Source organism: Populus alba, chromosome 1, assembly GCF_005239225.2.
Source record: "Populus alba chromosome 1, ASM523922v2, whole genome shotgun sequence".
Classification (NCBI taxonomy): domain Eukaryota; kingdom Viridiplantae; phylum Streptophyta; class Magnoliopsida; order Malpighiales; family Salicaceae; genus Populus; species Populus alba.
Window position 1 is genome coordinate 45,204,152 of NC_133284.1, and position 144,179 is coordinate 45,348,330.

A 144,179-nucleotide genomic window follows, 5' to 3' on the forward strand; every position below is an offset into this window, starting at 1 on the left:
GTGCGATCCAGTAAATAATATATCAATTTTTTCTTTAACCAAACGGATACAAACTGCATTTTAATTAAAATACAGCTGCAACCGCGTAGCCCAACAGGCTCTAAAAGAAGGATGGAATTGTATCTAATATGGCTTGCTATTTATAATCAATCTAGTCTCCTCAAATATGTCTTATTCAAATAGGTGTGTTGTTTATTTGATTGGCGTGTGCTTGCAGGAATTGTCAGACTTGCAATGGATGGCAAGCATTACGATGTAATATGTGTAAAGGAGCAGGGAAGGTTCATTATCAAGTTAAAAATAACACCTTGAGAAGGTAGTTAATGGGATAAAGCTCACCAAAATAAAATCTTGTGGTACTAGAGAAAACCAGACTCTCACAGACTGAGCAATATTTGATTAAACATGCATCGAAACCTTTTACAGGAGGCTACATAAAACTTGTAATGTGAAAACTGTTATAGTGCATTTATGTAACGACATTACAGTCCCACTATAATAAATTGGCATTACTCTAGCTATGAATTTTCTATCGCTATAGCAGAACACAAATTAAATGAGAGATTGTTTCCGTTGTTGTGCAGGAAAAGGAAGATAAGAAGTTTAGGACCAAAATTCTACACATGTCTTGGATATTTTTATCTGAGTTTTTCACTTTCCATGTTGCTTTGTCTTTTTAACATTATTTATTTCTTCATTTGCCAACCTTTCTACTTTGAAAAATCACCTTGTTTTAAAAACTGTATTGTTTCTCATTCTTGTAGCCTTATGCTTATTGAGATCTATTTGCCTATTTACATTGTTAAATAATATTTATGTAGTCTTATTTATTAAAGGTAAAATAGTACTTTCAATTTAACCTATATATATTTTATTTGTATCTAGGTTAAGCCTATGAATTCATAATGTACTGATTATTCAGAATTCTAACCTTCTTTTGGTGTTTGATCTCAATTATTTTAACATGGTATCAGAGCTGGTTTTATGGAACGAGACTTAATCCCAGATATAATTTTTTTTTGGAGTGATATTTTGTCTTTTGCTTCTGCAAAATTTGGTATTTCGACAGTTTCTGCAATTATTTTGGCATTTCATCTTCCCTTCAGCTTCTGCAATTTGGTATTTGCGTTCAGTTTTTGCAAATTTGTTTTGTGTTTTGGAGTAATTGTATAATTTCTAGAAGATATTTGTTTAGTTTTCTGCAATCTCTATTCAGTTTCTGCAAATTGACATTTAGTTTTCCGCTGCTTTTGCATTTTGGTTCTTTGTGACTGTTGATTATGGCTACTGAAAAAGATGATTCGCTTCAGTCTGTGAGTGTGAGGTTGGATGGGAAGAACTATTCGTGTTGGAGTTATGTAATGCGAAATTTCCTTAAGGGTAAGATGTATGGGTATGTTAGTGGAACTTATATGATACCTAAGAATATTGAGGAGGGGGATGTTGTTTTGATAGATACATGAGAAGTAAATAATGCAAAGATTATTACTTGAATCGACAATTCTGTTGAGCATTTGATATGTATGCAGTTGGCAAAGTATGAGACAACAAAAGAGGTTTGGGATCATCTACAAAGGTTATTCACACAATCAAATTTTGCAAAACAGTATCAATTAGAGAATGACATATGAGCTCTTCATCAAAAGAATATGAGTATTCAAGAGTTTTATTTTGCTATGACAGATCTTTGGGATCAATTAGCTCTTACAAAATCGACAAAATTAATGCCTATATTGAGCGTAGAGAGCAGCAACGATTGATACAGTTTTTAACAGCACTTCGCAGTGCTTTCGAAGGACTTAGAGGTTCAATTCTGCATCATTCTCCACTGCCTTCTGTTGACACTATTGTTAGTGAGTTATTGACTGAAGAAATACGTCATCAGTCTTATTTTGAAATAGAGAATTATTTTTGCTTCAAATCCTTCAGTATTAGCAGTGCCTTCTAAGCCATTCTCTAATCATGCCTTCAGTTTTAGCAGTGCCTTCTGCTTCAAATCCTTCAGTATTAGCAGTGCCTTCTAAGTCATTCTCTAATCATGAGAGAAAATGTCCCCTCATAGTCCATACCATGCTGTTGAGAGTATCCTTTTGCAACCAACCTAGCTTTGTATCGCTCAATAGACCCATCAGAATAAGCCTTACACAAGGGTTGGCTTCGATGAGTGCAGTTTCTGTAAGCAGAAAGGTCATTGGAAGGCTCAGTGTCCTAAGTTGAGACAACAGAATCAAGCTTGGAATTCTGGCAATCAGTCACAATCTTGCTCATAAACCACCACACCACAATACTGCAGCAGTAGCTTCCTCAAGCTCTATTACCGATCCTAATATTTTGGCTGAGCAATTTTAGAAGTTCATCTCCTTGCAGCCACAAGCAATGTCCGCTTCTTCTTACATAGGTTAGTTGCCTCATAGTTCCTTAGGTATATCACACTCTAAATGGGTCTTGGATTCTGGTACTTCTCATCATATGTCTCCAGATTTCTTATCTTTTACCGATTTCTTATCTTTTACCTTTGTGTCCCCTTTGTCCTCCATTCCTGTTATGACTGCCGATGACACTCTTATGCCCTTAGCAGATGTTGGTTCTGTTGTCACACCTCACTTGTCTCTCCCTAATGTTTATCTTATTCCAAAACTCAAATTGAATCTTGCATCTATTGGTCAAATATGTGATTCTGGTGATTATTTAGTCATGTTTTCTGGTTTGTTTTGTTGTATACAGGATCTGCAGTCTCAGAAGCTGATTGGGATAGGCTGTAAAGAGAATGAACTATATATTTTGAATGAGTTAAAAGTGTTAGTTGCTGCTGCTGCTACTACCGTTGATTTTTCTTTCTTTTGAGTCTTTCATCTTCTAGTTTTTATTTATGGCATTCTCGTCTAGGTCATGTTTCATTTTCTCGTTTGAGATTTTTGGCATCCACAGGAACTTTAGGAAATTTAAAAACTTGTGACATTTCTGATTGTAGTGGATGTAGATTGGCAAAATTTTTCGCTTTACCTTTTAATCGAAGTATTTCTGTTTCTTCTTCATCATTTGATTTGATTTATTTTTGATGTATGGGGACCTTCTCTTGTTGCCACAAAAAAAGGGTCTCGATATTATGTGTCTTTTATTGATGATCATACTCGTTATTGTTGGGTTTATTTAATGAAACATCGTTCTGAATTCTTTGAGATATATGCAGTTTTTAAGCTCTTATCATAACTCAACATTCTGCTGTAATTAAATGTTTTAGGTGTGAATTAAAGAGACATAATGTCCAATGTAGCTATTACACATAATTACATCTTTATATAAAATAACTAAAGAGGTAGCAATGTCAAATATAAATTAGGTCGTGCACTCATGTCAAACTCAATGTACATTTGACATGACCAGGTCCAAGGTATATTTGGACTTGGTAGCTGCCAAGTTTACGCTAGCATGGGTCCAGCATTCATACAAGACCCACTACACCTTGACTTGGCTAATGCCAAGTCCAATGATTCAAGACACGCTGCCTTTGACATCCGTGTGACTTTAGAAACACTCAGATCGGGCATGAAATGGTTACATTTTGGACAGTCTAATCAAGAACACGAAGGTCGGGTGTGACTATAATGCAATAAGGTTATCTTAACATTTGGAAACTAAAGGAAACTTTTCATTCAATTTTGTAGGTTTATGATAGTTGATTATCAATTAATGAATTTGTGAGTTTTTCCACAACTTGATAGTTTTTCCACAACTAAAGGAAACTTTTTTGGTATTACATAGTATTATCTTATAAAACTTAAAACTATAAACGCTTTCTTCTTGGAATTTTAATGTTGTTTACAACTAAAAGATATTCATATCATATAAAAAAAAAAGCTTTTCGAGATTTCTGTTTTATCTTCTAACTGCAAGATAAGAAAAATCACAAGAGTGAATATTCGGGTATTGAGATATATTGAAAAATTAAGAGAAAAATAATGTCATACCTAATACATCATCAACAATGGGAAGTGCTTTTTCTATTGCAGGCATTGTTGTTATTGCAAGACAAGAAAAATTATAAGAGGAAATAGTCGAGTATATTGAAAATTAAAATCATAAAGAAGACATCATTGACAGTAATAGAAAGAGCTTGATTCCTTTTTCCTCTTCTAACACATGTTTTGCATGCATGAATTTGAATTTGCACCGATGCTTATTCTATTGTAGACATTATTGTTATTACGAGACAAGAAAAATCATAAACATTATTAAATATTATTTTTTAAATATTTTTCAAATAAAAACCATTATCATTAAGACAGTAACAATTGAAACAACATACATGAGATATTAGCATTAAGACTACAACGATTAAACCAACAAATAGTAACAACATAAAAATACATTCCAAATCATGTTTGTTTTTTTTAATAGTTAGTAATATATCACGAAGAAATAGTCAAGTATGGTGGTATATTAAAAATTAAGAAAATAAAGTCATACCTAAGGAATCATCAAGAATAGGAGGAGCACATGAAAGCGAGGTAAAAATAGACCATCAACAACCCCTATACAAGAGCTAAAGATGGAATCACATAACGTTGTTCCTTCAGCTCCAACTACAATAGCAAATTAGCAAAAGATGTAAATCAGTAAACAAAAGAAAAGGCAGCAATATGACATAACAAAGTAAAAATACCATAAGAAACATTAGATAAGGAGCTAGAAGCAGCAGGAGGAGGTGATCTCATAACTCTAATTGCAACGAAAAATCAGTAAGAGATGTAAATAATAATAATAAAAAGCAACAATGTGGCATAACAAAGTATAAATTATTTAAGAAACTTGAAGTGAGGAGCTAGAAGTAAGAGAAAGTGAACACATAAGGTGAATGCAATGAGAGGAATTTATAATGAAGTCCTCTTTCTTGCATCTCCATATTTAAATATAGGAGGAAACTAAACTATCTTTCCAATTTTATCTTTTAGTTCTCGCAGACCTTCTCTTGTATTTAATTTTTGAAAACTCGATCAAAATTAGATCTAACCTCCGTTAATCTAAACTGCCTTGGACATAAATCAGGTTTGATGTGCCAAACACTCATTAAATCAAATGAGACTTGTTTTACAAATTGCATCAGAGCTGGTTCTCCAAATATAAAGGCACTTTGATGCTTTCATATAACCTATAAGAAAAAATTTTAATCAAAAAATACATATAATAACCAATGAGATTTGATTATTATTTTTTAGATAACATCTATAAACCACATCTTGAAAAACTACATTTAGCGTCAATTTCTATACATAAAATATTTACCTCATACTCTTGCACCTTATTCAAAAGTTTAGAATATTATGTTGATTTCTTAAAATAATTATTTCTTGGAGGGTAATTGTCCAATCTAACATGAGAGGAACCTCATATTCAATTGGTTTATTCACCGATTGTCAATGATGAAAAACACATAAAAGCAAATAACTATAAGGATAAAATATTAGTATATATTTCAAGAAAAGTCATCATTTTAACTTATGTATGTTAGTTACTTACCTGAAGAACATGATTGTTTTCGCTCAAAGAACGAATGAGACGCTCCTTGTACTTCTTAATACTGCATTCAAGGTGGGCTAACAAAACAGCACCCCAAGCATACTTGCCAACATCTTCAATCTTTTCTAGAAGTTGAAGATAATGTGTCTGGACATCATGTCAAGAGTCATCAGGTAAAATTATTATTTCTATAAGGAACAATACGTAAATTCGTACATAACATACAAAATTAGAGTTGTCCTCCTTGATTATACCATGAACATGTTTTAAATTTTTTTCTTAAATCATGATAGCTTTACAACATTTCTTATCTTCTTTTAATAGTGTATACAATTAAAAATACCCAAAAACTTATTACATTTCTCTTCATCATTAGTATCTATACATGTAACTAGTTTGCCATCTATTGGCAAACCAGTGATGGTCTAAGCCTAAATACAAACTAAAGTTTTTAAATTTAAATATATTTTCATTTACACTATACATGTGCATTAATGGTTGTATTAAATGAACATTTTACTGGAATGTCGCTAAAATTTTATGAATTACATTTAATCTTGTACCTTTCAGTTATTTTTTAAACTTCATGATCCGATACCTAACAATAGTAACATCTACAACCCACATCTTAAAAAATTACATTTAGTGTCAATTTCTATACATATATTGTTTACCCAGTACTTCTGCATCTCATTTAAAAATTTAGAATAATATGTTGATGATTTCTTAGAATGTTTATTTCTTAATGATTTCTATAGTGTAATTGTCTAATCCACTATGATGCTCAATTGGTGACCCTAATGCTCAATTGGTTTATTCACCTATCTTGTCAGTGATGTAAAACACATAACTACAAGAAAGGACAAAATATTAGAATATATTTCAAGAAAAGTTGATATTTTAACTCATATATGTTAATTACTTACATGAACAACAAGGTTGTTTTTGATCAAAAAACGAATGAGATGCTCCTTGTACATCTTAAAACTGCTTTCGAGGTGCGCTAACAAAGCAACACCCCAAGCATACTTGCCAATATCTTCAATCTTTTCTAGAAGTTGAAGATAATATGTCTGGACATTATGTCAAGAGCCATTAGGTAAAATTATTGTTTCTATAAGGAACAATACGTATGCTCGTACATGATATAAAACATTAGGGTTGTCCTCCTCAATTGCTTCAGGAACTTGTTCAAAATTTTTCTTTAGCCATGATAGCTTTATAGATTTTCTTATCTTGTTTTTATGGTGTAAATAATCAAAAATACCCAAAATCTAGTTACGCTTCTTTTCACAATCATTAGTATCTATACATATAACCGGTTCGCCATCTATTCGCAAACTAGTGATTTATAATACATCCTCTAAGCTGAAATATAAACTAAAATTTTCAAATTTAAATACATTATTATTTACAATATACATGTACATCAGTGCTTGTATTAAATGCGCAACTTGATGGAATGTCGCTAAAATTCTGTGAATTATATCTAAACATGTACCTTCCAAGTTTTTTCTTAAACTTCATGATCTGGTACCCAAGAACAATATCCAAGTTTAGATATAATTTAAAGAATTTCAGCGACATTCCACTAAGATGCTTATTTAATACAAGCATTGATGTACATGTATAGTGTAAATGAAGATATATTTAAATTTGAAAATTTTAGTTTATATTTAGGCTTAGAGGATGTATTATGCATCACTGGTTTGCCAATAGATGGAAAACCGGTTATATGTATAAATACTAATGATTGTGAAAAGAAGTGTAACAAGTTTTTGAGTATTTCTGACTGTATACACCATAAAAAAAAAAAGATAAGAAAGTTTATAAAGTTATCATGGCTTAAGAAAAATTTTGAACAAGTTCCTAATACAATCGAGGAGGACAACCCTAAATTTGTATATTAGAAACAGTAATTTTACCTGATACCTCTAGACATGCTGTCCAGACACATTATCTTCAACTTCTAGAGAAGATTAAAGATATTGACAAGTATGTTTGGGGTGTTGCTTTGTGAGCGCACTTCGAATGTATTATTAAAAAGTACAAGAAGCATCTCATTCGTTCTTTGACTAAAAACAACCTTGTTCTTAAGGTTAGTAACTAACATATATGAGTTAAAATATTGACCTTTCTTGAAAAATATACTAATATTTTATCATTTCTTATAGTTATTTGCTTTTATGCGTTTTCCATCATTGACAAGAGAGGTAAATAAACCAATTGAACATGAGATTTCTCTAATGGTGGATTATAAAATTACACTACAAGAATCATCAAGAAATAAATATTCTAAGAAATCAACATATTATTCTAAATTTTTAAATAAGGTGCAGAAGCACGGGGTACATAATGTATGTATAGAAATTGACACTAAATATAGTTTTTCAAGATGTGGTTTGTAGATGTTAACTATTGTTGGGTATCGAATTATGAAGTTTAAAAAATAACAGAAAGCTATAGGATTAAATCTAATTCAAAATTTTTTAGCGACATTCCAGTAAGATGCTCATTTAATACAAGCATTGTTACACATGTATAGTGTAAATGAAGATGTTTTTAAATTTGAAAACTTTAATTTGTATTTAGGCTTAGATGATGTATTATTTTTCACTAGTTTGCCAATAGATGCCGAACCAATTACATGTATAGATACTAATGGTGAAGAGGAGGGTAACAAGTTTTTAGGTATTTCTAGCTTTATAAACTATAAAAATAAGATAAGAAATGTTGTAAAGCTATTAGGACTTGAGCAAAATTTTGAACAAGTTCATGGTGCAATCAAAGAGGACAACCCTAAATTTGTATATTATTTACGAGCATACGTATTGTTCTTTATAGGAACAATAAGTTTACCTGATACCGCTAGACATGCTGTCCAGACATATTATCTTCAACTTCTAGAAAAAATTGAAGATATTGGCAAGTATGCTTGGGGTGATGCTTTGTTAGGGCACCTTGAATGTAGTATTAAGAGGTACAAGAAGCATCACATTCGTTTTTTAATCGAAAACAATATTATTCTTCAGGTAACTAACATATATGAGTTAAAATATTTACTTTTCTTGAAATATATACTAATATTTTATCATTTCTTATAGTTATTTGCTTTTATGCGTTTTCTATCATTGACAAGAGAGTTGAATGAACCAATTAAACATGATGATCCTTTCATTGTGAATTGAACAATTATCCTACAGAATCAAGAAATAAACATTCTAAGAAATTAACATATTATTCGAAACTTTTGAATAGGATGCAAGAGTATGAGTTAAACTTTATATGTATAGAAATTGATGCTAAATATAGTTTTTCAAGATGTGGTTTCTAAATGTTATCTAAAAAATAATAACAAAATCTTATTGGTTATTATATGTATCTTTTGACTAAAACTTTTTCTTATAGGTTATATAAAAGCCATATGAAGGCATCAAAATACCTTAATATTTGAAGAACCAGCTCCGATAGCAATGTGTAAAACAAGTCTTATTTATTTTAATAAGTGTTTTACACATCAACCTGATTCATGTCCAAAGCAGTTTAGATTAACGGAGGTTAGATCGAATTTGATTGAATTTCTAAAAATTAAGTATAAAAGAAGGTCTAGGTAACTAAATGTCAAAATTAGAAAGATAATTTATTTTTCTCCTGTATTTAAATATGAAGATGCAGGAAAGAAGACTTCATTGTAAATCCCTCTAACCCCCTTCACTTTATGCGTTCACTCCCTCTTACTTTTAGCTCCTCACCTCAAGCTTCTCAAGGAATATATACTTTGTTATGTCATATTGATGCCTTTTCTTTTGTTTGTTGATTTGCATTTCTTGCTAATTTTTTATTGTTGTTTAAGCTATGTGATCACCTCATCCTTATTTCTAGCTCATCACCTAATGTTTCTTAAGGTATTTTTACTTTGTTAAGCCACATTACTTTTCCTTTTCTTTTGTTTACTAATTTACATCTTTTAATTTGCTATTGCATTTATAGCTGCAGGAACAACAGGCTATGGTTCCATCTTTAGCTCTTTTATAAAAGCTAGTGATGGTCCATCTTTACCCCTCTTCCATGTACTCATGTTCTTGATGATTCCTTATGTATGACTTTATTTTTTTAATTTTCAAAATACCACTATACTTGACTATTTCCTCCTGATATATTACTATACTACTATTAAAAAAATACATGATTTTAAAATGTTTTTTATGCTATTATTGGTTGTTGGTTTAATTATTGCAATATTAATGCTGATATCTCATGTATGTTGTTTCAACTGTTACAGTCTTAATGATAATGGTTTTTGTTTGCCAAAATATAAAAAATAATAATATTTAATTATATTTATGATTTTTCTTGTTTTGCAATAACAATAATGCTTACAATAAAACAAGCATTGATGCAAATTCAAATTCATGCATACAAAATATATGTTAGAAGAAAAAAGAGTCAAGCTCCTATTGGTGTCAAAGATGTCGTAGGTATGACTTTTCTTATCTATTCCCTCTTGTACTTTTCTTATCTTGCAATAATAGTGTCTACAATAGAACAATCACATGCCAATGTTGATGATGTCTTAGGTATGATATTATTTTTCTTTTAATTTTTCAATATATCTCAATATCCAACTATTCACTCTTGTGATTTTTCTTGTCTTATAGTTAGAAGATAAAATAAAAATCCCTAAATGCCTTTTGTTTTTGCACGATATGAATATCTTTTAGTTGTAGACAACTTTAGAATTCCAAGAAGAAAGCGTTTATAATTTTAAGTTTCATAAAATAACACTATATAATAGCCTTTTTCCCCTTTATTGTTATAAACATAAATATATGCAACTCCTTTCATTTTTCAACACAACTTATAGTGAAAGAAAATAAAATTTATCACTTAAAATATTTAGAAAGAAAATCCAAAAAAAGTCATAGAAAAACTCTCAAGTCAATTAACTTATAATCAACTATCAAACACCTACAAAGTTGAATAAAAAGTTTCATTTAGTTTACAAATATTAAGATAATCTCATTATACTATAGTTGTACCTGACCTTCGTATTCTAAATTAGACTGTCCCAAATGAAATCATTTTGTGCCTGACCTGAGTGTGTTTCTAAAATCACATGAATGTCAAGGGTGGGTCATCTTAAATCATTGGACTTGGCATCAACCAAGTCGAGGAGTCCCGTGTCATAACTCAATTTTTGAACTTTTATTTTAATTTTTTTATTTTCTAAAAAATGACGAAAAACAAGTAAAAATAAAATAATTGAAGAATAAATTAAAATTTGAGTTAAGAGCAACGTGATTGAAAGTTTAAAGATTTAATTAAACTCTTGACTAACTTAATTAATCAGGTCAATGGTTTTTATTGGAGAATTGATAAGTTTTGAGACTTAATTGAGATTGGTATTAATTTAATTAATGAAATCAGGAGCTTAATTGAAAAATTATCAAAGTATAGGGCTGATTGTGGTAAAATTTGCAAGAAATTAAAATCCATAGAGTTTTGTTAAATTCCCTGAAATGCAGGGGTCCAATTAAAGTTTATCCAAGGGCTTGATTCCAAAATTTCAAAACATCAAGGATCAAAACGCAAAATAACCTCAACACTGTTCATCTTCTTCACCCGAAAAAAAAAACTGCTACCTTTACTCTTGCATTTAAACAGAGAGCACGATCGACCGCATGGCATTCTAAGAGGGGATAAAACCAGAGAAGAAGAAAACAACTGGGGAGAGAGATAGAGGGATGACAGAACCAAGGGGTTGAGGGGAGAGAAACAAAATGAGGGAAATGTTTTTTGGTCCAACAACCAACAGCAAATCTTCGTGCATTTAACACCATTGTCTTCATCTTGAACGGAGAAGACTGGACAGATACACAAAAAAGAGAGCCAGAAACATAGGGGAATCACAAAACCGAGGGAGAGGGGGAGACTACAAAAAAACTGGGGAAATGGAGAGGGAGAGAAACTGAGAGAAAGTGGAGACCCAAAGATAAAGAAGGGGCAGGGGAGACAAAAACACATTAACAAAGGCCGGAAACCATTCACAGAATCACAAGAACAAAGAAAAAAAAACTTTCATCGGACTAGTCATTGCTGGAGCACGAGCAACAACTACACAGTTTAACTAATAGATATTCTAACTCCACAAGCAGTGGTTGACCCGACAATAAATCATTGGAAGAAGATAAATGCTAGAGAGCTGCTCATTTGGAGGTTCTGGCGAGGAGGCCTTAGTTCCAAATAAAACAGAGAAACTCGATCCCATTTAGTGTGAGGAAAGCAGTAGCCGCGGTCAAACTCATGAAGATCTGAAACACATTCATGGAGCTTCTGCTACGGGTTTTTTTTTCTTGACATATACTCTGTGATTAATTTGTTTTTGTTGTTTATAGTTTTTTTTCTTTTTTCTTTTTGGCTCCTAACCATGCATGAGAGGAATATGCATGTCAATAGCGCGTTCTCACGTAGCAATATAATATACTAGGAAAATCTTGGCATTTTCAAGTTGGATTAAAAAAAATAATAAAAAAATACAAATAAAAAATATGTATCCATGAATAAAAATAATATAAATTTACTGGTTTATTCACTAACACCAGAATCAGAAATAAAAATACCAATTTAAATTTATATTATTTTTATTTATTGTATTTTATTATATTTAGCGAGAAAAATAAAAAAATATGTAATTTGTTTTTGTTGTTTATAGTTTTTTCTTTTTTCTTTTTGGCTCCTTTAACCATGCATGAGAGGAATATGCATGTGAATAGCACGTTCTCTTGTAGCAATATAATATACTAGGAAAATCTTGGCATTTTCAAGTTGGATTAAAAAATATAATAAAAAATTACAAATAAAAAATGTGTATCCATGAATAAAAATAATATAAATTTACTGGTTTATTCACTAACGCCAAAATCAAAAATAAAAATACCAATTTAAATTTATATTTATTGTATTTTATTATATTTAGCTAGAAAAATAAAAAAAATATATGCATGCGTAAAAATAAATTTATTTTATTTGTTTATTCGCTGACTCTAGAGTCAGGAATAGAAATATTGATCTAAATTTATTTTATAGTTACGTAATATTTACCAACGCTAGAGTTGAAAGTATCCGTAGTTAAATATTTACTAACGCTAGAGTCATAAATATTATAAGCAAATTATCATAGCACAAATCAATAAACATTCAGCAATTTAAAACAAAATCAGCAATGCAGTCTGCCTTAGGCTCTTTTAAAGGGTGATAATATCTTTCCTTTTACCTAACCAGTCCTGAACTATACAATTTATGATGACCAGTTTGGGTACCATAATACTAGATAACGACTCTTTAAACAAGATATTTTTCCTAAAAAACAAGATGCTAAATTTTTTTTTCATAACTAAAAGATTAATTTTTAAGATCACTGCAATGTCGAGTGCAACATAATAGACCCTGCATGCATGCTAGACCATGCAGGGCTAGACCCATGATAGCGTAGACTTGGCTACTGCAAAGTCCAAGTATACCTTGGACCTGGATAGCTGCCAAATCTAGGTGTAATGGAATGGATTGCTGCTAAGTCCAAGCATACCTTGGACTTAGTTATTTGTGTTGTCCAATGTGTATTGAGTTTCAGCATAGATGCAGAACCCAATTTATAGGTTTTTGACTTCTCTCAATTTTTTTTAAACTCGGCCCAGTTTTAGCCTCGGTTCAGCTAGGTCCCGGGTCGACCTGCCAAGTCAGGACAGGTTTAAAAACTATGCCTTAGTTAACATACTTTGATACTTATTTCCTAAAAAAAAAAAAAAACTAGCTTGAAAATTTGTTTTTTTTTTCTTATAATTGCAGAATAGCAATTTCACTTAAAAATTATTTTTTAGAATTTTTTTCGTTCTCATTTTTATCTTACAGAAACCAACAACTTTCCACACGCGAACCAAGACAATAAAAGCAAGAAAAAACAAAAGAACACAAGATCATGGTAAGAAAAAAAAAATAAACACAAAATGCTCAAAACAAATCATCATTTGTAAGGAACAAATTATCATTCTTTAGTATAAAATAACATGCAAATCGTTACTATCTTTAATTATTGGTTCAACTGTTAAAGTTAAAAAAAATATTAGGACATGTTAAAATATTATTATAATTTCTGAATAATTTTAATGTTATTAGTATCTTATTTTGTTAATGTCTTATAATATTTCAATGACAATCTATGAAAAAAATCCTAAAACAAATAAATTTAATTAAACTGATATTTAATGTTTGTTGGTTAAACTGTAATTTGGATCCAACTATTACTATCGTAATGCAAGTAATGTGGTTTGCAAGGGTAAAGATCCACAATTAAATCAAATCTTTTTTGTGATAGCCAAGAAATTTGAGAGTGCAAACAAAACAAAGATTGAATGATTTTATTTTGCAATTATACATAAAAAATTAAAAGGTTTTTAGGATTAAGAACAGACATGAAAATATATGCAAAGGACATCAAATGTTTCAAGTTAGATTGAATGAAAAAAATTAACTTATTGCATCACAAAATCATAATTTAGCAGTGAGAAGGATATTCAACTGCATAGATGGAGAAGGCAGTGTCCAAAGTTCTATAAATTACAATGAATAACATAATACTATCATGAAAAGTTCTATCAAACTGGAATTGAACAAATTATTGACACAAGTGTCTGTACCTTTTACATATCACTTTCTTTCCCATCCCCAAAGCAATATCATAGATCCCATCTCCAAAGTAGCAATAGCCTGCAAAGAAGATAAGAAAACTAATGCTCACCCAAAATGACGAGGAAAGTGGCAAAAAAGGGGAGACTTTAAGAAAGTGAGCCTACTCTGCAAACACAAATAATTGCATAAAAAGCAATGATCTCTAGGATGTTGTTCCCAACCATATATGACTTTAAAAAATGCTTGCATTTTATCCACACATGAAGTGAAAGAAATAGATGATGTAGGTTATGTCCTGCCATCACAACCTCTTTAACGAAAAGCAAATTGCACAAAGGTACATTGTTCCAGCAAAACGTTGCAGTTTCAGGAAGGAGTCGTTATTAGCACTTTAACCAAATGATCAAAAATGCCAGTAAATCATCATCAAAGCTACAACCACCAAATGAAATCCTAAAGTACAAATTCAACTTGAGACAAATAGAACAAAAAACAGGTAAATGTTGAAAAATGCAACTCAATAAAACTAAAACGACCCCGCAAGATTCAAACTTGGACATACTTTGTTCATGAAAGAAGCACCAGCAACACACTCATGCAATTCCCATGTTTAAATGGAGAAATATAAGAAATATTTGAGGTTTGCTGTCGTTAAGTGTGTCTGTTATGCATTGGGATCCATATCATGGGTTGCACGCACCTCTCTCGCATCCTTTCCTGGTATGCCTTCTTGCAGTCCAACAAGCTTTTCATCTTCTTCAGGCTGCAGTTCGTAAGCACAATACAGACAGATACTAGGTTAATCACAAAATTTTGATACGCACAGATTTATACTGCATTTTTTTTCCCTCCCATGGTTTTGCAAGAAATCACTGAAGACTGACCCGTTATTTTATCCTAGCCTAGCATACAACTGACAACTGGTGATCCACTTATGCACAGCAGGACCCAGTATAAGAAGAATAATTATCGGACCGATATAATCACTCGAAAGAAGAATTAAGCAACATTTACCGGGCAGTCAGGTTGATGTTCAAGAACGTTCATATAGATGAGCGTGAAGGTATCCACACTCTCTCCTGAAGGAAGTTCTTTCAAATCACTCAGTATCCAATAAAACGAAAACGGTCCCGCAAGATTTAAACTTGTTTTTTGTTCATGAAAGGAAAAAGATAAAAAAACCCAAAACCACCCACAAACTCAATCTACCACCAAACATACTGAACTTGCAACCAATCATAGCATTCAACTCTCAAAACAAAAATTATACAAAAATGAAAAATTGCTTGAGAAGCAATCGAGTCAAGCAACAAAATTACCTCAAAACCGAAAACCAAATCCTTAAATGTTCACCCTAACACAGTACCTACTTACGAATTATGAAGTTTTCATTTACATTAACATTATTAACAGGGAAACAAGAATACCCATTTAAGTAAACGAGTAGTTTAATGAAAAACAACCAATAAAGTCTCTAACTTTGCAAAGACCAACACAGTGTACATGACATAAATGGCACAAAATAATAAAAGACTCATAAAGCTTGAGAATTTTTACAAAGATAGAAGCATAGGAGAGCTTGGAGATGAGTTCAGGGACACCAAACCCCCGAGGAGCAGAGCCCACAATGTCTACGGCGAGAGTGAAAGGAGGCAAGACAAGTTTTATTGGGAACACAGAAATGTCAATCAATTGTTCAATTGTTGTTCATATCGAGCAGTGAAGAGCCTGTGTTGTAAGTCAGTGAACAAGACAAGCTTTATTGGAACTCAGAAATGTCAATCAATTGTTGTACGTATCGAACAGTGAAGAGCTTGTGTTGTAAGTCACTGAACAAGACAAGCTTTATTGGAACTCAAAAATGTCAATCAATTGGTGTCCATATCGAGCAGTGAACAAGACAAGCTTGTGTTGTCAGTCAGTGAATTGCTTCGGAATCTTTAGCCTGTTTATTTTTAAAAATATTTGTAAAAAAATTTAAAATTATTTATTTTAAATTAAAATTTTTTAAAATTTTATTTTAGATTATTTTGATGTGTTAATATAAAAATAAATTTTTAAAAAATAAAAAATATATATATTATTTTAATATATTTCCGAGTAAAAAACACTTTAAAAAACAATCACAATTATACTTTCAAACACACTTTTTATCAAATGATTTATTCCCTTTTAACATGGCTAAGGTGGATAAAACAGGAGATAGAATATGGAAATGAAAATATATTTGTGAACTCGTTATATATCATGTCTAGTCTACATTGTGGAAGTAATTAACCGAACCAAACCGAGTTGAGTAGGATTTTTTAAATGAGCAACTTCTTCGATAAAAATTAAAGTTGAGACATCAATCTGTAAATCACATTTGTTTTTATGTTAAAACAACATTAGAAAAAAAAATTATTTTTTTTATTTTCTTTACTTTAAATTATTTTTTTAATATTTTTGGATCGTTTTGGTATGCTGATGTCAAATTTTTTTTAAAAAAAAATAAATAAATATTATTTCAATACATTTCCAAACAAAAAAATACTTCAAAAAAAAACGATTATCACAATTTTAAACTAACTTTTAGACACTTCCAATATCGTTATCTTTTTTTTTAGTCAAAAGATAAATTGATTTCATCGTCCGAGGGGGGATAAGCCTATGGATACAAACACCATACTCAAGCTAGAAATCTTAAAGGTCTAAACTTTGGGTATAAGAATAAAAGGTTTTTTTTTATTTAGCATAATAAAGAAAAAAAAAAAAATAAAAAATCACATAGTTTAGAAAAATAATATAGTTTGGCGAGTAAAAAACCGATTTGACAGTTTTTTCATCCTTTCAACTCTCTACCATAAAAATTCAACTCAACAATTCACAATTTAGATGATGAAACATAATTTACAATTCAACACTCTATACAATTAAAAAATCAACACATTTCTCAATTCACAATTCAATAAAATTAATAATTCACAATTTATAATTAAACTCAAATGAAAAATCACTCAACATTTTATCAAATTTAAACTAAATTCATAATTCTTATAGCATTAAAGCATGTAACATAACTACTTTTAAAATTAATCTCAATTTGTGTACAGGTCTAGAAAGCTTGTGAACGGGTTTGCAACACCCTAACTTGCCCAACTCGAGGATGGATTTATAGAGCTCGTGGAGTGGTTGGCACCAAAATCACCCTAGCTCGTAGACCTAGATCGCATGTGAATGGAACTTCCTCCCTGACTACATGTCTTTATTCATGAAAAGCGATTTCATCGTTCATGAAAGCCACTTTGAGGCACTTAACCTCCTCACTTTACCATTATGGCTTTCATAATTATCAACATTGGTCCAAGAATGAGATATAAGTCAATTTTCATAATAGTGGTTTTGCAAAACCAATGGATATCAACATGTGTGTGACACTTTTAATTTTGAGATCTCAAATGAATCATACCTTTAGTTAAACCCGCATAAATACCATATACCTACTAGTTCCTGAATGCATTGCAACTACGCCTAAGTTTTAGTTAAATATTGCACCTTACATTACAATGAATTCTTGATATGTCACTACTTAACTATAGTAATAGATTCTTGAAGCTACTTCTCATTATGAGTATCATAACAATACTCTTTATATCAAGAGATTTTATCATCGAGAATGTATATAAAATTGAGTTCTTCAAAATTTTTCCAAGTGACATCTTCTTTAACAAGTTAAACCATTGAATTAATCTTATGATCATAACTCTATTGCATTTCTCTTGATCTTTTATCTTTTTAAGTAAGGACATGAATAGAAAATGCGCCTAGTGGACTGGTTTGAGCCAAATCATTGCTCATTGGCATTGTTTGAGATCGAGAATCTTTTATTATTCTAGATATTCTAAGCATTTTATCCTTTGTTCCAAGTCTACCAAGGTGAAACCACCAAGTCTTACATCCTAAAAGCAATAGCATTACAATCAATTCCCACTATTGTATTACGCTTTAACGTAATCCAATAATCTCCTATGTTTCTGAATAGATTTTAGAGATGGTCTTTGATTTAATGTAACATCCTACCCCTATACCGGGATAAAAAGTAACAATCTCATGTCAATTGAAAATCACACACACACACACACACATACATATATATGGTCTTCGTATTAACATCTACCAAAATTTCGACAAGGTCCCCCCTATACCGGAAAGTCCTATGTTAGCGACATGTAACCTGTTTACACTTCTAATAACTTGCATCTCATAGCTAAATCCCGATCCAATCATCTTGGGTTTCAATTCCACAAATATTATCACACCTATCAACCACAATATTTATGATATATATTATATAACAAAATATTATTGTGAATGAATAAAAATACAAACACATAGACATTAATTATGGTTATATGAATTACAGAGTTAAGTTCATTCATTCAAGTTTAAACATTAATTATACAAATTCAATTATACAACATTTTCATGTTTATGAAATATAAGAGTATACTTCATAGAACCTAGATTACATACTTATGAAATATAAGAGTATACTTCATAGAACCTAGATTACAAGAAAGGAACATAAACTAGAAGCTACTCCTGTCGTGCATGTGATGATCCTGAAACAAAATATATATTATTGGAATATGAATATTACAATAAATATAAGAACACAAATATCTAACAATTTCAAAAGGGTAACATGCATTCATATTTTGTTCACTTCTTCCTTTTGGATTTTCGTTAGAATATCTTTCTTATTCAACTATTAATAATCGTTCCCTCTTCCATCATCAACCTCTATTCCAGACTTTATAAGATAAAAAATGATTATTGAATACACATACATTTAGTAATTCACATATCACATTGGTAATAAATTAAAATCATGGAATTTAACTTAAAAAGTATATGTGCGATTCACCTACCTGCAATAAAAGCTCTACTCGTGCTCCCCTGCTGTTGTTGTTGCCCCACATCTGTGGTCCCTCCTGCAAATCACATGTTTATCTCATAAATTTTTCTCACCCAATGATATGTTTTATAGTAACCATATCAACAACAATAAGTCTTTCTTTCAGTCATTTCTTAATATTTTATGTTTTTCTCATTTCACCAATTAATATTATCATTATTTGTCCAACCATAGTTACCATTCCTTTCTTTATATTTGAACTGTTACTGTCCAACTGTTATTGTCTTGTTTTTGAATCGTTACTGTCTAGACATTGAACTATCACTGTCCAATTGGTACTGTCTTGTTTTTGAACCATTATTATCTAACCTCTCCTCAGATGTTTAACTATATATAGAGTTATAGACCAATTTTCTTAGTTAGTTAACATCTAAAACTACAATTTCTATGAAGGAACCTGATTCTAATTCCTTCATCCTCCTACCCAAAATCCTTTTGAAAGTGAAGAGACGAAACTGTCCAGATTCGTTAACCATTCCACTTATACACAACACGTGAAGTTATTTAATTTAGCGACTCATATTTTTCCCTCAATTCAATTCTAAGAACTCTAACTATAATTCAATATCCAGGCATCAATTTATAATCGACTTTGAAACGACTCATAAAACTATGTTTAGAACACCTTACCCGGTACGAATCAAGGTTTCAATCTTCAACTCCCTCCTTTTCTTTCAAATAACAGCTGAACTTCCCCTCTTCTCTTCTTGTTCAAATTTTATTGTTAATCACTTGCCCACCAGTATTTATTCTACGCATAACCCTTAATCTTGGATGGGTTCTTGGAATTTTTTTATGTTTCTCTCTTGATTTGTAAAAATGAATACAAAAACTTCCTCTTTTCTTTCTTTATGAGAGTTACAGATCTTTATTTATTTATTTATTTATTTATTTATTATTATTATTATTATTATTATTATTATTATTATGTTTTTTAGAAGAGGAGTATTTATGCTCTATAATTATTCTTATTTTCATTTAGGCCACATTTTATTTAATTAAATCCAACCTTGATTTTTCACGGGATTTATATTTAACCTCTTTCTTCTTTGGTTCATCATCCTTCTATTATTGCTGCAAATAAAGTTCCTCTGTTGTGAACCCACAAGAACTTTATTATGAACAAACTTGTAATTTTTTAAACCAAATTCTCAAATGTCAGTAATCTTTTCATTAATTTGTCATTTTGGGTTTGGAATCAATTTGCAGCCAGTAGTGTTATGCCTTTCATAAGAGCTTATTCCTTCCATTCTTGTGTTGATCCTTGGATGCGGTAGGACTCCATCAATTGCTGAGTCATTTCTCCTACCTATTAAAAGACAATTTCTTCCTTTTTTTTAATACATATTTACTTCCCTTTTTTTATTGGTGGAGTATTCGATATCCATTTGGAGTTAGCTTCAAGTTCCCTCCCTGTCACTTGATTCGCTGGAAAAGACTAGAATTAAGTTGTAAATGCTTCAATCTACAAACTGATCTGACTAATCCTCCTATTTTTCTCCATCCATTATTTTTCCCCTTTTGTTGTTAATCAACCATTGATTCTCAATATTCTTGATTAATAACTTATAGTTGTTTATCAAACTTTCTATAATGTTCTTCCACAATCTTTATCTTATTATTCCCCACTATTTTAAACCAAAAGGAATCAATTAAGGTCTTGGATTGACTATAATACCAATTGTTGTGAACCTTGCTTAACAACAAGGATTTGAAAAGAAAAGAAAATTTTAGAGAAGATAGAATAAAAGAACTTAGAGAGATTTTGAAGAATAACAGGAAGAAAGAGTTACGTAAAAGTTTACAGAAATGTCAACTCATACTTCTTGACTTTCCTAAAACTATACACATGTTTAACTAACTTCTCATTCCTAACTAACTTTAACTGTAAGCTACTTATAAATAGTCAAATAACCATCTCAACCCAATAGCTTAAGCTTTTAGGTGAGGTCTAAAGATATGATTTATATTATTCTCTAACACACCCCCTCAAGTGAAAACCCTTTGAAATTGAAACTTGCATAGGTCCACAGTACCTTGTGCTTAATTTTTATCAAATAAATAGGGATAATAAGAATCGAACTTGAGACCACTTGGTCATCAAGACTTTGATACCAAGTCAAAAAACCTATTCAACTCAATAGCTTAAGCTTTTAAGTAAGGTTCAAAGATATGATTTATATTATTCTCTAACACAAATCACGTGTGAATTATTAACTTAACAATAACATGTTGAATTATTTCTTGCAACTACCTCTACTAAAAGTCACTGAGTTATTGTTGCTAAGTTGTTATTGAAGCTACTTCTTATCATGGATATTGTAACAAAAGACAACTCCTCCAAGTTTAGTAACATAAGTGGAGATACACCTCAAGTAGAACATGTTTGGATAATCGTTATCTTCTTATTAAAAAATTAGCTTTTTACAATAAAATCTCCGTAGATCATTATTTTAGATGTTCTAGTTTATAATCGTCAAGATAATCACACATGTATATTGAGGGAGCGCTCCCTTATGTGTGTGTGTGTGTGTGTGTGTGTGTGTGTATGACAACAATATATATTAATTAACTATGTTAAGTAAATAATCAACCTACTTTCATACTTCTCTTAGTTCATTATCAATTATCTAAGTACATATAAATTTGTATACATTAATTTATGGAAATTACAACTCGGCAATAAAATTGACAACATATAAAATAGACCTATTAAACAAGCCACTATTTATATCATCACAACACAACTAAATTGGTAATTCGACATAAGTTTCAACAATTTACAAACAAAAATGATTTTACAAAATCTAAAACAAAACATGATGTACATAATCATGTATCCATACACCACGTTTGTTAGAGAAAAAATAAAACAAGTAAACACCCAAACAAAATATAAATACTACAAAAATATGCAATAAAAAAAGTAACATTTCAAAATTGTGTTCATATTTAAAAATGATAGATTTACTTACATACAATGGAAAAAACACAAGAAAATTGTTGTTGTGACTAGAAATGTCGATGAATGATGAGTTGTGTTAAGAAGAGGATGAAGTGGCGGGGGAAGGGTGTTGTTAGTTGCAGATTTAGGGGGGTTTGTTTAGTTGCAGAGGGGAAGAAGGAGAAATAGAGGAGGAGGGAGTCGACCATGTCATTTATTAACTATTATCGATGAAATTACCGATGGATATATTTTGTTTGTACATCATCAGCAATGTTATTGGTGACTTTGACACGTCACTGTACAGATATCCGGATTTGAATCCCTTTGTAATTTCATCGATAAAATCGCTCACAAAAACTTTCCACTTCATTGCACTGCTTGATTTTTTAAATTCTTTATATTTCGTTTGTGATTCCCTCGGTATATACCGACAGTTTATGTGGCATATAATGACGAGTATAGCGAAAGATTCGGTCGGTAAATATCACTATAAAATACTGATAGAAAAATTATGTCAGTAATACCATTGGTATTTGTTGGATTTCTGGTAGTGAGCTATAATCATCATCATTATTTTTTTCACTAAGTATACATATTATCTTGTTAAAACAAAAGAGGATGAAGTATTTCAATTCTATTTTTTAAAATTATCATAAAATTCAAGGAGCAAGCTCCTATTTAAATTATAATTTATATGATATATAAAAATTGAAATTTCACTTTAAAGTGTATTTGATATGATATGGTAGAGTTTGTGGGTTCTTTTCTCCAATCCATTAATTGATTTATAAATAAATAATAGCTCTACTAAATCAGCTCATTTTCCTTACCTTTACACAAATTGTTTTCTTCTTGCTTATCTGCTTTTTGTTTTTTCTTTTTAGTCTCTTTTATGTGAGCTAATGATTTGCATGTTAAGGGACTTCAACAATAATAATAATAAAAAATTAATGGCGTGATACATGCCGATTAAGTAGTAAAAATAAATCGAAACAAACTCCATGCCATTTAAGCACCCCATATCTCCTTTATCCGAGTTTATGCACCACCTTCATTACTTTTTTATTAGTTTTTTTTATCATTTAACATTTAGTGTATTAAAAATAAATTTTATAATTTATTGTAGTTTGCTTTTATATGGTTATTTTAGTTTCATTATCTGTGTTGCGAGTTTGATGAGTTAGCCCAATTAACTCGTTAATTTTTTTTTTTTAATTTAAGCCTCCAATATTAAGTTGCTTAGAAATTAGCCTTTATAATTGTTTTGATTTGTTTTCTATGAGGTTATCTTGATCTCATGATCTAGATCACGAGTTTTACGGGTGAACTCAGATCGAATTAGATCGTTTTATTTTGTCGTTTTTTTTTTAGATTGGCTCCCCCCTACTTTTACCATCCAACAATGGCTTGAGTAATAATTGAGCTTTGTAATGTGTTTTGATTTGCTTTTTATTGGGTTATTACATTCTCATAATCTGAATTATGAGTTTTGCGAGCTAAACTGGGTTGATTTGAGTCAATTTTTTGTTTAATTTCTATGAGATTATCATAATCTCATGAGCCTGATTATGAGTGTAGCAAGTTAATTCGTATTAACTTAGGTTATTTTTTTGTTTATTTTTTAATTTATTTTTTTTTAATTTTATTATTTAATATTGGTTTGATTGAGAATTGAACTTTGTGATTTTTCTTGATAGGTGCCATATTGTTTTATCTTTTTTTAATTAATTTTTTTTTCAATATTGATTTGATTGAGAATTAAGCATAATAATTTATTTTAATTTACTTTTTATAAGATTATTATGGCCTCATAATCTAATTGTAGATTTGACAGAGTAACTCGAGCTAACCTGAATCAATCTAACATATTACATTCTTAATATTTATTTTTTTTGTTAATATCATCTTAAATTTTATCAGTAAAAATATATTGTTCAAGTTACTTTTAAATTCACCAAATCGATTAAGTCATGTTAAATTAACTTGCATACAATTTAATTTTGTTTCCTTCTTGAAAAAACTAGTTTTTTGACTTATGCTTTGCCTTGGATCATATATTTTTTTGGCAAACCATCTTTTCAAATGTGTTTTTTTTTATATAATTATAATTATAATTGTAAATAAATAAAAAAGCATATGCACACTTTTAATTAAATACATTGAGAACCATATTAAATACAAAAAGAAAAGAAAAAAACAAATTGTTAACACTACAGGTAAACTAATTTTTTTCTAATATAAAAGAATTAACATGCAGGTGTTAATATGTTTTTTTACATCAACTAAAAAATATAACTATAAATTAAAAAGTTGATATTTATATATAATAAAATATAATAAAGATCATATACATTAATAAAATATATAAAATCTCAAGTTAATTTTTACCATACATAGCAAAAAAATAAAATAATATTGTAATTAGTACAATGAAACAACTACTTGCTACAATAAAACAACTTTTCCTTAGTCTGTGTAATAAAAGTATATTGAGATATTGAGTATCATTCAGCTGAAATATTGAGTATATTTCATTTAATCAAGGCTGAGGGAACAAAAACATAGACAAATTGTAGCTACAAAATATCAGATGAGAGGTTGAGGATAAAGGTACTGCTTAAAATAAGACTACAAAAAATCGCAGAGTAGACTCAGGTAGGTTATGAAGAATAAGAAAAAAGTATAATTTTGGGAGAAAAATGCGAAACACAAATTATACGATGTGCCGCACTGCCTACATTGGAATGATGCTTAAAACAACTTCAGAAAAACCACCATCTTCGCTGCCTCCTCTGCAAAAAATAAATAGGTAATAAGTTGCAAACATTACAGGAGCACCATGATAAGCATGAACAGTGACTTGTAAAAGTTTCACGTGCAACTACGGTACCCAGTGCTTTTAGGAAGTGAAAATGTGCTTATGGGTAATAATATACATAAGGTTCCTGAAAGCCATGTTTCCCCCCTGGATCTCTAGCATGCGATTATACATAAACAAAATGTAAAAGTTTTCCTTGAAAAATACAGCTAAAGACCCTACTCTATTAACCACTTTGAGTGTCGATGGTATTAAGAAATAGCTTTAATATCCATCTTTCTGCCACAAATGCATGTGCATACAAGGCATCTTCCAGATTATTTAGCTTAAAGCAAGTTACAATTGGGAATCATCCTAGATAGAAATAATAACTAAGAAGACAATCATAAATCCTCATTTTGTGTAAAACAAAGGTCCGTTTCTCTATGCCAGCAGAAGAGAATTACAGAGAGAGGACTTCGCTTCAGAATTTATTAGAAGATCTTTCAAATAAAGTCAAAGGGAAAGGGAAAGAAGGGTGGAAACCTTTTTATCCTGCTTCTGTGATTGTATTAGGATAGGACGGGGAAGGGCACCATTGCTGATGTTTTGAATGTATGGCCGCACCTTCTCCTCCAACATTTCATTCAACTGCAAATCAATTGTATAGGATGTTGATGACTAATGGCATTTATTAGATAACAAAGTAAACAAAGGTGGCATCAAACAAACTGTGATGGATTGGTAAAGCTATTCTCAGGGAGTATATAATTGCACAGGCAGACATGCATATAAATTTCTTTAAGGAATTGCAGAAAAGCATCCAGAGAGTTTGCCACGCATCCAGGCGAAAAGTTCACATTTTCTCCTTTCCTTCAAGTTATGCTTCAAAGTATTTTTCATTGGTCAAATACGAATGCAAAGGGGCTGGGTTTTTTGCCCTGGGCCAGGGGTGAGGTGAAGGTCATAATAGAACATTGCCCTACCGGCAAGAAAGAGATGAATTAGTTGACATCTAAACTTGCATTCTTCAGGCGTACATTCTGAGATTTCTAGAGTATTTTAACTGTCATGGGACTGCAAGTCCCTTGTTCGATTTTTTTAACTTCTGCACTCGTTTTGGAGGGTTCTTTCTCCTATGACTAATTTTTTTAAAGTCTTGTTTTCTCTTCTCTCTTTCAAAATAAATAAATAAATGTTCCCTTTTCTCTTGAAAAAACATTTGTAGTCTTGAACATTAGACTTGGGAAATAAATCTAAATAAAGCAGCCAAAAACAATCCCTTTGTGCCAAGCTTCTTTTATAACAGGGAAAAGGAAATTCTCCAAAAAAGAGAGTACACACAATTCGTGAAAAAACAAGTTCCTTTCTAAAACAAGAATGATGACATGGCAGCTTCAGTTAAGAGAGAGTACCCCCGGCCATAATTAGACGGCTTTATCCATATATTTTTTTTATCATAAATTTCTCATGAATTAATGGCCCAAGAGAACGTTTTGGATTTCATTTATCTTACTGAGTTATTTTCTCAAACAACTTTTCTCACCTAAAACCACAGTATTTCAAAATGGTTTAACTTCTAAATACTTATTAACCTTCACACATATTATGCATCATTATTGCATGGTCGTCCACCTAGCATGTTGGTGAAAAAATAAAAAAGCAACCAGAATGGTACATATGTAGAGAGAGTGTATGTGTGTGCTTGCGCTGTACATACAAATTTTGCATGTAATATACACAGGTTTGGAGAAAAATGAGACAAGTTAAACTGTAGGAGTAGAGGCAGCTTTACCAACCTTTTCTTGACGCCATTTAGTTTCCCATTGTGAATCCAAAATTTTATCAGCAATTTCTCTCTGTGCATTAAAAAGAACAGTCATCTCATAGAACTTTTCTGGTTTTTTGAGATCCTCCTCGCTCCATGATGATGCATTTAGTGGAAGGTCCAGATCCTGCCAATGCATCATGATTAGCTCAATCACCATTCAAAATGAAACAAGACACTCCAAAATGAAACAAGACACTCCATATGCATCGCATCTCTGAAGCATGCAAAGGTATTAACTGCCAAAATACCCTTTTCTTTTCCCTTTCAGTTCAAATTCATATTCAAAGAGTACACATGGATTAACATCTGTGTAAATTGACAAATTCAAAAGAGGTGTTCACATGCCAAATGAAGTAATGCTTGAAGTCGAGAAGGGGACATGATTCAAGGCATTTAGAAATTGAGTTTGTCTCCAGAAATAGAGCAAGCTGAATAAAATTGAGTGTATTAGTCTATGGTGAGATCATATGATACCTATCAAGTCGAAGGGGATATTTTGTGGGAAATTTGTAAGGGCAGTTACGCCAAGCCAAAATGAGAATGTTGATATAGATGATAGAACAGACATTCTACAAAAAGAAAAGATACAGAAAGGTCATTTAAGATGATTCAGCCATGTTCCACACAAACCTTTAGCTGTGCTAGGAGAAAGGTAGTATTATGTGTGTTTGGTATTGTGGTGAAGGCTTTTCAAAAGTGTTTTTCAATTTAAAACGCAGCAAAATGATGTTTTTTCAGAATGTTTTTTACTTTTGACATCAACACATCAAAACCATCGAAAATCACCTACAAAAACATCAATTTAATGTTTTTTTAGGCTAAAAGCAATTTGAAAAGCAGAAGCTACTGCAGTGCCAAACGAGCACTAAGCAAAAAGTGAAAGAGGTGAAAGAATGACCAGAAATGACTTGGGTTGAAGCTGGCTACACTCAAGTAGAAGGGATAAAAAGGTTAGGATAGAGAGACAATCAAATGACAAATTGAAGTTTTAAGAAGGAATCTGATTTCTAAAAGGCTGGTTGAAAAATAGGTCCTAACCTCCAAGACCAGGTGGAATGTAGGATAGCAAATCATGTAACCAATCCCAAATAATTTGGAATTAAGTTTAGTTGAGTTGATTTGATTAATAAGATTTGAAACTATAATCTGAATCATGCCCATTCCAACAATTTGTACTTTGATCAAAGATTCAATTGTACTTTGTCAATGCCACCATGAATATGCTTGATCAAGACCCAATCTGTACCACTAAGTTCTTCAAGTACCTCAAAACAAGGACTAAAGGAAACTGTGCTTGCCTTGGGGCTCCATTTTCAACTATGGAGCAGTCACTTTTTTTTTTTATGGATGATGATTGAGTTACCCTCAATCAGTGAAAAAAGAAATCTATTGAAGGGTTGTATATGTAATTGTCAATGCTTTAGATACTAATTGAATCTTTTTTTCTCTCCCTATTGAAATAATATGTTGGAATGTGAACATGCATTGAAGTTTGCAACCATAGGTTACAATGAATACTCACACCCCAATTTTGTGGCCGAGGTGGTGGATCAAGTTTCATGACCTCTGCCTCCAGTGTCTTCTTAGCTTTGTAGTATGGGACATTTTTCACAACAACAGGATCATCCCTGGCACGAACAGGATCTATGGAGATCAGGGCCTGCGAATGATCAATGAACTCAAATACAGTTTTGGCAAAACAATGAACTATATGCAATTCCACCAAGTACATATTTAAACTCGAAAGAGTTGAAATAAAATGAAAAAACAAAAGCTTGACACATTGTAGGTTTTGTAATTTGTGTGTATGCACAATGCCAACATTTTAGATGACAAATACTAATTCTTCCCCTGGATGAACACTCGGTATACTTTCTAATGCAGAGATTCAACTTCCAGGCTTTGACCTCAAACCTAATCAATCATTATGTGGATACCAGATAGATAAATGATCAGGGCAGGTTGGCTATTTAATCCATTCAAAAATTATTTAAGCTACTAGCAACGGAAGTAGTCAGTAGATTACTGCAAGTTTTACTTCTCAATATGGTTGCTAGTTTTGTTGCTTCAGGCTTGAACATTAACGAGTTGTGGAGTTAATGACTGAATACCAGAGCAAGGTGTAAACAGAACAGCTTGGCAGGCAATTCTATGAATTTGCACCATTAAGGACACCCTATACTAGAATGCCAATGAACCTCGCTCAGCTTTAAGCTTATAAGTTTGTGCCCCACCATGGAGAACCACAAAATTGGGAAGTAGCAAAACCAGTTGAAATTGCTTCTAGATGGATTGACTAAAATAAGGTGGCCACAGCACAGAATAAATACAACAATAGCAATCTTTTCAGTTTACAAGGAAACCCAGATAGGTGAGTATGGCAAGCACACGGAGAGGATTGGAAGCAAAGAATTTGACTATATGCTCTTGTTTTCCTCTTAAATGCACCAAATAATCTCATAAAGAAGATCACATGTTTAATGTGCCAATGAAGTTCATGATTAGATTCTTTTAAAGTAAGAAGATAGTCTTACTTCCTGCAAGTGCTCCCAACCAGGATTTCGCTTGGCTACCATATCTCGTAGTTGATCATACCTCATTGATTCCTAAACTCAACACAGAAAACCAAACCATTAAAAGAATGAACTGTGACAATCAAGCTTTGAAAAACTCCTACAAATGTAACAGGCCTGCCAGTTTGACTTCCAGTCCTAAAAGAACTTCAATATCTTGGAATGGAATAGGATAATTTTTTTCTTAGATTCGGATTCTTTTTTAAAAAATAAAAAAGTGAAAAGTGTAGAAATAACTAGCTAAAAGACTGCATATAGGGATGCAAATTAGTCACTTCTTTGTTTAGCAAGTATTGTTCAATGAATATATGATACGCATGTCATTCAATGAAAATGAGGAAATGAAATAGAAAACAACACCAACCAACAGATGAGACAGAGGAAGCAAAATGGACTAGGAACCTTGTATTGCCACCAAATTTTCTGTTTGACATCACCATCATAGTTGAAGCCACCCATAATCTCAGGAAAGGAAAACAACCAAAAAGCAGCAATGCTGGGGTCTCTCATGCTATCAACTATATGCTGAAACAGCAAAGGGTCAAAATTATATTATTTTCTAACATGATAAATTGAAATCAAATATACATGCCTCCACTTCAAAAATCATGCTATCCCCTAATTTATCAGATAAAAAATCATAACGATCACTCTCCAATGGATATCTAAACACCAAACATGAGCAGACTCCCACATAAAAAGCAGTAGATCAGAAAAGAAAAGGAATATAAGTAAACCATGAAGATGGAAAGGTATCTCATTAATTATGATTCTAGGGCTAACCATGACCATTCTGCAAACCCATAATTGATCCTATACGCATCTGAAGAAGACAATAAATGTTCTCAATTGCTTGTAAATCATAATGGGTATCATAGTCCAATTCATGCAAGACTATGTATGAAGTCAAAGGATGACTAGTTTGTTCATGATAATATTAAAGTACTTCATTGAGATGACGATGAGAAATTAACATGGCTTATATTTTTCTAGCAATTTAACACAATAAATAAATGGGCAATTAAATGGCTTGTTTTCTAATTATGATGACTGGTTTCCAGCGGGCTAATTAAAGTAATAATGCTACAAGACTCTCTAAATCTTAGGCTAGAGGCAAAGAAACTTCAAAAACTTCAAGGTGTCATTATACTAGCCTCATAGGGATACTCCATCTTTCTCAGGACATTGTAGGCTTGCCATGGGGGCTCCATTATCTGCAGAAAGACAAACCATACAAGGATGGATAATTTCATTAATTGAATAATAAAGTAAATCACACAGGGTAATCCAATAAGAACCAGTGACTAGATTTTTCAAACACATAAACAGTATAGACCACGTCTGAATAATCTGAATGCAAAGTCATAATTTACTATCTGTTGCGGCTATTATTTTGTTTTATCAGCAATGGTGCAACCAAATAATTGGCCAAATACACTTACCCTGAAATCATCAACTCTCAATGTTCAGTTATCTTAATGACATTTTGTTTACTATAATTCTGTTGTTGAATATTATTTGGTGGCCAACCATTCAGATTCATCTGGGATTATCAATCTTCTCTCTTTTTTTTTCAAGAAATTCCATTCGATCTAAATGGATCACAAAATCACTACACCAGAAAACAGCTATTTCACTACAGCATAATGCCATTCAACTCCACGATGGAACACAGCTTTGATATGTCAAGCTTTTGGTTCAGGACTTTTAACTCTAGAACAATCAAAGACTTAAATTTTTAAGGTAGTTGCACTGCCATGCATAGCAGCATAAGATGTCCGTTATAAGGATTGTTTCCTTTCAATGCCAACCATGTTGTTGGTGAAAACTTAGCAGATCTCATTGAAAGTCTGGAGCTACTTGATTGTATTCAAATTAAAGTCATAAACAAAAACCAAGCATCAGCAAATTCACCACAAAAAAAAAAGACTTACATCATCTGCAGAGATCCTGACTTGTAATTTGTTTTTGCATTCAGGGCAGCTCATTACACCCTGCAACATCAATAAATATTGCACCCAAAGATCATAATGTACTTCTGTCATGTACAGAAAAATGGTCCAGCTTGTGCTCAAAGGTAGGACCAATATGTGCCATGGACACCACACAAAGATAGGTCACAAGAATGGTAAAATGCGTATTTTATCGAACTATATCAAAAGGGGCTACATTGTAAGGTGAAGATGAGCATTTCAAACCAAAATTGATTACAACCAGAGAGAATCTGGTTCAAACTACCAATATCAATAATAATATACGGGGATGGTGAGAACATTTTAGAAACTTGGATAGGCATGCTTGGCGATATAAGTCTTACTGTTCCATCACAAGTTGGACAGTCTTTAGATGGCAAAGGCATGTTAAGATCCATGGAGGAGGGAAGGTGCACCAGCTCAGCCCGGTTGTCAGCAATGGCATCTGCAATGCATTCAGCTGTAGCCTTCTCACCACTGCAAAAGTATCCATAGAAGATGGGGGAAAAAAAACACAAAGGGGATATGATCAATTCAAGAGCACTACACTTTCAGTTACAGAGCTCATTGGAAAAGAGTAAATTATGCTTTAATGGTAATGATACCAATCAAAAAGAGCTTTTGCTACAAGCATATTTTCTTTGTAAGCATAAAATAATCGCTGTAACATTGGTGAAGAGGCAACTGTGAAGAACAGAACTATAGAAAATAAGAAGCCCACTGTGTTTCTCAAAATAGGATTCTAGGAACTAGGAAAGGAACTCTGAGAATATCCTACATTGCATGTATGAAGTGACAGCTCTCAAGCACCAAAACTGCAACTTGTTGGTTGCAAACTTGAGATATTTTACCGTAAATTAGATAATGGTATTTGAAAACTAAGAAATATGCAGCTTAAATCAGGTAAAAGTAACCAGCTGGCCCTAGTCTATCCAACAAAGCTCAACATATTTGGTCTAGGTAACTGCTCTCCATTCTCAAACCAACAATCTATTGACTGTAAACCTGATGCATTTACCATTAATACAAAACAACAGTCCTTGAGAACTAAAACAATTTAATTCCAAGTTCCAACCAGGTTAAAAACTCCAGCTGACCACATATTTTAAAACTATGCCCAACAAGCATTTACAGTTTGTCATGAAACAAGATAAAAACAATCTAGCAAGTAGCAAGTCATGTGTTCAGCTATAGTGATAGAAAATTCATAACTAGAGTAATGCCAATTTATTAGAGTGGACTGTAGTGCTGCTACATACATGCACTATAGCAGTTTTCAAATTACAGGTTTTATGTAGCCTCCTGTAAAAGGTTTTGATGCAAGTTTAATCAAATATTGCTCAGTCTGTATTTTCTCTGCACCACAAGATTTTATTTTGGTGAGCTTTACCCCATTAACTACCTTCTCAAGGTGTAATTTTTAACTTGATAATGAACCTTCCCTGCTCCTTTGCACATATTACATCGTAATGCCTGCCATCCATTGCAAGTCTGACAATTCCTGCAAGCACAAGCCAATCAAATAAACAACACACCAATTTTAATAAGACATGTTTTTCTACCACTTTTCGAGGAGACTGGATTGATTATAAATAGTAAGCCATATTAGATACAACTTCATCCTTCTTTTGATTCAAAAAATTTCATAATTTTTTAGTTCTTTTTATTTTTATATATATATATATAGGAGTAATTTTCAGTCCTTTGAAACAGTATGCTGCACTGCTTCCAGTGAAAAAAAGGGGGGCACTCCCACTCTCAGCACAAGTTACAACAAGACCATAATAATGAAGAAATAAGACACCTAAGGAATCTTAAGAACAAAGTTCAGTGATTCATGGGAAGAATATTTTCACCACCTAGTCAAAAATACATTTGTGCAGTAAACTGATAAAAAATGCCAAGCTCACATATTTCAGCTTGGGTGTCCCTAAAACTCCCACATGAACAATTTGATATATACGTTATTATGAACAATAAGGAAAGAAAACTAGATATGATGCACTATCACACTTTTTAGTCAAAGTTTACACAGTTCCGCTAATTAATATAAGTTGCATCTTTAAGTTTTCCAGAAAGAAAGCTCATCATCAAACTTCTTGAGGCCTTCTATAACAATAGTTCGATTATCATGTGAAGGACATCACAACCAAGACAAGGCTATTAGAATACAAGAATGATATAACGATTCAGAATGTCAATAATGGGAAAAATCTATCCACAGTTGTGCATCATATTTAATTCATTCTGGCAAGTTGAAAGGGAAAATTTGCATGCACAAGCATCTAGTGTATCATTTAGATGACAAACAAGGGAACCCACTCTGCAAGATAGAAATATTAAAAATATAAGTTCTAAGGCTGCTTTGGTAAAAGCTGTTCCCAAAGCATCAGATGTTTTAAATTAGATTGAATAAAAAAATTTAACTTATTGCATCACAAAATCATAATTTAGCAGCGAGAAGGATATTCAACTGCATAGATGCAGAAAGCAGTGTCCAAAGCTCTATAAATTACAACAGATAGCATAATACTATCATGAAAAGTGCTATCAAACTGGAATTGAACAAATTATTGACACAAGCAAGGGTCAGTACCTTTGACATATCACTTTCTTTCCCATCTCCAAGGCAATATCATAGGTCCCCAAAGTAGCAATAGCCTGCAAAGAAGATAAGAAAACTAGTGTTCACCCAAAATGACCAGTAAGGTAGCAAAAAAGGGAAGGAGATTGTAAGAAAGTGTGCCTACTCGGCAAACACAAATAATTACATATAAAGCAATGATCACTAGGATGTTGTTCCCAACCATATATGACTTTAAAAAATGCTTGCATTTTATCCACACATGAAGTGAAAGAAATAGATGGTGTAGGTTTTGTCCTGCCATCAGAACCTCTTTAACGAAAAGCAAATTGCACAAAGATACATTGTTCCAGAAAAACGTTGCAGTTTCAGGGAGGAGTCATTATTAGCACTTTAACCAAATGATCCAAAATGCCAATAAATCATCATCAAAGCTTAAACCACCAATATGAAATCCTAAAGTACAAATTCAACTTGAGACAAATAGAACAAAAACCAGGTATCCCATTTAAGCCAAGGAGAAATGCAACTCAATAAAACTAAAACAACCCCGCAAGATTTAAACTTGGACATACGTTGTTCATGAAAGGAAAAAAAAAAAAACCAAAACCACCCACAAACTCAATCTACCACTAAACATACTGAACTTGCAAGCAATTATAGTATTCAACTTCCAAAACAAAATTATACAAAAATGAAAAATAACCTGAGAAGCAATTGAGCAAACAACAAAATTACCTCAAAACCAGCAACCAAATCCTTAAATGCTCACCCTAACACAGTACCTACTTACGAATTATGAAGTTTTCATTTATATTAACATTATTAACCAGGGAAACGAGAATACCCATTTAAGTAAACGAGTAGTTTAATGAAAAATAACAAAGTTAAATGAAAAATAACCAATAAAGTCCCTAACTTTGCAAAACCCAACACAGTGTACATGACATAAATGGCACAAAATAATAAAAGACTGATAAAGCTTGAGAATGTATACAAAGATAGAAGCATAGGAGAGCTTGGAGACGAGTTCAGGGACACCAAAACCACGAGGAGCAGAGCCCACAATGTCAAAGGCGAGAGTGAAAGGAGACAAGACAAGTTTTATTGGGAACTCAAAAATGTCAATCAATTGTTGTCCATATCGAGCAGTGAAGAGCTTGTATTGCAAGTCAGCGAATTGCTTCGCACTCTTTATCAGACGGTCTGTTCCTCTTGACATGGCTAAGGTGGATAGACAGAGGATAAAGTATGGAAATGGAAATGTATTTGTGGGTTCGCTATATATGCTGCCTAGCCTGCATTGCTGGAGTAGGAGGTTCAAAGCCAATGGATTAACCGAACCAAACCGAGTTGGTAGGATTTTGTAAATGAGCAACTTTTTCAATAAAAATTAAAGTTGAGATATCAATATATGAAAATTTAATAAGTTTAGAGCTTTTTGCATTTTAAAAAAAGTGTTTGAAAAAAAAATGTTTTAATATGTTAATATTAAAAAATATATATATATATTATTTGATTTATTTTAAAACTAAAAATATTTTAATAAAAAAATAATTATCATAATATTAAACGAGCTCTTAGACACTTACTTATTATTATCATTTTTTAGTCAATAAATAAATTGGTTTAATTTGGGGAAAAAAAGACTAAGTCAAAGATACAAACACTATACTCAAACTCAAAATCTTAAAAATCCAAACTTTTGGTCTAAGAATAAAGGTGTTTTTTAGCATAATAAAGAAAATAAAAAAATTATATAATATAGAAAATATTTAGAAAAATAACACAATTTAGCAAGTCGCATATCACATCTACAACTCACCAAAAAACTAATCTGATAGTTTTTTCAGCCTCTCAACTACTTGCCATAAAAAATCAACTCAACAATCAACAATTTTAATTACAAAACATAATTTACAATTCAACACCCTATACAATTAAAAAATCAACACATTTCTCAATTCACAATTCAATAAAATTAATAATTCAAAATTTTAAATTAAACTCAAATGAAAAATCACTCAATATTTTATTAAATTTAAAATAAATTCATAATTTTATAGCATTAAAACATATAATATAATTACTTCTAAAAATCATCTTAACTCATGTATAGGTCTGGAGTGCTTATAAACAAGTCTGCAACACCCTAACTCACCCAACTCAAGGACAGATTTGTAGCGCTCATGGAGTGGTCGGCACCTAAATTACCCAGCTTGTAAACCTAGATCGTTTGTGAATGGACCTACCTCCCCGACTACATGTCCTTGTTAATGAAAAGTGATCTCATCATTCACTAAGGCCACTTTGAGGCACTTAACCTCCCAACTTTACCATTATGTCTTTCATAATTGCCAACATCACTCCATGAATGAGAAATGAGTCATTTTTTATAATAGTGGTTTTGCAAAACCAATGGGTTTTTGAGATCCCAAACGAATCTTACATTTAGTTAAACCCTCACATAAATACCATATACATACCTTGAATACATTGCAATTATGCCTAAGTTTTAGTTGAACATTACACTTAATACTGCAATGAATTCTTGATATGCCATACTTAACTACAATAATACATTCAAACTTGTTTATGAGTTTTTATCCAATATCCAAGTCATCACTCGATACACCTTAATTCTTATGACTCAAAGCCAGTCATTACATATGGTTTAGGCATACTCACTCACATCTTTAAATTTAGAAGCGATAAATCTCATAAATTGGTTTAGTCGATCAATTAACTCATTGTCCTCATCTTCCTCAATTTTGTCAATATGATGCCATCTTCGTCATCACTTGGTTCAGATTCTTCATAACAATATAAAGCAAATGTAATACCCAATCATGCTTTCTTATCTACAATTTCTTGTGTCAATGTTAGGTTTATTATATAAACACCTACACTAAAAGGATTAATTTCTCGTAATGCTTATATGGTTCTTTGAGTGTAACTTGGCATCTAAATGAATTTCATACTAGAAGAGTTTCCTTGACTAGATCTAATATTCAAGTGAAGCTCTAAATTTGCAATTGATTATAGTTGGCAAACCTAAATATTGAATTCACGCTTATGTTATTACAAATAGGTACACAAATATAACGAGTTAGAAGCATCCTCCAATTAATTTTGACTTCAATTTTCAACATATTCCATTTAATAAAATCATATAACATTCTAGACAGCTCGATAAGAGAATTATCTAATGTAGCAATTAGAAACTCATTACTTCCATTATTGCAAGTGATACAATTATTAGTATTGACAATAGTGTAATGGGGACACCGAACCCGAAATATTACTTATGCACGCGAATGATCATAGATGATGGAGGATAGCCCAAACAATTGAGAGATTGAGCTTTAACTTATGTTTTGGGTTTAATTTAATGAACTTTTAAATGAGTTTTATTAATTTGGCTTTATTTTTTGGGTTTGATTTAATTATTGTTAGATATTTTATTTAGTGAGCCATAAGCCCAATTGCTTATTCTAATTAGGGTTTTAGTATTAATACCCTACTTTTTTAAATGTTAAGGGACTTTTGATAATTAATGAAAATTTACAGATTTTGAATATCTCCAATCCCCTTTCTTCTTTTTTTTAGCTTCTTTCTTTCTTTAAAGCTTCTTTCTTTTCTTGCTTTAATTCATGTTATTTATTGTCCCGCATCATAGTGACACCATAAAAACATAGTATTACAATATTATGAGATATTATGTTAAACAACATAATAAAAATCAAGCCTAATTTATCAAAATCACAAATTAATCGAAGTATATAATTTTGATAAAAATTTGTTCAACGAAACCCTAAACAGTAACATAATTGACAAAAACCCAAATCCATCAATTTTCTCCATAAATAAAGAACTTATCAACTCAATTGATGTATTTCATAGCTAATTAACATAATTTATACCAAACTCAATAAAATTCTAAATTAACCTAAAAAACTCTAACCCTAACCATAACGTAATCGACAAAAACTCAAATTTATTATTTTTCTCTATAAATAATGAAATTATCAATTTAATAATGTATTTCATAAATAATTAACATAATTCAAGAAAATCAGTAATTTAACCAAAAAAACTCAAACTCTAATTCACAATCGACAACAACTTAAATTCATCAATTTTTTTCATAAATAGCAAAATCAATAACTCAAATTATTTATTTTATATCTAATTAATATAATTTAAACCTAATTTATAAGAACCCTAAATCATCCTAAGAAACCCTAATTCTAAACCTTAAAATAATCAAAATCAATAATTAGCACAAGCCTCATGACATTAATACGAGGGGAGTGTTTAATATACCTCTAATATAATCTTTGAGCAAGACATTTCCATTGGATAAACCTTATTGTTTGATCCTCAAGTAAGGAAAAGCATAAGACCAATTCACTTTACTTTTCAATTAACCAACTAATAGCTCTAAATAATCAAATTAAAAAAAAAAAAAGCGAAGAGATGTTTTGAACCTTGCTTAACAACAAAGACTTGAGAAGAAAAGAAAGTTTAGAGAAGAGAAAAGAAGATAATAAAAAAAGAATCATATGTGTTTCCTAATACATCTCACCTTTTCTAAAATTACACATTATAGTATTTATGTTATAAATTCTAATTGACCATGTTAATTAATTTTTCATTCTTAACTAATTTTAACCTTCAGCTACCTACAAATCATGTGTGAATTATTAACAATCATATATTGAATTATTTTTTGTTATTGCCTCTACTAACTATCACTAGATTTACCGCTACTAAGTTGTTATTGAAGCCACTTCTCGTTATGGATATCATAATAATACTCTTCTTATCAAGAGATTTTGCCCTTGAGAATCTATATAAAAATAAGAAAATTGATTAGTGATTTCTTTTAAATTTTTCCAAGTGACATCTTCTTTAACAAGTTAAACCATTGAATTAATCTTATGATCAAGACTTTATTGCCCTTCTCTTGATCTTTTATCTTCTTAAGTAAGGACATAAGTAGGAAATGCGATTAGTGGACTGGTTCAAGGTAAATCATTGCTCATTAACATTGTTCGAGATCGAGAAACTTCCATTATTCTAGACGTTCCAAGCATTTTACCCTTTGTTTCAAGTCTACGATAGGGAAACCACCAAGTCTTACACCTTAAAAGCAATAACATTACAACCAATTCCCACTATTGTAGTTGTGCTTGAATGCAATCTAATAATCTCCTCTGTTTCTAAATAGATTTTAGAGATAGTTTTTGCTTTAACCTTTTTCTTCTTTGGTTCATCCTCCTCCTATTATTATTGTAAATAAAGTTCCTCCATTTTCTTTGGTGAATACACAAGAACTTCACCATGAATAAACTTGTAATTTTTTTAAACCAACTTCCTGAATACCATTAATCTTTGCATTAATTTGTCCTATTGGGTTTATAATCAATATGTCACCAGTAGTGTTATGCCTTTCATAGGAGCTTATTCCTTTCATTCTTGTGTTCATCCTTAGATGCAGTAGGACTCTATCAGTTATTGAGCCATTTTTCTCACCTATTAATAGAACAAATTCTTCTTGTTTTTTTTTTTTTTTTTTTTTGCAGCTTATTGACTACTTTGCATGCTTACTTCTTTTTTTATTGGTGGAGTATTCAATATCCATTCAGAGTTAACTTCAACCTCCCTCCCTGTCATCTAATTAACTAGAAAAGACTGGAATTAAATTGTTAATGTTTTAATATGCAAAATGATTTGACCAATCCATTTATTTTTCTCCATCCATTATTTTTTCCACTTTTATTGTTGATCAACAATTAATTCTCGATATTCTTGATGAATAACTTATAGTTGTTTATCAAGCTTTCTAAAATGTTTTTCCCCAACCTTTATCGTATTGTACTCCACCATTTTAAACGAAAAAGAATCAATTAAGGTCTTGGATTGACTCTAATACCAATTGTTGTGAACCTTGATTAACAACAAGGGTTTGAAAAGATAAAAAGTTTAAATAAGATAGAATAAAGAGAACTTAAAAAGATTTAGAATAATAAAAGGGAGAAAGAGTTAAGTAAAACTTTACAGAAATGTCAACTCATACTTCTTGACTTTTCCTAAAACCATATATATATATATATATATATATATATATATATATATATATATATATATATATTCTAACTGATTATATTAACTAACTTGTCACTCCTAACTAACTTTAATTGCCAGCTACCTACAAATCACATGTGAATTATTAACTTAACAATCATATGTTTAAACATTTCTTACAACTGCCTTTACTAGCTCTTACTCGAGTTATTGTTGCTAAGTTGTTACCGAAGCTACTTCTCATCATAGATATTGTAACAAGAGACAACTCCTTCAAGCTTAGTAATATAAGTGGGGATACACCTCAAGTAGAACATATTTGGATAATTATTATTTTCTTATTAAATAATTAGCCTTTTTACAATAAAATCTTTGAAGATCTTTATTTTAGATGTTCTAGTTTATGATCATCAATAATCATGCATGTATATTGAGGGAGCTACAATTATCATCATTTTTTCACTAAATATGAACATAGCAACTTCTCATCATAGATATTGTAACAAGAGACAACTCCTTCAAGCTTAGTAACATAAGGTAATATAAGTGGGGATACACCTCAAATAGAACATATTTGAATAATCATTATTTTCTTATTAAATAATTAGCCTTTGTACAATAAAATCTTTGAAGATCATTATTTTAGATATTCTAGTTTATGATCATCAATAATCATGCATGTATATTGAGGGAGCTATAATCATCATCATTTTTTCACTAAATATGCACATCATCTTGTTAAAACAAAAAAGAATAAAGTATGTCAATTCTATTTTTTAAAATTATCATAAAATTCAAGGAACACGATAAAAATTTCAAACAAGCTGCTTTAAATATATTTATAATATGGTAGATTTTTCTCATATCCATTAATTGATTTATAAATGAATAAAAACTCAGCTAAATTAGCCTATTTTCCTTACCTTTACACAAATTGTTTTCTTTTTTCTTATCTTTTTTTTCTTTTTTTTCTTTTTAGTCTCTTTTATATGGGTTAATGATATTTTGAATGGTAATGATTTCCAAGTTAAGGGATTTCAACAATAATAACAATTAAAAAAAAAGGTATGATACATGCTGACCAATTAGTAAAAATAAACCAAAACAAGATCTATGCCATTTAAGCATAACACATTTCCACACAACTTTAATTCTACACTATATTGCCATGTAGTGTATTAGTTCAAATTTTTTTTCAAACATAAAAAATATATATATATAGTTATCCTAGTATATGCACCACTTTATCATTATTTTTTAATTTCATCATTTTATATTTAATTTATTAGAAATTGAACTTCATTATGTATTACAGTTTGCTTTATATATGGTTATCTTAGTTTCATTATCCATGTTGCAAGTTTGATGAGTTAGCCCAATTAAGTCAAAGATTTTTTTTTTTTAATTTCAGCCTTCATTATTAAGTTGATTAGGAATTAGGTTTTATAATTATTTTGGTTTATTTTTTATGAAGTTATCTCAATCTCATAATCCAGGTCATGAGTTTTGCGGGTTAACTCAATTTGAATCCGGTCGTTTTATTGTATCTTTTTTTTTAGATTGGTTTCCCCCCTAATTTCACCATTTAACAATGGCTTGATTAATAATTGATCTTCGTATTGTGTTTTGATTTGTTTTGTATTAGGTTATTAGAGTCTCATAACCCGAATCATGAGTTTTGCAAATTATCTTGGGTTAACTTGAGTTATTTTTTAGTTTGATTTCTATGAAGTTATCCTAGTCTTATGATCCTAGTTATGAGTTTGGCAGATTAATTTGTATTGATGAGGTCATTTTTTTGTTTATTTTTTAAATTTCATTATTTAACATTGAGTTGATTGAGAATTGGATTTCATGATTTTATTTGATTTATTTTTTATGTGGTTATTTGGTCTCATGGTCCGGGTCACAAGTTTGACAGGTTAAACCAAGTTGTTTTATTTCTTTTTTTAAATGATTTTTTTATTATTATTGGGTTGATTGAGAATTAAATGTTCATAATTTATTTTGATTTACTTTTTATAGGTTATCATAGTCTTATGATCTAGTTGTAGATTTGACAGGTTAACTTATGTTAACCTGAGTCAATCAAATATATTACCATCTCAATATTTTTTTTAAAAAAAAATATCAGCTTAATTTTTTTTAGTAAAAATATATTTTCATCGATTGTTCGAGTTATCTTTAAACTCATCAAATCGATCAAGTCAAATTAAATTAACTCCTATACAATTTAATTTTATTTCCTTCTTAAAGAAACTAGTTTTCTAACCCGCGCTTTGTCGTGGATTGAATATTTTTTTGGCAAAAAAAAAAAAGCAACTTTTCAAATGTATTTTTTTTTATATAATTATAAATAAAAAAGCCCTATGTATGTATTTAATTAAATATATTGAGAACCATCTGTACCAATAAATACAAAAAAAAAAAAAAAACAAATGTTAAAGCGGTTATTTAACTTGCCTCACTACAAGTAAACTAATTTTTTTCTATTATAAAAGAATTAATATATAGTTATTATTAATGCGGTTTTTTGATATCAACTAAAAAATATAACCGTTAATCAAAAAGTCAATGCTTGCATATAATACAAAATAGTAAAGATCATAAGCATGAATAAAAAATATAAGTTCTTAAGCTAATTTTCAATGTAGCAAAAGATTGGAATAATGTTTGCAATTTCTAAAAAAAAGTAAAAATAATAATAAGCTAAAAATAAAACAACTTTTCCTTAGTTTTTGTATAATAATTTCTAAAAAATATAAAGAAAAAAATTAAAAAAAAAAATTACTAAAGAATAAAGATAAGATAAAAAAGAATAGTATATATAGGCCAAATGTAGAGTGATAAATTTTAAAAATGTTAAAAATAAAAACTAATATTTTTTTTCAAAAAATGTGTAAAGAAAAAAAGAAAAAACTAAAAAAAAAAAAAATATAAGAATTGTTTTTGATAAATAAACCAATTGTAAAATGATAAAAATACCAAGTACAAAAAGAAAAAAAAATATAATAAAACTTTTTTTTTTCTTATAATAAAAATTAAAAACTATAATTTTTCCACTTCTATAATAAAAAAATTGGCAACATTTATAATTATGCTATTTTTATAGGAATAAAAAAAAACTTGAAAATTATAATTTTATGACTGCTATAGTATTAATACATTAAAAAATAATAAAAATGATAATTATATTATTTCTATATGAAAACATCATTTACATAATGTTAATAATTAAAAATGTTTTTCATATTAAAAAATATTTTTCGCATGTAAATAATCTAGTTTGACCTAATAAATAATACCTTACTTTAACAGCCCTTCGTGGTCCAATAAGGCCCAAAAACTTCATACTCTGAGTCAACACAGAGTAATTATTAATTTACTTACCTTAAACAGCAGAATCACATTCTCCACCACTCTCTCTGCCATAAAAGATCAAAACTTTAGCACATTCAAGCAAAAAACTAAATAAAGGAGTCTCTCTCTCCCTCTCTAGAATCTCTGTTTTTATCTTCTCTCTAGAAAGAGAAAGCAAGCAAATGGCAGCAGCCCCACCAGCAGTGGCAGTGAATGGAGGAGGAATGGCGGCAGCAAAGGTGGCATCACAGGCTTATTTGGAAAGCAAAGCAGTTAAAGACACAAGGGTGTTAATAGCTGATCTTTGCAAACAATTCTACACCCTTGGATGGGTTTCTGGGACCGGTGGCAGTATCACCATCAAGGCCCATGATGATTCTATCCCTAAGCGCCAACAGCTTATCCTCATGTCCCCTTCTGGTAATACTAATATTCAGGTTTTGATTCTTTTGCTTTTTTAAGGGTTGGTTTATGAGTTAAAAGTTTGTATTTTTATTGATTCTTGATTGGTTTTGTTAGTGTTTGTGGCTGGTTATGTGGTTTTGCTTTCTGGTCCCCCCCCCCCCAATTTGATTGTATGTTGTGCTTTATTGCTTCTTTACTGTTGTGTATTTGATACTGGAGCCCAGTTGTCTGTGTATGTGCTTAGTTCCTCGCGTGGTTGTATCAATTTAATTTGCTTTTTCTTGGTCTTAGTACGTATTTTCTTTGGCCTTTTATTGATTACTGGGAATTTTATTGAAGCCAATTTGAATATTTGTTGTATTGGGCAGGAGTGCAGAAGGAGAGAATGGAACCAGAGGACATGTATGTCTTAGCTACAAATGGGTCTATATTGTCTTCACCATCTCCGAAACCTTACCCATACAAGCCTCCCAAGTGTTCTGATTGTGCTCCACTTTTCTTGAAGGTACCAGTTTCGTGTTCTTCTTCAGTAGCTAATAATTACTCGAGTATGTCTTCAATTTGTTAGCACATAAGGAATGGAGTTTGAGTTATCAATAACGTTTAAATCTTTAAAAGTGGTTTATTAGTGAAAAAGGCATGGTTTTATGAATTCTTAACTGTGATAGTAGCTATAATACATTTATGTATTAGTACAGTAATTTTGCTTTTTCTTCATAAGTCACAATTAACAGTTATTTGCGGTGTAATGCAGGCATATGACATGCGTAATGCAGGAGCCGTCATTCACAGTCACGGGATGGAATCCTGTCTTGTAACAATGATCAATCCATTATCAAAAGAATTCCGGGTAAGTCTTTCTTTTACAATTTACATGTGGTTGTAATTTTCAAATTTATAACTGTTGTTTTCTTAACATACACCGTATTTCCTACACCCCTCCCACCAAAAGATATCCACCTTCTGTCCTTGATATTTTCAAGATCTATCTCGTGGAGCCTTGGGGAATCCTGTATCTGAGAAATAGACCATGATTTTATTGTACATGTGGACCCAGCATTTGCTCTCTAAGTCACGGGGAAAGATGACAATTGAGGATGTTATCTTGGTTGAAAGCATGGGTTTGTGATGCCAGAACAGGATGAATCATCAGTGATCCAAATGCACAAGGACACAGATTAGATATAAACATGTGGCAAAATATTTTATTTTTGTTTCAGATTACATTTAATAAACATATCTGTTAAATGAACTAGTGTTTTCCAATCCGAGAGGCCATTCTGACCATACTAAATGATGATAGTAGCAAAGCATAATCCTGTCAGTAAATGTAAATTCCTTAGTTTTTTGTTACTGGGGTGTAAGGCAAATGGGTAGGGGTTGAAAACCTTATAAATTCAACCAATTGGATCAAAGTGGGTAATCATTTTTCATATTTTTTTAAACAACCCTTTAGTGGCATTAGGTTTCTAATAGATTATGTGAAGTTAACCAAATAAATTTTTCCTTCAATGGTGGCCTTCCTGAGTCAAGATGGTGGGTTTTCTTTGTGGCATTATTACTGAAAAAGTGACAGTATTGTCATCTCAGAGTATCAGCTATTAGCTGTATTAATTTGTTAAAAGAGGGTTTTTATTTTGATTGGTTGTTTATGCATCCTGGAAAGTCAGATCTTGTAGTCATGCATCACTAAACATTGCACACAACATCACATGATTTGTTTTTTTCCAACCGCTATTCATTTTTCATTGCATTTGTTGATTTGCTTCTAATTTTTTTCTTACATTTACAGATTACTCATATGGAGATGATAAAAGGAATTCAAGGCCATGGCTACTATGACGAACTTGTTGTCCCAATAATAGAGAACACTGCCTATGAAAATGAGCTTACAGACTCTCTTGCTAAAGCTGTGTGTTCTTTAATTTGTTGGCATCTACAATTTGTTGCTTGGTTTCTAACATGTGACTTTTTATGCTCGTCTGTGGAACACAATGATAATGCGGGAGCAAATAATCAAATATTTTTTATGAACTGGACCTAACTATGTGTAGATCTATGGTTTCATCATGTAGTGTTTGTAGAAGGAGAAAAAACTACTTGTTTCCTTCTGCCATTTTCCTTGTTTAGCTCTGATGATGGATGATTGTTTCAGTAATCTTTTGATGATTATACTTCAGTAGCTCACTGTTATACTGATGAGCGGCATAACCCAAACTTGCCAATTAGAACATGCCTTTACTGTTCTTTGAGATTTTTTTACCTTAAAGATCTCCAGTTCTTTTGTTTATTCAGTGGGATATGCTCTGAACTACTTAAAACACATTCATGTTTTTCAGATTGAAGCGTACCCAAAAACCACAGCTGTGCTTGTTCGCAACCATGGCATATATATATGGGGAGATTCATGGATCAATGCCAAAACCCAGGTTTGTGACTCCTAGTCAATGATCTGAATGAAGTTGGCACCTGTACTGAAATTTCAATAATTTTATATGAAGTTTTTATTTGATTGTTCTGTTATCATTGTCTACTTTGCTTAAATGTGCTGATAACATGATCTTGATTGTATTTTTAGTGATAAAGGGCCTGATCAATCAGAAAAGTTATCTGTCATCAAATGTTTTTATGCTAGCTATTTGGAGATGCTGCAAATATGAAGTGAATCTAAAATTCTTAATCATTGAGTCCTATGATAATTTCCTACTAATGGTGAAGTTGAAGAGCAAAGTTAACACAGGCATAGCTTAAGCTTCTGCAAGTATTGCAGTGATAGCTGCAATTGTTTCTGGAACTCAATTGATAGTTGATGTGGGAAGCCATTCAAACTATTGATAAAATGATGCAACAACTTTAGCTATGTAAAGGGCTTCTCTTGTTCTCTTGTTAAAAGATTCCCTTTCCAGTTCTTATTATTATTTGATGTTTAGTTTTTGCTGTTATTGCACTTTTTTGGCAGATCAGCTATGTGGTGTAGAATTAGGCATTAACCTTCACAATTTCCCTTCTGACTCTCTTGTTGTTGCTATATCATTTTCTGTAAGGTGCTGTAGCAGAAAGCTTAGGAATTTTGTTGAGGGAACCCTAAAACTGGTCTTATTTTGCTAAGCAAGGAAAATCTCGGGATATACAGCAGCTTGGAATCCCCCCCCCCCCCCCCCTCAAAATTTAGAACAAAGCCCCCACATATATGATAACTGATATGTGCTTGAGTAGTTTTTTCAATGAAAGCCTATTTTTGTGAGGTTTCTTACCCTTTTTTTCTTGGTTTGCCTTGCATATCTGATCTTTTTGATACATTGAATTTTGCACTAGACATGATATGAGCAGCACAATAGTAAATGACGTTTCAGACCTTCAAGACAAAATGTTGTTTGATGCAATGCAACATACTCTACTCCTGCTCTATGCTGTTATACAATCCTAAGTATTATAAAATGATATATTTGAGAGAGTTGTATTTGTATGGTTTGAGCCCAAAACAAGCTGTATGCGTGTATGTATCCTCAATTCCTTACAGAAAGCTTTGATGTTACCTTTTGGAGCTTTACTTAAATTTCTCTAATCTTTCAGGCTGAATGTTATCACTATCTGTTTGATGCTGCTATCAAACTTCATCAAATAGGCCTAGATTGGTCTACTCCAAACCATGGCCCGATTCAAAATGTCAAGGTTAAGGCAGGCATGAATAATTCAAATAATAGAATTGAACCGTTGCCAGTAAGTTACTAAAACGATGTCCTCAACTTATATTCTCTGCATTTTAATTTTGATGTGGGTTATACTGGCTTAATAGAACTTGTGATTTATGTTGGACCCAAGCCCTTGCGGTTTGAAATGTAAAAGATCTGGTAATGTTGTTATCTATTATCAAATATTTATGTCTTATCAAGTGAACTTTATTATTTTTCAAATTATTTGGTTGCAGCGTTGCATTGTTCTTGACATTGAGGGAACTACTACTCCAATAACATTTGTTGCTGATGTTCTATTTCCATATGCCCGTGATAATGTTGGGAGGCATTTGTCTGCAACATATGATACTGCAGAAACTCAAGATGATATAAAGTTGTTGCGCGCACAAGTAAGATTTATTATTAGAAGTTTTGGTATGCTTGTCATTCACATGTCATACCAGATTGATTTTGCCTTTTATTACAAGCTACCAGTGGAATCTTAACATTGATCTTTGGAAATTTTGTTTGAAATGATGATTAAGGCTGCTATTCATTTAAGGGAAGCATGAACAGAAGTCAGCTGCTAATAGTTTTTGAAACTTAATGTTCTCCTTGTTCCTCTCCAGCGTCCCTGACAAAATATCTTATGGTGTTTGTGCACAGTAAACAAAAGAACGAAATGGAAAAAAAAAAAAAGCACACTAAAAGTTTAACTAGAGATAAAAGATGGCAACTCTTTCTATATTATACAAGGACATGTTAGGAACAAAATCACAATAGATGCCCTGAAATTTTTGGATGTACCAGAAAAACTGCAGATATGCTGTCGAAGGATTGCAAATCTTAGAAAATTGACAAATTTAGCAAGTAGAGACATAATCTAACGTGAAGCACAGGATTGTGATGTAATCAATGGGCTGATGAAGCTCTTCCTTGCAGTGCTTCCATTTTTCCTGTAACAAGACAACTCAAAACAGGATAAAGTGGAGTTGAATGACCAGGCTTAGCAGTTTTTGGTGGACTTTTTTATACGGGGTTGATTGTTGCCATTAATTTATGAGTTCAGTAGTTCAGGAATTTTTTAAAATATGTTGATGTGCTGTCAAATCTTTTTTTCAGGTTGAAGATGATTTGGCACAAGGTGTTGATGGTGCTATTCCTATTCCAATGGATGATGCTGGGAAAGAGGAGGTAATTGCAGCTTTGGTTGCTAATGTGGAAGCGATGATAAAAGCAGATCGGAAGATCACTGCATTAAAACAATTGCAAGTAAGTATTCAGAAACATTGGTAACCATGAGATTGATATGCTTGAGATATAAAGTGTATCTCTGTGATATTACCAAGATTTATTAATGTAGGGTCATATATGGAGAACTGGATATGAGAAGAATGAGCTGGAAGGAGTGGTATATGATGACGTTCCAGAAGCATTGGAGAAGTGGCATGCTTTGGGCATAAAGGTTCTTCCTTTTTCTATTTTCAACATTTATTAGGGGATATTGTTTATAGTTTAATGTAATGGCATAGCTGCAGTTTGGATTCCACTTGTCCATGTAGCCAAGTTACCTTTCAAGGTTTGAATGATTCAAACAGTAATTTCAAATGATCACATACTAATATGTTACCCATCTTTATCTTGAAATTCTCCATTACTGTGAACTATGTTATCATTGTATACAGAAGAGGATGTTACTGCTGATGTCAAATATTTCTTGTTAATAACCGGCCTAATGGTATTTAAATCTGAAGTTATGTTGCAAGACTATGGCTTCTTGGACTCTATGTATTAGATAGTTTATTAATGAATTTGTAAAAAAGTGTTGCACAGTCTATTAGCTAATATATCCTTGTAAGAACATCTATTATGGATCTTATAAACAAGTTTGAATATTAGGCAATCTGCTACATACAAAATACTATGCCATTGCTATCAGAACATAAAAGCACACTCAAAAGTAGAGACATATGAATGAGGAAATTGGAATATTTGACTAATAGTTGTTAGTGGCATTGAAGAGCTTGAGATCCATTGTATAAATTCACCAGAAGGATTTATCCTTGAAATACAATAGCTGAGTTCCATGAACTTGTTGAGTGTGACTCAAAAGGCTTTCAATTTCTTGATTATGCATATTTTTTTTGTGCCATTATTTACTGTTTCTATGTTGCCTCAGGTTTATATATATTCTAGTGGAAGCAGGCTGGCACAAAGACTTATTTTTGGAAAGACAAACTATGGTGACTTGAGAAAATATTTGTCTGGATTCTTTGACACCACGGTGGGGTAAGTTTTGTTGATGCTACTGGAGTACTATTGCCACTTAATTTGGACTTTGATAACCCTTCGTGCTCCTGTTCCTTGCAGGAATAAAAAAGAAACGGGCAGTTATATTGAAATCTCAGAGTCACTTGGAGTTGATAAACCATCTGACATTTTGTTTGTGACGGATGTTTTTCAAGAAGCTTTTGCTGCAAAAGGAGCAGGTAACAAGTTGCTTATTGTTATACTTAAAGCTAAAACAGAATGGTGTTTGGTACTGTAGATACTGTAGCAATTTTTTTTCTAGCTACCTTTATGGTGGTCAAATTCTAGGCAACAGATGATCTATTATCTATCTTATTTTTTTTAAAAAAATATGTCGTTTGTCCCATAAAAAATCTTAAAAAATATAAACTAGGTCTAGGCATGTCAGCCTAGGTTGAAAGGTCCACACTCCTAGGGCTCTTTTCTTAGAGGCCTAGGTGTGCAGGGTCACTTGGTCCAAGCTCGCACACCTTTCCCTTTTATTTTTAGGTAGAAGAAATTTTAAAAACAAAATTATTAAACCCAGCAGAGTCCATTACCAGAGTTGTAGATTTGACGGGTTAAGTCGCAAAGCTCGGGTCGATTTAATATATTGTTGTCTCAATATTTTGTCTTTTTAAGATGCCATGTTGATTTTTTTGTTTTTGAAGAATTTGGTTTATTTTGAATTGGCGTGCATCATGTCTTGTTTTAGTTTCTATAGGATTAGTTTGTTAAGTTACTTTTACAAGATTATCACGATCTTATGATCTTAGTCACATATTTAGTATGTTAACCTGAGTTGATTCAATATACAGCTGTGTCAATATATATATTTTAAAATATTATCTTAATTTGTTTTTCTTCCAACTTCATCGTTTTTTACCCCACTTTTTGTCATTTTTTTTATATCATATATTGAGGTAATTATTTTTTAAAATTATTAAACGAGTGGACTGAATGTTCTGAATTGCGGGCTTGACGGGTTAGGCCGCAAAGTTCATGTTGTTGTCTCAATTGTTTTTTTTGTAAAAGATGCCATATTTATTTAAAAAAAAAAACATTTGGTTTATTTTGAATTGTTGTTCATGATATCTTGAATTGTGTTTTGTTTTTTTTTTTTTAAATTCAAAATACATTATTACTGTGTGTCCAAGTTTTATTTGAATCCGTGTGCTTGTGTTGTTTTTGTCATCTAAGCTTTTTTCCTTTTTGTGTTAAAAAGAAAATTTCATCTGACCAGCCAGGTAAGATGGCTCGTTAGTTTTCTATTTTATGGAGGGCTGCAAGGGGCCAAGGGCAGCTGGAAAAAACCTCCCAGTGCATCATTTCTCTACATGTTTGATTTACATAACCAATACAATAGATTTCCTTTCTCCGTGTCAATTTTTTTTGGAGCATTAGGGCTGAGAATGTGTTCTGCTCTCCCTCAGGAATATATCAATGCAAGTCACTGGTTATAGCAGGTTTGGTTTCTTAATATTTATTTGGACCCAATAGCCGACATCAGGAACCTCTGCCCCTGCCAATAAGTTGTAGCTGAATTTGCGTTACTGTTCTCTCCATCCCTTAGTAGACTTGGGTTTGAGTCTCAACCAAAAAACATAGCCTGCAACACAATCACCAATTTTGACTGTAATTAACAAAGGTTTTGGTTGTTTATTTTCACCTTTTCCTTAACTTCTTCATTTTTCCAAGAGAACTAAATACCACGAGTGATGAATAACTACTGTACACCAAAAACAAGGCTTATGAACAACTGATTCAATTGTATGTGGTGTCTTGATTTGCAAAGAAAAAGATATTCTTGTTGCCACAAAGAAGCTAGTTTACTCCAGTGCTAAGAGGTACGAAAATGCTTCTATGCAAGCTTACTTGTCTTCAACAGTGTCTGGAGTCGGAGCAAATATTTGTTCTGCAAACTGAGTTCTGTATTCTCATTGGCACTTCTGAAAATTTAGTGACCTTTTCTTGTTCATGCTATATCTTTCGCTTTGATATTTGAATTTTCATGCATATTTCAGGTTTGGATGTGATGATTTCTATCCGGCCAGGAAATGCGCCTCTTCCAGAGAATCACGGTTTCAAGACAATCACCTCTTTCGCTGAAATCTGATGGCAGATATGTAAGCAATATTTATCACGCTAAGTTTTGCTTGGAAATCTGAAAGCAGATATGTACTTGTGTTATTGCAAATGTATGACATGCTTTTCACAACGCACACATAAATAAAAATGTTTCTTTTAAAAGAAAATGCGGCTGTTTCCTTTGCAACCTTCCTGTGCTTTGCATCGTTATATGGACACGCATTTTTCCTTAAATGGAAGGACTTGCTTGCATAATCAGACCTTGTTTCAACTAAGGAAAACAGACTTGGAAGTTCAACGTAGGTCTTAGGTAATGTCTCCTCTCACCAGAGCAGCTAGCCGCGACCAGTCTTGCTCGATGAGTTTTATAATTCTCGGAGACGAGCTTCGTGGAAAACCCTCCTTGTTTTGGATCCTTCCAAAGCCGGTGGATGGGGCAGTGGGCACATCGCACTGCGAGGTCAGGGATGGCGAGGAGAGCCAACACTTGGGCGTGCGCACATCAATTTAATGCCACCCTCACGCCAGTGTAGAGCTCTCCTTGCAATCTCCAAGCTCGGCGGTCCGCACCAGACACGTTGGCTAGGCCTTCATCTTGCGAAACGTTCAGCAAGAGATGATCAGAGGTTGAAGAAGATAATAAGAACATTAATGTGCTTGTGAGGTGATGAAACTCTAAGAGTGTAAATGGTGATTCATGTATCAATGAATTAAGTGAATTTGCATGTTGTGAAAGGTAGGGATGCAGACAAACTGTGCAACCTATCTTCAAGGGTAATCATGCAGAATAATTACCCTCCCCATTGTGGATGCCTGCATTATCATTGTGGATAATCGCATTGTCATCGGAGATCGTAAAACGAGAAAATTAGGTGGTCTAAGCTATGACTTCATGTTGTTATGTGGGCCTCGTGATAGTTACTTTAACATCGCTTTTACAGGGAGTTGATAAACACAATTGGCATACCTGTTGGATTTGGAAGAATCGTCTTGAGTTCAACTATGCATGGTAAATTGAGAAATGAGCTAGCCCGAGCCCAAATCATAATGGAGTGGGTTCAAGATGGTAGGACCTAGATCCAACATTGAGCAATTATGGGCTAGACTAAGACCAAACTATATGATTGATGGGCTTGGCTTAACACAAACCCCCTTTAGAAATGTTTTGGGTTTGAGCTTATAAGTCATAACAAAAATTAAAATTGAGAAATATCGATGTAAAATTCTGTTGGCATATAGAAAATATTTTGATGGCATTAAAAGTTATTGACGAAAACAATAATGGAAAGTTACCGTTGACAAATATAATATTTTATTAGGTTTTTATTCCATTGGCTCTTTTAATTATTGATAGACTCATCTATGAAATATTCATATATAAATATCAACTTTTACCATTTATTTTTCATTGAAAACCTTGAGGATTATGAGAAGAATGGTGGAAATGTCTTCACCAAATTTCTTAATCATATTAATGTTATATCTCTCCTATAAAAATAAAAAAATGAAGGTTTAAAATTCGATTACATTTCATATTATTGATATAAATAAAAAAGAATTTAAACAAATGAAAATTATCAAAACATTTACAACATAGACATCCGCTCTTTTATTGACAAAACTTTTCTCCTTTTCCCTGTACCCCTCTTATTTATGTGAGTTTTCTCATATAATTTCATTGAAGATGGTTCTTGCCCAAGCTATTTTTGGAGCAAATAAAATAATTTATTAAAAGTCACTAATAAACACGTAAATAAAACTTCAATATATATACAACAATGAACTCTTACTAGGAGCTTTGTTTAGTGGATAAACATAATCGCTTATCTAGTGTGCTTGTTCATTAAATTATGAGTTTTTTATTTTATTTTATTTACTGGAGCTTGAGCACATTGTAAAACTTTCTGATACCACAAGTTCAAGATGAGTTGCTCAATTATGGTCTATGATATACTTTGACCTTCTTCATTGCTCATTTGTGGGCATTATATAAAAAAATCACAAAATATGATATAACAAATAGTTAACTCATATATGATTTAAATTTATTATACATAAATTATGTAAGAAAATTAAAGAATACAAGTTTATAATAATATAATATTAATTCAATTAAACTTACCTAGTCGCATCATAATTTTTTTCACACTCTCCTCACAGTCACCTTGTTACTCTCATTCCACCAAATTTATTTCTTAATGATTTCATACATGAATGAGCTTTTAAATTTTTCAAAATTAGTAACTCAAATCTTAGATTATCTATCTAAGCTTAAACTTTCCCACCAAGTATCTCATATTAGATATATCCATTCAAAATGATCATCAAACTGACTCTATTGAAGTAATAGTTTTTTAAATAATCACTTTATTGTATAGATTATGAATCGAGTAGTTTCAAGATTGGTAAACCTATATATCAATTTAAGGAAGCTATTTTCATATAATTATAAAACTTACAATAACTCATTACAAATAAATAACATCATGAGCAAAATAATTACATAGAAGAGATGCTCAAAATGTTGTCCTTAGTGGTTGAACCTTGGTTAGTAACTTCTACTTTAGATGTCTCTTCATAATTCTCTTCTGGATTCACAACACGATCATCGATATTATTACTTGATTAAACATGGGCGCTCTTGTTAAACTTAAACTTATTTTTTTCTTGAATATATGACACCTTAAAAGAAAAAATGAACACATATTAGAAATAGACCAAAAAAAATATAAGTATACAAATTCAACTATTTATTAAAAATGAATCATAATTAACCTATACAAACCAACTAATAACTTAATAACCCATCATTTTTTAATTCCAAAGTAACTCAATCCCCCCAATTTAGAAAAATATAATTCATAATACAATAACTATCAAACACTTCATAAGTTAAAAAAATACTTAACCCCTAATTATTATCAATTCCACGCAAAATAATTTTTTCTCAATTTTCAACTAAACCATAATATTGACAAAAAAATAAAAAATAAAATTGATACCCAACTAACTACCTATTATTTATTCAATTTAAGAATAAATAAAACCAATTAATACCCTAATTATTATCAATTATACATTAATTTAACTAAACCCTAAATACTAAATTAAATTGGTACCCAACGAATTATCCATCATTTCTTCAATTCAAATTTATTCAATCTAAATTAATATATTTAATTATTATCAATTCCACATAAAATTATTTTTTTCAAATTCTCAACTTAACCATAAAATTGATAAAAAATAAATGGTACTAAATTACCCATTATATATTTTTTCAATTCTAACACACTTAAGTTACAAAATTACGCTCAATTTTATCAAGTAACAAATTAATATTTTTTTTTTGCAAATCCAAATCCTAAATATAAATCATACATTAAGACATGAAAATTATCATTATAAAACAAGTAAAACACTTAAACATACAAGCAAATTATAAATACTATAGATAAATATCAATAATCTAACTTAGAACATAAATAAGTTAAAACAAATGAGTGAGTTTGCTTACTTGGTGGAGTGGAGCTTGACAAAAAAACAAAATTAATGAAGGGAAATTTAGGTCTTTGAGAGAGATGTTATGTCGATGATAGGTTGTAGTAGTTGGATTGGTGGAGTTTGTTGTTGTTGGAATTTTTTAGGGAGATGAGAGAGATGTTGTAATTTGTTTTGAAAGAAGAAAAAATTGTGTACAAGAAAGTACTTTTATATATATATATATATATATATCATTGACGGAATTCCATCAATAATCTGACAAATTAGTAATTCTATCAATATATTGATACAATTACTAATGTGTCAGATTATTAATGGAATTTTATCAATGATAATTTCGTTGTGATATATATAAAATTATCATTAATGGAATTCCATCAATAATATGACACATCAATAATTTCAATGCAAAATTCTAACGAAATTTTCCTGTAGCAATTTCCATTGATAACCATGATGAAATATTTTTTGTTGTGTTTCCATTGCTTTTCTCTAATTTTTTTTATTAGCCATCACTCATCTATAAAGTCATATAAAAAGTAAAGTTTAAAACCAAAATATAAATATATAAAACTACATGGATGAAACATAAAATTTTTTAAAAATGCAAAATTAAAATGTATGTGTTTTTTTTTTTTTCCACTTAAAAGTCCTCTTTTAGTAGGTACTGTAATGTAATTATTGAAACTGGGAATAACTGAAGCTTGTCCTGTGGAAGGGGGTGGGGGAGTACAGGTTGTGTTGGAAAATAAGATTTATTCTTTGGAGCAATTATGTTTATGAACTATTTGAGAAATTAACGAACTCGATTCACATAAGAAGACAGCATAGACAACATTGGCTAGTTATATGCCACACACAAATTAAAAGCACAACACACAGCTTAATTTTATCGACCCTATATCATATAAACCGAAGTAGGAATTTCTTCTGGTCTGCAGCCCCTTTTAATCTATCTACAGTTAAATTACTCCATTTTAATAAAAAAAATATGGGGTTGAATAAATCAAATAACTAATTTAACCTAATAATTTAAGTTGTTAGACGAGGTTCTAAGATATAAATTTATATTATTTTCTAACACATCCTCTTAAATAAAATTTTTTTAAGCTTGAAATTTGCGAAGATCCACAATATCTACTTATTTTTTATCAAATAAACGAGGATGATGAAATTCAAACTTGTGATCGTTTAGTTATCAAATTTAACCTAGTAGCTTAAGCTAATATGTGAGGTCTCAAGATATAATTTATATTATTCTCTAACACACCCTCTTAAGTAAAAATCATTTGGACTTGAAAGTTGCACGGACTCAAACTATCTTATACTTATTTTTTATTAAATAAATAAAGATAATAAGATTCAAATTTATATATTAAAGAACTAATTAAATTCAATATCTTATTAAACAAAATTTTAAAATATAATTTATATTATTATCTATAACATCAATCTAAATATCTTGAAAGAAGAGAAACACTAGCACAAGTTGAGTTACAACTCATTATTAGTTGTGTTGATCAGAATCTACCATGAATTAGAAGAATATAACAACCACTTCGACATGTCTGGGTGAATATTGTAAATCTCAACGAACTTAGTGACTGCTAATTTCACTTTTCTAGTAAATGAAAAACGCCACCATCATCAATAATTGAGAAGGAAAAAAAAAAAAAAAAAAAACCCTTTTGTTGACATTCGTTGTGCCCACTTTATTCCTAGCTTGGTGTCTAATTATTATTGCGACCACTTGGTTTGATATTTTAAAAGTAAGCATATAATAATATTATTCTGACCACTTGGCAAACACGATCAATCGTTTAGTAATGCCAAATATCATATCATTGTATTGGATCATGACAGATTCAAAGTTTTTACTAATCTTCAATGGGAAAAATTCAGACCCTTTAAATCATTTGTTTAGCACTATGTGAGCTGAGTTCATAATTCCCTCTGCTGTGGTCGCACCTTCCCTCTGAAGGATTCAAAGTCGTCACGCATTTGCTTTTATGAAATGAGCACCGTTTTTCTTTTTTATTCGATGATTAGGAGACATTTTCAACAGGGAGACCAGATTACTCCGATCACGCACAACGGATATGTATTTGTTACGACACTGTAAGGCTCGCACAGGTCAACAGCACCGGAGAAACACAATTACAAGAGTGTCGACCATAAATTTGGATTAATATTGCAGTGCTTGGAGAAGCGTGGCTGGCCTAAGAGTTGAATATAATTTGTTGTCATGAACTACAATGCAAAACATACCTTGAAAAACTTCGTATCCTGTGGTGGCCCAAAAAACGACTGTACAGATACAAACTTCCGGAGAGATGTGAGCAGCTAGTGTTTGAATCTGCACTGGGTGGGCCTGAGGTTGCTCGTCAGAAGTCTTGATCAAATAATTTATCCACCATTTCATCATGGGTAAGAGGGAATGATAAGTCTTCTGCTATTTTTTTCAAAGGGACAAAATCATTAAGAGGATTATCCAGAGGAGAAACATTCTGGAAAAAACTAAAATATCCAATGAGATTTCTCCCTTTTCAAACTAGCCCAAGAAAAGTAGACCTGGTAATCTGATCATGTGGATCATTGCAAATATTCAATAGCATAAGTGGAAGCAGCTCTTATTTTTTGCGGTGAAAAGGATTAATGGAATCTTTTCATGGTTTTAAACTGATGTATATATATAGTATTCGTCTCTATATCTTGTGCTGGAAATATGATCAAGTTAGGATATATGTTGAACAGCCACAGAAACTGGCCTTGTCAGGCAAGGCAAATGCACCCTAAGCAGGCTCTAAAAGTTCCTCAACTTGCAACTAAACTAGAACAGAAAGATCAGGGAAGTTCTTTGTCAAATAATGCCCTATCTGGTCCATACAGACACCATGGATGGCAAAGTAAAATACAAGAGAGAGTTTATACAGACACATGTTCTCTGCTTTTCTTTTGTTGTTATGCTCATACTCCCTCTCTTTTCCTTCTTTCTCAGTCATCATCATTATATCAAAGTCCACACTTTCTCTTCTCTTTATTTCTTTTTTCTAACCTTTCTTGTGCTCCCCCCCCCATGATAGCAGGTCTCCTCCAAGTCAAAAAAAAGACCACACCTTAAGCTCAATACGAAAATAAAGTAGGAAACAATAACAAAATTGCATGATTGCATAGCAATTGAAAGTTAGAGCAAAGGACAATGACTTCACTTCCTTCATGAAAGAGGCAAACTCATTAATTTCTGTTGTTCCTTACAAGCTCCTGAAAAATGGTGCTAGATACCCAAAAACAATCTAAGGATGCCTCAAATTCATTCTCTCTCACTTCTCAAGAATCTGAGCACTCAGACTGCAAGAATCTCTCATGTCAAGTTGATTCATTTGGCCAAAAGATCTAGGGCAGGATTTACAGCTATTTTGGGTTATGAGCACATTTTTTTTAAAAAAATATTGGCTAAATAAAACAGATGAAAAAAAAATTGGTTAAATAGTATAGTTTTTACATGTTATAGTTAAAAATTCATTAATTTTTTCTAACTGTGATACTCCGTGGATATTTTTAATTTATTGTGCCAACTTTAAAAAAAAAAAAAACAAATTTACAGTGTTCTATAAAAGAGCATGCATGAAACCAGAGAGAGAAACTAGAGACGGAAAGAACAAGAAACCAGTAATAGTATTTATGACATTAATGGTAAATAATAATATCAGCTATTGAACTGTTCCGATTTCTGATCCCACACTTTCTCTTGGCATAAATTGCTTTTCTACTGTGTAATCTCTCCCTTGTACTGGTTTTTTTCTTTCTTCTCAAGTCAATGGTATAGATGTTCATAAAAACTGCATGAGGTGAACTTGTTCAAACTTTGAGTTTGTGGGCCATTTTAGGACAAGAATACCTTCCTCAGGCAACTTATTTAACACTCAAAATTGGAAATTTGACCTGATTAATTTAATAGGACGAAAGCATTACATATCAAAAAATGCAAAACATACTACCACTCATCTCCATCCCAGCTGATTATATTTTTTTTGAAAATTTCTTTTGACATCAAATGCAGTAAATGGCCACTAACATTGTCATGCAGTGGTCAGCTCCTGCAATGATTGAGCATACCACTTAACTACTTGTCTACTCAAGATATCTCAGTACAAATTGTGAATTCTCAATCTACTTTTAGCGAGGAAAATGAAATTTCATATCTACTATTCATGGGTCAATAAGAGAGTGAGAAAGAGAGAGGAAAAAAAAAACACTATAGTTTCTACAAAATTCTTGAAAATAAGCCAGCGTATTCAGAAATGCACACACACAGTCAAATTGATTCTCCCATGTTGATACTTGTATTCCTCCAAAAAAGAAGAAGAAGAAAGCATGAAATTCACCTAAATAATCTTGCCTAATGGTAATATATAGTCCCCAGTTATCAGAAAAACCACCAAAGAAACTGGAAAAAAAAGAGAGAAAAGAAAGTGGCCAAAGAAATTAATTAAAGACTTTACCATATATGATGAAAAGAGAGATCAAATTATACAATTGAACACAAAGATTTCTACCTCTCCCTCAAAACCATCCATAAACCATCATCAATCCTTTTGACTTGAATAATATTCAAGAAGAAGAGCCTGAAACTCTTGGCGAGGTTACAGGAAAAAGCGACAACAACTGAGGCTCTGAGTCTCTTGGAGTAGATATAGGTGATGGATGCAAGTAAAAACCTTTCTCTGCTATCGCTCTCTCCTCTTCTGATGAATTCCCTAAAGAAGGTGAGCTCTTGTTAAAAGGGTCTTCATTTAGTGGAGTCACAGGGCTAAGTGTAAGTCTAGGGAAGTCAAGCAAGCTTGGGGACAAGATCTCCGGCTTGTTTCTTGGTGAAAACCCAGTAACCGATGAAGAGTTACAGGTATTTGCAAAACTAGGCAATAAAGTGTTGATCATGAGACTGTTTTTGAAGCTGTTGTTTCTTCTTTCATAAAGTTTAAAGCTGTTTTGTTGTCTCTTGGGCATGTTCTTGATAGGAGGGATGTTGTAGCTCCTTGAAGTTTGAGTTGGTGTTGTTGGCGGATCTTGGGTTGTTTTTGAGGAGGCCTGCTTTGCTGTTTCCGTTGAGCCAGTGAGCATTTGGACAACTTGTTTGAAAGTAGAAGTGTCTGCTTGGACAAAGGTTGTTGGGTAAGGGTTAGTGTCAGATCTGGAGATGGGTATTGGAGTGAGTGGTGGGGCGTGAATCTGGACCCCATTGTTGCTTCCATTGCTACGAGGAGAGTTTATTGGAGATGGGTTTTTGGTTTCTTGAAATCTTGTGGAGGTTTTCATCGAATTTTATTGGGAGAGGGCGGAGGGCGGAGGGTGTTATAATAGTCAAGCTTAGCTAGCTCTTCCTCTTCCTCTCGCTCTCTTATTGATTTCCACCACCACCACCACAATACCACCTCGAAAGAGAGAGGAGTTAACTTTTAAGAGTGGTGGTGGGTGGAAATATGGAATAGAAGAGTGAAAAACAAGGCTTAGAGAGAGAGAGAGAGAGAGAGAGAGAGAGAGAGAGAAGGTAAAAAAGGGTCCGTTTCCTTTCCTTGCAATGTCTGCGTGTGTGTTGTTGTACTTAAAGGCGAAAAAATGGATATATATACATATATGGTTCGGCTGTTTTCACTATAATAAAAAATTAGTAAGCTTTTTATTTTTTTAATTTTTTCCCCGGTGGGTGATTAGCTGATGGGCTATGGGCAGGGAGAAAATATATGCCCAGCGGCGGTTTTGGGATTATAAAAAAATACGGGAAGGGTTATGGTTGTGTTTGGAATATTTGGGCAACAGCATCTGTGGCTAGCAAGTTCTTCTTGGAATCAAAATGCGGAAAGGAAAGGATATTTATATACGTGTGTGTGTGCGCGCGCGTGTGTGTGAGTGTGTGTGCGCGTGTGTGTGTGGGGCATTGACTTCGGAGCCCTGACTGCAAGGAAGGACTCTTGTGTGATGGGATTGGAGATGATAGCAACAACAACCATCCATCCATCCATTAATTACGAAATCATGGATCCTATATGCCCGACTTCACCGTTCAGGTTTTTTTTTTTTTTTTTTTTTTTTTTTTTTTTTTTTTTAAATCTGATCTACATGACTCGTCATTCAAATTATCTAAATGAATAGAAATTAACTTGAAATTGACTTATAGATATTCTATTGAAATCTGATTTTTTTTTTTAAAATTGAAACAATATTATTTATATTTTTAAATTATTTTTATTTAATTGATTAATTAGAATTAACTTATTTTATAAAAAAAAAACTTTAGTTTTACACCGGATTCTTTCCAGTCTAGTTTTAATAATTATGATTTTCACTTGTCATGTGATGAAGCTACCGCCTCTACTTGATTGGTTCATTCTTGCTCATTGTGCTTTTATTTTAATTAGTTAGTGCATTTATTTTAATTAATTGAGTTTGTTTGTTTTTATGATTGAGATTGAAATTGAAGTTTAGGTTAAGGTTGGTTACAATTTAATTATGAATAAAAATCAACCATAAAACAAGTATTTTTTACTTTTTTTTTTCTAGCTTTTTTGATTAGTTCTATGCACAAATTTTAATCTTAGTCACCAAAAAAAAAAAAAAACATACCTAAGTAGTTGCCAAGTAAATATTATATAACCAACAAATACTCTGCAAACTTGAGTAATTCACTTCCAATCTCATTATTTGCAATGCTATTTTTTATTTTATCTTTCTAAATCCTAGGCTATTTCTACTCTAGTTATTGAAACAAAGTAAAATATTTAATTATCATAGAGGACCGCATTCAAAGATAGCCGAGGTTTTTTAAAGATGGCCAAGGTTTATGCATGGTTGTGAAAGGTGTTGTGTTTTAAAAGTCTTTATAAAAAAATTTAAAATTTTTTTGATTTTTTTCTTTACTTTAAATTAATATTTTTTTGGTGTTTTTAAATTATTTTGATATGATGATGTTAAAAATAATTTTTTAAAAATAAAAATAATTTATTATTATGATATATTTTTAAGTGAAAAACATTTTATAAAACAACCACAACCGCACTCCCAAACACTTGTAAATTTATGTTAAGCCGAACAAAGATCACTGAAAATTAATCTCTTCACTTTTCCTGTTCAATACGTACTATTTTGATTAATTAGAAGAGATTAGGGACTATATGTGTTTTTTCCCTCCTTTTTCAAGCTGATTTCTTCTTTTGTTTTTTCCCCTGACCAAACACAGCACTGTTAAGTGTTAAGTTTGAACTATCAATGATTGGCCCTCATCACGCTTCAATGCATTAAGGTCAAGAAGTTCTTTCAATAGCAGGTGACAGTAAGAATCCCCTGTGTGGGATACATATTAGCTAGGGTTTCATTGTACAACCACTAACATTTTATGCACAGATAAGATTCTTCACCTATATTGAAAAGAAAGAAGTAAGTTGAGCCACCATTTGAGACAAGATGGAGAGTGAGCTTATACATTTTAACTAATTCCTTCTCTCCCCACGCCGTAATCCGGAGCTCTTAATTAGCCTTAATCACCCCATTAGTCACTCTCCTAATTATCCTCTCATGACAGCCAGAATCTCATCTTCTTATTGCTTGATCTTGTGGATCGATGAATCTATTCGGGTTCAAGAACTGGTGTGAACGAGCAAGAACAGTGAACCGATTCTGGTTTTTTTTTTTTTTTCATCGAATCAAGCTTTCAAAGTGCTGTTCGCTCCCCCATTAACAAAAGTTTCTTGATTATAGCAGACAAAAAAACGGAAAAGAAAAGAGAAAAACAAAAGGAGAATCAAGTTCTCAGTGCTTATTATATACTATATCTCAAAGAGGATCACAGGGGAAAAAATATACATAGATGAGAAAAGATGGGGGACCGAAACTCCATTAAATGCCACTGCTGCTCAAAAAGGGATCGCATTCTTTCAAGCTAAAATCATTATGTCTGGTTTGTGGAGCTCCTAACAAACTGCATTTACACTAATTAGCTTAAAGTTTCTGCAAAAAAATCTTGATTAAACCACAAGCAACAGAAGCCTGCGAAAGGTGGCTGTTTCAACAGTACTGTGTTCGATCGATGATATTATAATTATCACTCCTACAGATGAAATGGACAGAAAATTCATGGTGCCGTGTAAGTTGATTTATCCAAAGTGAGCACAAATCTCGATGAAATAAGAATAAAATCATGAATCTCCACGTATATAGTACTACTTCTTAACCGAAAAACTTGAATCCCACCCCTTCTCTGCAAAAAGAGGAGGAGAAAGAGGGTGCGCAAATCTCAAGTGGATAATGGAGTATCCTCAAGTAGGTCCAGTGGATAAATATGAAGGTGAAGAGTGACAGGACAATTTTATATTATTAAGTGATCTTTCACCATATATATTGGATTGCATTGAGGCTATTATTGCATGAGAAAGACTGACTGGCTTTCCCATTCTGCCTGTAGATGATGTTTCAGAGTCAATTACATGTTCATGAACGCGCTTTTTTGCTTGGTAGCAACTAGAATTTCCCTTGTCATTTCTGTAGTTGCAATGGAAGTTGCAATCGGGACGTTTGGTTTGCACATCTCTCTCAAATGTTTTTTTCCTCCTTTTGCCTCCTTTGTATAATTGCTTTCTTTGCACTTGCCATGCATTAATGGCTAAACCTTCCACCAAATGTTCCTTTGCCACACTAACCTAATGAAAATTTTGGATTGAACTAATATCTTTATTTATTTATTTTCTAATAAAAAATACCCAAATTAAGGACATACATTACTAGAATTTCTAGATTTGCTGAAAGAATTTTTTACAGTTTTTTATACTCTCAGTCTGCCGGCACCATTTTTACCGATGGGCTTATAAACGGAAATACTCCGTTGGTAAAACTCGTCATTGGTTTCTGGTCTGTCAGCAATAAAATTATTAATTGATTTACTGATGGCAAAAGCACATTAAAAAAAAAATTACCCGCTTCATTTTGTTGATATTTTTTCTTGGGGAATTTGGCATACAATCGATAGAAAGAGTGTATTCAATTCTGTCGATGATTAAATAGTAACGATGACATTTGTAGTAATTTCTTTTCAACTCTTTGGAATATACAATCGTCAGTAATTATTGAATTTTTTTAAAATCTTTTAAACAAAATTAAAAAATAATAAAATAAAATAAATTAATATAAATCAACACTCAATAATGATGCCCAAGAACTAAGTTGTTTGGAAAAAAAAGAAAAAGAAAAAAGAAAATCAACTCAAACAAATTTGCAACAAATAAATAACAAAAAAAAAGCAACAAATAAATTAATCAACTAAAAACAACTTCCACCTAACCTAGAAAACCTACGCGAGAACCCATAATCCAGCAACAAATAAATTCATTTAATTGAAATTGAACAACAAAATTGAAAAACAAAATCCAACTAAAATCCAACAAAATTGTTCTCATATGAAAACAATTCCTACAACAACATTCGAACAAATTAAAAAAAAGAAAAAATTATAATAAAAAAACACAAAAAATAGAAGAAAAAATAAAAATCTTACCTTAACTTCGTTGCTAGAGAAGTTGAGAAAATGAAAATAAGAAATCATAAAGTATGCCAATTAAAAAAAATTGAGAAGATAAAAGAAGAAGACAGGAGAAGATATACCTATGCGTGGATGAGAAGAGAAGAGAAGGAGTTGAGGAAAGAAGAGAAAAAAAAGAGAGGGATGTTGATGTGTTTTACAGAAGAAGAAGAAGAAGAAGTGCGTAGTTTATGAAATTAGTGAATCTGGTCTTTTAATTGAGCATTTTAATTGATGGTTTTATTGATGAATAATCAAATATTAATATTTGTAACAATTCTGTCGGTGTGATTCTACTTGTAATATTTAATTAAAATTTTTTAATTTAATAATTTTTTTTCAGAAACCCCCCAAATATCACCGATGACTTTTCAATCCATTGATGATTCTGCCTATAATATTTAATTTAAATTTTTTAACTTAATAAAAAATTCTCAGAAACCCCCCAACTATCACCGACGACTTTTCAGTCTATTGGTGATTCTGTGTATAATATTTAATTTAAATTTTCAAATTAATCAAAAATTCTTAGAAATCCTCCAAACATCACCGATGACTTTTTAATCCATCGGTGATTCCGTTTGTAAAGAATAATAATTAATAGTGCAATTGAGTAGTGAACAGTCTCATAGCTCTCGAGAAAAATACTAACAGACTTAATTCGTTGATGATACCTTATGTATTTAACATAATGAACAATGTTAGAGAGAAGGGAACAATGTTATGGAGAAGGGAACAATTCCAATGCTTACTGGAATATACCGACAAACTTATTATGTTGGTATATCTAGTTTTTATCGATGCAGACAACGAGATAATATTTTATCGGTAAAATTCATTATAATTTACCAACAAAAATATTTCACCAGTTTTTCTTATGATATTTTTCTTATAGTAGTGATACATGATTGACCATTAGTTGGTCAACTATAAACTAGGAGAGTTTAAGAACTTAAATTAATCTCCATGTTAAGTATATATAAATGTGTAGCTACACACGCACAAACACATCAAGGATCGACCGATCCCTTGAATGTATAGCATTAAATTAAATTTCCATGGTATGCTAACCTTTATACGTGTTTGATGTCCATTGATTAGTAGATTGTACAGCATAAACTCTGACTAATAAAATATTTAGAACAGTAATAAAAAAATAATATAACAACAACAACAACGGTGTTTCTTTCGCCGGCTTGACTAATTTCTAAAACAATGTTAATATTAGTTGGCTTTTGGAGCTTCTTATGTAGTGTATGGAGACAATTTTGTTAAGAATAATAATTAGATTTTGCTTACTTCTTCGTAGGGTCCGCTAAACCGTAGTCTTATGGCGCATGCCACCATCATTACAGACGTTCCTTAATTGCTAGTGTCGTGTTGGGCACATCTTTGATCCAAGAAACCAGCTCACTATGAAGTTTATGACACATTAAATAATATATTCTATAGTCTCATACCCAAAAGTATATTTTATAGCCCTATTTTACATGTTTCCTTCTCCTTTTTTTTTATTTGAAGAAATCCTTGGATCAACTCATACCCATACCAACTAAAGGTTTATATATATATATATATATATATATATATATAAAGTAGAGGTGATCATTTTACCAAAGAAAAAAAAAATCAAATCAATTTTTTTTTTTTTAAAAAACCTAAAACCGAATCGAAATCGGTTCAAACCGACCGGTTTTCGGTTTAGTTCGGTTTTTTTAAGATAAAAATTAGTTCAAACCAGTTTGATTCAGTTTTTTCCGGTTTGACTTGATTTTTTTTATTCTGTTTGGGCTCGGTTTAGTTTTTTTAAATTTTAATCTTTTTTTTTATGGTTCGGTTTTTTTCAGTTTTTTTTTTTTTATTATTTTCTCGATTTAATCGGTTTTTTAGTTTTTTTCTCACCCCTGATATAAAGAAAAATTCAACACTTGGAACTAAAGGTCTTATAAAAATGATCCTTGGATTCGTTTTTTAGATATTTAAATCCTTATAACTAAAGAAATTATGGACATAATTAATCTCTTACATCTTAATTAACCATTAAACCAACCTCTCATGTCACCTTTATTTTTGTTTTTTCCAGATTCAGCGATTCCAGCCTCTCCTAACGTGGCCTAAAGTTTGGTATTTAGATTCACGTGAGGTCGGCTGCTTAGTGGTATGGCAGGCATAAAAAATACGTCAGGATAGAGTGATTAATGGATGTGTATATCACAAGCATGAGAGTTAATGCCTTAATGGTAAGCATCAAATCCCGGGTAATTCAGATAAAGATGGTTTCGAGTCCTGAGAAAAAATAAAAAAAGGGAAAAAAGTATACGAGTAGGAAACATTATTCTTGTCGAAATGTCCCTTAAAAAGAATATATAAGTAGTCTAGACCAAACTAGGATTGTGTCATTAATAAATTTAATTTTGTTTTATAAAAAATTATTATTTTTTTTATATTTTGAATCGTTTTGATACACTAATTTCAAAAATAATTTTTAAAACAATAAAAAAAAATTATTTTGATGTATTTCGATATGAAAAATACTTTGAAAATCAACTGAAATTACACTTATAAATAGTTAATGGCAATATCTTACAATCAAATAAAAACAAGGTTTGGATATCTTTTCTTCATTTATAACAACAAATAAATGAAGAATATAAAACTGAATTTCCTTCTTTGGAAAAATAGAAAGGATACTGGCACGGGAAAGTCGATAGTAAAGCAGAAAAACCTCGGAGAAGTTTCGAGGAAGGTGAAGGTTTTGGTTGGATCTAAATTCTAGAGCATAGTATAGTCGAAAAGCTTGACTTTGTGTTCTTTGTTCTTGGCTTTAATTTTTAAATGGAAAAACGCGAGGCAGAGACTTGTCGATGGTACTTCTTATAAGGTGGCTGTCTTAAGTCAAGGCTGCATGGTCCTACCCTTTCAGGCGTTGCTCTCAGCAATATATAATCATAAAAATGATCCTTCAATCAACATACTCTTGGCATATAAATTGACAAATAGACTTAATTAATGGACAAATAAAACCTCATGGGAAATATTGGAGGCTAGATGGAAGCTTAAAGTTAACTAAAACTTTAATTAACTTATATTTCAATCCAAGCACACCTCAATATATATATATATATATATATATATATATATATATATATATATATATATATATATATATATATATATATATTTGAATCTATCTAATAATTATAGGCACGTTATAATGAACTCATAATGTGTAACTTCGTGGTAATGGAGTTTGGATTGTGGAGATTATCAGAACGATGCTTTTGATTTTGTTTTAAATATTCGTATATATTGGCTGTTCAAAGTGGATACTTCAACGTTATTTGGAGGGCGTTGGCCTTTGAGATTCATGGCCGTGTATAGGCTTATTACAAGGAAAAGAGAGTGAAAGAAAGAAAAAATTCTCACAAATTTGAGGAAATAGAAGGGTATCTAACACATAGTTTTAAAGGAAAAGGATGTATCACCCCGTTTTTTATTCAGCCACAAAAAAAAAAAAAACCTTTTCAATTGCACCTCCATCTATTTGAAATTAACCCAATTAGCCATCATATATATTAAAGCTTCTACCTTTAGATTTGTAAAATTTGAGGATCCATTTTCTTAAAACAACATTTTTTATGAATTTTAATTAAGAGGATAATTGGTTAATGCTAGATAGATGAGAATTTTAACTGGAAATCTTTGGAGCGAAGGTTAAACTTTAATAGTCATTCAATAACAAAAAGTTATTTACCCTAATTTGTATTTCTCAAAGAAAAATAAAATAGAATCTCATGAAGAAAACAAGATTTTATTTAAAGAAATATAATGAATATAGGCTTCACAGCCTCGAAAGCAAGACATTCTTAGGTGACGAGTTCAAAATCCATCTCCTTTAATAGAGGCTCGAGCTCGAGCCTTAGGGTCTTATTACTAGAGTCCATCTTATTCAAGATTAGAACTCAGTTTGGGTCCTATGGGTTCAACAATTTAGAGTCCGTCACCTAAGTGAGGACTCGAGATTGGCCTAGGGTTCCATTTCAAGCCTAAACACTCAAGGTGCCATTACTCGAGTTGGGTTCAGGATAGCCATGCTCGAACTTAACTCTATCATAGTGCCTAAGAGCTGAAGTCACCATGCCCTAATTTATTCTTGATAGATTTGAGTCGTAATTTCAAACATGTTGTTCTCTCTTGTTTGAATGAATTATTGGGTCTATGATATATAGTTAAAAGTTTCAGATGTCTAGTTTCTATTCCAACTTTAATCGAAGCAAAATTCCACTAGTAGCTTTAGATATGTACCAAACAATACATGAAGGTATTGTTTGACATATTAGTTTACTAAATTTAACCCCTTGAAATATTATGTTTCCTAACTCCATTTGACCTGAAAATATACCACAATATATTTTCATGTATATAATATTTTCCTATAAAATTTCAGCTTTATTTAATATACGATTTGAAAGATATGCTCAATTTCGCAAAACTAGCCAGCAAAAATTTTAAGGTCAAATTTGGACCTGACTTGGTTCATATCACAAATTTAGTAAACTCATAAAATCAGACCGAGTTTACCAATTTTACCAATTTTGCATGAGTTAAGTTTGATTTTACTGGTTTTGAGATTTTAGTCTGATTTAGCACGTTAGATACATGTTGACTCCTAAAATCATAAGATTTTACGAGTTAACTTGCGATTTTAACAACCTTGTTTTTGAGTGATGGGTTCAAAATCCATCTTCTTTAATAGAGGCTCGAGCTCGAGCCTTGAGGTCCCATCACTGGAATCCATTTCATTTAAGATTAGAACTAGGTTTGGGTTCTATAGGTTTCACAATTTAGAGTCCGTCACCTAAGTGAGGACTCAAGATTGGCTTAGGGTTCCATTTCAAGTCCAAACGCTCAAGGTGCCATTACTCGAGTTAGGTTCAGGATAGCCATGCTCGAACCCAACTCTACTATAGTGCCTATGAGCTCAAATCACCATTCCTTAATTTTTTTTTAGCTGAATTTATTTATATCATTTTTATATGGTATTTAATAATGTGATCTATTTACCATCATAAGATTTAGAAAATAATATTAAGGCATGTTTATGCTAGAACATGACCCACTTGGTCCATGTTAGAGATTATTATCTTACATAATTACCTCTAAAACAGATTAATCGCCATGGAAAATGCCACTCTCGATCCTACATGGAGTAATGCCATTGACAATTATTCACAATCAAAGTTATTCTTTTATTCTGTATTCTGTTTCTTTATATTTACATCAGAAGAGAGCATAAAAGGAAAGAAAGATCAGTACAATCCTAGGCTATCTCTATCTCCCTTATTAACAGGATTTTCACATATTTGGAATGCCTAACAAATCTCCTAATTAATTGTAATTACAGCTCACGCCAACACTCCCCCTCAAGTTGGTGCATAGATGTCTCACATGAACAACTTGCCAAGTGAGTTGTAGAAGTCCTTGCTAGATACTGCTTTTGTTAGAATATCTGCTAACTGATCTTTGGATTTCACAAATGGAAATCGAATTATTTTTGCTTTAAAATTCTCTTTGATGAAGTGACGGTCTACCTCCACATGTTTAGTATGGTCATGTTGGACAGGGTTGTGGGAAATGGAAATAGCTGCCTTATTATCGCAGAAGAGGTTCATTTCAGAAGTGGGGGCAAATCCGATCTCTGCAAGTAGCTTTCTCAGCCAAAGGAGTTCATAGAGACCTTTAGACATTCCTCTAAACTTAGCTTCAACACTTGACAATGCTACCACTTTTTGCTTCTTACTTCTCCAGGTTATAAGATTTCCTCCTACAAATGTAAAATACCCTGAGGTTGATTTTCTGTCAGTGATATTACCTGCCCAATCTGCATCCATATATCCATCAACCTTCAACTGATTATCATGTTTTGAGAACATAAGCCCCTTGCCTGGAGATGACTTCAGGTACTGGAGAATCCAAGTCACTGCCTCCATGTGACTTTTGCTTGGATTGTGCATGAATTGGCTCATAACACTTACCACATATGCAATATCTTGCCGAGTGTGAGAGAGGTAAATGAGTTTACCAACTAACCTTTGATATCTCCCTTTATTTGTAGGTATCTGGTCTGGGTATTCTCCAAATCTGTGGTTCTAAACAATGGGTGTGTTTGCAGGTCTACATTCCAACATTCCTACTTCTGTTAGCAGGTCTAATATGTACTGTCATTGATAAAGAAATATACCTTGCTTAGACCTAGCAACTTCAATTCCCAAAAAATACTTTAGTCCCCCTAGATTTTTCATCTCAAATTCAGTTGCTAACTGTTTCTGAAGCTAAGACATTTCTTCTACATCATCTCCTGTTATAATTATGTCATCTACATAGACTATCAATGCAATTACCTTTCCTAGCTTGTGCATGAGGAACAAAGTGTGTTCAGAGTTACTTTGTTGAAAGCCATATTTCTTCATTGCTAAACCGAATCTTCCGAACCATGCTCGTGGTGACTGCTTTAGTCCGTATAAGGCTCGTTATAATTTGCACACCATTTCAGTCTTAGAAGGTGTTGTATAACCTGGAGGAACCTCTATATACACCTCCTCTTTGAGTTCGCCATGGAGGAAAGCATTCTTCACATCAAGTTGATGTAAAGGCCAATCAAGATTTGCAGCTAGTGATAGTAGTACTCTAACTGTATTCAACTTGGCAACAGGTGAGAAAGTTTCCTGATAGTCCACACCATATGTCTGTGTGTATCCCTTTGCTACTAATCTTGCTTTATATCGGTCAACAGATCCATCTGCTTTGTGTGTAATAGAGAACGCCCATCTGTAACCCACTATTTGTTTTCCTTCAGGTAATGGGATAAGAGTCCATGTATTATTCTTTAGTAGTGCCTCCATTTCTTCATTTATTGCTTGAGTCCATTTCAGATCTGTCAATGCCTCATTAACACTGGTAGGAATCCGACATATGGAAAGGTCCTTTGTAAATTTCTGAAGGGGTTTAGAAAGACCCTTGGTGGATACATAATTGGCAATTGGATACCTTGACCTTCGGTCTTCAATCTCTGGAGAGTATCTATTAGGTGGCTTGCCCTGATTGTACCTGTGAGGTAAGATATATCCCATAGAGACATCTATATTATTGATATGTAGAGGTGCTGTAGGAATACTTACTTTAGGAGTATTCTCAGGAGATGATTCGGCTGGCACTTCAGAGAGGGGGGTTGCAAGCTCTGTCTCAGACAATACATGCTCCATACTAGGATGGGTATCAATCCGCCCATTAGAGTGTATATCAGTGTTATAGTGAACAATACCAAGGTCGTCATTTGACCTCTCGTGAAGCAGCTCAACATTATGTGGTAGGTTCTCTTGACTGATCCAATTAAACTCGTTGAACTTCTCTTGTTGGAACCAATTCACCTCTTCATCTTCATTATGTGTCTCCCCCTGAAGAGGAGAAGTAGATGCCGAAGGGGAATATAACATGATAGCCTCTAAGAATTGGACATCCATAGTCACATAGAGTCTGCGTGCAGTAGGGTCATAGCACCAATACCCTTTCTGTTGTATACTATAGCCCAGAAACAGACACCGACGTGCACATGGATCAAGTTTAGAGCGTTGGTTCTTGTGAAGGTATATATATGCTACGCATCCAAAGACCCGAGGAGGGAGCATTAATGCATTTGGTAGTGGCACATGAGTAGAAAGGGATTGAAGTGGAATCTGAAACAATAGCACCTTATAAGGCATTCGGTTGAGAAGATGAACATCAATGGATACTACATCAGTCTAGAATCGTTGAGGCATATAAGCGCCAATAAGTAGAGCACGTGCAGTCTCAAGAATGTGTCTACTTTTTTTCTCTGTAACACCGTTATGTTGGGGTGCTTGTGGGCATGAAGTTTCATGAATGAGACCATGATGATTGAAATAAGTCTTAAGATGCTTATTTACATATTCACCACCATTGTCGAAGTGGAGAACCTTAATAGTGGCGCCATACTAGGTACAAACCATCACATGGAATGTTTTGAAGATATTGAGAACCTCATCTTTATGTTTCATCAAGTAGAGCCAAATTATAAGTGTATAATCATCCACAAAAATAACAAACCAACGAATATCGGACATATTCGTAACCGGTGAAGGTCCCCACACATCAGAGTGTATTAAAGCAAATAGAGTGTCACTCTTATTCATGCTTAATGGGTAAGTAGCACGGTGGCTTTTAGCCAAAATATAAGTGTCACACTTCAAATCAGAAATCTGAGTACTAATAAATAAATCTGAAAGAACATGCTTCAAGTAATGGAAAGATGAGTGTCCTAGGCAACGATGCCATAACTAGATTTGTCTCTCTTTAGCAGTATACAGATGGTGCATGTGATGTGCCTGACCGATATTGATGTTGTCCACATACTAAAGTCCCCCCTCTTAGTACCATGCCCAATTATCTCCTTGTTGAGAATGTCTTGAATAAGATAGAGTTTGAATACATCAGTACAACACACCTCAAGTCTGTAGTGAGTTGGCCTACAAACATCAGTTTATGTGATAATGCTGGAACAAGTAAAGTGTTGGCTAAATGCAGAGATGAAGATAAAGTCACAGAGCCTACTTTAGTGACTGGTGAAATACCACCGTTTACATTGGCGATGCTGGTTCGACGTGGGGAGGATGTATGAGAGAAATCCGAGGCATCAAATGTCATATGGTCAGTGGTCCTTGAGTCGAGGAGCCATGTATTACACGCTGCATCACTATAGCTGGTAAGTAAGGCAAGACCAGAATTACCTGAGTTTAAGTGGGGAGGGGCCTTAGTAAAGGTTGAAACTGGCTGTATGAGAGAAAGGTTAGGCTCAGTAGCAACAGCAACCACAGCTTTGCCTGGACTCCCAGTAGTACCAGCTTCTTCACGACATTTACGAGCCTGTAGATCATGCCACCAATCTGGGTATCCATGTAACTGGAAACAGTTTTCACGTGTGTGTTTCTGGTTGCCACAGTGAGAACATTTTCTTGCATCACTGGTGGTTTGGGTTTTGGTTGTTTTATTGAGAGTAGGTTTGATTAGCATGAGACCTTTAGAGCCCAAGACAGCCCCTGGTATCCCATCAGTATTGTGACTAGTCATGACTTGCTGTCGTATAGCCTCTCGTCTAACATGTGCATATGCTTGCTCTACTGAGGGAAAAGGTTTCATCTGTAAAACATCTTCATGTATTTTGTCTAGTTGGTCATCAAGGCCATCCAGGAACACATATACCCGATCTTTCTGGGTGATCTTATTATAATGTTGAATATCAACAGAGCATTCCATGGGATTAGGCCAGCGAAAATCAATTTCACGCCACTGCAATTCAGTGTAATATTTTTCAAGTGAACTAGAGGCTTGCTTCAGACGAGTTACACGTCTTCAAAGATCATACACTTGTGATGTATCACTTCCATCAAAAAAGGTAGTTGCAATAGAGTCCCATACTGCCTTTGCTATAGAAAAACGAATAAAATTGCCAAATAAAGAGAGATCCATATAAGTAATTAACCAACCTTTAACAATAGCGTTATCAGTGCGCCATTTGCGAAAGGAGGGATCAGTCGGTGGTGGCTAAGGAAAGTCACCATTAATATACCCTAGCTTGTCTTTGCCAGAGATATACATCTTAACAACTTGGGACCAGAGAGCATAGTTGGAGCCATCCAACTTAATACCAATAGAAGCAGAGGAGGGTTCAGAGGTGATGGTCGGGGTCTGTGTTCTATTCAACACCTCAGTCATCCTTGTTGTTAATTCAAGGATAGAGCCTGAGAGATGGGACGTGTTGCCATAGGTATTCTGATCTTTAGAGTCTGCCATAGATTACGTGGTAAGAGAACAATTGTGTTTTAGGGTGTAGTACAGGAAGCTAGATCATAGGCTTGCTCTGATACCATGACAATTATTCACAATCAAAGTTATTCTTTTATTTTGTATTCTGTTTCTTTATATTTACATCAGAAGAGAGCATAAAATGAAAGAAAGATCAGTACAATCATAGGCTATCTCTATCTCCCTTATTAACGGGATTTTCACATATTTGGAATGCTTAACAAATCTCCTAATTAATTGCAATTACAACTCACGCCAACAAAAAGTTGTTTACCCTAATTTGTATTTCTCAAAGAAAAATAAAATAGAATCTCATGAAGAAAACGAGATTTTATTTAAAAAAATATAATGAATATAGGCTTCATAGCCTCAAAAGCAAGACATTCTTGGGTGACGAGTTCAAAATCCATCTCCTTTAATAGAGGCTCGAGCTCGAGCCTTAGGGTCTTATTACTAGAGTCCATCTTATTCAAGATTAGAACTTAGTTTGGGTCCTATGGGTTCAACAATTTAGAGTCCGTCACCTAAGTGAGGACTCGAGATTGGCCTAGGGTTCCATTTCAAGCCTAAACACTCAAGGTGCCATTACTCGAGTTGGGTTCAGGATAGCCATGCTCGAACTTAACTCTATCATAGTGCCTAAGAGCTGAAGTCACCATGCCCTAATTTATTCTTGATAGATTTGAGTCGTAATTTCAAACATGTTGTTCTCTCTTGTTTGAATGAATTATTGGGTCTACAATATATAGTTGAAAAGTTTCAGATCTCTAGTTTCTATTCCAACTTTAATCGAAGCAAAATTCCACTGGTAGCTTTAGATATGTACCAAATAGTATATGAAGGTATTGTTTGACATATTAGTTTACTAAATTTAACCCCTTGAAATATTATGTTTCCTAACTCCATTTGACCTGAAAATATACCACAATATATTTTCATGTATATAATATTTTCCTATAAAATTTAAGCTTTATTTAATATACCATTTGAAAGATATGTTCAATCTCGCAAAACTAGGGTTTCATTTCAAGTCCAAACGCTCAAGGTGCCATTACTCTAGTTAGGTTTAGGATAGCCATGCTCGAACCCAACTCTACTATAGTGCCTATGAGCTCAAATCACCATTCCCTAATTTTTTTTTTTGCTGAATTTATTTATATCATTTTTATATGGTATTTAATAACGTGATCTATTTACTATCATGAGATTTATAAAATAATATTAAGGCATGTTTATGCTAGAACATGACCCACTTGGTCCATGTTAGAGATTATTATCTTACATAATTACCTCTAAAACAGATTAATCGCTATGGAAAATGCCACTCTCGATCCTACATGGTGTAATGCCATTTGAGAATCTACATTATGCACAGTGCATTTATTAGTAAAAATTGCTTTAACCAATCCAGCTGCGAAGAGATTGTTAGATGACATCAGCTTCAACTTTTAAATTATCACAAAAAATACCCCACATTTCTAACCATCTAAGGGGAGTGATATTGAGATTAAAGAATTTGTTTTTTTTTTTTTTTTGTGTTATTTTATATTAAAATTCTGAGATTATTAATATTGATGGTTATTGAAGGTTTACTTAATTGTTAATTTTAGAATTTATAAAGATTAATCAAAGTATGTACAAGCTAACTCAAAACATCCCATGTTAATTAAAAAAAAAAATCTACTGAGAGTGACATAATTTCAATTAGATTAATTTATTTTTTTCGAATATAGGAACGTATGGGATAATCCTTTCCTTTTCCATACCCCACTTTATTCTTTTCAAAGATTTGAGTTCGACATTTCATAATAGAATTTTAAAATCTCAACTGTTAGATTGTTTTTGAATATTCTTTTAATTCTTTGAAATAAGAGTTGTTGTTTTGTGTACCAGATAAGAGTTTTTCTCTCCCCCTCTCATCTTTCCTGTTCTTGACAATTTTTATTTGTCTGTAGTTGTTCTTTGGTTTTTTTCCCACAATTATATTTCTTAGTTTATTAATTGGAAGAAACTATCATTCCCATGATACCACTATTATTGATTTCTTAAAGTTACTGATAGGAGATCTAGGCACACCTTATAGCACAAACTTGACCATTGATCGATGATGTGATGGAGGTTGAATTAATTTTTTTAGTGTAAGAAAATATTTAAATGTTGTTAATATATTTTCAAATAAAAAAATTTAATCATGAATCTAAAATATCATACATATTAGAAGATAAATTCTTAAATATTTATACAAAGATATATTGAATATATTTTTTAAAATATTAAAATGACGACATATTGGATCGATCTTAGTTAACCTGTATAATTTGGATCATGCGATTGTGATAACTCTATAGAAAATAAATTAAAATAAATTATGAAAGCCAATTTCTAATCAACCAAATATTTAATGATGATGAAATAAAAAAATCAACTAAAAAAACATAAAGATCCATTCCCAATAGATCCAATGTTGAAGTTTGAAATCAAGAAAAAAAAAATTAAATCCATGAGATCAAAATAACTTTATAAAAAAAAATGTAAAAATCATAAAGTCTGATTTCCAAACAACTTGATGTTGAAGGATAAAATTACGAAAAAAACTAAACAAAAAAGAAGATTGAGTTGCTGGAGGTTGGTGAAATAAAAAAAAAAATCAATCAAAAAAGACCTAAAAAAACCGAGTCAATCCTGTTTAACCTGTTAAACCCATGATACAGGTCATGAGATCGGTATAACCTTATAAAAAGAAAATAAAAAAAATATTTCAAAGCTCAATTGAAGAAGACTAAAAAAATAAATAGAGTCAAACTGGGTAAATTAACCAAACTCGAGACCTAGTCATGAGATTAGGATAATCCTATAAAAAGTTAATCGAAATTACAAAGTTCAATTTCCAGCCAACTTAGTGTTGAAGGATGAAATAAAAAAAATTAATTAGAAAAAAGTGACAAAAAAAATCTGAAATCAACTTGGGTTAACTTATTAAACTATTAACCTGTGTCATGAGATTATAATAAATTTATAGAAAGTAAATAAAAAAAATTACGAAGCCCCACTTGCAACAAAATAACATTGAAGGTTGAAATGAAGAAAAAAAACTAAATCCATAAAGCTTGTATATAACCTAATTTTCAAAACAATTCAATATTAAAAGATGACATTGAAGAAAAAATTAACTAAAAATTTTAAATTATTAAAGGATGAAGTTAAATGAAAAAAACCTAAAAAAACCTAAAATACTATTTTATTAAATAGTATTTTATGAGATAGCTACAGTGATTCAGCCCTTAATGTTTTGTTAATTAAAACAATAAGTTAATGATTGCATTGTTAATGTCAAGATGCCATTGAAAGCGGAAAACAACATTGGAGGTTGTGTCATGAAGAAAATAAAGTTGTATGTAACATAGTTGTTGAGAATTTTAGTACTTTTTTAATTATTTTTGGAATTACATTAATCAAGCAATGCATTGAGACACACTCCAAACCGCACCAAGTCAAAAAGTTTCCAGCCCTATTTTTTTTATATACATCATGCTTTGGCAGTTCCTTTCCAAACAATAACTTGAGTTTATACTTTAAAAATCCAATCTTTTTTGCTCCCCCCGCTTTGAAACTGTATGTTATGAAAGAAAGCTTGGAATCTTATGATCTAAGCAAAATATTTGATCAACATTGACGCCAAGAAAACTTTGGATTTGAGTTTAAGACGTCTCCAAAAATTGCAAAAGGTGGATTTGTGTACCTTAAGACTAAGAAAAAAGCACAACCGAGTTGTAAAAGTTTGTAGTTTATTCAGTAAAATATTATAAAATCTAAAAAGATAAGTTTAAATATCCTAATAAAAAAAATCCGTAAAAACTAGAAAACAATCAATCAAGAAAAATAATAAAGCTAAAATTCAAAACTAAGTTGGAAAAATTCTAAAATATAGTCTTCAATTTCAAAGGCAATTTTAAGGGCTTTTGGAGTGCAATTTCGCAAATCGAAGTAGCAAACAAGCTCAACGTAACAATAAAATTGATAAAAAAAAAATAATTCAATTTCCTATCAAAAACTCATATAAAAAATTTAAATCTGATCCAATAATCAAATAAAAAATTATAATTATTTTGAGTTAAACAACCACTTTAGATAGTTTCTTAGGCCATTTATATTTTTCAATTTGACCATAAAAGTTTAGGCTAATTGTTCCACATCATACATGCTACTTAAATATACTTTTAATTAGATAATTCTAGGCTAATTGGTAGGAAAAAAACATGCTAATTATTTATCATTAATATTATTTTATAATAAATCTAAATTCATGCCCAAGCCGGCGCATATGTGAGTTTAATTCCAAAACCCACTTTGCATATGATCTCACCTTTAAATGCTTGAGTGCACTTTGAGCCATAGTTATCAGACCCGACCCTCCTCAGCGAGTCAATCCGGGACCTGGGTGACACAAGGCCTTAACCAGGTCTATTTTATTGAAAACTCAGGCTTGTAATTAGCTTAAAGAAAACTGATTGACATACCGTTACAACTCAAAACCCAGGTGACCCGATAAAACCCAATAGAGATTTTTTTTTCTTAAAATGTGTTTTTTTCTCCTAGCTAAAGACCCCCTTTTTTTTTTTTTTTTTTTTACATTTTTCAGTTGGTTACTAACCCATTTGAAAATTCACTATATAAACACTAGAAAAATATTTTATTTTTTCAATATAAGATTTGAAACCTTTTAGTATATATTCTCTATGTTCACAAGAAAAGAAGTTATGTTTTTTTAATATGGAATAAAAAAACCTTTTCGGTTTAAATACTTCAACTTAAAAGAATAAGATAGTACATTTCCGCGGGATAAAAAACCTTATGAAATATTCTTTTAAACTTCATTATTTACAACATGTATAGCCTATATCCACATTGATTGCTTCTTAATTTTTTATGTAAAATATTAAAACCGCAATTTTTTTTTTTTAATTTTTTCAAGTTGACCCGGGTCAACCCGTGTAACTTGAGACTTGTCTATTGGTCGGGTTAACCCCTAGGCTGAGTTTGATAACTATGCTTTGAATTCAATTTTAATTTTTCATCAACGCACTTTATAAATACTAGGAAATTTTTGTTTCTTTTCAATATGGGAGAAAGTTCTTTAGAGAGTTTTGAGTTTCATAAAAACATCCTAACTAAGAGTTTTTTTTTTTTTTTTTTAAATCAATTTCTCATCCACCCATAATTTGTTTAAACCATGTTAATATTTTATGTCAACGAGCATATATTGAAGATTAAATTCTAACAAAGTTTTAATCTTAAAAGTGGGTAGACTCCACTTTTAATTTACCCAATAACCATGTTCCTTAATTAATTTTTCAACTAGATGTGACCATAAGAAAATACCTCATAACTATTATTTTATTTCAGATTCCAATGGTCATATGGGATTTTGAAGTTTGTTTATGCATATTAAGTATAAACTTAACTCTTCAATATAAAAAAAAGGAGGAAAATGTATTTCTTACATGTAAAAAATTACAAATAATATTTATAAAAATATATGTTATTAACAACACTATCAGAAAATTAACAAATACAAATAAAAACTTTGATGAAATTTTTCTGTTAGTAGATTGCAGTGAATCTTTCTAACCGAATATGCCCTCGTAATATCTATCGATAAACATTAACAAAAAATTCTTTCGATATATACTAAGGGAATTATAGTGAGAAAAGAATGAATAAAAAAAACCCATAGATTACGATGACGTTTCATTTTTACAGACAAACTTACTAAGGAATTTAAATTTGTCGATTAAATCCATAAATAAATCCATATCTAATCTTTAATTTATGACCTAACGAGCGAACCTCCTTTCCCCCTTCCCATTTTTTCTTCTTCCTTCATTTTTCTTTGCAACAAACAATACAAACCCCATAATTTTATCACAAATCAACCTCTTACTACTAATCCAGCCACTCTAACACTCAGTTTATCAACATCCCTATTCTGATTCAAAGTAAGCAAGCACTTCAAGTAAGCAAAACTATGCATTTTCTTATTTGAACTCAATTCTAAAATGTTAATTTTTATTGCATATTTTGGTAGTACATGTATTTTTTTATGGGTGTTTACTTGTTTTATAGCTTTTTTTCATATAAATTTGTTGTATGAATGTATGATTTGTACATGTTAGAATTGTTTTGAGATTTTGTAAAATTATATTTGTTTTTAAATTAATGAAATTTATTTTGAATTTGTGACTTAAGTGTTTTGTGATGAAATAAATAATAACTTATTTAACGAGTCTCTTTTATATTTTATTAATTTTATTGTTGAGTTTAAATTTTCGATAAATTTATAGAAATTCAAATATTTATAGATAATTGATAATGAATTAGTTGTACTATTAAAATAATTTAAATAAGTTTAAGTTAAACTAATGTTCTGTTATTTATTTAGTTTATGTAATTAATTAATACATGTTGTCATCAATATTCTATATAGGTTTGACATAAGTAATGAATGATCGTTTATGGATGTATCAAGATTCACCTGAAGGGTTGCATAAGATAGATTATTGCAATAGGGTTCAGGGTTTTATTAATTAGAGATTTCTATGTTGGTTTGCATACGAAGAACTATATGTTCCTCATGAAACCATCTTAGAATGGATGGTTAGGTCAATTTTTAGTTCTAGCAACGTGCATGAAGTTATAGATGACAATAGTAATCCTTATAGAAATATGGTTATGGATGTGATGAGAATGAATCAGGGATATGCCAGTTAATTTTCAATCGTAGATGAAGAACCTAATATAGATGCGGCCAGGTTTCTTGATGTTTCGAAAGAATTCAACGAACCATTATAGGATAGGTGTATAAATCATAGTAAATTATCGATCATTGCACATATGTTCACCATTAAGTCAAATCATGAGTTGAGTGAGGCTGGTTACAACAAAATTATTGAATGAGCAAGAAGCATTTTACCTTAATGGAGTAGGCTGAGAAAGACTTTTATGCTGTTAAATTCATGATGAAACCCCTCGGCCTAGGATACTAGAAATTTAACATGTGTCTAAACTTTTACATGTTACACTACCTTGAAAATACAGAGTTAACCAAGTGCAGAACATGTGGGCATGCTCATTATAAACCCATAACTAACAAGGGAAGGAATTTATCACACATAGAAAACTTAGATACTTCCTAATCACACATAGAAAACTTAGATACTTCCTAATCACACATAGACTACAATGGTTATTTATGTCACTAAAAACTGTTGAGCACATGATATAACATTATTCACATGATGCGGTGGATGGAGTGATGATGCACCCTTCCAATGTTGAAGCCTATAAATATTTTTATGGGTGTATCCCTAGTTTTCAGTGGAATCAAGGAATATGAATTTTGGGTTATGTACAAACTAATTCAATCCATTTAGGTCATTTGTTGCTCTTTATTCTTGTTGGATAATGATACTCACGCTTTACAATTTGCCAAGGATGTGTATGAGGCCAGAGTTTATGTTTTTATCTACAATTATATCCAATTCTAATAGTTTGGGTTAGAATATAAATGTTTGTCTTTGTCCGTTGATTGGTGAGTTGAAGCAAGTTTGGTCATCTGCGACTTTGACATATTATCAATGTTTTTCCTACATATGAATTTGTTTCTTGTTTGAGGCCTTCACGTTAATAAATGAAGGTAAATTGTCTTTTTTTTTTATTGTCACCAGCGGTTCTTTCCATCGAATCACAAGTAAAGAAAGAATATAAAAGACTTGTTTATTGGCATAGTTGAAATGGATGCACCACTGCTATTATCGAGTGAAGAATTGTATGACATGGTGTCGAAGTACAATGACATTGTGTTTGATTTTCAATATGGTATATAAAAGTTTTCTAGTTTTGGTTTGATCCATAATTGGACAAAACAAAGTATTTTCTCAGAGCTTCCTTGTTGGAATACCAATCTCCTCTGCCATAACATTTATGTCATGCACATTGAAAAACAAAACATGTTTGGAAACATTTTCAACATGGTTATGGATATGAAAGGAAAGACAAAGGTCAATATCAAGGCTAGAATATATAAATATATATATCTTTGTTTTGTCACCGTAAAAATATGGAGTTGGTTTATGATGGGTTATAGGTAGCAAAGCCTAAAGCCAGCTTCGTTTTAAACAAGAATGCACAGTTACTTGTCTACCAATGATTTAAGAGTCTATGTTTTCCGAATGACCATTCTTTGAACATATCAAGATTGGTGAATTTGGAGGATTACATATTATATAGAATGAAGAGTCATGACTACCATGTGTTTATTAAACACGCATTCTGCTATTTTACTAGGATGTATTATCAAAAGGGATATGAGATCCACAGACGAAGATTAGTCATTTGTTTAGAGATATATAACATTTCAAATAGATGTAAACACAACACATAGAGATGCTTAAAATGAATATCATCCAAAAAATTTGAGGCCAATCCAATATAGATGGATGCATCTTTTTGAGATGTTACAAATTACACATGTATCAAAATTAAAATTCGATTGTATTTTTTTTAAATCAAAATATTCATTTAATTCCATGCATGTACTTGTTCAACCTTAAGAGAAAGGTAAAAAAACAAGGTGCATGTTGAGGCTTAAATACATAAGGTTTATATTGTTAAAGAGATCTCAACATTTATCTTATACTATTTCAAATCTTACTTGAGAACAAGAACCAACAACGTTCCAAGGCATGACAATGCTAGGGAAGTGCCTTCGAGTGAGAACTTGTTAATATTCTGTCATCCTGGATGACTTGTATTAAAAAAATAGTGTGAGGAGAAGATATTTAACATAAATAGAATTCAAACAATTACATAAATATGTGTTATTTAACTACGTTGAATTGAAAGTTTTTATTCAGTAAGTATAATACTTCACATATCATTACTTTCAAACATTATATCTTTTATATTATTATAAACTAATTGATTGTTGAATTCCTCGTTGGCAACATCATTAATTTTTACCGTTTCAAAACTCATAGCTAACTAAATCCTAAATATTTTAATTACAAGATAAACAATTTTCAACGTGATTTAGAACACATGTAAGGACTATTTAATTATTCTATTATCTCTGGATACTTAATCTCATTACATATTTTTCATTAACTGTGATGGAGATGTAATTCATGTATTAGATTTATCAATTGGAGGGAATGCTAGTGTTATTTTGAATTTACTAAGTCTAGGTCCTAAAAGAATGGTGAAGTGCTATAACAAGTATTTCATCAATGGACATATGTTTCATACTAAATATTATGGTTAGGGTAGAAAGACATATAATAGTGTGGTTTGTGTTAAGGGATCAACTTCTGATGAGCTTGAAGTTAACTTTTTTGCAAAGTTAGAAGAGGTCATTGAATTGCAATATCATAGTGAGCATAATAAAATCTTTTTATTCAAATGCTATTGGTATAATACAAATAACAAATGAATTTATTTGGTCGAAATTAATACAAAGGCTAGACCTGAAATGTCAATGATGTCTTTATTTTTACGAGGCAATGCCAACAAGTTTATTATATATACACTTTCTTATTTAGAAATGATCATTCAAGAGTAGATTGGTTATTTGCAGTAAAAACCAAACCTAGGAATCATGACCATGTTGTTCATTGTGACAACGATGAATTAACTATGAGAGATATTGTCTTTCAACTTTATGAGTTAGTTAATCCATACAGAGGTTCTATATCTAACAACTTAGAAAAAAAATTCAAATATTCACGTCTTCGAGAATACTTTGGCTGACGTTGACATTAAGGAGTTAAATGATGTTTTGAGAACCGACAAACATACAAAAGTCAATGAAGATGATGATAGCAATGAAATCAATGTAGAAATTGAAGAAGGAGAAAACAATTTTGATTAATTTGCACAACACGAATGTGTAATGCCATAAATTATAATGTAATATTTTTGGATGAAACTAACATTAATGCAATGACAATAACGTTAATTTGTTATTAAACGACAAAGAAACATTAATTTTATATGATTTTAAAATTCTACATATAGTATTTACAAGATGGATAGATAAAATATACAAATACAATCTGACAATATAAACTGCTTTACACAGATGGAAATACCGATGGACTGCAAAATATCAACAAATACATCGACAAAGTAAGTTCGTCGGTATATTTCAGAGAATATTAGAGTTTTTCATCTCTTAATTATTCATTAAGTTCAATACAGAGGATATCATCGATGAATTAAATCCGTTAGTATATTCCAAAGAGCATTAAAACTTTTTATCTCAAAATTACACTTTCATTACATACGGTGTCACCGATGAAAAAATTAAAAAAATTAATTTTTAATTTTTAAATAAAAATATTTTTGTAATATTTGAAGTGTTCTAAAAAGTTTTTGATTAAATTAAGAATGTCAATTATACTTTATAAATGGAGACATCATTAAAAAAAATTAAAATATTAATTTTGAGAAAATATAGTTAAATCTAAAACTTTGATAGTGAAAAGAAAATATAATTAAATAAAACCATTTGATTACATATATAATCAGCCATAAATCGAGCCCACAAATTAAGCTCAAGATCATATCTTAATTTTGAGAGATCACATGGAATATTCTGACATCTCCGTTTTGATCAGTAGCAGGTATCCATGCTCAGATGATGTGAAAATTAAGAACAACGACTCATTAACAGTAAAGAAAAAAGATTTATGCTGCGTGTAAAATGACATAAGTCTAACAATGGAACTACAGTAGGCTACAGTCAGGGGTGAAGCTGTACGTTGTGCTGATTATAAATATATGGTGTTGGTCTGTGTTCCTAATTTGGGGACAGTGGAAACGGAGAGGGAGAATAGGGGGACCACTACCACTGCCATGATTGATGGTTCATGAACAGCTCCAGAGAAACAGAGAGTGCTGACACTTTCTTGCTGTCTTTCTTTATTTTATTTTTCTTCTGTGTTTGTTTTGAAATCAAAACTATATTATCAGCTGAGGAAAATACCCTTTTACATCTCTTTCAATTCTTCTTTCCTGTGCATATACACGATTTATGATATTTTGTTGAAATCTTCTTCACCACAACAAAATTCTACTACCGAAATTGTGTTTGTAAAATTTTCAGTGGCTTTTGATATAAATATCATTAAATTTAATATCAATATAATACAAATATAAGTGTTTTTCTTTTTATGTATCCACAATTTCACTAGGGTTTGTTTTGTTATTTTTTAAAAAAATTTCCCTTCATGATTGAGTTTTTTTTTATAATCCGGGTTGGGTCAATTCATGTTCTTTTAACTCTTTTTTGTTGTCATTTTATTTATTTATTTATTTTTTTTTTTGTTCTAATTTTTAATCATATTATTTAAATTAACAATTGAACCAATGACTCGAGTCTTATATTATTTTTCCTTGGCATTCTATTTTTATGTTGAAAGATTTTTTGTCCAGCCTGCGACGAAGCGTGAGTTACAAATCTAGTGTAAGCTATTTCACAAGCGTTAAACACTATCATCAGACTTACCTCATCATAGTAGGTCAGCCTAGTGAATCAGAACCAAACTCGAATCACTCATTTAAATAGCCAAAAAAAAGTAAGGTACTCAAATTAAAAAATACATAGTCCGTGCCATGAAATTTTTAATTGCAATATGTTTATAAGATAATATACATAGTTTGTATGACTAATTACAACATATTAATAAATACAATCTAAAAACCATGTTTAAATCTACTTTGTCTATTCTTTGATTAAAGAAAAACTTAAAGAAAATATCTTATTATTAGAATCAAAATTAACTGGAACTAAAAACTTCCCATTAAATTTCTTGTGTAATAAGTACCATTAATATTTATCAATGGACAACAAAGCCTCGATGCCTTAATCACAATTTCAAACGACAAAAAGAATCTCTTAAATATTATTGTGCTATTATCTACCCCTTATGATCCCATTGGATAATTGGATTGACATTTGATTCTTGATTTATTGATAACAATCTAGGTAGCATTTGAAAAGATTCTTGTATAAATTAGACAATAACTCAAGTACTTTTTATTTAGTTACCATATCTTATACTATGAGACATTAAACTCATATTATTTTTGTGTTCTTGCTTGAATGGCCACAATGTTCACATATATGTCAACACTTATAATTGAAAAATACTTGTAATAAACTTTGAATCAAGTTGACAATGGTCTTACATAATCGATACATTGGTATATGTATATGGTTCTGTCAGCTTTGAGATCTCAAATAAATTAGAATTCTTAGAATATCTATCATGTGTAAGTACCATTGAGATTCTAGAGTATATATGCATTATAATTACACATAAGTTATATTTGAACATTGCATATTGCATTATAATGAATGCACTATATTTCACTACTTCAATGTATTAATTAATTCAAACTTATTTTGAAAAGTTTGTCCAACCTCTAATTCAACACTTATGCTAAATTCCTACAACTCAAAGCCGAATCATTGCATATAATATCATCAACCTTAATAGCATCCTTAAATTCAAAAAGAAGAGGTCTCATGAATTGATTTATTGGTTCACCAAACTCATATTCTTTAGGTAGGTCAACTAAACCCAAAGTAACATTACCTTGATCCTCCTCGTAACTTTGTTGAAAGTCATTATTAGTTCATACACTGTCAAACATACTTGAATCTTTCATTTTCATAATTTCAAGAATCAATATTAGATTTATTACACTACTAGCTATCTTAAATAATCTTTCATTTTCATAATTTCAAGAATCAATATTAGGTTTATTACACCACTAGCTATCTTAAATAATCTTTCATTTTTATAATTTTAAGAATCAATTTTAGGTTTACTACACCACTAACTATCCTAAATGGACCAACAAACTATGATGCTTGTAGAGTCATTTGAGTATAATTTGGATCTAAGTATACTTGATACTAGAGGAGGAGTATACATGCTTAGGTATACTATTCAAGTAAAGTTCTAAATATCTCAATCTATATTCGATGGCTAACCCAACCATAAACTTTAAATTGACATCACAAAAAAGGCATAGAAACATAATGTATCGGAGATTGTGTAACCTTTATTCTCAAAGTAATATCAACTTTAATTTCATTATAATTCCAAACAATTCATCAACATATAACTTCTTTTTAACTCTACTAGTGAAATGTCTAATCCATCACTAAAAATGACATTACTTCTTCCAATACAAGTAACAAGTATCAACAATTGCACCACCATTATAATATGTCATATTAGATGATATTTTGTAAAATCATAAAATCCGATGTTATTATATAACAGTATAAAGCAATAATTAACTTATTAATTTTATAACAATTTGAACCATACTAATCTCTATAACTAACAAATTCTCTCCAATTTTTAAAAAAATTACATAGCTAAAAAAAATTTACAATTCTCATAAATTCTCCTAAAATTTATGAATTGTCACTAATTACCACCAAAATTTATTAATTGTAAACAAACAAAATTACACAATTCACATAAAACCTAATATAAAAATAACTGAATTTGACAAAATTCATTAATTATCAAAAATAAATTCTTCCAAAATTAAAACTATTAATTCTCACAAACTCTCAACAAAAATTATTCATTGTAAAGTAGTATACCATTACAAAATTCACATAAACCCTCATATAAAGAAATTATAAAACTTGACAAAATTCATTAATTAACATAAATTCTCTTAAAATTTATCAACTCTAATTGATTCTCAGTAAAATATATAATTTGACAAAATTCATCAATTACCCCAATTCTTTCAAAATTAAACAATTCACACTAATCTTATAAATCTTAATTCATCTAATTTATATCTAACTTATGTAATTTATCCACCTGATTAATGTAATTTATACCTTATTAACATAATTCATACCTAATTGATCTAAATTCAACTAAACCCTAACATAATCATCAAAGCCCTAATTTATCTAATTTATACTTAATTAATATAATTCACTCCTAATTGATCTAAACTCAAGTAAACCCAAACATACTCACCAAAACCCTTTGCCATCAAATTTATACTTAATTACTATAATTTATTAACTTAATTGATGTAATTTTAACCTAATCGATCTAAATTCAACTAAACCCTTACATAACTAAATAAACTTAAACCCTAACATAATCATCATAAAAAGCACAACAAATTTTACAAAATTAAGAGTGAGAGACGGAGTGCTAACTTGAAATTATCAAGGGGGAGGAAGTGGAAGACTCAATGGTGATGGGTGAAGGAGTTTTTTTTTTTTTTTTTTTCTAATCACGGTAACCTATTTTATTTGTTAAGTAATTGATTTTTACACACACCTAGACAATAATAATCTTCTGTTGATATATCAATTGATAATGTTCCTAATTGATTTATATGAAAATCCAAATATGAAAATATCTGCCAAACAAAGAAATGTTTTTTTTTTTTAGAGTTGTCAGATTAAAAATAAACGTTGGAATATATATATAGAAATAAACTTGCTATCCCACAAGAATATTACTATTTCTTCTCTATACATACAACGTACCTAGAAGTTCTCTGCATCAACATACACATAAATATATTAAATCAACACAAAGGGCTATGGATTATGATTTATTCAATTATAGAAGTAAATCATTCAATCATATAAATGAAATATTTAAATTATATAAATTTAATCAATGGTGCCCTAAAAGAACATGTTGGAAATAATCTCAAAGCTTATTGATATCTGATATATACATGGAAATTAATATCCTTATCTTGCTACATGAATTTCAAGATTTCTTCTCTATAAATACCTTCTACCTAGAATTTCTTTATACACCAATTTTTCTCAGCAAACACAACACTACAAGAGAAAGAAAAAAATAAAAAAAAATGGAGAAAGCTTCTTTGAAGTTGTTGTTCGTGTTTGTTTTGGTATTTTCCACGACCTGTAAGTCTCTCTCATATTTTTTCTCTCTCCAAATTCACAAGCTACTTCGTCCCTTGCTGAATTCTTAAGGATCACAGTCTTGAAAATTTTAATTAATTAGTCTATAAAATAAATATTTTCTTGAGAGATTTCATTCTAAGCGTTCATTATTTTTAAACAAATTTTCTTTTCCATTGTTAACAAATCAACAGATATATAAATATGATAAAAAAACAATAATATTTTGCTGCAGGTTTTCCAGAAGGAGCTGAAGCGCTTGGGTATTGTTCAAGTGACTCTGATTGTCCCTCCCGTTGCCCAGCAGGCTGCACAGATGCTCATTGTCAGTACGTAGCAGAAGGTGATTTCGAGTGCTATTGCGGCCTAAATCCCTGTCTTGGGTGATCATCATATATAATACAAGCATCGCTTTGATATTCATATATATATTGAGCTGATCATCAGAATAAATTCTTGATGCAATAACAGGGGTGATCTTGTATCTCTTTTAATTTATAATAATACAACTAAGTGATAAATTAATTTATGCATATTGCATTAGCAGTTGCCTTCATTACATGTTGAGCAACTTATTCTTTAGTTCCTTGGTTTTGAATGCAATCATAAGTTCGTCCTTCGTGTTAGAAAAACCTGTAGGTTAATCTGCTCGTTAGAACTTTTTGATTTTCTCCGACAATCTAAATTATGAAGGTGTAAAATATTCGGATTTAGATAAAAACCAAAAGATATTCTAATTGAAAATCAAGAACGAAGCTCGTATATTAATATTATCTAGGACCATGAGTGAAAGAAACTTCCTATGGTTCACTAGCTGTAAAACCCTTGGCAGTATCATTACAGGACAAGGGCTTCCTGTCATCAAGGGGCCCTAGCTAGCAACCCTTTTGAACATGTTCAAGCAAGACAGGAGTGTGTTCTGACGTTTCTGAAGAGATTTGAGTTCATTCTGTAGCACGTCAATGGCACCAGGGGAACGAGCAAGTCCATGAATTTCTCTTCTTTGACAGCAAACAAATCTAGCCCCAAGTCCCGACTGTATCAATTAGAAACAAAATGAAAAAGAATTACTGTAGTCAACTCATCTATGGCAAAGACATGTGATAAGAGTACAGAGCGCTTAAAAAGCACCATGTCACTTGGTGGAAACAATTAAAACACATATTAACGCAGCTTTTCCACATATTTACTTCCGTTGGCATGAATATTGGTGAAATGCACGTAATTTCCTGACTCCTAGCACATGCATTTATAGCAAACCTGCCTCATGAGTCAGGTATGTCCTTGCATATTAGCTTTTGCTATGCTAGTTAATGGCAAACATTGAAGAAATAGGACAGTCAGAAACCATATCCTTCTACATTAAATTGATATTTAAGTTTTGATGCTCATTTTTCTATGACTATTTTTTTTTTTGATTAGGCAAGTTTTTTAAATTAGTAATATCCTTCTACATTAAATTATGCATTTATAGCATATATGCTTATGCCTAAGCAATTTAGTTTCAGAAAGACAAAATAAACTCACCAGGGAGTTTGGAATCCAGTGTTCAAAGTCGATGCCACGCTTTGTTCCACAAGAGCTTAACCTATCCGTGTAAAATGCTGTGCAGCAGATGAGCAGATTTCCAACAATGCTGACCCTGATCATGAACCGCTAACCCTATTTTCAAACAAAAGACTGCCACCATTTCGAACTCTTAAATTTTAAGTGTTCTCTGTGTGTCCTGTCATTCTGGGCACTCTCTTATTGGTCCACTTTCATGGCTGTTCACGTTCTCCTTCCAAACACCAGCACACATCACATCACATGGCTGGTCGTGAGATGGGGTCTCAGGCACAGTCATCCGGCTCTCTTTAAGAGCTTCTCTATCTTCTGCAAATTTTCCTGTAGTAATTTGCTGTACATTTCTTTCCCGGAGGTATACCTCCTGGCCTCTCATGGCTTCATCACGCGATGGCACCCCCACCATCTGACAACTCGTGATAAAATGGACGAGCAGAAACTTGATTGGATTTAAAATAAGATGGTTTCATTTTTTTCCGGTTGCTTGCACTCTTTGGCAAGATCCTTTACGAACCTATTATGAGCGTGCCTCGATGCATCATGGAAACCAACATACCCATCCATATTTCAATTTTTATTATCATCTGCACAATTAGAGAAGCACTACTGGAAAATTAAAAAACAATTTGTATACCTATGGAAAATATTTCAGATGAAAACTGTTATCGAAATTTTTTGTTAGTAATTTCAAATAAAAACAATAACAGAACAAAAAAATAATAATAGAAAATTCTGCCAGTAATTCATAGTTCATGCTTAGCGTACCTCCTGGATAGGAAAGGCTAGGTAGATTGATAACCCATTTATAAGGAATGCGGTCTTAAAAAAAAATACCTATAAAATATATAAGATCATGAAAATTACCGTAAGTAGTTTCATTATTATGATTACTATATTTTATAATTATATAAATAAAATCAATAACATTAGTGTTTATTTTATAAATACATTAATCTATGTTCTTTTTATTTTGAAACCTCCTCATTAGCTATTGTTGAACTCTTCATTTTTATTATTAACTACGTCATCACACGTATAAACTACTCATTGATTTGCTATATATTCCATAAATCATCCGAGTACACTTTTCCACCCACTTCTTTTATATTTATTAAATTCATTATAATGTTTTCATATCATTTTTTTTCCACATCTTATTTTATCTATAAGACATTTCATTTTATGAACATATTTAATTCATGCTGTTATTTCACTTCACAATACCCATAATTCATGCCATATTTCATTTTTTAATTACCATCATATGCTTTCTCAGCCTTTCCAAGCATTTATTTCATTTCAATCAATTAAAATTGATATTTCATTTCAACCATGTAAATGTTTAAGCTCAATATACTTCCAGCCCATTTCTAGCTTGTATATATATTTTTTTCATTCTCATAGACTTCACGCCCACCTAGCTTCTCAAACACCACCATCATCTTAATTATTTCTCAATCTCATTTCTAACTAGAATATTTCTTTTATCAATTGGTGACAAGTTCCAATATTTTTCTAGCTCAAATACTTCTCATGTCTATTAATGACACATTGCAAAACTTTTTCCACTCAATTATTTTTTTTCATGCCCATTTATGGCATATTACAATATTTTTCCAACTTCAATTATTTTCCATGCCTATTTACGGCCAATTTAAATATTTTCTCACTCAATTATTTTTCTTGTCCATTTATTTCATTTACATAATAATTAAGACTTATCCATACATTTATAAATTTATCCATTCATCCATAAATTTTATTGACACTTTAATCAACTCATTGGATTCATTTGATTCATTTTCATATTTGAACGCATACTCTTCATTGTTCATAATCACTAATTCTACTAGAAATCCTTAACTCCTACTTCAGACCCAATAACCATCATCGTTGCAGCTAGATTAACATTTAAAATACTAGTCACATATTAATTCCACCATTATTGTCAATTTATTTTTTCATATATCATTTTTCCTACTCTATATGCATATTTCGCCTATCATTTATTTTCTTGCCCATAGAAATATCTCAACCATATTTGATTTTAACACCACTCCTCATTCGTGCGGTCGACTTAAATACTTTCCAAACCATAGTCCTCACTCACTTAGCCGGCTCAATATACACTTGATTAGTAGCCCCAACTCATAAACATCTATGTTATGAAGTCCACCATTGTGGATGATTACAATTTATAACCAATTATTTATGTTATCACGGTCAATTTCTATTTTCAAAACGGTTAACGTTGTTGTGGTCAAATATAATGCTTTTTTTATCCCAACAAGTCATACTATCATATACACACATATTTGAATCTAAAACACTAAAAACCAAAACATCAAAATCAAGCTTGAGGTACCAAATCCAAAAAACAACAACTTAAAAATTACCTATATGTTCTTGCAAAAAGGGTTTAAAATTGGTATTCTGAACTCATTTTATGCATGAACAAGCTTAACAAAATCAAGGTAAACACGGGCATTAACATGCATACCTTAATTAAAAACCAAACTTAAAACAATAACTTTATATATCAAAAACATAAAAAAATAATTAAAATAGCATCATTGAATAAAAATTATAGAAACAAAGACGTGAAGGCAACATCATTTGTTAAACATGCCAAACCTCTTTTATATGCTTGTAAATATAAATATAAAACAAAAACAAATAAAAAAACAACTAAAGCAAGCCACAAGAGCCTCTTTTTGGATTATAAGGATACATAGAACAACCATTCTCTCCTTTTGTTTTCTTTTGGAAACTTTTTACTCTCCCAAACTTGTTATCAAGCTTAGGGAAATCCTTTTTTTATGTTTTTAAACCCTCTTTACTTATGATAAAAGATTGATATTTTCCCTTTTTCATATCCTTTCCTATACTTTTTTTAGCCTTTCATACATGCTTGAGGGGGTTATTTTATAAGGGTTTTTTTTAGGGGGGTTGAATCAATAAAAAGCCTTTGAGTGTGAACACACTAAAAAAAAGTTGGTTTTTTATATAATTATGTTTCAGTCATGACTGATTGAATTGCCCCATTTCGAGGTCTTGTCAGAGTAAACTAATGTCATCGTCGCTTGAGACCACCTAAAGTTGGTAGCAAAGATGCACACCTTTCATTTGAATATAACCTTACTCAATTTGGAGGTTTGTAGCTCTACAATTATTTGTTTGAAGTTGTCAACTTGATCAACTAAATTGTTGAAAACAAAGGCCAAGTCGACCAAACAACGTGTCACTCACTTTCTTTTCTTTAAGTTTGAATGACACGTTGTCTGGGTGAGATTAGGATTTTTAATTTAGGATTTGATAAATTTCAATTGAGTCTATATTCTTTCAATTGTGGCATATACATATTTAATTGCCTCTAAACTTTTAATTTCTTCCAATTTCACCCCCACCAAACTCAATTGCCAACCTTCAAGTTCGTTACCTTTTTCATTTTGGTTCATGGTTCTGAATTTATGTATTTTGACTCTCAATTAACTAACAAACTTCTAATTTCTTTAATTTGACTATTGATTTGGTCAATTTCAGCCCCTGCATTCATACACCTTTTATTAGTTTGGGCTTTAGTTTTGGATTTCTTCAATCAAGTCCCTAATTGCCCATCATACTTTACTATTTATGGAATTAATCCCCTTATTTGACCAAATTAACTTTTAAAAATTACAATTTGACCCCCAAACTTTAATTTCTTCTAATTAAAGTCTGAATTGACTTTAAAAAATCAATTTTTCTTGTAATTAAAGCCACAATAAATTTAATTAAACCTTGAAAAAATCTAATTGAATCCTTAAATATCCAATTTTGAATTTCTCTCTTTAAATTGAACTCTTTTTTTTTTTTTTTTTTGCTAATAAGGCTTTCATGAGTTGAAAATACACTAGCAAATATTTCAGTCTTGTATATTTGATCCTCCTCAACCAGTCTTCAATGATTTTTTAGGCATTCTAATTTTCTCTTTACACTGATATATCTTTTTTCAATATTTTTTAATTTTCTGTATTTTCTCTTTCCACTTTCCACTTTTTATTTTTTTTGTTTATCTTAGACCTCAAAAATGGATAACAACAGTATGCAACAAAATTAAATATTCATTTTAATTCTAAAAACTACAAAAGCGTTTTAAATAATTAAAAAAAAAAGGTATGGGAGCGCAATCCTTTACTTTGAGCTCCTGTTGTGCAAGCTTTAGAGAAGTCAAGTCCCTTTCCAACCTCTTCTCCTACAACTCCCAAACAATACAAATTAGTGTTCTTACCATTAGTTAAAGATTTAAATCTTCATATATCCCAAAACTCCAAATTAATGTCCACACATTATAACCATCAAACTCATATTCCAATTTTTCGCTTAATATATCCTAACCCAATAATGAAAAAATTCATCGGACTCCCAAGATCCTAACAAATAAAAGACTAAGAGACAATTTGTACATGTCCTATTAGGTGAGGGGTTCTCCATTGTTCAAACGAGTATTGAACACTTGAGTCCTTAAAGACTACATTTCCATAAAAAAAAAAAAAGTCTCGACAACTACGATAAACTGACTAACTTAAGGGAGCATGTGTAGAATGTGCGTAGTAGTATAAAGTTGGTCATCCAAGATAGTGAATCAATGTGAAAAATATCCCCACAACCTTTCAGGGGTTTGCACATGCTGAGTACAATAATTTGGAGTTAAGTTTCATCGAAGGGTTCAATGACCTTTATGCTAAGCTAGTGGCACCTTTCAACACCAACATACCCATCAAGAAAAGCTCCATTGAGCTATTTGATGTTACCCAGCAAAAACATGAGCCTATACTAGTATATTTGAAGAGTTTTAATGAGAAGATGCTCAAGGTGGAATAATGGTTTGAGCTAGTAGCCTCAGAGACCATGATAAAAGGGGTAAGAGAACATGCTTTCTGGAAAAAACTTTATGCCTTACAAGATAGAAGCTTGCTTAATATGAAACAAGTAATGAAAAATCATATACGAGTGGAATAGACTGGTGTGCTATGACATAGGCCTTTTTGTGTTTACAAGGACAACCAACATGAAAGACCTTATATGCGAATCATTCTTATAATAGAAATAAAAGCTTGAGGAAAAACCATGAAGGATCACCCATAAGTGTTTGATGTATCCTAAAACTTTATTACTCCCTTGAATCAAAATGGGATCACCCGTTCAAAGTTATTAGGGCAACTAAGATAAACACTTACCATCTTTAAAAAATATTCCTCCTTAAAAGCTCCCCCATACTTATCATTTAAATCACCTTAGAATGCACAATGCTCAATAGGAATGCAAGGTTATTTTTGAAATAAAAATAGTGTATCTCTGACATACATTTCCTATCTATAAATCTCCAATTAATGCTTAACAGCCTTTCACTAATTCATCAGGATTGATTTTGGATTCCTTATTTTCCAAAGTAGTTTTGGACTAACACATTCTCCAGTTGATGCCTAAGTGCCTCTCACCAATTCTCTAGGGGTTGATCTTAGATCTCTCATTCTCTAGTGTAGTCTCGAGCTGACACATTCTCCAGGTTATTCCTAAGGATCTTTCACATTTATCAGTGGTTAATCTTAGATCTTCCATTCTCCAGTGCAGTTTCAAACTAACATGACTCTCTAATAAGGCTTTTAGGCCTCAAACTACCTATAGGGATGATCTCAAATCTCTCACTCTCAGGTATAATCACTCTCTAATAGGAGGCTCTCATGTCTTATGATAATGCTAGAGATGTCACATACCTCCCCCACTCTAATTTGACTACTATCTAACAGGGGGGCTCACAAGCCCCCATGTCATCACTGGGGAGGCTACAGGCCTCCCATTCCTTGGTGAGATCTTTCTTTAATGGTGAACTTCTAAGCTTTACACCATTGTCTAGGAAGCCATAAGCCTCTTTATCTCTCTATCTAATACGATCCCAAATCGATATATGGCTTATGGGCCTCATGCTATCATAAAGAATGACCCTTTAAAGGTTCCTCTTAGCCTCTTAGAATAATTTCTAAGTATAGGCTCACCCTCCACTAATTCTCCCTAGCCTCTTAGAAATTTTTCTAAGGATGCGCTCTTTCTCAATAAGTTTCCCCTAACCTCTTAAATTTTTTTCTAAGTATAGAGTCCTTTATATCTCACCTAACATTTCAATAATGTTTTTCTAAGAATGGGTTCCTCTATGGTCCCCCTCTACATACTTAGAAATTTCTTCAAGCATACGACCCTACATACAGGCTCACTGGTAAATAATCTTAGAGTTTTCATCCCTCTTCTTAATGAAGATAATTCAATGAACTTGTCATGAAAACTAAGTATTTTTACAAGTCTTTGTATATCAATATCACAAAGACTTGGGGAGCTATTGATAAACCCAAACTTAATGGGCTTAAGAACCTTCACCAAATAAAACAAGCCCAAACTATTGCCTAAATTAATTAGGTTGATGCATAGTGCTTGGACCTAATTATTTTTAGGTGTTGAGTGTATGCCCTCCACCCATTAGGTCTAGGTGTTACTTCTAGGTGTTGGGTGCATGCCCAACACCTATTAGGTCCATGCATACAGGTTGGACCCAATTATTTTTTGGTATTAGGTGTAGGCCTAGTGGCTTGCTAGGCATGCACTCTAGCACCCCCATAAGCTCGAGCATATACCCCGAGCCCAACACTCCCTTAAGACTATTTCAGGACCTTATACATGTCTTTTAGAAATTTTTCGAGGCCCCTGCACAGGTCCCTTAATATTTTATACTAATATAATATGTATTATTTTAAGTAGAACACAACTCAAAATATCACAATGGTGAAATTACTCTTCAACCCCTCCTCTTCACAAAAGAATAAGACTTGTAAGCTATAAATACCCTATGAATTCTTCAAACTCCAAGTTCACAATTTTTATTATCATCTGCACAATTAGAGAAGCACTACTGGAAAATTAAAAAAAAATTTGTATACCTATGGAAAATATTTCAGATGAAAACTGTTATCGAAAATTTTTATTAATAATTTCAAATAAAAACAATAAGAGAACAAAAAAAATAATAATAGAAACTTCTGCCAGTAATTCATAGTTCATGCTTAGCGTACCTCCTGGATAGGAAAGGCTAGGTAGATTGATAACCCATTTATAAGGAATGAGGTCTTAAAAAAAAAAATACCTATAAAATATATAAAATCATGAAAATTACCGTAAGTAGTTTCATTATTATGATTACTATATTTTATAATTATATAAATAAAATCAATAACATTAGTGTTTATTTTATAAATACATTAATCTATGTTCTTTTTATTTTGAAACCTCCTCGTTAGCTATTGTTGAACTCTTCATTTTTATTATTAACTATGTCATCACACGTATAAACTACTCATTGATTTGCTATATATTCTATAAATCATCTGTACACTTTTTCACCCATTTCTTTTATGTTTATTGAATTCATTGTAATGTTTTCATATCATATTTTTTTTCCACATCTTATTTTATCTATAACACATTTCATTTTATGAACATATTTAGTTCATGATGTTATTGCATTTCACAATACCCATAATTAATGCCATATTTCTTTTTTTTTTAATTACCATCATGTGCTTTCTCAGCCTTCGCAAGCATTTATTTCATTTCAACCAATTAAAATTGATATTTGATTTCAACAATGTAAATGTTTAAGCTCAATATACTTCCAGCCTATTTCTAGCTTGTATATATAATTTTTTCATTCTCATATACTTCACGTCCACCTAGCTTCGTCAAACACCACATCATCTTAATTATTTCTTTTATCAATTGGTGACAAGTTCCAGTATTTTTCTAACTCAAATACTTCTCATGTCTATTAATGGCACATTGCAAAACTTTTCCCATTCAATTATTTTTTTTCTTGCCCATTTATGGCATATTACAATATTTTTCCAACTTCAATTATTTTCCATATCTATTTATGGCCAATTTAAATATTTTCCCACTCAATTATTTTTCTTGCCTATTTAGTTCATTTACATAATAATTATGACTTATCCATACATTTATAGATTTATCCATTCATCCATAAATTTTATCGACACTTTAATCAATTGATTGGATTCATTTGATCCATTTTCATATTTGAACGGATACTCTTCATTGTTCATAATCACTAATTCTACTAGATAACTCCTACTTCAGACCTAATAACCCTCATCGTTACAGCTAGATTAACATTTAAAATACTAGTCACATATTGATTCCACCATTATTGTCAATTTAATTTTTCATTTATCATTTTTCCTACTCTATATGCATATTTCTCCTATCATTTATTTTCTTGCCCCATAGAAATATCTAAACGACATTTGATTTTAACACTACTCCTCATTCTTGCGGTCGACTTAAATACTTTCCAAACCATAGTCCTCACTCACTTAGCCGGCTCAATATACACTTGATTAGTAGCCCCCACTAATGTGCCCAACTCATAAACATCTATGTTACGAAGTCCACCATTGTGGACAATTACAATTTATAACCAATTATTTCTGTTATCACGGTCAATTTCTATTTTCAAAACGGTTATCGTTGTTGTGGTCAAATACAATTGCATATTGATTACCTCTATTGCAGTTTATTACCATCATCTAATGGTTACCATTATCACGGTTTATTATAAATCACAAGTAAAATATTACAGCCTTCACGGTCAATTACAAAACCTATAAAATTTTTCTGATTGTATGTGTCGCACGTGTGCAGCATTGTAGTGATCATCCTTTCAAGTCGGGATAGTCGGGAATGATGTGGGTGGAAAGGATAAGAAATTTTTGTTCTTTATCAGTATAAAAAAGGGAATGAGAGTCATCACTTAGTATTTTAGTTACTAGGAACCCTAGCTGGTCTTAAAGTTCGAGTTAAGGGACTGATTGCATAAAGAAAAGGTGTTAACACCCCTAGTATGCCTTCATTGAGGTAAGCTGCATTTTTTTTTATTATTATTATTATTATTGGCTATGGTTTGATGATGTCCATCTCTACTGACTTACCATGACGGGTTTGCTATGATGAACAAACCCTAGTTTTCTAGGTCAAGAACTCGATCTGAAAGGATAAAATATCCTCAATTATTGTTGATGCTTCTTTCGGGGTAAAATATCCACAAAAACTCAAAACTGATCAAACGCATTAAAAAATAAAGAATAACAAAGAACACCAAGAAACCACAACGAAATCTAGTAACATGGAACACAACATAGACAAGATTTAGTAAAAAACAAAAGCACACACATGTTGGAAATTATACAAGGACCAATAATCTAGCATCCAATTACTTCAATTTTCACTTAAAATTCATGATTTTGTCAAAATAAGTTTTGGTTTCAAACTGCAACCTAATGATTAAAATCTATTGTAAACATATTATTGATGAAAATAAACACTAAATTGTTTGTTAATCATGTCTAAATAAGTGTTCTAGGCAAAGAAATGGACCAACATTGGTCCAAATCATAAAGCTAAGACAATGTTCTTTGCAAGAACACAAAAAACACTACTAAGAAACCCAGCAAACCTAGAAAAGGCAACCCTTTTCAGGCCTCCAAAACTAGTATTTTTGGCTTCTAAAACATGTTTTCTTTATCCCAACAAGTCATATTATCATATACAAACATATTTGAATCTAAAACACTAAAAACCAAAACACCAAAACATCAAAATCAAGCTTAAGATACCAAATCCGAAAAACAACTTAAAAATTACCTATATTTTCTTGCAACAAGGGTTTAAAATTAGTGTTCTGAACTCATTTTGTGCATGAACAAGCTTAACAAAACCAAGGTAAACATGAGCATTAACATGCATACCTTACATAAAAACCAAACTTAAAACAATAGCTTTATATATCAAAAATATAAATAAAATAAAATAACATTATTAAAATAAAATCATAGAAACAAAGAGGTGAAGGCAATTTGTTAAACATTCCAAACCTTTTTTCTATGCTTGTAAACATAAATATAAAACAAAAACAAATAAAAAACAACTAAAGCAAGCCACAAGAGCCTACTTTTGGGTCATAAGGACACCTAGAACAACTATTCTCTTCATTTGTTTTCTTTTGGAAACTTTTTCCTCTCCCAAACTTGTTATCCTTTCTAAGCTTAGGAACCTTTTCTTAGGTTTTTAAACCCTCTTTACTTATGCTAAAAGATTAATATTTTCTCTTTTTCTTATCATTTCCTCTTTTTTTTTTAGCCTTTCATACATGCTTGAGGGGGTTGAATCCATTCTTGACTTTTTGATCTTAATGGAAGGGTTGTGAACTCTTGATAAAAATCAATGAGAAGCCTTTGAGTGGGAATACACTAAAAGAAAGTTTGTTTTTTACATAATTATGTTTCAGTCATGGCTGATTAAATTGCCCACTTTCGAGGTCTCGTCAGAGTAAACTGATGTCATCGTTGCTTGAGACCCCCTAAAGTTGGTACCAAAGATGCACACCTTTCGTTTGAATCCAACATTACTCAATTTGGAGGTTTGTAGCTCCACATTTATTTGTTTGAAGTTGCCAACTTGATCAGCTAAAATTGTCGAAAACAAAGGCCAAGTCGATCAAACAATGTGTCACTCACTTTCTTTTCTTTAAGTTTGAACGACACGTTGTTTAGGTGAGATTAGGGTTTTTAATTTAAGATTTGACAAATTTCAATTGAGTCTATATTCTTCTAATTGTGGCATATATATGCACATTTAATTGCCTCTAAACTTTTAATTTCTTTTAATTTCATCCCAACCAAACTCAATTGTCATCCTTTAAGTTGGTTACCTTTTTCATTTTGGTTCTTAGTTATGAATTTATGTATTTTAACCCTCAATTGACTAACAAACTTTTAATTTCTTTAATTTGACCCTTGATTTGATCAATTTCAGCCCCTATATTTATGTGCCTTTAATACTTTGGTCTTTAGTTTTGGATTTCTTCAATTAAGTCCTTAATTGCCTATCAAACTTTAATATTTATGCAATTAATCCCTTGATTTGATCAAATTAACTCTTAAAAATTACAATTCGATCCCCAAACTTTAATTTCTTATAATTAAAGCTTGAATTGACTTCAGAAAATCATTTTTTCTTGTAATTAAGCCCTCAATAAATTCAATTAAACCTTGAAAAATTTTAATTGAATCCTTAAACATCCAATTTTGAATTTCTCTCTTTAAATTGAACTCTATTTTTTTTTTTTAACCAATAAGGCTTTCATAAGTTGAAAATACACTGTCAAATATTTCAGTCTTGTATATTTGATCCACCTCAAATAATCTTCAATGATTTTCTAGGCATTATGATTTTCTCTTTTCACTAATATATTTTTTTTCAATATTTTTAAATTTTTCTGTATTTTCTCTTTCCACTTTTTATTTATTTTTTTTTTTGTTTATGTTGGGCCCAAAAAATGGATAACAACAATATGCAACAAAATTAAATATTCATTTTAATTCTAACAAGTACAAAATCATTTTAAATAATTAAAAAAAAAAAGTAAGGGAACGCAATCCTTTACTTTGAGCTCCTGTTGTGGAAGCTTTATAGAAGTCAAGTCCCTTTCCAACCACTTCTCCTACAACTCCCAAACAATACAAATTAGTGTTTTTACTATTAATTAAAGATTTAAATCTTCATACATCCCAAAACTCCAAATTAATGTCCACACATTATAACCATCAAAATCATATTTCAATTTTTTGCTTAATATATCCTAACCCAATAATGAAAAAATTCATCAGGCTCCCAAGATCCTAACAAATAAAAGACTAAGAGACAATCTGTATATGTCTATAACTCTTATTAGGTGAGGGGTTCTCAATTGTTCAAACAAGTATTGAACACTCAACTCCTTAAATACTACATTTTCAAGTAAAAAAATAAGTTCGGACAACTATGATAACCTGACTTACTTAAGGGAGCATGTGTAGAATGTGCGTAGTAGCATAGAGTTGGTCATCTAAGATAGTGAATCAATGTGAAAAATATCCCTACAACCTTTCAGGGGTCTGTGCATGCTTAATACAATAATTTGGAGTTAAGCTTCATCGAAGGGTTCAATGACCTTTATGCCAAGCTAGTAGCACCCTTCAACACCAACATACCCATCAAGAAAAGCTCCATTGAGCTATTTGATGTTACCCAGCAAAAGGATAAACCTACACTAACATATTTAAAGAGTTTCGAATAGAAGATGCTCAAGGTGGAATAATGGTTTGAGCTAGTAGCTTTAAAGACCTTGATAAGAGGGGTAAGAGAACATGTCTTCTAGAGAAAACTTTATGCCTTACAAGATAGAAGTTTGCTCAATATGAAAGAAGTAATAAAAAATCATATACGAGTGGAAGAGACCGGTGTGCTATGACATAGGCCTTTTTTTTACAAGGACAACTAACATGAAAAACCTATTATGCGAAATCATTCTTCTAATAGAAATAAAAGCTTGAGGAAAAACCATGAGGGATCACCCATAAGTGTTTGATGTATCCTAAAAATTTATTACTCCCTTGAATCAAAATGAGATCACCTATTAAAAGTTATCAGGGCAACCAAGACAAACACGTACCATCTCTAAAAAATATTCCTCCTAAAAAGCTCCCCCATACGTATCACTTAAATCACCTCAGGATGTACAATCCTCAATAAGACAAACACATACCATCTCTAAAATATATTTCCTATCTATAGATCTCCAAGTAATGCTTAACAATCTTTCACTAATTCGTCGGGATTGATTTTGGATTCCTTATTTTCCAATATAGTTTTGGACTAACACATTCTCCAGGTGATGCCTAAGGGCCTCTCACCAATTCTTTAGGGGTTGATCTTAGATCTCTCATTCTCTAGTTTAGTCTTGAGCTGACATATTCTCCAGGTTATGCCTAAGGATCTTTCACATTTATCAGTGGTTAATCTTAGATCTTCCATTCTCTAGTGTAGTTTCAGACTAACATAACTCTCTAGTGAGGCTCTTAGGCCTCAAGCTACCTATAGGGATGACCTCAAATCTCTCACTCTTAGGTATAATCACTCTCTAATAAGGGGCTCTCATGTCTTATGATAATGCTAGAGAGGTCACACACCTCCCCTACTTTAATTTGACTATTATCTAGTGGGGGGGCTCACAAGCCCCCATGTCATCACCGGGGAGGCTACAAGCTTCCCATTCTTTGGTGAGATCTTTCTTTATAGTGAACTTCTAAGCTTTACACCATCGTCTAGGAAGCCATAAGCATCTTTATCTCTCTTTCTCTAGTACGATCCCAGATTGGTACATGGCTTATAAGCCTCATGCTATCATAGAGAATGACCCTCTACAGGTTCTTTTTAGCCTCTTAGAATATTTTCTAAGTATAGGCTTACCCTTCACTAAATTTCCCTAACCTCTTAGAAATTTTTCTAAGGATGAGCTCTTTCTCCATAAGTTTCCCCTAACCTTTTAAAAAACATTTCTAAGTATAGAGTCCTTTATATCTCACCTAACATTTCAAGAATTGTTTCTAAGAATGGGTTCCTCTATGGTCCCCCTCTACATACTAAGAAATTTCTTCAAACATATGCGTCTACATATAGGCTTACTGGTAAATAATCTTAGAGTTTACATCCCTCTTCTTAATGAAGATAATTCAATGAACTTGTCATAAAAACCGAGTATTTTTACAAGTCTTTGCATATCAATATCACAAAGACTTGGTGAGCTATTGATAAACCCAAACTTAATGGGCTTAAAAACCTTCATCAAATGAAACGAGCGCAAACTATTGCCTAAATTAATTAGGTCGATGCATGGTGCTTGGACCTGATTATTTTTAGGTGTTGAGTGTATGCCCTCCATCCATTAGGTCTAGGTGTTACTTCTAGGTGTTGGGTGCATGCCCAACACCTATTAGGTCCATGCATAAAGGTTGGACCCAATTATTTTTTGGTATGAGGTGCACACCTGAGCCTAACTCTTTTGAGCCCAACTCTCCCTTAAGATTATTTAAGGACCTTATACAAGTCTCTTGGCAATTTTTCGAGACCTTTGCACAGGTCCCTTAATATTTTATACTGATATAATATTTATAATTTTAAGTAAAACACAACTCAAAATATCACAATGGTGAAATGACTCTTCAACCCCTCCTCTTCACAAAAGAATAAGGCTTGTAAGCTATAAATACCCCATGAATTCTTCAAGCTCCAAGTTCACAATCTCTTTATTTTTAACATTTGTAGCACATATATTTTCATAGCCTATATCTCTAAAATATTATTACACTTTATCTTGTTACAAATTCACTAACTTAAGCATATGAGAGTTTTTATATCAATCAAAAAAGATCTTTTATACCAGACACCACTAGCTACCATCTACCAACCACCAACCACCCAGCTTTTCCATATCAAGCTACCAGGCATTTCTGCTAGGAAGAATGAATGGGATTACTTGAACTAAAAGATTAACTTATTATCCAAAACATGAAATTTATTCCTAAACATCTTGGATTTAGGGACTTCATGAGGTATCAATTTTTTTTTTTTTATCAATTTTATCGTTTCGTTGAAAAATTAAGGAAAATTAAATTTCTATGGAATTGATAACAATCAAAGGTTAAGTATGTTTTAACTTATGAGGTGTTTGATAGTTATTGAATTATGAATTATATTTTTTGAAATTAGGGGAATTGAATTACTTCGGAATTAAAGAAATGATGGGTTATTAGTTGGTTTGTGTTGTGATTCATTTTTAATAAATAATTGAATTTATGTTTGAAATTATGTTTTATTTTTTAAATTGTGTTCATTGTTTCCTTTTAGGTACCATGAATTCAAAAGGAAACAAGTCTAAGTCAAAAAAGCATCACTCCTGGTTCATTAAGTAGCAGTGTTGTTTATTGTGTTACGAGTTTAAAGGATAATTATGAAGTGGTTACCAACCAACACTTAACCACTAAAGACAACATATCAAGCATCCATTGTTTGATAGAGTCTATTAAAGGCAAATGGATAGGAGAATGGTAGAGAGACCTCTTTATGTAATTGTTTTGTATGATTTTATTTAGTTATTTCAAGTTTTATAATTTTATAAAAATGACTCTCTTAAATTGATTTTCAAGTTTACCAATATTGAAGTTGCTTGTCATTTAAATAACCATTATTTCAATGGAGTTAGTTATATGACCATCCTTAATAGATGTATAAGGTAGATGTTTAGTGGAAATATTTTAATGTTAGATAAATAATCTCTAATTCGAGTTACTAGTTTTTAAAATTTTAAAAACTAATTCATGTATAAAATCAATTAAGAGGTTTTTTTGGTGAAATGAGAGCAACAAGGCACTTGTCAGAAGAGTGTGGTAAAGCCACAATGTGACTAGGTAAGTTTAAATCAATGAATGTTATATTCTTATAAACTTGTATTCTTTTATTTTCATTCCTAATTTATTTATAATAAATTTATGTACTAGGTTGCATTATTTTTTGTATGATGCTCGCCAACAAGCAATTAAAAAAGGTTGGGTTTAATGACATAGTGAGGTGGAAAAGCTATAAATCAAAGTATGTCACAAACTATAATTGGACAACATATCTTGGGTTTGTGGTTTTAGAATTTTTTACAAAGCCGTCATCATTCAGTACATAAATAGAAATAAAAAAACTCATGGTTTGATGAACAAGCATATTGGAGGAGCAATTTTATTTATCCACCATGAAAAGTGTCTACTGTGAGCTTATATTTGTATATTTTATTATTTTTCTTGTAGTTTTAATGACGTGTTTGCTAGTGAGGTTTTTAATAAACTATTTAATTTACAGGAAAAAAAAAAAGCTTAGGCGAGAACTAACTCTAATGAAGTTACATGAAGAAACTTGTGTAAAGAAGGGGGATATAAGGGAAAAAAAAGTTTAACAATAATAGAATGAAAGCATTCATTGTAAGTATTTCGATAGTTATCATTGGTTTAAGTTGTTAAAATTGTTTATTTGCATCAATAATTTGAAATGAATTGGATTTTAAAATTGTTTGTTTTTTTTTATAGGAGAGATGTAACACTAACATGATTGACGGATTTGGTGAAAATAATTAATTTCATCCATCCCCCTTATGATCCTTAAGAGTGGTTGAAGGCTGTTGTAATAGCCTGTTTGGGAGTGTGGTTGCGGTTGCTTTTTAAAGTGCATTTCATTCGGAAATGCATCAAAATAATGTTTTTTTATTTTTTAAAAATTATTTTTGATATGAGTACATCAAAATTACTTGAAAAAACAAGAAAAAATATTAATTTGAAATAAAGAAAAAGATAAAAAAAAATTCAAATTTTTTTAAAAGTATTTTTGAAACACAAAAACAAATAGGGTATTAAATGATGGACCTAATAGAAATCATGATGCGATCCTAGCTACAACATCAATGAATCCATGAGGAGAGCCCATTAGATTTGTTCTAAGACCCAAAACAAAGTGGATCCAAGAAGAATTTAATGAGCTAAGTCAAGAGGCATGAGTTAGAAAGGTTAACATCTGTCAAGCTAGACCTTCGTCTATTCTTCGAGTCAGATCTGAAAGCTACAAATGGATTTTAGATACGATTCTGATTGTTTTAGAAACTAGAAATATGTACCTTTCCAATGATAAATGTTAAACCGCTAATTCATCTAGATAAGAGAGAATAACAGGTTTGAAGTTAGGTCTAAAATCAGTTAGTAAAGTGCAAAAAGAAAGGGGAAAAAAAACATTGTTTCCTTAAGAGTTATGGATTCCATTCACTATTAGGAGTCCTTAATGCTATTGAGAGCTTATATGGCAACCTTTAACTTACTTATTTTATTAGGATTTCGTATCAAATAAGAAGAATTAATTGGTCAGAAATTAATTCTTATTTTATAATGCATCAAGCTTTTATTCAGTAAGGATTCTTTAATAATTAATTATCTTGGGTATTTTTCACTATCATATATGGAAAAGGGTGAAAAGTAATCTTATACTATTTATTTCTTTTTATTATTTTAGACCTTATTTTAATTAGTCTAGACTTTATTTAAATTAGGTGCATGTAGGACCCATTAGTTTTAGAGTTTACATATAAATATTCTTATGTTAGGATTTTTAGGGAGTTGATGGATTTGTCGACAAGTTGTCACATATTATGTGCTTATATCTCTTTATATGGTTGAGTGATTCTTATACCAAGTTCTTTATTGAACTTGCAAACTCTTCTAAAGATTGATCAACTTTATTATAATTTATATTTCTCATTTGCGTCTCATTATAGACATAGGGTGAGGGTGATCAATTTCATATAACTTTAGTTCTCCAAGGCAAGGTTTTTATTGGGTTAAGTTGCAAACTTTGTTCAAATCTCAAATTAGCTATCTAAAGGACAATTCTACATCAGATTGGTATTAGTGCTCAACTAATTTCATGTTATATCTCTTTAATTTCATTGTTATAAGTAATTCTAGGATTTTCTTTAGATCTTGCTATATCTTGGGTTTGTTTCTTGTTTATCTTGGTTTCTTTCTCTCTAGGGTTTTGACTATTACAAAAAAGAAAAAGAAAAAAAAGATTGAATCTTGATTAATTTTTTTGGTGTTTTGGTGGACTCTTGTTTTAAAAAAGAAAAAAGATAATCGGTTTTTGATAGGAAAAGAAAAAAATAAATTGTATATAAACAACAAATTGTGTTCATCCTAGGACTTGAGAAATTTGACACCTATTAAAAAAATAAAGAATCAAAATTGCAAATCTTGAAAGGATTTTTGGAGAAACGATTACAAGTTATTTTTTTTTATCTTGATTTATTTCTTGCAAATTTAGGTAGAATAGAATTATCTTGCATCAATTTCTTTAGTTTTTTTATTTCTTGCATTGATTTCTTTTTTTTTTCTTGAATTTTATAGTTTCCATTGTTTCTTAATAATAATTATTATTTTTATTTCTTGTCTTTTTTTTTTCATTATATTAGCACAAATTTGCATTGCCACTCGTATGTTTTTCCTCGAGTTTCATTTTGAAAAGTTTGAATAATTGTTGATTCTGGAGTCTTTAAACATAAAATAAATCATTGCATAGTTTGATTAATTATTTGATAAGTTGTTAAGTTACTTTTAAGAACCAAAGTATGAGAATGGAATGGTAAAAGGTGTAGCGAGACTATTAGGGTAAAAAATCTAATAAAATGTGTGAAACACAAGAGGTGTATTTTATTGTGAGAGTAAACACATGAGTTTTTTGTGAGGAAACATTTTTTTTTGCTACTAACCTTTATTGCAAATATAAACAATGTCTTCAAAAAGTGTTGAACAAAAAGTAATGATGAAGGTGTTAATAAGTAAGTTTGATAAGATGATTAGTTGAAAAGGAGTTCCTAGTCATAAGGAAGAGGAAGTTAAAATGCCTATCCTTAAGGCTACCATGAATGATGAGAGTATGGGCGATCATTATGAAGATAAAGAAAAGAAGTTTTCAAAGGCTAATAATCAGAAAGCTATATGAAATTGATAAAGGAGCATCAAAGAGAGAATATATTTCAATATTTCATACTAGGTGTCACACTAGTAACAAAGTGTGTAATATGATTATTGATAGTAGGAGTTGTGCTAATATTGTCACTACTATACTTGTTAAAAAATTGAATCTAAACATTGTTAAGCATGATAAACCTTATAAGCTTGTATGGTTGAATGAATATGGTGAAATTATGGTGACTAAACTGGTTTTGGTTTAGTTTTTTATTGGGAAGTATAAGGATAAGGTTTTGAATGATGTGGTTCCTATGCATACTAGTCATTTGTTGGTGAGACCTTGACAATTTGATAGGAAGGCCTAGTATTATGAGTTTAAAAATAGGTATTCTCTTAAGAAGAATAGAAAGGCATACACACTTGCATCATTGTCATCTAGACAGATTTATGAAGACTAATTAAAATTGAAAAAGAAAAGTGAAGCTAAAATGGTAATACAACAATATGAGTATGGTTACCATGCAAACATATGTACGAAAATTGTTAGTAAGACATGCTTATATGAGATTATTGTCAGTTGCTATTTTTATATGGTATTGTTAGAGGCAAAAGTTGGCAAAAAAAGAGAGTTTTGATTGCTTAAAAAAGACTAATTAAAGTTGAAAAGAGAAATCATAGTCGAGTAGACAAATAAACAATGTAAGGTCATGAGTTTAAAGGTTGAAAATAATGTGAGCCATAAAGAAAAAATAAGAGAGGAGAGAAAAGATTTAGATCAAACTAAAGGAAAAAAAATCAATTGAAATCGAGAGTGAAGAAAAGAAACTAAGGATGAGAAACGAAAAAAGTGTAGAAAGTATAAGTAAACACTTTAGTTTCTATACAAAAGAGAGCAGGATGATGAATGCTTATTTTTCTAACATGCTTATGATTTTACTTATATATAAGGAGGTATATTTTAACATTTACAATCTTAATTTTTTTATTCTTAGTGTTGTTATATCTTTGTTGCAGAATTTTAAGGATGATATAGGACAATTAAATTTGGATTTTTGATTAATATATCAATTTAGATGTAAATGTTAGACAAAATCAATATTTTTCCAATTATTTAAGGAAAAGTGAGCAATTTATGGTAGAAAAAAGTCATAATGTACAACTACTTCAATATTTGTGATATAAACAAATAGAGATATATGATTGATCAAATTTTGAAAATACAAGTACTTAAATGAAAAAAAAAAATATTACATGTACTCAAATAAAAAAAAATTCTAAAGTCTAAGTACTTTATACTTCATTATCCTTAAAACAAAAAATATTAAAATAATATTATATATGCTCTCCTGGTAGGGAATTAATACTCACATCCATGTTTCAAAAACAAAAATTAATAGATATACTTAATTGATTAGATTTCATGATTACAAGTATTAAAATAGAAATAAATAAATAAATACAAGTACCTTAAATGCTATATTATTCCTTTATAATTATGAGAGTGAGGATGTGAAAGAAAATAATTTTAAAGAAAATAAAATATTTTTTGATGTGATGTCTAGATGCATTATATAGAAAATAAGTTGAAAACTAATTTACAATATATGGCTATATTATTAAAAAAAATTGAAAAATAATGCATTTTAAGTTGTTAACTTTTTTAAAATAGTAAATTTTTATTTTTTATAAAATATTTTCTAATATTTAGAGAGCATTGAAAATAAATTTCTATTATATCTTATTATTTAAAAGGTATTATTTTATTATAATATAACATGCTGTGTTTATTATGTATTTTCCGGCAAATATTATATAAATTGAAGCACTATAATCTTATATATTGATATATCCTGATTGTTTTTATTGTTATTTTATTTTTATCATTTCTAATTTTGTAAAAAGTTTAACATTAATTCTTATAAAAGAATTTTCATCGAAATTGATAAAAGTTGATAAATCTAAATTTAATTTTAAAATTTACACATCAATCCTTTTAAAAAAATATATGAAAAATATTTTTTAAAAAATTTAAATTTTTTTTATTTATTTTAAGTTAATATATTTTTAATATTTTAAAATTAATATACTGATATTAAAAATAATTTTTTAAAAAATATAATTAATATATATTTTAATATAAAAAATTATTTAAAAAACAATTTTATTAAGATTTCTAAATAAACTAATCATACTTCTAAATAAGCCATGGGTTTTGGATCCAATTATTAAGTTCCTTTGGCTTTCTTTTTTTATTCTATTTTCTTTTCACAGTTTTTTTTATTTTTATTTTTATATCCATATTTTTACAATGTTTTTTTTTTTAAAATCAATCGAGATTGACCTTCAAGGTGGAAAAACACCTGAAATCACTGGAAAACACCACTGGACCACCGGAGAAGAGAAAGGTTAATTAAATTGTTATCTTCTTCTTTCCTTGAACAATGATTTGGCTTCTCTCTCCCTCTGTTTTTTTTTTTACCCTCGGTCTTGTCTCTCTCTTCTGTTGGGTTGCTTTTATGGAAGCTATAGGGCTCAGTATTCCCCGTGGGTGGAAGGAGTACTGAGATAGTTGGGAAGGTGAAATGGGTCGGCCAATTGGTTTGTGTTTTTGGTAAAAAGAGGAGACCGGTGGTGTTGTGTTTGTTGACGAAAGTGTGGTGTTGTGAGATGGAAAAGCGGTGGTGGTGATGGTTATGGGTTCTTGGCCGACAGTTGGAGGCTGGTGTTGGGACTGACTTGAGGAGGCTGTTGTTGGGACTGATTTGGGTTTAGGAGGGCACTTGTTCTGAAACAGAGGATATGAGGTTTTGTGTCTGTGATGAGGGTTGATTTCGGGTCAATTGGACCTCGTTTCAAGGGTCACTATGGTGAGTGCTGGTTGAGGAGGCTGTGTGGGCTGACTTGTTGGTGAGATATGGACGCTGGTTGGGGTGGGGGGGCTTGTGGCAGGTTTGTTTTTGGGTGATGAGCTGCAACGAGTTCGGTCTATCATGGGTTGGAGAGAGAGGCTGGTGGTGCTGAGTGGGTGGTGTTTTTCAGGCAGATTAGACTGGCTGCCATGGTGGATTTATGGTGGAGGGATACTGAGTCTGTTGGGTGGTTGACAGTGTGTTGGCTATGGGTGGTTAACGGTCTTGATTAGGAAGATGAGAGAATCACCGTGTATGATGGTTATTTTTGTTGCTGGGGATAGTGGCGGTTTTGTAGGTTCACGGTGGGGATGGAAGCCTGCAATGGTTTGTGGCTGGATTGTTAGTGCTGATTTGGTGGCTTGAGAGGATGGGGATGAAGGCTTGGTTTGTTGGTGTGGTCACCGGTTGTTTTGCCGGTTGTGCATGGTCTTTAGTGGGTTGAGGATGAAGAAGGAAATGGGGGAGAGGCGCGTGAGGGAGTGATTTTTGCTCTACTAGTTTTCCTCTGTCCTGTCTACGAAAAATGGAGACCCCCTCCCCTTGAATCAGCTCTGTTGTTGGTTTTTGAAGGAGAGAAATGCTAAGATTTGGGAAATCAGTTAGTGCCAGATTTGAAGAGATCAATTTGGGCCTGCGATTGAGGATTGGGGCTGAAAATATGGGATTGGGGGGCCGAATTTGGGAGATTACTTTAATTCGAGAATCGGAATTTGATTGCTGAGATTTTGAACAATTAACTAATTAAGGCGATTGAATTATGAATTAATTAGGACTAAATCAATTTGATACATTTGTTAGGCTGCACTGAATCATTTGGAAACAATTGCATTTAATTGGTATTTAACTGGACTAAAATTATTTTAAACACCCTAAAAAATCACATGATTTAACAAAAAGGATCCGACACTCTTGATTTGACACTTTTAAAGATCACATAGTTAAAAGGAAAAAGGCTCGACACTCTTAAATTCTAAAAAAAGAATCTAGCACCTCTGAAAATCACATGTTGAACAAAAAAAATATGATTTTCTAAGTTTAATAATCATTTGAAGGTCTCATTGTAATAGACCCAAGATTGTGTAAATTATAAAAATTATTGTTTAGAGAGGTGACCTACGTAACAGTCTAGAAATAACTTACCTCGTTGCAAGATCTAGCCTAAGATGTCCATATTGCATCGTTAAGCCTAAAACTTTTTATAAAAAAATGAAATTAAAAAAAATACATTTAATTTGAAAAAGTCCCCCAAAAAAGAAATTAGTAATATAAAAGAATAAGGAACAAATGCTAAACAAAAAAATTATGGTGAAAATAACATTAATTGATTCAAGAGTGAAATTAAAAAAAAACATTTTAAAATAGAAATCAAGTTAAGAATCTAAAAGCAAAAGAAAGAGAATCAAATCTAAAATCAAAACAAAATAAGAGGAATGTTAGATGAAAAAAATAAGAAAAAAAATAATTTGATAAAAAGCCTAAAAAAATAGTAATATAAATTAAAGAATGAGGACTAAATGCTAAAACAAAAAACTAAGAGGGTACATAACATTCATAAATTTAATGGTGAAATTGAAAAAATCAAACATTTCACAAAAAAACTCAAAACAAAAAACCCAAAATTAAAAGAAAAAGGATTAAATTTGAAATCAAAACAAAATAAAAATAAAATAAAATTTCAATATTAGAAGATGAAAATGAAAAACAATAATCCGATAAAATGCCCTTACAATCTATATATATATATAAAAGAATGAGGACCAAATACTAAACAAAGATATAAGGGGAAAATAACATTCATTTCTTTAAAGGTGAAATTGAAAAAAAAAAATTCAAGCATTTCACAAAAAAAATCAAAAGAAAGAGGATTAAAGGTGAAACTAAGACAAAATAATAGGAGATAACATTTCAATCAAATGTGAAATTGAAAACAAACTTCTTAAAGTGTACAAAAGAAATTAATACAAAAATCATACAATCTAAAGCAAAAGGACTGAATCAAACATCAAGACAAAATAAAAGGACAAAATGGATTTTTTGATTGGACAACATGTTTTCCAAGGCAAATAGAAAGAAAAAAAGAATAAAGAAAAAAAACATCGTTGGAGCCAAACTTTCCAACGAACACCACACGCACCATTTCATTTGAAAAGGGATGTTATGATCTTTGTAACACCATCTTGGATGAACAATTTCCACCACCTAAATCCTCCACATGTACCATTTGAAGCATACATAGTGGCTTAGCTGTCGGCACATGCGCAGAACACGCTAGCAGACTTTCTTATTTAAATATTAATTATCATTTAAAAAAAAAAAAAGATCACAATGAAAAGACGAATAAGTATTTATACCCTAATTTTTTAAAAAAGTTAATTCAATAGGTAACCAAGTAAATTTATTGTAGATTTTCAAAGCAAAAGATGAACCCGCCCCTGTCTTGTTAAACTATCCAAAGAAATTAAGAGAAATACAAAAAATAAAAAGGTGGAAGCTAGGGTTTCATTGATACTGCATAATGCAATCATATACTTAAAAGGAATAAGTTTAACCTAAGTACAAAGAGGCTATATATATGCTAAACAAAGAAAATAAAAAGACTATTCTACCATTAATAAATACTAAAATAAAATAACACTATATTTCTTAACATCTCCCCTCAAACTCATGATGCAACAACTATAAGCATAAAGAGTTTGCCAACTAGAAAACAAAAATGAGAAATAGAATACAACTTAGTAAAAAAATCTGCAAAGTAGAAGAAACAAAGGGCAAAGTAATGGTGTCATGCTTAAGATGATGATAAGTAAGATGACAATCGGTCTCAATGTTCTTAGTTTGTTCATGAAAAATCAAGTTGTGAGCAATCTAAATAGAACTTTATTTGTCACAATACATAGAAGTGGGATGAGAAAGAGAAATTCTCATATATGCAAGTAACCAATATAGCCAAACAATCTCTTTGATAATAGATATTATAACATTATATTCTGTTTCGGTTAAAGATTGAGAAACAATGAAAAGATACAAAAACCAATAACAGACTTGCGATTTGTGGGATCACTGTCATGATCAACATTAGAGTATGTATGCAGCTCAAAGGAAGAGATGGATGAAAGTAAAAAACACTGAAAAATTGTACCCCAAAGATATCACAAAATACAAAGAACAAATGTCCAATGAATAGTAGTAGGAGAAGCAACTAATTGACTAACAACATGAACAACATATATAATATTTGAATGAATAATAGTTAGATATACCAAGCTCCTTAACAATAGTATGGTATAAAGTAGGATCTGACAAAAATAAATCATCAAAAGAGGAATACTTTGAGTTAACCTTAATGGGTGTATCTACAGTCTTATTATCAGTAAGTCTAGCCCGCTCAAGAATATCTGCGACATATTTTGACTAAGAAAGAAGATAATCTCTGGGTGAGTAGGCTACCTCAATACCCAAGAAATGTCATAAAGGACCCAAATCGTTCATTTCAAACTATCTAGTTAACTTTGTTTTTAAAATTAAAATACCATCAATATCATCACCAATAATAATCATATCATCAATATATAAAGATAGAATGATATGACCTGCATCAGTACATTTAACAAAATAGCAGAATCATGACTACTAGAAACAAATATAAAAGAAGAGATCGCAGATTAGTACTTAAAAGTGCATATTTATCAAGGTTTTATATATCATTATTTTGCACTTGAAGTATCAATAACTCCTTAGCTAAAGCATGTTTTATAATAACATATCTAATAATATAAGATGATTTTAATTTATGGTAAATGTTCATCTTAAATACAGGCCTATCAAATAAATCAATGGATTGATTGTTGAGTTTAACTACTAAAATTGAGAAGACAAAGAGAGGGCTAAACTTAGAAAAGAGATGCTGGTTCAGTCCAAACTAGAACACCATCAGTTATTGGATCATAACTGGAGCTATAAAACTTGGATTTAGACTTGCTCTATATGGATGGAAAGCTAAGACATAAGTCTAAAACTTTCATGGGAGTGCAAGATTCAAAAAGTCCGTTTTCAATTTCAAATTGTAGCAAAAATAGAGAAGTTTGAATCTGTCTTGTAGCCCAGACACTGTTCAGTGTTCAATCCATATCTCAAGTTCTAGAAGTCCAAATGCACCGATTTTATTTTTTTTGTTGGAAAGCTGAGACAATTTTTTAGAACTTTTATGACATAAATCTGTTCAAATTCTGACGTTAGTAATGATGTTTTTAGCAGACAAGAAGATAAGGATTGTTACCAAGTCAAGAGGTGGTCACCCACTCAACAATTAATCATCAAATTAATAGTTCTGAATTTTAGCCTATAAAAGGAGGCATTTGCCATGTATTTAGGCATCTTGGTTTTCATCTCAAGATTATGCTTTTTATTTCTTTCTTTATATTTTTGTAATGTTTAAGTTTTATTTCATGTTATACTTTCTTTAATCTCTTGTTTATGTTTTTCATTTACTTTTACTATACTTATGTTCTTATATTGTTTATTTATGTTTCTCTTCTTCATTATGTTTAGCTAAGTTTATTATGTCAATATGAAAAGATTTTACTAATGGTGTTAGAATATGTATAATATAAACTCAACATGGACTTCAATGTTTATATCTAAGAAAGTTTGTTATTAACATATCTTATCTTTTTATCTTATTAATTCCTAATACATTGCTTGTTAAATGGTTAATCTAGATTTGTGTTGTATAACACTTGATACAACAAATGATTAGCACTTTCATAGCCAACCATATGGTATAACCTACACATGTGCTATGAAAGGAACTTGATTTGTTGTTAATATAAGTTAACATCATGAATTCCTGACAATATTTAAAAATTTGGTGTTACTTAAATAAGATAATTAATATGATTATGTTAAAAATTTAGAATGAACTATTAAGGATAAATCATCCGATTGGAACCTCCTTTGTGTGTGGTTTACAGTTGTTTAATAAAAAGAGTTTATACTATACTTATTTCTAATACTATTAGAGGATCCTTTAACCTTGACATTTGTTTTTATCATTATTGAATCATCACATTAATCTTACATCTCAAAATCCTTTTTAACTTATTATTATTATTATTATTATTATTATTATTATTATTATATAGCTAACCTCCTTGTGGTTCGATCCTAGTTTTGCTGGGTTATTTATTACTTCGACACTCCTACACTTAGAAGAAGACATCAATTTTTTGATCGTGTCAATAAATATGTTCTATAATCTCAAGATCAATTATGGTAATTACAATAACTTATTCATTATGTACTAGAACTCCAAAAACTAAAGAAAAAAAAAGTAGTAAACTATAAGTTATCTCTCAAGATCAATTATGATAATTGCAATAACTTATTCATCATTTACTATAACTCAAAAAACTAAAGAAAAAAAAAAGTAGTAGACTATAAGTTATCGTGGCACATGAAAACGATATGGTAAACAGAAAACAAGAAGATGCCTTGGAGTCAAACACGTTATGATCTCGGTTGGAGGTCAAAGAAAAAATAAGTAAATTAGTGGAACGAGGCATGTCAACCACAGATCTTTTAGGGTAGATATATTAAGATTTGTGCGATTTCGATTTGTTTATGAAACCAAGTAATCATATAATGCCACGCGTACACACTTCATTAATTTCATTGGCTGTGATCATGTGTTGAGAAGCGTGTTCAATCGGTGGATTTCAACGCATTCGCCGCCGGGAAAGAAGATCCCTAACATGTTCACCGGCGACCTAGCCTTCATGGACAAGCAATTAGCTAGCTAGCGTTACCATGTGTGGCAAATGGTTAGTAGCCCGAACCCACTAAGACTCCTAGCTAGCTAGTTGATGGACCCTGGTTTTTGGCATGGTTTTACGTCATACGTCACAAAAATCGTCTATATAGTATGATTTACAAAAAGGATGGAGGTATTTTATTTTTTTTCTGATGGAAATGCAAACTTTTACCAGCTACACGCCTGCATTGGCATAAATAGTTACAAATTCCAATGTCCATATTTTATCATAAATAAATCTTAAAGGGACGAGTTTTTAGGTGAATAGATCATGCATGCATTAAGGTTTACATTAGCCTAAGAATCCAAGGGCTCAATGACCATAAGCTGAAGAATATTATATTCGGAGTTCTATTCAAATATTCGTAGTCAAAATTTAGAGGCCAGCCTTTTAAAATGTGAATTAGTCTAAGAATATTTATCTAATCTTTGAAATTATAATGCAGTCCTTTTTTAAAATGTTTTTTACATGAAAATATATCAAAATAATATTTTTTTATTTTTAAAAAATTTATTTTTAACATTAACATATTAAAACTAAAAAAATAATAAAAAAAAGCTACAATAATAGTACATGAACTTAATTAGTTGCCTTAAAAAGCTTTGAGGCAGCACTTTTATATTATGGAATATTTTTATCACAAGCTAACAGTATAAAATACCCTCCCTCCACCTCCCTTACTGACACTCTTGTAGACACACTCCCACCTTTTGAGAGAATGGCTAGTTCTTTACTCAAGCTTGCAGCCATTCTCTCACTAGTCTTTTCCATCCTCCTAGCCTTGAACACTCAGATAACCTTATCATCCGATATAGAAGACGATGAAGAAGAGTATGTTCTTGACACCCCACTAGAAGATTTCAGATCAAGAAGCCGGTTCTTGGCAAGTGTGATAAAGAAAGGTACACGATGCAACGCTGAGCGTAATAACATATGTAATGGCGTTTCAGCTAACAACGGCACGGGCCTACTTTATTGTTGCAAGAAACATTGCCGGAATGTTCTTGGAGACAAGAACAACTGTGGAATATGTGGCAACAAGTGCAAATTTGGAGAGTCTTGCTGCAATGGAAGATGTACAAATATCATTTCCAACGTTAATCATTGTGGAAAGTGCACCAAGAAGTGTGCTCCGGGGGTTAGATGCCAGTATGGAACATGTGGGTATGCTTAAATGTATTTAATGGTACAAGCACAAGTGTTCTTGGGCATCACAGTTGAAGTCAACAATAAATGGAAGTTTTTTACAATTAGAGACTAGTTTATATGGTTTTGACAGTATTTTCTTTTGCTTTATTTTCACAAAGGGAAGTAGTGGGTGCATGTTTTGTACTTAAATCGTTTGAATTTCTCCAGTTGAGTATACAAAATCATCAGTTTGTGCCACCAATAAAGAAAGCCTGTATGGAGGTGATTCTCTGCTCTTCGAGATCGTTTATCCATACGTATGTAGTTACCATAATTCAAAGTTCAAACCAGAGGGAACATTGATGTTTGATAATTGCTAATTTCATGTGCCATTATTTTCCTGGTTTTTGCTTGTTATTTCACTTCCCCCCTCTCCTATCTTTCGAATGAACTGTTTCCATTGTCTGCCCCGCCTCCCCATTTGGCAGATTACTAATCACTTTTGCCCAAGGTTTTCAGGTTTTGAGTTTTAATGTTTGAGTTTGCTAGTAGCACGTATGGGAAGGGGACAAGGACAGGGAAAACCATGCATGTGTGGTATTTTACCGTCAATGAATCCTGGAACAGCACAAGAGTTGATGTATTTTTCATCCAGGAGTTAGAATATGTAAATGATTATCGTGTAAAATTACAGCATATCAAGAAAATATCAAGCTGAGCACTCATAATCCATCTTAGAAACATCTTGGACAGAGAGTCTCCAATTTTAATAATACATCTTGCATGCTATTCCTGAAACATTTTGCTTTTTATTGTAACAGATCACCACCGCCAAACCCATTCTGGCAAGAAATGTTTCCATTGAATGCATCTGCTAAAGCTAGCAAATTCCCATGAATAGATATTTTATTTTTGGTATGCTCCTGTTATGGATTTCACTCCAACACTTATCAAACTGATAAGAAGAGAATTTGGGCAAGATAAAGAAGGAAGAAGAATAGAGGTGTTGAAGAGTACTTTTGTTATTCAATGCCTAATTTAATACAGAAAACGTGAGCCTAAATAGGCCACCTTAATGCAACGATAATCCTATTTAACAGGAATTCCAATACTGGAGCTGAAAACTAGGAATGCTTTCAGCAACTCCTATTCCCCATTACATTATTAATTGACTTATTCAACAAAACACAAAACAATAGTAACCGCCAGCCATGCACTCAATTCCCCCCACGTAAAGAGAGATTCTCCCCCACGTAAGGAGAGATTTCTTATCAATCCATCCCCCTAAGAAGTTCCTTGCCCGCAAGGTTGAATTGAGGATAAGTTTTGGCAAAATGCCATAAGTTTTCCCATGAAGCATCTTCAGGCAGAGCCCCTCTCCATTGTACCAAGACTTTTGTTTTTGGACGATATTTGCGTTTTTGAATAACCCGACGGTCCAAAATTAATTTTGGTTTTGGTAACAGGACTTCATCCGCTGAGACAGGAGGAAGAGTTATCATAGTATGATCGACGACAGGTCCCCATTTCTTTTTTAGTAAACTAACGTGAAAAAACATTGTGTATGCACGCCCCTGTTGGAAGGTCTAATTTGTACGCAACTGCCCCAATTCGAGCTAGAACTTTGAATGGCCCGAAAAACCTAGGCGATAATTTCAAAGAACTTCTGAAAGCTACTGATTTCTGGCGGTAAGGTTGCAGCTTAAGGAATACATAATCCCCGACTTCAAAGGTGAGCTCTCGACGATGCAGGTCTGCGCGAGACTTCATGCAAACCTGTGCCTCTAAAAGATTGCACCTGAGATCACGAAGTATGACCTCTCGTTGGTGCAACAAGTTGTCCACAGCCTGAATTTTTGTTGTGCCTAGAATGTAAGAAGTCATAATCGGAGGAGGAACTCCATAAACGGCTTCAAACGAAGACACTTTTGTAGCTGAATGAACTGCTGTATTGTACCCATATTCAGCCCAGGCAAGCCATTCCATCTAGCCTTTGGGTTGATAAGAAGAGAAGCAACATAAATACTGCTCAAGGGTGCGATTTACCACCTCAGTTTGGCCGTCGAATTAAGGATGAGAGCTGGAACTGTAACATAGTGTTGTGTCGTGTAATTTGAACAGAGATTTCCAAAAAGAGCTAATGAAAATTTTGTCACAATCACTAACAATGGAAAGAGGCATCCTATGTAATTTCACCACATTATTGAGGAAACATTTGGCTACTGATGCTACTGTATAAGGATGCTTCAGGGGCACAAAATAGGCATATTTGGAGAGGCGATCCACCACAACCATAATTACATTGTAACCATGTGACAACGGTAATCCTTCTACAAAATCCATGGATATATCTGTCCAAATTCGTTGTGGAATGGGCAGGGGTTGAAGCAACCCGGCCGCCCGAAGGGTCTCGTGCTTGCAACGTTGACACACTTCACACTCCCGAATAAAAGTTTTGATAGAAGTGCGAATGTCAGGCCAAACAAAACTTGCTGAAATACGAGAGAGAGTCTTTAGGTATCCAAAATGTCCACCTGAAGGAGAAGAGTGGCCATCGGCCAAGACAGCAAGCAATAGGGACGAAGTGGGACTCAAGAGGATCCGTCCACTTTGCATCCAAATACCATCTCGTTGAACACAGTGCAAGGATGGATTAGCAAGCAAAGAATTATAATAAGGATGTTGGAGTATCTCTTGCTGTAAAGTTTGCCACCAATCTGCAATTGGTAATGACAAGGCATGAAAGTGGAAGGCTGCTACACGAGAAAGAGCATCAGCTCCTTGGTTCTCTTTTCCCTTGCGGTATTGTATAGTATAATCAAAACCTATTATCTTTGGCAGCCACCAAGCTTGAGAAGGCATTGTGAGGCGTTGCTCTAATAAATACTTTAGACTTCTATGGTCAGTTTTGATCATAAATGGTCGGCCTAGAAGGTAGGGTCTCCATTTGTGCACTGCCTTCACCACAGCCAGCATCTCCTTGTCGTAGGTGGACAGGAGTGTAGATTTCTCTTTCAAGGCTTCACTGTAATAAGCAATAGGTTGGTTGTTCTGAAACAAGATTGCACCTAAACCATATCCACAAGCATCACATTCGACTACGAACTGTTGTGAAAAATCAGGCAGCCGTAATATAGGTGGTGAAATAAGAGCTTACTTCTGTTTGTTAAAAGCCACCAGAGAAGCTTCAATCCAGCAAAAGCCATCTTTGGTGAGAAGGTTTGTTAAAGGTGCAGCGATGATACCAAATCCCGGCACCCGCGGACCTGTTTAAGGGACGTTGGCACCAACCAATTTTGAACCGATTGTATCTTTGCTGGGTCTACTGCCACCCTCTCCGAAGAAATGAGGTGGCCCAAATACCCCACTGATAGCACCCCAAATTGACACTTGAAGAGTTTGACATACAGCTGATTATCAGAAAGAATTCCTAGCACTTGTTTTAAGTGTAGAAGATGATCTTCCTAAGACCTGTTATATATTAAAATATCATCAAAAAAGACTAGAATAAACCTTCGTAAATGTGACCGAAAAATATCATTCATGAGACTCTGAAAAGATGTTGGAGCGTTTGTTAATCCGAATGGCATCACCACAAACTGTCATGAGTCCGAAAAGCGGTTTTTTGAATATCATCAGGCTGGACCCTAATCTGGTGGTAACTGGAATGCAAGTCCAGTTTGGAAAAAAATGTTGCGCGATGTAACTCATCCAGCAGCTTATCAATGACTAGTATGGGAAATTTATCCTTAACTGTAATCTCATTGAGTGCCCGATAGTCAACGCAGAAGCGTTAAGACCCATCTGATTTCTTTATCAACAATACTGGTGAGGAGAATGGACTCCGGCTAGGGCGAATAATTCCAGAGTGAAGGAATTCCTTTACCAGTTTTTCGATCTCATTTTTTTGGTAATGGGGGTACCTGTAAGGTCTTGTGTTAACTGGAGGCTAGTTGGGCAGCAGTGGAATTCGATGATCATGGCTGCATGTAGGTGGCAGTTCAATAGGTTCATCAAATACATGTGCAAATTCTGACAAAATTTGACTGAGATGTGGTGGTAATTTAGTGTCTTGAATTGGTTACTCATTTGAAATCACATGAACAAAAAACCCCATACCTGATAAATACAGCAATTCTTTGTCACTTAGGGGAGCAAGCTCTGAATTGGTAAGCCCTTTCAATATATGAATTCTGCCTACTTGTGTGAAAGACATATTGAGTTTCTTATAATCAGTCTCGATTGGACCCAAAGTTTCCAACCATTGGACTCCTAAAACAGCTTGACATGCCACCACTGGAAGAACAAAAAAATCAGCTCTTATGGTTATGCCTTGAAGTGACAAAGAGAGCCCCAAACACCGGCCAGTACATTCAATGACTTCCTTATTGCCGACTGTCACCTTGAATGTTCTGCCGTGAACCACAGGCAATCCCAACTTGGTAACCACAGATTGATCAATAAAATTATGGGTGCTTCCTCCATCAATGAGCACCGTCACCTCTTTGTTTCCTACCTTTCCAATAACACGAAAGGTCTGTGGGTGGGTCGTACCAGCCAAGGCATGGAATGAAATTTCTGGTATGGCTTCCTCTGCTAACTCAATATCCATGTCCATATTTGGTTCTTCCTCATTCGGCTGCACATCTACCATCATAAATAATTGTGGTCTAGAACAACGGTACCCAGGGACATACCTTTCATCACAGTAGAAACATAACCCTTTCTCACGCCTCTCCCTTGCCTCATGTCCTGTGAGTCGTCGGACAGGTCCGCTAAAGGTTCCTTGAGCCTGAGTTGTCCGCTGAGAAGGTCAACTAGAGTTCGTAAACTAAATCCTAAGTATGACAACACAACAATAGTTGAAGAAACAAGTGAGAAAAAACTTAAAATGCTTGAAGAAGCATCATAAAGATCTAAATGGATTAAAGATATGAAATAAGAGGTTAATGCGCTAGAGAAAAATCAAACAAGAGATATTGTGCCTAAACTAGTATATGTGAAACTTATATCCTATAAATAGGTTTACAAGATTAAATGTCAAGCAAATGGATCAATTGAAAGGTATAAAGCTCGTTTGGTGACTCATAGGTTCTCACAACAATTTAGATTGGACTATGATGAAACATTTAGTTTAATAGCAAAGTTCACAACTATGCGTGTTCTACTTGAATTTATAGCAAACAAGAACAAGAGATTATGATAAATGGATGTGAAGAATGCATTTCTTCATAGGAAGTTTGATCGAGAAATTTACATGAATCAACCAGTGGGTTTTGAGAGTAAAGATCATCCTAAACATATGTATTAATTGAAAAAGACACTTTATGGATTAAAACAAAAACCAAGAGCTTTGTATGGCAAGATTACCAAATTTTTTATTCAAGAAGGATATCTAGTAACACCTATAGATTCCAACTTATTTGTGAAAGCCAATGGAGGAAAGATAACTATTATATTAGTCTATGTGGATGATTTGATTATAATTAGTGATGATGAGTTAGAAATTCCCAAAACAAAGGAGAACTTGTCAATTCGCTTTCAGATGAAAGAACTTGGAGAACTCACGTATTTTCTTAGGTTAGAGGTTGATCATACACAAGGAGAAATATTTGTTTGTCAATAAAAATAATCAAGAAATTTGTTACAAAGATTTGGAATGCTTGATTACAAGCGCTTTCTAACACCAATAGAACTAAATATCAAGATGTGTGCCCATTAAGGAAAAGACTTAAAAGAAACAACAATGTATCGGAAATTGATAGGTAGTTTGATCTACTTAGCCTTGACTATACTTAATATTTTGTATGCAGTTTATGTAATAAATCATTACATGCAAAATCCAAAGAAGTCTTATTTGGAAGCGGTTAGAAGAATATTGAGATATGTAAATAATACAGTTGGTTATGGCATTTTATACAAAAAAAGGTGTAGAATGCAAATTAGTTGGTTGCTATGATGCTGATTATTTCATAGCACTGGATGATTTATAACTGATTATGTGTTTAAGATTGGACCATGAATAATTTCTTGGTGTAGCAAGAGACAATCAACAATATCTTTACCAACAACATAGATAAAATATCAAGTAGTAGCAATGACAACTCAAGAAAGTACGTGGTTGCTACAATTATTAAATGATTTGCATTAATAAGTAGATTATACAATAATGTTGTATTGTGATAATCAATTAATAGTTTGTTAAGCACAAAACCCGGTGTTTCATTCTAAAACAAAACATGTGGAAATGCATTATTATTTTATATAAAAAAAAGTATTGCAACAAGAAATTGAGATGAGATTGATCAAGATAAACAAGTAAGTTGCAGATTTATTTATAAAAGGCTTAAACACTAGTAAACTTGAATCCTTTTGGCATCAACTTAATATAGTAAAAAGAATGGCAATTGATATTGAGAAAAAGTGTTAGAATTCAAAATTAGCTAGGAGTTTATGTCTAATAGGATTTGGAGTTTGCAAGAGTTCCAATATTAGTAGAATTCTGCAACATTAAGATCAATGAATGATCTGTTTAAGTTTTATTATAGCTAGGAGAAAGTTAGAACTTTTTTTCATGGTCAGACAAGTGTTAGCTTAGTAGGATTTGTAAGGATATTTAAAGCCACCTTGAACATTCATAAAATGAGAACAAGAACAAGATAAAAACATTAGCTGCTGTTTTGTTTTTTTTCTTAGAGTAATCAACTAGCTCCTGTTTTAGATGCAGTCTCTAGTCACCCTTCGTTGCAATTGCATTTGCTTTCTCAATAGAAAGACGCAAACGTTTATAGCAACAACATTTCCAGAACATTATGAAGGTACTGTCAAATTAAGAGAATACACTGAAGTAGTGTAATGCTGATTACACTGTACATTAACAATATCAGTGATGCCTAGCCTGCCATTTTGAAGTAGATTTTGCCTGTTTCTACTTATAATTCTCTAGCCAAAGGATGATAGTTCCAAATCTAGAGTAATTTAGAAGCACTTTTTCTTGGTGTTATGAAAGCAAAGCTCACCATGGCTGCTTAGTGGAGCCAAATATTTTGCCTAAGAAAGGCTATTGCTGGTTAATGGAAAAATGGTTTTGAAGAAAGAATTTGAAAATGTGACTAGTGTCTAAAGATGCTTTTAGTCTGAAACCCTTTTGATTTCAGAAGACGAGAACTCCATTCATTACACTAAAACCTCTTGGAATATTTTCATGCACCCAAGATGAAGAACATCACTCTGTGATTCAGTCAGAAGTAAAATACCCACACCAATACTGAAGAATTGAGGATTTTACTGCTCATAATCGGAGAAAAACTCTCAGCAACACATAATCACACTATTCTACAGCCACAGTGAAGTCAATAGTAGCACTTAAAGCAAAAAGTTTAGCCAATAGCATCCCCCAACAAAGCCTGGTATCCAAAATGTGTCTCTCCTCAAGCATGAAACAGAAGTCGCATCATGTCCTTTTATGTCAACATCTCTCTAGAGACAAAGACATGACAATTGACAAATAATACTATCATACTCCATTTGATTATACATTAGAACTTCAACCTTATTCAGCTATTATTCTCTGTAGTGGACACCCTTGCTTGTTATGTGTGCCTGTCTAGATGATGTAAGCTTGAGAATTGGCTTCAAAGCTAGAACCTAAGAATTCTGAATTATGAACCCACTTAAATATGGAGGCAAATTGTAGGTTACCCACCAACAAACCCTCTTCAATGCCACCATTACCTTTTCTCCCTGTAAACAACAAACCACATGTTTCCTCCGCCCAATGAAAAATACCCATATGAAAAGGAAAAAAGAAAAAAAAAACCCTAATTCCCATTATCAAAGTTTCAAGGAATTATTTTCCAGCACATCATGAGGAATGAGGAGGGATGACTGATAATTTAACAATGCATTGCTTGATTCAACAACAATAATAATAATAAAGAAAAAAACAATACATTGCTTGACTCTGGTGTTTGAACCCAAATAGGTAGCCATCACAGAGAGTGACCGCTGGGGAATTCATTAAATTCAGCAATCAATCACCATGTTTTGACTGCCTTGGTCCAATAAACTTGGTTTTGATTTGAGCACCTCCTCTTTATATCTGACTAGCAAAACAAGCCAAGGCAGCACAGGGGCCGAAAGGAAAATGGAAGATCTAGCAATTATCTGTTCAATTTATTAATGACTCGACGACTAGATGCACAAGAAGTTTGTAGCTAAAAAATGAGTCGGTGGGATTGAGACTTCATTGGCCAAGGAAATTATAATACATTTTACTTGCCAGCAATTGTCAAAACATGCATTTAGGTCAACTGATCAACTCTATTAGCCTCAACCAAATTGTACGGTAAGGTGATAATTATTTTTTAAAATACTTTTTATTTAAAAATACATCAAGTTTTATTTTTAAAAAAAATTCATTAAACAATATAAAAACACAAAAAATCACATTTTGAAGATGGGATTTTTCTCTCATACCTCTATGGATATTAATTCTAGGGCAAACCTCAAATATACATCCAACTATTAAGATAATATCAATTTTATTCCAAGAGTATTTTTTATATTAATTTTATCCTTAATTTATTTTGATTAAGGAATTCTGTTAGAATAACTGGATGTCCACATTCAATTACTTGTAAAATTTATTTTTTTCCTAGAAATATAAATGGACAGCTTTAAAAAATAGATGAAGAGTTCTTAATTGAGAATTTTTGAAATCTTGAATGCATAAAACTGAAGCCAGTTATATAGTTGAGAGGTATTTTTATTTTTAAAGTTTTAATTAATTGGGGATCTTCATTAATACAAGACCGTGTGCCAAGAATGGTTCCAACCGGAGACCATTCTTCTCAACATGGGATGAAGTGAATCAATTAATGTTAGTGCTTATAAAAGTCTTGCTAATTTATTATGCTATACAAGGAAAAGGCTTAACAAATAATGACAACATTATTCTGCACAAAATGTTTAATTTAGATCATAAGTTTATCAGAAAGATGAAAACTAGAGGCAGATCTTGTGTCCTCTTCCATGCTTAGCACAACATACTCCATGACAGTACTTTAGAAAATGGAAAGTAATTTCTTCTGTGGTAATTGAGTGTTTAGGATTTTTATCATAAAACTACACTGCAGAAAACAAATGATCAAATTATTTGGAACAGAAAATTTTACAGCAACACAAGGAATTGGAAAAAAAAAAGTGCTCCAGAAAATTTCCGAGCTGTGTGGTATAATAGGTCTAGGAGATTTGAATCTGAGGAAAGGTAATGTGCTACACTAGATTGTGACCGTAACAAGTTTGTAATGAAAAACTAACATACCTTAGATTCTAAGATAGAATGAAGCCTTAGCTGGAACTTCAGCATCAAGGTTCATTTCTCAGAACATTTTTTTTAGACTGTTTTCTGGCATGTAGATTGAACTTGAGTTCTTTTCCATCTGCAAGCAAGAAACTTTTCCAAAACCTATTTACATTGGTTTTGTTTAAGCTTTGTATTCAAAGCTACCCTAGCTATCAGGCGTTTCAGTCTATGAGCTCCAGGACCTGGTTTTATTTTGTCCAGGTCCCCAACCTCAGAACATTTGGGTTTACCAGAACACCATCCACCAGGAGTGAAGGTCCCGTTCTTCCGGTGAAGTAAATCCTTGTCAATCTTATCCAAGACAGGGTCATCTCTCTTGAATTTCCTGGCAAAAGCAGCGCCACTCGCAATCATATGGTCTGTGTCATTAAGGGTAAGGGTGTGAGGATGCTGCTTAGGAGGATTGTCCCAAGCAATGTAGTGCAAATCATGACTGACTGCTGTTTGAGCATACTCTGGCACATTGCATATTACTGTGTGAAAGTATCCTTCAGGTGAGGAAACGAAGTTTGTGTAATACATCAATAAGGTTCTTGGTAGATTATCCCAACCCCAAATTAAGTACTCAACAAACGAGCGGGTGAGAACCATCCATGCTGAACCTGCATAAACAAATGGAATCCATTTATGAAGTTCATTGAAAGCAGAACAGCAGGCCTTCGTAGTTCCTAGCATTTTTAGAGTTTCAGTTGCAAAGCACATGTTGGAAACCATCAGGACTTCGATTTTCAGTAAAGCAATGGCTGCAATTGAACACCTGTTCTGAATTCTACAAAATAGCTGACTGGACTAAACACCAATTGGTTGGTTAAACTGAAAAAAAAAAATGATAACCTATGAAAGAGACGCCATGCATTCCTGAAACAAACTCCTAATGCATCAGATTAAGCTGTGGTTGTAATCAATACATAGAGCTTTAACTCTATCAGTTACTATAGATCACAAGCAACTGAAGAATATAGAAAAGGGAACTTTTATGGCATGAAACTACAAACATGTTAGTTACAGAAAGCATTCCCAGTTGAAAGTTGCAAATTGCAATTGCAAGTAGACAGCCTTAAACTCTATCAAAGAAACAGAGATTACCATTAAATTCATTTAGAAACTGAGTAAGGCTCTAACAGATTTGTTAAAAAATTTGCAGATTTCAACAAGTCAATCCCAATTAGTATTTATTTTATTTTATTTTGCAGGGAATTAAACATCATTTATCAACCTTACTGGCATGCATCTGTGAAAAGATTAGAGATACGTTACATATGAAAACTAACCAGTGAATAATTTAAATGCTGTTGGCAAAGATCTTCTTGGCATCGCCCAGTATATATCTGCTTTAGTTGTTGAGTAAAGCCCAGGGTCTACAATCAAAGGCATCGCCCGTTTGTCCCTAAACACCACATCAGATATCAGATCACTCTCTGGAAACAGATTCTAAATCAAAGCGGGGGAGAGAAAGAGTGCTTACGCTTTCCACTCCAATTTACTTGTGTGCTCAATAAAGTTCAGATTTCGGTTTATGGTTGAAAATGTGTGAATAAGATCTGCATATTAATAGCAAAATAATCAGAAAGATATTTGAAGGCAAACAATTTCACCATGACCTCCACTACCCACCCACCCACCAAAAATGAAAAACGAATAGTTTCATATAAAATTCAAATCACAGACTAACCATCTTGAGTTACAAGAGGATAATCAGAAGCACTGAGGTTGATGAACCAATCCCAATCTTTTCCCATTTTGAGAAGAATTGCACAGGCATGAAGTGTATTAGCAACCATGGTGGGTCCTTTGTAAGTAACCATGTTGGCTTTGCTGATCATATAAACATTTCCAACTTTGGAGAAAACCGGATGCTTTTCCACTCGTGACGCAAGCTCCAATCTTTCATTTGCTGGGGACTCGAGGTCCAGATGAACTACATATTGGTTCCGGGGATGGTAAAGTGAATGGAGGGTTCTCCAAAGCTTTTCCAAATCACCTTTAGACCCAGAAACCAGATAAGCAAATCGAGGAATTTGGGAAGGGAGAGGAGGGGGAGGAGATTGCGAGACTTTTGTTTCAGCATAACCTTCGGTTGTCTGGTTGATACGGGATTGGAAAATGTTGAAGATTTGATTGATTGTGTGCAATGAAGAAACAAGACCCATGTTGAAGCAAGTTGCTAGAAGGAACAGACATATGAGGGAGCTTATAACAAGAGGGAAAGCCCATCTCTTCTCCACGTTTAAGGACCCCATTAAAAGACCTTAACATGAGTTCCAGTGACTGATCCTCACAACATCCCAACTTGGGATTCCCAAGTTGTGCTTGCTCACTCAACAGAAACGAGAAATTGGTATTCAACAATGAACAATATCTTTTATATACCGGATACTACGATAGGGGAATAAATCCAAAATCTGGCCTTTAACCAGTCCAGGCTGCCAAAACACAAAAAAACAACAGAGCAATCCATTAACAAAGAAACTGCAGCTTGCGTAAACCAATAAAAAAATTACACAATACGCATCAAATGATGTAGAAATAAAATATAATACCACCGTATAGACATACGAAGACAAAGAAACAATTATTTATATAAAAGAAACACCAAGAATTATAAGAGACAAACGAAGCATCAATAAAATCGACCAAAGATCAACAAGTGAATCAAACAAATTAGCTGAAAATTCTTCACATTTTTTAATCAGGTGCATAAATAATCAAGCAAGTCATTGACAACTAAAAAAGTTTTTTATTTTTATTTAGCTGTCTAGAATGCTGAAATCTTGGCAAGCAACGTCACTACAGATCCTGAATCCCAAAAAAAAAAAACATTTGATTCACATTTGACAACCATGTTCACTTCAATGAAACAATCGATAAAAAAGAAACCACTCAAATCATTTTTGTTATCATAAATACCACATCAACTCCTGCCTTTATTTATTTATTTATTCATTCATTAATTCTTTTTTTTAAAAAAAAAAAAAAACAGAGATCACACAATAAGAAGCAAATCCCAAAAGAGGAAATTCAGGATTTGAATCATTGAATCAATGAAAGAAACAAATGAACCCAGAAAATACTGTAACAGAAAAAAAAAAAAAAAAAAAACAAAAAGAATAGCTTAACGGCCATGGCGTGGATGATGGCACACACAAACACGGCTGAACCAATACAAGAACAAATTAAAGAAAGACAGAAACAATAAAACAGACAATAACTAGCATAAATAATTAGTTTTGTTAATAAAAAATATCAAAAAATAGAATAAACCTGTTATAGAGATAGAGAGAACTTCAAGACAGTATTTTTGTTCTTATGCTGTTTCAGGAGAGACAACGTGGAGATAGAGAGATAGGGAGGTAGAGACCACGTATTTATAAACAATAAGACTCTAGAGTGAGAGATATGCGCGTTAAATAAATTAGGTGGTTTTTGTTTTTTTAAGAGGACGTGTATGCATGAAGTGGACCGTTTTGTTTGTTTAGTGCTTATGATGTTTTTTACAATATTTTTTATTTTAAAAATATATTAAAATAATAATTTATTTAATTTATTTTTTATATTAACATATTAAAATGATCTAAAAACATTAAAAAAAAATTTAAAGTAAAAATTTCAAAACTAAATGAAAAGTCATTTCAACAATATCCTCAAATATGGTCATGTAAATTTATAATAATAAAGATTTGCATCAACTATATTTTAGCTCATTTAGGTTCAATAATATTTTCGTTTATATCCTTTTTACATTTTAAAATTTAATTATTTAACTTTTCAAAAATATTTAGTATTAAAAAAAACTAAAACAAAAAGGTGTTTTTGAACAATATCAGATAATGTAGCTCTAAATTTATTTTGATAATGTAGCTCTAAACTTATTTGCATTATGAAGTGTAACAATGATTTTGTTATTTTTACCATAAACATTTGAGCTTGCTTGTGAGATAATAGAATCTTTTCATATTTTTTTTGTATAGTAAAATTACTAACTTATAACTAGAAGCAAAAAATATTGAATTTTTGTTTAGGGGTTGTTTAAACTTTTTTATTTCTTAAAGCTCGATAAAATAATTTAATTACTCTTAAAATCACAAATTCTTTAACCGGTGTTTGGGGTTTTTTTTGTCTTTTCATCATACTTTTTTGTTATTATTAAGTTGAATGAAAGATTTTTTTTGTAATAAAATAAATATAAATATTAAAAAAAAAAGTGGTTGAAGAATGTATTGCATGTGTTAATACATGGGTTCAAACCATGCCATTCTAGTAGCTTGTGTGAGGTGGTGCAGAGGTCAATTAATGGCTTTCAGGGTGGCATTTGAATTGTCTTTGTAGCCCCCCATTCATAGGTGGTGCATGTTGTGTATGGACCTTCGATTAGGCATTGATGATCTTTATTTTTTCTTTTCTGCTCGATTTTCTCGCCACAACCTTCACATTTTCAAAGCAGTCCTTCAATTTATTTTTCTTTCACATTTAATCTCTGTTTTTATTACTATTTATTTTATTTAAAATGATTTATAAAATTAATTTTTTTTTCAATTTCATTCCTTTTTAATTTTTTTCATCTATCATATTTAATACTCATTCTTTTAATTGTTATTTGCTTTGTTTTGAATCCTTTTCTTAATTGAATTTATTTTTCAATTTCATCCCTTTGTGTTTAATTTAATTTTATTTTTATGTCAAATTTGACCCTTATTTTTTTATTGTTATTTATTTAACTTTGGAAAAAATTTTAGATTCAATTATTTTTTATTTCATCCTTTAATATTTTTAATTAGAGATTAACCTTTATTGCTAGAAAGAGGATAGAACTTAATTGTAATTTTTTATAATATATTAATTATTGGTGTCTAAATAATCTAGATTTTTATAAATTCAATGGGTCTAGTATATTAATAGTGTTTGGAGTTTAATAATTGATCTAATAGGTGTTGAATCTTGCAAAAACAAATATTTTTTTATGGCAAAAGAAAAAAAAGGAATTTAAGATCTTTTGAAAATAGATAAAACATGAAAACTAGTTGAATTAAATATTAATTCATTAATGACATAAAACAAAAATACTATAAATTATAAGTTCCAAGATTTTATAGGTTATGAGTTTGAGAGATTAATTTAGGTTTAAGAGATATGTCTGGTGTAGCTTTTTTTTAAAAAAAAAAAAAAAAAGCTCATGTTTTTTTTTAGTTTTATCCATCAATATTTATTTAATTAGAGATTAAGATACATTTCTCTTTTATATTTGTTTATATGAGATTTCTCACTGAATTTGAAAATAACACGAGTTATCTCTAATCTTTTTTATTCTCGTTCTTTTTTAAATTTATCTTTTTTAAGAATTTATCTTTTGAATTAAATTAATTGATTAAATATAAACATTAAATGCTCACTTTATGATATTTTGCTTGGTTTGCTTTTCGGGTTGTTGCTATGATGGCATGTACAACCTCTTTCAGAGTCATCATGTAGCCTTTTGCAATGATGTTAGAACTGTTTCGGTGAGCTTTTTATGGCGGTGGGGCGGTGTCCACAATAAAGTGGCGATTAGTCTCCAACAAGCTTTTCTTCCTTCTCCTCCTAAGTATTATATCGCCAACTCATTTTTTATAGTTAATTATTACCGTATTTTTTTCCGTTTTATTAATTTTTAATCCCTTTTTTTAATCATTTTATTAAATTAACTGACGTTATTGAACCCAATCAAGTGAATAACTTGTGTATCACATCTTTCTTGTTTCTTTAAAAGCACTGATATTGCTTAAACATCCTTTTTTATGTTAGGAAAAATTTAACTTGGCCCGTGGCATAGTGCGGACACCAATCTAGTAGCACATAATCCTTAAGTAAAAAGTACATATTAAAAAAAAAAAAAAAAACAACAAATTCAAGTATGAAGAAAGCTATTGATGGGCACATAGTTTGTCTAAGTGCTCAAAATAAAACCCACATATGAAACGAATCCAAAGTTATAATGGATCACAAAACTCACTCAAGCACCCAAGATCCAAATATAACTTGTATCCATTAAGGCCTAGCCTTTATCATGTTGCCTGAAGCTCTTCTAAAACTAGGGTCATTAATCTAGTCTATAAAAACTTTGATGGCTCAGTAAGGCCAAAGAACCTACTATTATTTTGAATATAGGGTGTCTATAAGGATTAACAAGACAACATCCTCGAATAGAAAATCCATTGAGATTCATGAAGATCGAACCTTGGCATTAAACAAAAGCATGTCCTTTGACCACATGTCTCTTAAGTTGTGTTTGGTTAGTTTTCAAGATAGCAAAGACAAATACAAAAGGTACAAAAACATGTTTGGTTTAAGGGACAAAGATATAAATATAAAATAAATGTCTATAGGATAATTTTATAGTGATTTTTTATATTTTCAAACTAAAAAAAGATAAAGAGACATTTCTTCTTTGTCACCATTATCTCTGTTTTTTTTTTTTCTTAAGACAATATCTAAACACAATCCTAGATAATGTTTGATTATTGTCTCAAAATAAAAGAGACAATTATGATAGAGGAGATGAGACGAAGCATAAGATAGGGACGAGATTGTGTTTGGTAATAGTATACAAGATAAAATAAATATTTTTATGTTATGTTTGATTAATGAAGGACAAGGATAAACAAACTTAGTTTTTTTTTATCTCACACACACACACACACACACACACACACACACACACACACACATATATATATATATATATATATATATATATATATATATATATATATATATATATATATATATATATATATTACCATCAAACTTGCAATGTCTAGAACAATAAATAGAGATTATTATTCTAACTTTAAGTTTATAATGAGCTTTTTTTTTTTCCAATTTAACTAAAAATGCTAATTTATCTATTCATTGTCATTCTCCAACCGAACAAACAAAAACATTTAGGTTCAATTCACCAAATAATAAATCCAAATAAGGAGAGCATATTCCCTTTCCTTCTTTTTTAAACAACTCCAAACATTGTATCATTTCAAAATAGATTATGGTCTCGATTAATTTGTAAACGTATTCAATAATACTTTTGACCATCCAAATGAAAATTTTCAAATTGGTACCTTGTCATTCATTGCTACCATAAATCCTTTTTTTTTTTTCTCTTTTAATATTTTTTCAAGATTTAATTTTCTTAAAAAAATCATTATAGAATACTCATTGTGCTTCTTTTTAAATTAAACAATATATATATATATATATATATATATATATATATATATATTCAAACTTTATTTTGACTATCAAGATTCTAGAATTACTTAAGAATAGGATAACAAAATTCAATAATTAAAAAATAAAAAATAAATTCATGAAGAATTAGTAAAATTTACTAAATATATAGTTGAATGATATATGTGGGAATTTAGTGCATATATATTGAAAATTTATCTTCCTCTTATTTATTTATTTTTATGATTTTGACCTCACATGTCTTAGATGACCAACTTTATGGTAGATTTGATGATTTTTTAGAGCCATTTTTTAATGAAAAAATAAAGATTTTGTTAAACTAAAATTGAGAAAACCTTTCAAATCTCAATTTAAAGTTAATAAAAAAATATATCTAACATATAGTGTAATATGTCATTCCACTTAACATCTAATATTTAATTCTATTTACAAATCTTGGTATCCATTGATATGTAACATCTAAGTTATTATAAGTTTTTCATTAAATACATGTTATAACAACTTTTATGATCGAATCTCCCTCCATTTATAACTATCAAAACCATGATTGTCAAAATCATGAGTTGACTTGTAAAATCGTATGATTTTATGAGTCAACATATACTTATTGTGCAAAATTGCATAAAACAAATATACATACTACCATAATTAATTCTCTTTTTCTCCTAGTTAAAGCAAACAAAACCCTAGTCAAGTGAAAGTGGACATCAAGATATTATTTCATAGTCCCGCTCGTGTTGCCAAGGTGCTGGAAGTTTAGAACAACTCAGTGGCCAAACCCCAGTTTTCTCCAAAGGCATGTATTGTTCTTGTAGATCTTTGTTTCTTATAATTACTTTTGCTTCTTTTTTTTTTTTCAGTCTTATAAAAAAATGGTTGCAAAAGAATTTTTTTTCTTCTTCATCAACAAAGCCTTATTAGATATTATTTTGATTTGATGTCATCTTTTTATGTATTAAATTTTGCTCAATCACAATTTGTATTGCTCGAAGTGAAGAAGATTAGGGTTTCTTTTTTCTTTTTATTGGCAATGTTGCTTATTATATTATTTAATTATATTTTTTTTGTTACAATTATATCTGACAACTCCCATTCTTGATGAATTGAAGAAACCTATAGTTATAGCTAGAGTGAATGCTGAGAAGTATACTTGTCTTGTTAGGAAACACGAAGTCAAATATGTATTTCTATGATATTATGTGTGTTTATATAATGAGTTTGTGTTACTAATTTTTCTTATAGAATCATGATTAGTTAGATAAGAATTAAACCTCTTCCTTTAAGTTTTTCCTTTTAAATTTCTTTTTATATTGTTTGGTTAGATAAGAACTAGGTCTTTGTTTCTAGTCATCCTTCATTCATACTAGAATATCGCATTATTCCTTAAAAGTTAGGATCTTGAAAACCAAATAATTAAGCATAGTTTTATGTCTAGAAAATATATTGGCAAATCCCTTTTTTTATTAACCTAACAATTTGAGTCAATAAGTTTGATGTTATTATTTAATTGTCTAGTTCTTGCCATCAATTTGAAGTTCCTAATGATTTTTCGATTCTACAATTTATGAATTGAGTTTATATTGCATTTTTCGTGTCATATACAAAAAATTATTTTTGATAATCTTGATCCAAATGACTTGCATTTACCCAACCACACAATAAACTATATGACTTGTAGTTGTTGTTTCTTCTTCTTCTTCTTCTTCTTTTAACTCCGTTCAATGAGAGTTAGAGTTGAACTTATCATTAATAAATTTTCAAAATCAAACCAATTAAACTTGAACTTACCCAAATCAAAAGAATGAAAAACTATAAAATCAAATAACAATTTATCATATCTCTTAGAAAAGTTTATGGTGTTTAATCCATAACTACTAGGTATGACAAAAAAAAGAAGAAGAGAAATTTATATTCAATTCCATTACAATAATATAAAATCAATAATAAAGAGATGTATAGAAGCTTTATTTTGTTAAAAACAAAATACAACAAGGCCCATATGGTCATAAATTTGTTGCAAATGACTGTGAAAAAAATTTAAATGTTTCATTTTGTTTCTTTTCCTTTGTCTTTTTTTACATGGTGACGACTATAAAATTTTCCCTTTTAAATTTATTCTTACATTGTTTGGTTATATAATAATTGTATCTTTGTTTCTAGTCATCTTTCATTCATACCAAAACATCTCATTATTGCTTAGAAGTTAGGACCTTGAAAACCAAACAATTAAGCATATTTTTATGTTGAGAAAACAAATTGGCAAATCCCTTTTTGCTATTAACCTAATAATTTAAGTTGATAAGTTTGATTTTATTCTTTAATTATTGAGTTCTTGCCATTAATTTGAAGTTCCTTATAATTTTTTGATTCTATAATTTATTTTTATGATTTGAGTTTATATTGCATTTTTGTCATATAATTTTTTTTTTTGACAACCTTGATCAAAATGACTTGCATTTACTCAACCACACAATAGACTAGATGACTTGTAGTTGTGTGTGTGTGTGTGTGTGTTTTTTTTTTTTTTTTTTTTCCTACTTCTTTCAATGAGAGTTAGAGCTGAACCTACCACTAATAAATTTTCAAAATCAAACCAATTGAACTTAAACCAACCCAAAACAAAAGAATATTCAATTCCATTAACATAATATAAAATAAATTAAGACTATAAGTAGTCATCACTATGTAAAAAGGGATAAAGGAAAAGAAAGAAAATGAAACATTTAAATCTTTTTCACAATCATTTGCAACAAATTTATGACCACACGGACCTCATTGTATTATTTTTTTGCACAAATTAAAGCTTTTATATATCTCTCTATTATTGATTTTATATTAGTTTCTTTCTTTTACTTTTATTTATGTTAATATATTTTCTAGATTGATCCAAATAATGAATTAATGTACGGATACTTAGTACTGTACCAAATTTTGGCCAATTGAACTAATCTATGTTAGACAAATATACAAGCTTCAGGAAACACAAAAATTAAAGGAATGACAAATTACTTTTCTTATCTAGTTAATTGTTTAATATCTGATAACTATAATATTTGATTATTTGTATTTTAAAGTTCTTATGTTATTTGTAAATCCAAATATGTAAATATCGTTATAAATATATGAATATACTTCATACTCCTATATGCAGAACTAACCTTCTTAATCCTTTTAACTCAGTATCAGAGCATTTTGGCTCAGCCCACTCGATCCATATAGCCTCTTCAAGTGAATCTTTCACCACTTTTGTTATCCCCAACATCACCTAACTGGTTTCTGTCAAACTAAATGACATTAATTATCTCAAATGGATTACTCGGTTTACTCCTGACCTGCATAACTATGATCTTTCAAACATTGTTAATGGTTTCAACCTTTTTGCTTTGCAGTTTATTGTTGATGATACTAGGAAGACCACATATGACCTCAACCCTGCCAATCTATTATGGTAGAAAAATGATCAATTTATCCTCATATCTATAAATGTCATATTATCTAGGAAAGTTTTGTCCTCTATTTATGGACTAAATTCTTTTCACCAAGTATGGACCACCTTGGCTAATCACTTTGCACCTCATTTTCACTCTCGTATCTCTCATCTCAAAAGACAACTTCAGTTTTTAAATTAGGGATCTCAAAGTTGTTCTGATTATTTATTGACAGCTAAAAGTTGGTCTGACTAACTTGCCACTATTGGAAAACCTGTTGATGATGAGGATCTGATCTCTTATATTACAGGGGACTTAACTCTGTATTTTATCATTTCATAACCTCTCTGAATTTTACAACACATAACATCAATATCAGCTTTGATGATTTTCAAGATGAGTTACTTAACTATAAGCAAATTATTTACACATAAATCAAGCTTGTTGAACCCAAAAATAGCATTGACTTCTTCACTAATAACACAAAACCACCACACTACATAAATAAATTTTCTCAATACTAATAATCATTTCCTTTAAAAGCCAAATTCCTAACAAATACTTCCATACACTCTATTAAAAATGATTCCAAATCCTCTACTTAAAATAAGCTCTTTTCCACACCTCAGCAACGCTGCCAATATTAGAAAAAACAGATCATCAAGCCCTAAACTCCTATAATCAAATGATTTTTTTTTCTTACAAAGGGCGGCATCCTGCATCTCAACTTGCAGCATTAGCAGCCTAATCAAATGTCTCTCATGATATGGAGCATTCATGGTACTTGGACAATGGTGCCACCAACCATATCATAACTAATCTTAACCACTTATCTCCGCAACAATATAAGGGTGCAGACATGGTTATAGTGGGTAATGGAGGAGGTTTGCACATCACACACATTGATTCTTCATTAATTTCCTCTCTCACCACTAATTTCTTCCCCATAAATATCCTTATATGTCTTAATGCTTCATCTAACTTGCTATCAATTCAAAATTTTTGTGCTAATAACAATTGCTACATTATTTTTATAGTTTTTTGTTTTATTGTTAAGAATCTACAAATATAAAAGACAGTCCTCGAAGGTCTGACTGAAGCACGATTGTATCTCATCTATTTGCGACATCTTCAGCCCACTAAGGCCTCCCTAACACCTCATCCATATCTTCTTTTCTCTCTTATTGCACTATAAAAAATCAGGACACTAATCTAAATTTGGCATTAAAGATGAGGCCATCCCTCTAAATTTGTCTTTTAATGACTTATCCTTTAGTCTGTCTTGCATAAGTCTAGTTCATCTAGACTTTAAAAACTTTGTGAATCTTATCCAATAGCCAAAAGTCACAAACTTCCTTTTATAGAATCCACTACTAGGTTTATTTCACCTCTAGAATTAATTCATTTAGATGTTTAGACATTACCCATTCCTTCTATAAGTGGCTGTAAATTTTATGTTATTTCATTAACGATTTCTCTCGTTTCTCATGGTTGTTTATGGACCATCACAAATTAGATGTTACTAAGTGCTTCATTAAATTTAAGTGCTTGATTGATTTTAAGTGCTTGATTGAAAACAAATTCTCATGTAAAATATATATAAAAAAATTGTAAACTAACAATGAAGGTGAATAAACCTTAAACTCCTTCAAAGTTTTCGTTGAAACATGTAGGATTCTTCATCGTCTAACCTGTCCATACATGTAAAAAAAAAAAGGGCATTTCTGAGCGAAAGCATCACCATATTTCTGAGACTAGTTTATCTGTTTTTCCTCAGCTTCACCTTTCATCTAAGTATTGGGTTAATGATTTCTTAATAGCCATATATCTTATAAATCGCCCCTTACACTTGTATTTAGAGATGAATCTACTTATCTTAGGTTATTTAAACCACAACCAAATTAATCCTTTCTCAAAACCTTTGGTTGCACTTGTTACCCTCATATTACGTCTATTCCACACTCATAAGTTGCAATATTGTAGCAACAATGTATTTTCTTAAGATATAATGTTAATCAAAAGGGTTACTGTTGTTTCGATCCTTACACCAACCATGTATATATCTCACGTCATGTGGTGTTTGATGAACTAAATTTTGATGACGCCACCTTGCTCGCTCGGTTTGAATTTTAACAACTTCAAGTTTGTTTCTTCAAAACTTTGGCTCTTCAATTAATCTTTCAATTCCTTCCAATACGTGCCATCTTGCACTACATCCCTCCCTTGTATTAGATAACATCACACATGATTCTTCACTTTCTTCCTTATCTTTCAAACCCCTATCCACTACCTTATCTAGACCTTCTAGTTTATTTCCTTCTCGTATCATTATCCCTATAACATACGCTCTATCCTTATATTTTTGTATGGTTACTAGGTTCTAAGCTAACTCTTTAAAACCAAAATAGTTTCCAGACTACTGTCTATCCTACTCTACTAAGCATCCTCTACAAGTTTTATCTACCATTACCCTTCCTTTAGAACCCACAAACTACTCTCAAGAAGTAAAGAATACAAATTGGTGTGATGTTATGCAAATTGAATTCAATTCTCTCTTACACGATAAAACTTGGATTGTGTGTGGGTATAACTTCTAATAAGATGTTTAGGAACAAATAAGTATTCAAGATTAAACAAAAATATAATGATTATGTTGATAAGTACACAGCAAGGCTTGTAGCTAAAGATTTTGATCAAGAGGATGACAGTGACTGTCATGAGACTTTTAGCCCAGTTATCAAACCAGTAACTATTAGACTTGTTCTTGCTATTGTTGTCTACCACAACTAGTCTATTCATCAGCTAGACATCTCAAATGCCTTTCTTCACAGGTTTCTTGAAGAAAAGTTATTTATAAAGCAATTTAAGGATTTTGAAAACAAACAAAATCCATATCATATCCATAAGCTTTAGAAATCCTTATATCGTTTAAAACAAGCCCTTAGAGCTTAGTTTATACACCATTCATAAGTTTTATTGGAGCTTGGTTTTGTTAGTTCTAATATGGACACATCCTTATTATTTTTTAATCATCATAATATATTCGTAAGTAACTCTTCTCTTGTTATTTCCCTCCTTATTTTTGCATTAAGCAATGAATTTGCAATAAAAAATCTTGGTCCACTATCATTCTTCTTAGGCATTCAAGTAACAAGAATAGTTCCTAGTCTTCATCTTCATCAAGTATGTGATTGATTGACTTCATTGCACTAAGCTGGTGGGTGCCAAACATATGTCTACTCCTTGCAGTTTTGGTGAGAAGTTATTAAAGTTTTCAGGTGACCCTCTTATTGACCCGACAAAGTATCACTCCATGGTAGAAACTTTGCAATATCTCACCCTCACAAGACTTAACATCTCCTACAGTGTTAACCAACTTTGTCAATTCCTGTATTGTCCAACAACAGTGCACCTCACTATTATTAAATGAATTTTAAGGCACCTGAAGGGCACCCTTACTTTAGGTCTCCAATTCACCAAGGGTTCTCTGTAACTAAATGGTTTATGTGACTTCGGCTAGGACGGTAGTCCTAATGATCATAAATCCACAACTGGATATGCCATTTATCTTGGACCCTAAAGATAGCACCTCATTTCATAGGCAACAAATAAGCAGCTTGTCATGGACAAGTCCAATACTAATGATGAATATTGCTCTATGGCAATCATTTTCGTTGCACTTTATTGGCTATGTATGCTTTTTTATGAACTTTATATTCCACTCACCACAACTCTTTGTCTCTGGTTTGAAAACATTAGAGCTCTAGCTTTATCCTCAAATCATGTGTTTCATGCTAGGACTAAACACATCAAAGTTAATTATCACTTCATACGTGAGAAGATTCTGAACATAAATTTACAAGTTGATTATATTAATTTCTACTTCTGATGAACATTTAAACATCTTCACCAAGGGTTTGTCTTCTTCACGATTCCTCCTACTTTGACATAAATTGATGCTTCGGTGTCTCCCTATCAACTTGTGGGGGGTGTTAGACACGATATATACAAGCCTTAGGAAACACATAAATTCAAGGAATGACATTACTTCTCTTATTTAATTGATTGTTGAATATTTGATAACTATAATATTTGATTATTTGAATTTTAAATTTTTATCTTATTTGTAAATACAACATGTAAATATTCTTGTAAATAACATTAATATATTTTATAAAGAGCCTTCTTAATCCTTTTAATCATCTAGAAGCACCCACCAATTCAGACATAATTGAAAAAAAAATAACATGATGTCTCCACTTTAGGGGGTCCCATAATTATAAAGGGCCGCACGTTGCCCTTAATTTAATTAAATCTTAATGTGGTCGGTTTCCAGTCGATATGGTTGACTTTCACATTCTCTTTATATGTCTCTCCCTCACAGTTTTTTTATGACAGGGGATTCCAACCGTAAATTTTCAAACGTATAATGAATGCATTGCCCAGCTCAACACAGGGGTGTCCTTGTCTTTTACAATATATTTTCTATTAAATAATAAAATTTAGAGGATCTACCTTGTGAAATAGAGATGGTTACATACAATTACCATACTTTGTAGTTTCT

At 31.6% G+C, this 144,179-nt stretch overlaps 5 protein-coding genes and 1 long non-coding RNA gene across 10 annotated transcripts; 2 read left to right on the top strand and 4 right to left on the bottom strand.

The window, feature by feature from the left end:
* Positions 1–4,335: 4,335 nt before the first annotated feature.
* LOC118038188 (uncharacterized) lies at positions 4,336–16,107 on the bottom strand. 4 transcript variants are annotated; one of them, XR_004685725.2, is made up of 3 exons: positions 14,903–16,107; positions 14,211–14,280; positions 4,336–4,583 (listed from the first exon to the last, which is right to left on the bottom strand). It is a non-coding gene; the product is annotated as an uncharacterized lncRNA (long non-coding RNA). The 4 variants fall into 4 exon arrangements; XR_004685726.2 differs by having other exon boundaries at positions 14,765–16,107; XR_012171236.1 differs by lacking the exon at positions 4,336–4,583 and adding an exon at positions 11,226–11,828.
* Positions 16,108–24,613: 8,506 nt separating this feature from the next.
* LOC118038187 (uncharacterized) lies at positions 24,614–35,191 on the bottom strand. Its single transcript, XM_035044506.2, has 12 exons — positions 34,862–35,191; positions 33,877–33,941; positions 32,683–32,781; positions 31,625–31,757; positions 31,242–31,301; positions 30,462–30,521; positions 29,710–29,832; positions 29,269–29,340; positions 28,257–28,394; positions 26,703–26,858; positions 25,450–25,554; positions 24,614–24,898 (listed from the first exon to the last, which is right to left on the bottom strand). Exons 1-12 carry the CDS (start codon positions 35,084–35,086, stop codon positions 24,869–24,871), a joined length of 1,266 nt encoding a protein of 421 aa, XP_034900397.1. The 5' UTR covers positions 35,087–35,191; the 3' UTR covers positions 24,614–24,868.
* An 8,171-nt stretch (positions 35,192–43,362) lies between these two features.
* On the top strand, positions 43,363–111,096 carry LOC118038186 (probable bifunctional methylthioribulose-1-phosphate dehydratase/enolase-phosphatase E1). 2 transcript variants are annotated; one of them, XR_012167814.1, is made up of 13 exons: positions 43,363–43,734; positions 44,088–44,224; positions 44,474–44,569; positions 45,512–45,631; positions 46,059–46,148; positions 47,293–47,439; positions 47,648–47,803; positions 48,516–48,665; positions 48,757–48,858; positions 49,573–49,682; positions 49,764–49,882; positions 51,707–51,885; positions 111,086–111,096. XR_012167814.1 is itself a non-coding variant. In XM_035044505.2 (12 exons), exons 1-12 carry the CDS (start codon positions 43,497–43,499, stop codon positions 51,796–51,798), a joined length of 1,557 nt encoding a protein of 518 aa, XP_034900396.1. In that variant the 5' UTR covers positions 43,363–43,496; the 3' UTR covers positions 51,799–51,937. The 2 variants fall into 2 exon arrangements, 1 of the variants encoding a protein (XP_034900396.1); XM_035044505.2 differs by lacking the exon at positions 111,086–111,096 and having other exon boundaries at positions 51,707–51,937.
* On the bottom strand, positions 59,519–61,116 carry LOC118038185 (VQ motif-containing protein 4). The gene is made up of 2 exons (XM_035044504.2): positions 59,831–61,116; positions 59,519–59,721 (listed from the first exon to the last, which is right to left on the bottom strand). The coding sequence occupies exon 1, from the start codon at positions 60,588–60,590 to the stop codon at positions 59,886–59,888; it is 705 nt and encodes a 234-aa protein (XP_034900395.1). The 5' UTR covers positions 60,591–61,116; the 3' UTR covers positions 59,519–59,721; positions 59,831–59,885.
* Positions 111,097–119,173: 8,077 nt separating the features above from the next.
* On the top strand, positions 119,174–119,731 carry LOC118038184 (protein GRIM REAPER). Its single transcript, XM_035044503.2, has one exon. The coding sequence runs from the start codon at positions 119,190–119,192 to the stop codon at positions 119,643–119,645; it is 456 nt and encodes a 151-aa protein (XP_034900394.1). The 5' UTR covers positions 119,174–119,189; the 3' UTR covers positions 119,646–119,731.
* A 9,000-nt stretch (positions 119,732–128,731) lies between these two features.
* LOC118038178 (beta-glucuronosyltransferase GlcAT14A) lies at positions 128,732–132,367 on the bottom strand. The gene is made up of 5 exons (XM_035044495.2): positions 132,228–132,367; positions 130,639–131,389; positions 130,432–130,507; positions 130,238–130,353; positions 128,732–129,568 (listed from the first exon to the last, which is right to left on the bottom strand). Exons 2-5 carry the CDS (start codon positions 131,204–131,206, stop codon positions 129,069–129,071), a joined length of 1,260 nt encoding a protein of 419 aa, XP_034900386.1. The 5' UTR covers positions 131,207–131,389; positions 132,228–132,367; the 3' UTR covers positions 128,732–129,068.
* Between the last annotated feature and the right edge of the window lie 11,812 nt (positions 132,368–144,179).

Excerpts from the sequence above, each read along its gene's own strand:
- LOC118038187 (XM_035044506.2), bottom strand. The coding sequence starts at position 35,086 with ATGTCAAGAGGAACAGACCGTCTGATAAAGAGTGCGAAGCAATTCGCT. Across the intron at positions 31,758-32,682 it reads AAAAATTACACCTTGAGAAG|TGGTGAGAAGGCTACAGCTG; the intron begins GTAGTTAATGGG and ends ATACTTTTGCAG. Across the intron at positions 24,899-25,449 it reads CACAGAAGCAGGATAAAAAG|AGGAGGCAGCGAAGATGGTG; the intron begins GTTTCCACCCTT and ends TATTTTTTGCAG.
- LOC118038186 (XM_035044505.2), top strand. The coding sequence starts at position 43,497 with ATGGCAGCAGCCCCACCAGCAGTGGCAGTGAATGGAGGAGGAATGGCG. Across the intron at positions 47,440-47,647 it reads ATAGAATTGAACCGTTGCCA|CGTTGCATTGTTCTTGACAT; the intron begins GTAAGTTACTAA and ends ATTTGGTTGCAG. Across the intron at positions 48,666-48,756 it reads CTGCATTAAAACAATTGCAA|GGTCATATATGGAGAACTGG; the intron begins GTAAGTATTCAG and ends TTATTAATGTAG.
- LOC118038185 (XM_035044504.2), bottom strand. The coding sequence starts at position 60,590 with ATGAAAACCTCCACAAGATTTCAAGAAACCAAAAACCCATCTCCAATA.
- LOC118038184 (XM_035044503.2), top strand. The coding sequence starts at position 119,190 with ATGGCTAGTTCTTTACTCAAGCTTGCAGCCATTCTCTCACTAGTCTTT.
- LOC118038178 (XM_035044495.2), bottom strand. The coding sequence starts at position 131,206 with ATGGGGTCCTTAAACGTGGAGAAGAGATGGGCTTTCCCTCTTGTTATA. Across the intron at positions 130,508-130,638 it reads TCCTCTTGTAACTCAAGATG|ATCTTATTCACACATTTTCA; the intron begins GTTAGTCTGTGA and ends ATTAATATGCAG. Across the intron at positions 130,354-130,431 it reads AGTAAATTGGAGTGGAAAGC|GGACAAACGGGCGATGCCTT; the intron begins GTAAGCACTCTT and ends TGTGGTGTTTAG.